This window comes from Cryptomeria japonica, chromosome 3, assembly GCF_030272615.1.
Source record: "Cryptomeria japonica chromosome 3, Sugi_1.0, whole genome shotgun sequence".
NCBI lineage: Eukaryota > Viridiplantae > Streptophyta > Pinopsida > Cupressales > Cupressaceae > Cryptomeria > Cryptomeria japonica.
In genome coordinates this window covers 621,643,644-621,773,338 of record NC_081407.1, presented here as the reverse complement: position 1 = coordinate 621,773,338, position 129,695 = coordinate 621,643,644, and the positions used below count along the sequence as shown (strand labels likewise).

The window sequence follows — 129,695 nt, the reverse complement described above, 5'->3', positions numbered from 1 at the left end:
AGTAGTTAAAATACTTAATAGATATATTCCTATTTTGGACAAAGATTATTGGATTACAATAAAGATGATATTTAGTATCTTTGGGATATTTGAATGTTGAATTTTCTAATAGAGATAATAGAGAGGATAAAGTTTGAGTAGGATAATTGATATATAAGGATACATGGATTATGATTGGGTAGAATTTGTAGATAGGAAGATATTTACCTATAGCTATGTGTTTACCTTGCTTAGTGGTGCAATATATTGGACGAGCAAAAGATAGATTGTGATTTCTCTTTTGACTATAGAGGCAAACTATACATGCAATAATCATGCTTGTAAGGAGGAAATTTGAATTTTAGTAGTATGTTTATACATTAGGTTGAAGCAAGATTCAATGTGAGTGTAAGAGTGTCATTCATGGTACATAATCTTACAATATGAAGTATTAGAATAATATACTTGCATTAAAGCCCACGAGTACAAAGAAGTTTTAGATGGTGTAGGATGTATATGGTGATGTCTCTACTTCATAAAGATTTTGTTTTGTCCATATTTCCCCCTTTATGTAATGTATAAAAGAAGTGGTGAAATTTTGGTAAATGTGTTGTACACCTTGTATAAATATATCTAATATTTTGTACAGTTATTATCCAACTCAGGGCATGCAATATTTTCCTAGCTAGTTATTGTCTGAGACATTGAAAATGTGTTTAATGTGGTGGGCAATAAGGAAAGGCATTTAATTTTGGGGTTGATATTTTAATGAGCACATGCATTAATGGGATGATTATTTAATATGATAGCAAATGTATTTAATGTGACATGCATATATTTTGATAAATACTTTTTTTTAATTGCATATCGATTATAAATATCTTTCTCATTTGAGCTTTAATGTGAGACCAATACAAGATGGGTTATGAGAAAACACACTAGAAATTACTTATGGAAGACTAAGAGTCACTACTTAGAAATTCACTTTTATTTAGAAAATACATCACCAAATATGGAAGACCGAGAGTCACAACTTAGAATTCCACTTTAGATGTCCCTATGGGGAATTGAACTTGGGTCTCCATAATGAGAACCCAATATTGTAACCAATTAATCTCAACCCCTTGGACTTGATAAATAAATTTAATTATTAGATGTCATGTAGAAATTATTTAAATTAGGGTCACATGAGGATAAATCATCTATAGTACTTGGATTGGAGATAAAATTTAGATTGCCTTGAAGATTGTAATGAATCTTGGATGTAGAGTCAAACTTGGGTGCCTACCTTGAGATGTGTCACTTGTGTACTTATTTATTTCTTACTTCTAAATATAGAGTTTATAATGGAGTTTATACATCATATTGTGCATGCTTATTATGAGCAAATTTGTTGACACACATAAAAGGATTGAGTTTCTTGTTGTTATATTGTGAGGAGTATGGAGTAGAACATGTGGATTCTATTATTCTCAAATAAATTTCCCACAAAATGCAACACCAACTGATCATTGTTAATGAAAAATTCATAGCTTGTATGGTTTTCTCAATGATTAAGGATGTTAATTTTTTGTGAAGGATCAAATCTTCATATTGTATTACATATCATGTTGTTGATGATAATCCTTTTATTTTGTGTTTCACAGGCTAAATTTTTCTCAATAAGGCAATCTAGAATATATTATTACTCTCTCTCTCTCTCTCTCTCTCTCTCTCATCTCTCTCTCTCTCTCTCTCTCTCTCTCTCTCTCTCTCTCTCTCTCTCTCTCCTCTCTCTCTCTCTCATCTCTCTCTCTCTCTCTCTCTCGTGCTTAGTCTATTCTTTTTATTCACCATTGTTGTTACTATGTCAAATAACTTCTAGAATTTGTATATATAAAATAACTTGTGAAATCTCTTATAGGATTAAGGAGGAAATTATTTCTTTTTTTCTTTCAATACATGTATTGTTAGCCTCATGAAATGAAAAAAATAAGATCAATACCCAACTAGAGATCAAATATTATGATTTCTAGCATTAGCTACTAACATGAACTTAAATTTGAAAATAATGAAATTTAAATCATGTTTATCAATGATTTATTTCCGGTATCCAAAAGTAAAGTTTATTTCAAGCTAGGTTATCATTTATTTATAGACTTATGTAATAAGTGTAGATGTGAGGGTGCCATGTTGGAATATCATCTTTTATATTAGCATTTGTCTAGTAATTTCCCTTATATTGAAGAGTTAACATTATTGTTTCATTTCTATAAGGAGAAATAAAAAATGTATCAAAGAGATTTAGATACTTGATCATGTTAGAGGAGTCTACGTGTTTTTTGAATATACAATCTTGAATGTTATTTACCTCTAGTTATTCCAATAGATATATCTAATATTGAACCACATAGATATATATTTTGAACTTACCAGATCACGTACGTGAATATTTTATAAATAGATGTATTAAATTGAAACATAGAATTTAAGATCCTATAGACAAGGAAATGATGTACAAGTTGGGGCTATTATATGGTATTGCATGATGAATATTTTTGTACTTATGATTATATATACCATATTATACTACATGTTGAGGTCCATACTAAAAAAAGTACTACATGATGAAATATCTAAGCTAGTTCTTATAGAGCATACATCACATCACATGTTTTTCATAACAACATACTACATGATGACATGGACAATGTCATGGGAAACACTTGTTTCAATGATACATAAATTCAAAGCACATTATAGACACATCTAATGGGGATGATTTCATTAGCTAGACATCCTTAGTTAAACTCTTATTAATTTTTTTATTTTTTTATGATTTTTATTTTCATTCTTGGATTTATGTTATGGTGTTTATATGTTCCTATTTAGCATTTGGGTGATGCAGTGACACATTAAATGATTTATGTAAATACAATTAGATTCAAATAGGTTGTGTTGTTAATGTCACTTCTTTCTTATTTTTCTTTACACTTTGACCTTTTGATTGTGCATGTAATTTGAGATCCGCCTTGCTTATTTTGTCATTTAACACTTATCACATATGCAAAACAACACATGTTCAAAGCCACTTAAGTCAACATGCACTTCTCTATGTGTCTTTGCATCATCCACATGCTAGACACACCTAATTCGGATGATTTCATTATCTAGATATCCTTATCTGTGTCTCTTAGTAATTTCTATGCTACACACTTTTGTCTTTCATTTTTTAGCTTTATGTTACATTGACCATTTTCATCTTCCTAGTTAGCATGTGGATGACATGAAGAATCCATATTAGCGCATGTTGATACAAATATATTAAATAACAAGTTTTGTGTTGTTCATGTCATTCCTTGTGTTTCCTCACACTTTGGCCTTTTTCTTATGTATGCTTGCCATGATTTTCATTGCTTATTTTCTCACTTGCCTTGTGTATATTTTTAAAATGGACTTTTGTTTATACAATATTTGTTATGCATGTCCTATTATCATTTCACCTTCCATCTCATGCTTCATATTTTCTTCTCCTCATTTGGGACAACTTTTCCTTTTCCATATTAGATCTTCTGCTTTATTTTTTTCTATGAGTAGCTCCTACGTGTTTTCCCATGTTAATTATATGTTATTCTTTCCATGTTTATCACTTGTTTATTAACACTTTATATGTACTCATAATAAATATTTATTATTATTCCTTTGCTTCCTAAATTTAATGCATGTGATGTCTATATCTTAAGTTATTCTTTATATCGTAATTATGATTTCACATTTATGATCCTTATCGTTCTTATATCTACATTAGTTTATAGTTTTTATCCCAAAATTATTAGAATGCACATGATCACATGTGTATGATCCTTGCCATGCATATCTATCACATGTTACTTGCATTTTATGGTCTTTATCTACCCATTAGGACTAGGTCATTACTTGCCTTTGTTAGAGGCAACAATGAGGAGCATCAAGTGCCTTTTCCCATGATATATAAATACTTTCATGATTACATCCCCATTAAATAGTTTTACATATTTACCTCAGAATACCTTTTACCATGTTTACCTCGTGAATACATTTTACTATGTCTACATGCTTTTAGCATATCTATTCACCCTTTCCTCCAATTACTTATATTTTTGAAAGCTACCAATTAGAGGGGACATAATTGTCACTAACATTCCTCCATAAGTTGTGTTGTGTAGTGATAGGCTCGTAATCATTCTCACCTCGAGGGAGTCTTTTGTTAAGTTATATATAAAATCAAATATTTATTCCACATGATCAAAGTCCTTTTTGCATAATCAAATCTTTACAATTTTCCATAACAAGAAAAATATCTCATTAGGTTATTTATTTACTTTTAATAATTTTTAAGATAATTCCATTAAGAAAGTTGTGATTATAAGCATTTTTAAATGCTTGATAGATGCTACACACTAACTATTTTGTTTTGTTTTATATATTTTCATGAATCATTCATTGCAAAAGAAATTGTTTTTATTTTGGGTCGGTAATAATGATTTTGCATATATTATTATAAAAAAATATTACATCGATAAACCATTCAATCGAAATTCCAAACTACCCTAATATACCCCCATTACAGTGTAGAACAACCCAAATTTTTCCACCAACATCCATACAATATATACAATACTTCCAAATTTATATCAAAATCAAAAACCCAAAATTACCCTGCCCACCTAGACTACATACAAGATTTAAAATCATTTGTACAATATACACAAAAATGCACAAATTTAACAACCATTTCAAATTGAAAATCATTCTGCCTTTGAACCAAACACAACTGGACCATTAACCTAGTAGACCTTGAGATTGGAATCCACCTTCGACAAGAGCCCTTGTCATTCTTTATTTCTTCTATGTTGCCTCACTCCTTCTCCTTCCACCACAAAAATGCCTTCAACTCATCTCACCCAATCATTGCCATGAAACAACACTCATCCCCATTTGAATTGTGGCTCCAACAAATAAATGGTAGAAGTGGCAATGGTGCATCCTCCTCTGTACTCTCAACATCTCCATCAACTGAGAAACCTGCACTAGATTGGGCCTTCACCAAAAGTGAATCTATACCATATAAACACTCTTCATCTACACACCTCTGCAAAATCCATGACACCTCCTCTTCCTTTCCCAAATCAAGTTCCCTTTCCATCACCATCGAAACAATATCTATATTTGTTTGATATCAATGATCCATCTGCATGAATTCCTCAGCCAACAAAAAAATCCATGATTTGTAGAAAAATTGAGTCATCATACTTGAATAAGCTCTTTAATCTTTTCTTTGACACCCTACCCAAGAAGGCAAGTTACTGGTTCATTGTGATGAGAGTGAAGTTGGCATTCATTTTAAAAACCTACCTCACCCATCACCACCAGACGCATCTATTCTGGCTCCAAAATGACAGTACGGATTGACTAACACGTGTGTCAGTCATGCGTTTTACACTGTCGATTATGCAATAAATAGTTGTGATTAACTAACACGTCGCTATCACACTGTATGAAAGGTCTGTTTTGGAGCCAGAATAGCTTCATCCATCACCATCGACCTTTATGCCTTTCGACCAAAGCATTCAACTAAATAAATAGCAAGCAACCTTTTTGTTTGATCATATTTTCCTTTCTTTTCATCATTAATGCCATCACTCAAAATGATGACCCTAGAATTGATGGTGTACGAGGAGCCTCAAAATCTAAATCTAAATCATGGTAATCTTCCCGAATTCTCTACTCATCCTCTTCATTAAAAGCCATCGCCAACTTGGAAATTGTATCAACAACTGTATTCCCCTCGTGCATTACATGAGAAATTTAAATTTTTGTGAATGTTGCTAGAATATTCCTTATGGTTTTAATATATTTATTAAGCTTCCACGCCTTTGTCTCCCCTATGATTAGTGCATTAACAATAATCTATGAAACACCTTCCAAATGGAGCATGAATATATTTAATTTTTTCATCTCATTATTTGTCCCTTCCACCAATCTAGTTGCCCCAAAAACAATAATGCTTCCCATCCAATCCCTCACCACATATCCTACTCACGAGGGGTCAAAATTTCCTTTGGATGTTCCATCAAAATTTACCTTGATCTACCCCACCTCCAATTTACTCCATTCCACATTCCTATTCGCCTTAGACACTAGATTAACCCCAATAAATCCATTAACAGAGTGCAAAATAAATTGTTACTTTATATGGATTCATATTCTTTGAGTGTCTAAAGAATATTTAGTACATGTTTTTTCCTTAGTTTACTTTGGAGTGCATTTGCCTAGTAACTCACATGCAAAACAAAACGGGAACAAAATGAAATGGTAAAAATTGCATATTCATATCTCTTTCTCTTATGTTTTAGACCCATTTTGGTTAGAGTGTCCCAAGTGTAATAATATGTGTACAAATGACATATATTTTTATGAAATTTGACTCGTAACATTCTTGTATATTTATTTGATTATCACTTATCCCCCCAAAAATAATTTGCATCCTTATATCCCACACATGTCACCCTAGATCAGATGCATCAGGTGTAGAGTTGATCTAGGTCACTTTTGTCATTATGAATTTGAAACCTTAAGTCTTACAATTAACATTTAAAATCTGTCCTATTATTAGTGGTATTTTCCTTTAGTTTATATTTTTCTTATTTGTAGTTTTAGTATATTAATAATCTATTCTTTAAAACATTTGTTGGTGTGTGTGTTTGGGTATCTTATATTATTTTGATGGTTAGCTATCTCTTGCTTTGTAGATGCTTTTGACATCCTTTTTAAGTTATTTTTTGCCGTTAATTAATTTTATATTTTTTTAAACCTTCCCTTCTCTTTCCCTCAACCCCTAGTATCCACCCCCTACATCTATTTAATATCTTCTAGTTGCAACTATCCTGTCATTATGCTCTCTAACTATTTACTTCGTCTTGATGATATATCATGCAGTATGATCCGAACAATTGATGATGAAAAGTATCATACAAAGATCAAAACCAAAAATGAGAAAAGTTAACATTATGGATTGTGGAAATTACATGAGTTCAATATCCTATTATTTGCTATGAGCCAACCTAGAGCTCACATTATATTGATTTGTTTGTTTGGTTGTATTTAAAGACATCCACTCATTTACTTGAGATATGTAGGAGATTATTTAGGATTTATGTAAGGACTTAGTCATAGAGTATCATAATAGTTCTACTATTTGACTATTACATCAGGACACCCCATTTTATTTCCATTGTACAATTGGTTGTTGTATTCACATCTTTTTCTTTGGGTTGTAAACCAATTTTACTAAGGGTCTAATTGAGGAGAACACGAACTTCACAATTCAATAGATTCCCTAGAGGTGTTTGTATACACCACTAGTCCTTACACAAATTCAAATATAAAAAAATTAAGGCAGGCAAATTGTCTCTCGTGTGCAAGATGAGTCTTACAAGTTAAAAAGTTCATATTTATGCATCATGTTTAAGTTGACACTCATGAGATCGAGTCTATAGTAAGAAACCATAAATGTTCATAATTAGATTTCTAGATCAACAACTCTAACACGTTTAAAAACATAATATCATCATAACAAAATTATTCCTAAAATCTTATTTTTTTTATTAATTTCAAAACTAAATACTCATACATACAATTAGATTTCTAGACCAATAACTATTAACAAGTTTAAAAACATAATATCGTCATAACAAAAATATTCCTAAAATCTTAATTTTTTTTTACCAATTTCAAAATAAAATACTCATACATACAATTTGAATTATTATGATTTCAAACTTATTGATTTAATGGTGAAATTCATGTTATAAACACTTAAATAATGCTGACTTCAAATCTTCTTAAAAAACAAACTCATTGATTAATTAATTGGAGTGATAGGACATTTTATGTAAAGAAATATATTTTCCCTTGCTTATGACTTAGCAAAAAGTGACAAAAACTTTTCTTCAAAATTTGGCATCAATGACCAAAAACACTTAGATAATGCTAAGTTCAAATCTTCTAAAAAAACAAACTCATTGATTAATTAATTGGAGTGATGATAGTTTTTGTGAGGGAATATACTGAATTATGATTTAGGGCAGGGCCCCATGCAGTTGCTTAGCTTATTTTGGCTAGCAATTGCTCCTCCATTTTTTAGCATCAATTTGTGGAGCTGGTGGCCCCATGAATGTCAAATTTTGTTGCTTATAAGATAAGCAATCATCTTAAATTGCACTATTAAAATAAATCTTTAATGCTAATTGGTCACATAGGTTTTGAAGACAAAATTAGAAACAAATAAAAAAGAGGGAAAAAAATTGGAGAGCCACATGTCAATCTTCCAAACCCCTTTTTTTCAAAGTTGTTCCACTTAAATAGGAAAAGATTCCAATTTATCCTTTCCTCTTAATTAAAAAATTGCATGGGAACACTATATCAATGACCCAAAATGCTTAGATAATGCTTAGTCAAATTTTTTTTTTTTCAAAAACCCATTGATTAGTTAATTGGAGTGATGGACATTTTATGTGAGGGAATATATTTCCCCTGGCTTATGACTTAGCAAATAGTGACAAAAAAACAAAACTTTCCTTCAAAACTCGGCATCAATGACGGAATATACTGATGACGAACGCCATGACGATTATAAAGAAATAAAAATAAAAATAAAAATAAAAATCAGTAGTTTTGAATCTATTCATATGAGTTGAAGTGAAAAGAGGAAGCAGTTCAGAGTTGGTTTGTAAGACGGAAAAATGGCAGGTCCGCAGTGTTGTGAGTTGCCTCCGCCCCGAGACCATCCTCCCGTGGGCGTCGGACGGCTTGACGCCTTCCACGACTTGACGGCATATGTCACCGGTTCTCCTGAGGCCAAAGTTGCAGTCATTCTCATTTCCGATGTTTTTGGTATTCTTCGCTAGACTGTTACACTCCCTATCATTTTGTTTTGCATGTTAACCAGCTTTGTTGTCGATCTAGCCTCTCAAATGACTTTCTTGTGATCGAGGGTTTTTTAGTTTTAGGACGCTCGTCTTTTCGTGCTTTTATTCTAGAATAAATTTTTGAAGTCGATTGTGTCCTGGAACAAATTTTAAGGCCTTGTTTTACTCATACCTTTGCTTATTCTTACCATTCAATTGATCCTAATAAATGATGACGTGATTGAAAATTTTAATGCTTGTGGGGTTGTTTCATATGTATCTTCGTCTTAGTAAATTGAATCTCATCTTTGTATTCTGGGTTGATATGATAGTAGCCATCTTGCAAAATTGTGACAAACTGTAATTATTGCTATTAATATCATAGTGGACTAGAAAATAATGGATCAAAATTTGATATACGTTACATACACAATAAAACGATAACTTGTCTTTTCATTGCCAACAGGTAAATACCGAATAAGATAAATACCTATTTTAGTTAGTTATAGCAATATAAATATTTAAAATTATCCTCCAAACTTGAGGAAAGAAAATAAATTGTTGTGATTGGTTTATTGAGGGTAAAACTACTACAATATATTGTCATGCTAGGAATAACAACACCAATGACAATAATGTGAACAATATATGCCTAAGTGTTGAACACACCACAAAACTGAGAGGGGGTGAATCAATCCGGACCTTAAATCAATTTACTTCTAATCTTTTGAACTTCAAAATATAATAAACTTATTACTGCAATCATGACACATGAAAACACAAAGCACAACACACACAAGAATACCATATTTATGTGGAAGACCCTAAATAGGGAAAAACCACACTCACAATATGAATAGCTAATTACAATGTTTTAAGCTCAAGGCCAAGGAGCACATTGCACTTGGTTGGACTTGCAAGACTAAGGTGTGCACAACCTTAGGACAAGATACAAAGGACTTGCATTACTGAGACACACAATCTCAGGGAAAGATACAAAGGACTGCACAAGCTGCCAAAAATGACTCACTATCTTTTGGCAAGTATAGGGAAATGATGAATTGAAATGAACAAGATCTCCTTAACATGGAACTGTCCTTGAACCACTGTGTCAAGCGAACAATAACATGGAAAACACAACTTACTTCATTCATTGTCTCACAACACTATCACACTGAAAGATATGATCATCAAAGCTCATCACAAATTGAAATTCACGCTTCTGCTTCTCCACATATGCTTGCACATTATTTCACATCAGTCCACACTTCAACTCAAACATCCACACATCTATATACACTAAGTTATTCATTGAAACCTTCAAATAGGTCGACCACAAACAAAATATACATGAATTACATAAAGTCGGCCACTTGAACCAATAGCACACAATGCGGTCCACTCTAGGAGATAAAGGGGACCCAAATACATCACAATACATCTTTCTAAGTTGATTCCGACGAACCACACACACTAACACATCCTCCAAGGTTGGCATCAAACATAACATGTAGAAAAACAATGAAGCACATTAACCAGTCGGCCCAAAAATATCACCTTATGCAAATTACTCAGTGCAGATCTACACATGCCACGATAAGACCCATATCAACATTCTAACTCAACCTCCAATGTATATCTAGACCAAAAAAGTATGATCCAAATAAGATAAATTAGCTAAGTTGATCAGAGACCAACACAACTGACAGAGCCTTTGACAAAACACCATAATTTCACTTGCTGATCAAACCAACACTAGAAATTTGAATTGGAACATTGCACGAGCCATATGAACATGTCCTCCAAGCCGCAACACTTCAATCAACATAGTGGAGCAATGCAAAGCATTCTCCGGACCAGTCCTGACAGATAGCCTCATTGTTAGCAAACTACCGCACCCCACTTCATCATCTGAGCAAAAGAGGACCTGAAAACATGATAGTGCAACATCCACAGAACATAGACATTATATCCAAAACCGCAAGCCATAATCTTTAGAAATCAGAGGAATGCAGAGCATTCTTACATAAAGACATTAAATACTCTTTCCTGCATATTGAAGCTTCCACTACTGTAACCTTTCGGAAACACCTCATACTTGCTTATCATCACTACTAGATAACATAACAACATCTAAACACTCATTTGTGGACCATATACCACATCCTCAAAGCTAAACAATAGCTGATCATTTGCCACTTCTTCTACACATCTTCTTCACTTCTATCACCATAACACACAAACATAGTCAACAGATTGTGACATCAATGCCATGAGTAGACAAGTTTGACATCAATGACAACACAACTTTAGTTTCCCAACATATCTTCAATTGTAGAACAAATGGGAATTTGAAAATTGGAATATATCAAGCATTTGCATCCACCAACATCATATTCCAACTGCAAGAACAAATGTAACATATGCGCTACAATGCAGACCAAAATTTGACTAACAGATTGCTCACTGAAATAGTCACACTTAACCATTACCAACTGTGGACCTATAAGAACATCTCCAAAGCTCCAGAGAATCCATATTACACCTTGATATACTATCTAAAGCATCCACAAATAACCTCCACACAATCCGCATGATCGTTGTACTAACCCATTGTTATTACATTTCACTAGACCATATCTGGACCAAGGATATCATCGAGTCACATATCCGGATCAGCAAGTTTGATATCAATGATAACACAAACTTATATTTGCAACACTAAGAATGTGTATGCAAACATATTGATAAAATTGCCAATGATTAGGAGAAGCAATCATGGCCTTTCTTTTGTGCAAGGTGGACTAGGGCTAGCAAAGGATAGATATGATATGACTGCCTTAGCTAGTAGCATCAAGGAAAGGAATTCACCATTTGAATTGGCATTTGTAGGATTAGAAATTGGCAACCATAATGATTCATATGTAAATGGTAACATATGTATTACTCAGGGATGCAAAGAGCGTAGATAGTTTTTCATGCTTTTCCCAATTCTTTGTGGATAGTGTGTATTGGGTGGTGGTGGCTCCCAAGAACATCAATGTTGGTCTAATCAATGACCTGTTGTTGTTTCCTAGGGAAATATTAAAACTTTAAATCACATCAAAACATCCCTTGTCTTGATCTTTTGGGAGAAAGTTTTGTACTTGGAAAAATAATGCTTTTTGTAGTGGGTTTGATTTGTTGATTTAGTTATCTTTGCCCAAGTATTGCTATTTACACAAGTGGCATTCAAGTGCTTGGTAGTCTCGCATGGTAAGCAATTTGTAAATCTACCTCTTTGTGCAGGGTTTTCTAGTTGCTACTTTTGAGTCCCCAAAAGATCACAATTTTCATCCTTAATAACAAAGCATGGAAATGGGGCAAACACTCACCCTTACTCAAACCTTAGAACCCCAATTTTAATCTCCTTATGGGATCTTTTAATGTAATGACAGTCTAGGTTAGGCTTCCTAACTTCCCTCTAGAGTTCTAGCTTGATTCGTGCTTTTGAAGCTATTGGAATTTTTTGTGGGAAAATTCTTGCATACAAACTCATGTATACAATCATGTCCTTTAACACACATCATGTATGCCCATTCTTGTGCAAAATGATCTTTCAAAAGATCTTCTAGTAGAACTGATTTTGAAGGTTTCTCACCATGAAGAGAAGCGACTCTTGGATTTTGAGGGGCTTCTATTTTGGCGTAGATGTTATGATATTGTATCCTATGGCGAAAAATTGCCTTGATTTCATATCCAAACTTGTTGAGTAGGTTTTATGGTCAAGAAAGATGCCCTTCCTCAACATTTCACAATTTTGGGGTTACAATTGGAATTTGGCATCTCTTAGTGCATGTGTAGGAAGAGCTCTACAATCTCTTTCAAGTCTTCTATCAAAGTTTCACCTCCTGTGTCTATGGGCAAGTTAGTTGTGATTCCATTGGAGAAGAGTTTTTCTTTTCTTGTAGGGTGATTAGGCCTTTCAACACTCCTTGGTTTGCAGTTGGTAACTTTGTTTAGGCTTTTCTAATGGCAAACAAAATCCCATAGAGTTTCTCTTACTTCAATTTGTGTTTGCTATTAATTTTTTTTCAAAGGTTTCCCTGTAACTAGTAGTAGGAAAACCATAGTTGGCTTTCATTGTGGAGCCCACATTTGGACTTCCATTGTGGAGCCCACATTTGGACTTCTTTGATGCCTTCAGTATTTAGTGAGGAGTTGCCAGTAGCAATAGTTGAGTGGTTTGACTTGGTTCTCTCAATGGAGGAGGATTGGACTATGGTATCCAATCTGAATTTGGGAAACTTAAAGAGTACAACTTTTGATATGTTTAGATTGGGTAGCACAAAGGGTCATGTTATGTTGTAATTTTCCTTTCCTAGGTAAGGCTGATTTGTAGGATTTTTTGACACTCATTGGATTTTTTAGATGGCATGGTGTTTTGTTCAGGACTAAACAAAGATTTGCAATGCATCTCTCATTTTTTATTTTATGTATTATTTATATAATAGGAGTGGACCCTACCCACAATTCGTAGAAAAACAATAACAACGATAACAATTATTAATCATATATTTATTAGTTAACTTAATTATTAATAAATATATTATTTTATTGTAAAAATAAGTCTTCTTTGCAACTCTTGTGTTTTTGTTGACATCAAATCCTCATTATCCTTGACCCAATGTTCATTCTTTAAAAACTTGACATTGAAGTTGGGGAACTTGACTACTCCAAATGATGAGGGTTGCATAGTTGAAGATAGGAAAGCTATCTTTCCTTAATCCTTTTAATTATTTTTTTCTCTATTTTTTATGTACTTATTATAATAGTTGGTGGAAACTTTGCAAACATTTATGGAATTTTGACTACATCCACCACCACTCCACCCTTTCCACTATCTCCATTCTCTACTAAGCTTGTGGTGTTTGTAATGTATGGATTACGAAATATTTGATCACCAACTTCTTGAAGTTAAGCTAAGAGAGTGTGCATTTGAGTAAAAATGGATGGTGCTGTTTCTCTGGATATGCCTGAACCTTCCTGCAAGGTTTAGGGGTTTGAAGTGTCTGTCCTTGATGAAACTTTGAACGCTGCTATTGATGATATGAGGTTATCATTAGACGGTAAGTTTCTTGCCTTCCATCCTAGTATTCACCAAGATAGGAAATGGGTTGATTTTGCTTGAACTTTAAAGGCTAGCGTTAAGATTTCTACTATGGCACATGGTTTGTTCCTTTTTAGCTTTGTTATTGAAGAAGATCTGATTAAAATTTTAACTAGAGATCCGTGGTCTTTTGGGAGTTCTTGTAACTTCTTGTCTCTATGCAAATGGAAACCTGGCTTTGATCCTACTGTGGATTTGGGTTCTATGGCCCCTACTTTGATCCGCCTCCTTGGTCTCCCGTTAGAATACTGGAATATTGGTGTTTTTAGGGTTATTGCTAACTCTTTTGGGCATCTCTTAGCAGTGGATAGAATTAGAAAACAAAAATCAAGGCTTCTTTTTGCTAGAATATGTGTTAATGTGACGGTTAATACTGTTTTTCCTACTCATGTTTTATTGAAATCAAAGATGGGTTGTTGGCTACAGACCATTGAACATGAGAATGCTTGAAGCTTTTTTTCAAATTGTAGGAAACATGGTCACCTAAGCTCGGATTATAGAGTCCAACACCCTAAGAAAAATCCTCCTTTGAAGGATGCTAGTTCTCCTCAAATTGATAATGGGAATTTGGCTATTGCTGATGTTTTGACTAAAAAGTTACAGAAAAAGAAAGAAGTTCAATTGAGAAATGCTACTTCCAAATGTGGTTTTGATGTTGAGATGCCTATTACTGAGGACAAATCAATAGATGAAGATAATCCTACTCGTAGGAGTAAGTTGTAGAAGCCCTAGGAGAATTTTGTAGATAATCCAAAACAACAGATTAGTAATTTGAACCAAATGGACGAGATAGTTGATCTGAATGATTCATCTGAAAATCAAGTTATAGAGGCAATATATTCTTGAAATACGTAGAATAATTGAGGAAGGTGTGTTGGAACAACAAAAGGAGGCGATGATAGAAGTGGACAAGGAGAAAATTCCTAGGGTGTTGATGAAGAATGTTTTGGCCAAACCTTATCCTTCTTTGGCTGAAGGCAATGTCAATAAGGAGAGTAAGATTAATCAGGTGGTGGGGGTAAAAAACCTTAAGGAAAACTTGGCACTTCTAGGGTTTGCTTCTACTTTCCCTTAGGCTAAACAAAAATCTATTTTGGATAAAGATGATTTGGAGGTGGAATGGATTCAGGTTGTTGGAAAACCTAAAAAGAAAAAGAAACTAGATGTTGGTGCTGAAGGAAAGCTAGGTCATTTTTCACAAATAGAAACATGGAATAGGGATGCAGCAAAGGAAATAACCAATGGGAGGCAATGAACATTGGATGGCCTCCCAGATCCTAGAAAGAAAAAGCGATAAGATTTGGTGTCCTAGTTGGGATCCCCTTGCTGCTCTAGGTAGAGCAGTTTTGTTGTGTTTCTCTTCACGAAGATCCTTTCTTGGAATATTAGGGGGGGCTGAATAACCCTGTCAAGCATCATGTCTTGAAATGCACTCATTTGGAACAAAAAGTAGATGTTCTGTTACTTCAGAAAATGAAAATGAAGATATATTCCTTAAGAAATGTGGTTAAATCAATTTGGCCTACTACTGAATTTTCAGTTAGTGATGCAGAAGGTGCTTTGGAAGGTTTGGCGACCTTGTGGAGCGCTAGGTTTACAGGAAGCACAAATCATGTTTCTAAGAACAGTTTGTCTGTTCATATGACAGATCTTGTCACTAATCAAGAGTGGAATATGTTAAATATCTATGCACCTAATGTTAAATCCATGAGAGCAGAGCTTTGGAATTCCTTGGCTAATCTTATTAATAATAGGCCTCAAGATGTCTAGATGCTTGGGGGTGACTTTAACACTCCGCTGTTCCCTTTTGAAAAACATGGAGGGATAGAGGATTTCACTGATAGTATAGGGAATCTGGCTGACTTTATTGCTGTCACGGGTTTGGTTGATGTCGACCTTGAATGATCTATGTATGCATGGCCAAACAAACACTAAGGTAATCATCTTATCCAAGTCAAGTTGGATCGGTTATTGATTTCCAATTGTTGGTACATCTATGCTAACCTTTCTCTAAAGGCTTTCCCAAGGATGGGCTTTGATCATAATGGCATCCTACTTGGGATAGAATTCTAATTTAGGCCCTTATCCTTTTAGATATGAAATTATGTGGACCTTTCATCCAGATTTTAGAAATTGGGTAGAACAATGGTGGAAAAGCCCTTTTAATGGTACTCCTATGTTCGGAATGGTTCATAAGCTTAAATTCATTAAGGAGAAAGTTAAAGGATGGAACAAAATTTCTTTTGGGAACATATTTCATAGAAAAAAGGTTCTTGAGGACAAGCTTAAAGAGATCCAGCATATTGCAAAATTGGATAATGGTAATGATGCCTTGAACCTTTGTTTGAATGAAAGGGATTTGAGAGCTCAATGGTTCAAATTGTCAAAGAGGAGGAGGTTTTCTGAAAACAAAAGTCAAGGATCCAATGGCTTACTGAAGGTGATAGAAATATCAAATTCTTTCATCAATCCCCTTTGAAGCACTGTAGCAGGAATAAAATTCGAAGTCTTCAAAAAGAAGATGAAACTGTGTCTATGGAGAAGAGAGAGATAGATGTGATTGCTGTTTCTTTTTTTGCTGATTTTCAAGCCAACAAAAATAACCTTAATGGGGATTTTGAGGAAATGCTAGAAGTTATACCCCAAGTCATTGATGAACAAGATCTGAAAAACATGACTCAGCCTGTGGCCTTCTAGGAAGTTAAAGATGCTATGTTCTCCTTTGGAGGTTTCAAAGCTCTAGGCTCGAATGGGTACCACTCGCTTTTTTCCAAGAATTCTGGGACATGATTGTTGATGATCTCTTTAATGTTGTTCGATATTTTTTCAGAACTGATAAATTGCTTAAACAGGTTAATGCAACTTTCATTGCTTTGATTCCCAAATTTGAGAATGTTGCTTCTATGAAAGACTTCAGAGTTCAGACCAATCAGTCTTTGCAATAAATACATTATCTAAGATTATCTCCAAGTTGTTGGTCAATAGGCTAAAAATGGTTTTGGATAAGATGATTTCACCTAACCAAAAAGGCTTTGTTAAAGGAAGACATATTTTGGATGTAGCTCTCACCACTAATGAACTGATTCATTTTAGGGAGTCCAATAAGAAATCTGGTATGATTTTTAAATTGGATATATCTAAAGCTTAAGATAGAGTCTCCTGGCAATTCCTCATTGATGTCCTCAAGAATTATGGGTTTATTGGCAGATTTCTGAAAATGTTGACAGAATGCATGATGGCCCCTTCTTGTTCTGTGTTGGTTAATGGCTCACCTTGAGGTTATTTCTCTTGTGGAAGAGGGTTATGTTAGGGGGATCCTCTTTCCCTCTACCTTTTCATCATTGTTGTTGAGGTTCTAGGAAGAAATATTCAGAAGTACTTGGATGTTGATCTGCTTAAAGGTGTTAAAGCTGCTTCCTCTCTTCCTTCCTCATCTCACCAACAATTTGTTGATGACACTATCATATCTGGAGAAGCCTCTATTGTGGAAGCCAAATAGTGGAAGGAAATCCTAAATGGATATGCTATGTTATCAGGTCAACACATAAATTATAATAAAAGTAAGATTTATTTCTTTCATACCACTCCCACTCTGCAACACAAAATTATTAATATTCTGGGACATAATTCTGCTGTTTTCCCAGATTCCTACCTTGGGCTTCCTCTTATCTCTAAAAGCTGGCTAGCAATTTCTAGAATTACATTTTTGAAAGAGTCCAAAAGAAATTAGCAGGTTGGAAGGGCAAGCTCCTGAGTCAAGTAGGGAAACTTAGACTCTTAAAGGTTTCATTACAAAATGTTCCAGTTTACTACTTATCCCTCTTTAAGATCCCTGCTAACCTAGGGGAGAAAATAGAGCAAATTCAGAGGAAATTTTTATGGACAGGCACTGAAGAAAAATCTCGGATCTCCTTAGTCAGTTGGGAAAAGGTGTGTAGACCAAAGAAACATGGCAGTCTAGGAATAAGACAGATTGAGATCTTCAATAAAGCTCTTCTGTCCAAAATTGGTTGGCAAATTCTTGAAGGAGGTAAGGATTGGGTCCATATCGTAAGAGCTAAATTCCTAAATAATGGGTTATCTAACTAGTTTATTTTTGATGCTGCTCTCCCTAGAGGATCAGTTGTTTGGTACAATTTGTTGAAGATAAGGAATATTATCAAACAAGGTAGTAGATTGCTGGTTGGGAATGGCAAAAATACCCTATTCTGGGAAGGATGTGTGGACTAAGGATGTTGCTTTATCCTTTGTTAATGATCTGTTGCATATTAAAGCGACTCTAACTAGATGTAATGGTAAATTTTTGTTTGATTATGTTGACTGGAGTAGCGATCCGCCTAGATGGAAAGACTTTGGAGTTCAGTTTAATAACATTAATCCCAATGAGACCCCTTGCTAGCATGATAGGGATAATGCCTTGGCTGCTCTTTATCAATAATTGGGAGATTGTTCCTTTATCTCTTTTGATAGAAAGGATAAAAAATCTGGAAGGTCATTCCCTTTGGCATTTATTTTGTGAAATCAGCGTATAATTTAATGGAAAATGTTCCTCAAGATTCCTTCAATTGGCAACAGGTTTGTATTTTGAAGCTAATCCTTAAAATCAATTGTTTCTAGTGGATTGGTGTTCATCATAACATCCTCACTATTGATAACTTGAATAGAATGGGGTTCATGTTTGTTAACAAATGCTCTCTGTGTTATGAGGATGCTGAAAGTATAGAACATATTCTATTCCACTGCCCTTTTGCTTGGGAACTCTGGTCTGTTGTTCTCTCTAATTTGGCTATTTGTTGGGTTGTCCCTGGAAGCATGAAACATTTTTTTGGACACTTGGAGCTTATGCCCTTTTCCACTTGGTTATTGTTGATCTCTAGAGACAAATCCCCCCTTCTGTCTTGTTGTGATGTTTTCACACATCGCCCCATTGCAAATGGGGACCCCCACTTTTTGCTTCGTAGCATAGTTGTTCTAGCTTAGTTATCTAGCATGGCAATAATTTTGGTGTCTTTAACCTTTTGTTTGTGAGATGCGGTGCCTTCTTGTCAGGAGGTGGTCAAGTCAGGGAGTCATGTTTCATGTCCAAAATCCATGGTGGAGCGTTAGGACTGAGTTTTAGAGGTGAGGTAGTGGAGAAGTGCAAGATGTTGTTGTCAAGTTAGGAAAGTTGTCAAGCAGTGTCAATGTTGCAAGGATGTCAAGGAATGAACTCAATGAAGTCATGGTCATATAGAGCTTAATTGGAGCAATCAATCAAGGAATGTGAAGTATTCCTAAAGATGGATTTCAAGGAGATTACAAGTCAAGATGAGATGGATGGAAGGAATACAGGTGGATTATCAATTGATTTCCAAATCCTCACCAAAGGCAAAATTGACATCATGATGAGACAGTGTGGACACAACTGAAAATTCCATGAGGTGGAGAAATCCATGACTTGCCAGAATCCACAACTTGCTAAAATCCACAACATGCTAGAAATCCACTACTTGCTAAAATCATGACCTGATGAAATCCATGACTTGGTGGAATCCCCAACCTTGAGGTGAGGTGCAACAATTTGTTTACATCTTGCTCAAATCCACGACTTGAAATGCTCAATGATCAATACAAGTCAGAGGTGGGATGATCAATCTATCCATGACCTTCATAAATCCACAAATTTAGTGACTCAATGTTCGAGTGGAGGTGATCAATTTTTCAAGATGCATGATTTTGAGTGACTTAATACTTAGAGTGGTTGTGACAAGGAAAGTTAACATCAAGTCACCCTTGCAATAGTGCTATCCTTCACTTGGCGAAATTAGTGTTCAAGTAGAGGTGATCAAGTTTATCCATGACTTAGAGAAATCCACGATGTGATGGTGAAGTGCAAATCTATCCATGAGTTGGTGAAATCCACGATTTTGCATGTTGCCTTCATTCTGTCTATGCCTTGATGGAATCCACGACTTGAGGGTGATGTTGAGTGGAAGTGGCATTAATCAAATTTATCCTTAAATCTTCAAAATCTGCAAAGAAAGTGCTTTTGATGATGAAGAATTGAAGTGATCAACTCTTTCCTTGACTTGAGGCGAAGATGGACACTTTTCCATGTGTCCACAAAATCCACATCCATGAGGTGTTAAAATCCATGACCTTGCTAAATCCAAGACCTAAGAGGGTAAGTGAGCAACATTTGTCCTTGAGTTGCTAAAATTCACGACCTAAGGGAGTCAATGACAAGAAGATCTTTGAAGGCAATAATGATGAGTAGGAGTTGTGCTATCCCTAAGGCTTGATGAATGATGCTAAGCTTGTCTTGAGGTAGGTTGAATGAAGAAATCTTGATGATGAGGGTGAATGATGATGATCATTCCATGACTTGAGCACATCCATGAGGCGCTAAAATCCACAACTCAAGCATGAAAATGGCAGGATCGATCCATGAAATGAAGGAGAAACAATGAACTCAATCCTTTGACTTGGAGAATGAAGATCAACAACATGATGAGGGTGAATTAATTGACTAAGTGTTGGAGTTTACAAGCTTGAATGATGATGAGTATCCATGGACTCAAGAAATCCATGCCTCACCAATATCCACAACCCTCCAAAATCAACGACTCACCAAAATCCACAACCCTCCAAATTCCACGACCAAAGCAAAGCCACGACTTTGACAGATCAGACCTAAAACATGAAAAATCAGAAACTCAAATCAAGCCTCGGACCTTAAAACATTACAAAATCAGACATGGAAATTAGAGATCAAGTCACCATTTTACGATCATATTGAGGGTTGGTCAAATCTGTCTATATTATATGTGTTTGATGCTATCCTTGTTTGTTTTGCAGCAACTAAGGAAGAGGTTGAAGGAGCAGCCTGCAAGCATTTCAAGGAAACCTTGCAACAAAGATAGAAAGCTCTCCACAACACTTCAGCAAGGCAGAGGAGGAACATCCAGAGATAACTTCATCAGCAAACAACAGATTGCAAGGAGAGAAGCACGAGATGATTGAATGATGGTGAAGAAGGACATCTCAGCAGCTTGCGGAGATCAAGATTCAAGGAAGGATACCAGCATAGTCAATGAAGAGGTGCAGCTCATGAGCGGATGCAAGACTCAGCAAGATGGTGAAGGGTTCGAGATTCACAAGCATGAAGGATGAGATGTGCAAGATACAATATCATCTATCTTCACGGACAACAGGGAGAAAACTTTACAATGATGCAATGGAAGACTCACAACATCAAGATAGAGACATGAAGAAGAGGAGATTTTGCAATTGTCTTGAATTTTCTTTGGAAATCCAAGATTCAAGGCTAGTACACCATGGATATATCCCTACAGCACTATAAGGATCAAGTTCAAGAGAAGTCAAGGTGAAGGATTCCAAGGTTGAAAGGTGAAACACATCATAGGGCAGAATTCCCAAGTATGTTGAAGGATAGGTGAAAGTGATCAAGTCTGATAAGATGATGCAATTTGGGAATATCTCCCACCATCATCTCATTCATCATGGAGCAATTGAAATGTTGAATATCAAGAGATATTGCTCAACCACAAACACTGAGTCACATGGCGTGCAAGTAGCTGAGGGGGCGACAACTCACTTCCTTCATTCATTAATCAAGATCAACACGTCCAAATACATCAAACCTGATGCATCCAAGAGTTCATCAAATAATGTTTATCTTACCTAACCTCTATTCCTATTGGTTATAATTCAATGTTGGAATGTAATTTTATCATTGGTCAAGCATTAGATGTAATGTAAAATTAGTTGTAACTAACCCTAATTAGGGTTTTATTTTGTAATCTTGGCCATTGATTTGGATTTCATCCAGGCCATTCATTTGTAAAGGGAAGTCTAGAAAAGGCTTGCGCAACTCATTTGTAAAGGTTAATAGAGAATAATATATCAATAGACAATAGTTAATAGCAAGAGCAATTAGTAGTAGAGTAGAGTAGGAGAAAGCATAAATTGTTGCCAAGTCATGTAATTAAACACACTCTGTCATTGAATTTAAGGTGAATGGTGGTGTTTCTTCTACATATTGCATGGTTTCTTGTTATATCTTCAAATTTAGATAAAGTTCATTGATTATGATAGAGAAGTGTGATGATATTTGATGAATCCTTTGGTTCATACCATTTACACCTTGTTGATTGCAAGTTGTAGTGCAGGTTATGGTTAGTCTGAACCTAATTATTATTTGTGGCTGTTCGATTTTTAATACTTTATTTGGATCGCGCCAGTATTGGGTATTTGAATGGATTGTTTACAGTATGGAGATACTTCACTGCCTTAGGAGATTGCACTCTTTCTATGGCGTTGTGAGCTATCTTTGGTTAAGTAGAAAGTAGTTTCATGAGGGATTTGTCTATCAAAGCACTATTCATTATTATCATTGTCCTTAGGAGTTAGGAGTTAGCATAGATTAGTCTCTCTAAACCCTTTATCTCTTTTTTCCTTTTTTCCAAGTTGAATTAGATCCCATGTTCCATCAGAGTTCAAGGATAAATGTAATTCCCCTTGTGATTCCAAGAAAATCACATCAACACATTGAGTCTATCCACATATAAAGTCAAGACTTGACTATCCTTGGAGTCGTCTCGTTTGATCACATAGTTTAGCATCTGAGAGGTCTTTGTTCAAGAGAGGATAGATGTAATGTATCGTACGCGTACAACATCACAACCTTCCCGTACGATCAACAACCTCCACCCTGTACGAACAACACACCCTCCACCGTACGGTCAACTCAAGCTGTACCGTACGACCCTCCACCGTACGACCTCCACTGTACGACCAATACAACTTCCACCGTATGGTCCTCCACCCATACTCTCCTTGCCTTTTGTACGCACGATTGACTCTCCTATGCGAAACTAATAATCTCGGCCTCAGAGTTATATGCAATATGTCGGACAATATAATTAGTTTAACACGATTTGGCACAGGAATGAACACACCAGGCAAGTAGAAATTCAGATTCAATAATGATAGCACTTCAGATTACAAAAATCTCGGATTGAGAGCAAAGTAGAGTAGGGTGATGAGTTACTCCCACCGAAATTGCGGATGCCAAGTAGGGAGGATCTTCCACCTCCGAAATGGCAAACGACTGAACTCCAATAGGAATTCACACATACAGAGCAGAAATACCAAATTCACACATACCTACAACTAAGCCAAACTCGGCCTTATAAAGAGCTCCGTTAAGTTTCTCGAAGGGTTACAAGCAGGCCGACTATAGTTAATTATTTTATTAATTTGGGCCCCTTTATTTAATAATTAAATTAATTAATTAAATAAGTCCTTATGATATTATTTAAAATTTAGGACCACTTAATTAAGTAACTTAATTAAGGCAGTTTATTAAAATTGGGGACATTACAGTCCTCCCCGCCCAAAGATTGCTTGCCCTCAAGCAATCCATAACTATCTGCTATCTGACAAGCTTCAAGATCCCAGACCATGCGCGGATGTTGGTAGCCATATCCGCTGAAAGCTTGACGCTGCACCATGACTGTGAGCACCACCTACAAATCCCCAATCAGTTTGCAGTGCTCCACTCTGATATAAACATTGCCCTGCTCGGAATTGAGGAATAACTCATCAAAATCCAACTTGCTTTCTTCATATAGATGCCACTCACAAGGAAATATGACAATCATACACGCCTCATGCCCCACCGAAGGGTAAACTTTGTATTCAACCAACTGTAGAGATTGCTCCTGTAAGGGATCATTGCTAGAGTTCGCATCTCCATGAAGTTGATCAACCACTGTTGGCTTGACAAAATTCATACAAACATCTTCATCCTTGCAGTTGTCATGAAAGTTAAGTGTTCTCCACTTGAAGGGACAATTGTTGTCTCTGGCTTGTCCATATCCTCCTGTCGCTGGGGTGAATATGTGAACTTGTCTTCATCTTTCTTTGATTCTGATTAAGTTCCTAATTCAGGATCCAATTCCTCTTTTCTTTTCCTTAAATAGTACCTATCAAAGGATTCGGTAGCCTTGATCTCCTCAGGTTCACTTGAGTATTCATCAAAGATTCTGATAACCTCCTCATGCACAGGTATACATTTTCCGATCAAAACTAGATATTCTTGAAATGTCAGAGAATTCTTCCTCTTTTGATATTTGTTATACCACTTGGAGATTTTATTGGCAGCAATTTCATTATGCCTTTCTTCCATTTCTGTAGCCATCCCAAGCATTCCATAGGCTGGCAGGATTTTGGCTCTGATACCATTGTAATGTACCGTACGCATACGACAACACAACCTTCTCGTACGGTCAACAACTTCCACCCCGTATGGACAACACACCCTCCACCGTACGATCAACTCAAGATGTACAGTACGACCCTCCACCGTACACTCCACACAACCTCCACTGTACGGTCCTCCACCCATACGCTCATTGCCTTCCGTATGGACGATTGACTCTCTTGTGCGAAACTAATAATCTCAGCCTCGGAGTTATATGCAATATGTCGGACAATATAATTAGTTTAACACGATTTGGCACAGGAATGAACACACCAGGGAAGTAGAAATTCAGATTCAATAATGACAACAATTTAGATTACAAAAATCTCGGACTGAGAGCAGAGCAGAGCAGAGTAGGGTGAGGAGTTACTCCCACCGAAACTGCGGATGGCAAGTAGGGAGGATCTTCCACCTCCGAAATGGCAGATTATTGAACTTCAACGGGAATTCGCACATATAGAGCAAAAATACCAAATTCACACATACCTACAACTAAGCCAAATTCGGCCTTATAAAGAGCTCCGAAAAGTTTCCCGAAGGGTTACAAGTAGGCCGAGAATAGTTTATTATTTTATTAATTTGGGCCCCTTTATTTAATAATTAAATTAATTAATTAAATAAGTCCTTATGATATTATTTAAAATTTAGTATCACTTAATTAATTCACTTTATTAAAATTGGGGACATTACAATAGAATACTTAGTATTTTATTTTGCGTTGCATGAGGTCATAAAAAAGACATCAACATGTCTGTTGGGGGTTATAAAAAGAAATAAATAATCACATTTTTAGGGAACAATCCAAATCTACTACTGACTTGTTTTTTATCATAAAACAACAAATCAAAGAAAACATCTATGTTGCTTTATATGGATTTTAAAAAACTTTGCCGTCTAATTCATAGATAAGATTGAAGCAAGTGTGGGGGATAGGATAGGATCTTACAAAGATAAATTGCTATGTAACCCGGGGACGCGTTCCCGGGCTAAAATCCCCCGTACTTGTACTAGGGACGTTTCAGGGACTTGGGGACAGCTAGGGACGTCCCCCCACCATCCCCAAAATTGCAAAATTTGTGGGAAACATCCTAGAAACTTGGGGACGACAGTGATTCTCAAAGGGGATGTCCCCCCGTCCCCTAACCGTCTTGGGGATGGCCAGCCGTCTCCCTTTTCCCAGCACATTTAAAAAAAAAAAAAAGGCTCAAATGCTCAAAGGAAAACATTTTTTAATTTAATTATAGGTCTAAAAAAATGGATTTTCACTAATATGAGGGGTAAACATGTCCGAATCACTTCCAAAAGCACTTAGAAATAATGAGCAGCAACCTGGTAATAAATTTCACAAACATTTAGAACTCGGTAGTGCGTAAAAAAGTGGTTGCAGGTCTGCAATATTGGACTTTTCACAATCATGAAAGGTAAACAGGTCTGAATCATAGCCAAAAGCATTCAGAAATATGAATAACAGCTTGGTATAGAATTTCACAAACACCCAAAACTTTGTAGTGCATAAAGAAGCGGTTGTAGGTTAGAAATGGAAGACTATCAAAATATCCTCCAACCAGAAAGAAACAATGAACTACATGTAAACAAGTGTTGGCATATTGACAAAGTATTTTCAATTATGAATGCATATTGAGTATTGACAATGAATCTTGAACACAATTGTGGTATGTTAAGGTTCTATAATGTACGTATACCTGCTTTATCCATGTTTTCATATGAATATAATGTATATATACATGCTTTATCTATTTTTCATATGAACATTTAAAATTTCCCTATATATTTTAAATTTTCCCTATATTTTATATAGCTGTCCCCTCGCTGTCTCCAAAATTGGCAAAAAAGTTTGCAGTCCTGGAAACTCATCCCGCCGTCCCCCGTCGTCTCCATCCCAGAAACTCGGGGTAACATAGATAAATTGGCATAAAAATTTTGTAAGGAAAATGAGTAAATGGCATCCCCCTCTGGAAGGTTGGGTCAAATGCAACTTTGATGGATGCTTCAAAGGCAACCCTGGGGTCTCTGGTGTGGGGGGTGTCATAAGAGATAATAAAGGAAGAGTCATAGAATGTTATGCAAAAAACTTAGGAGTGGGTACCAGCAATAATGTGGAGGCCCTTGTTGCTTGGTGGGGTTTGAAAAGATTGAAGGAACTTAACTATCAGAAAATAGTCCTCGAAGGGGACTCAAAATTAATTGTGGATATTCTTAATTGTCATTCGCCTTGCTCGGATGTCTTTTCGGCACGAGTAACCCTGCCATGTTGCTTATGAAAATGGAATGCTTTCATTTCCATGACAGACTCCCTCTTAACTCATTAAATAAAAGCAGGCTGTGGAATGATGGCAAGAAGTGTAGAGGTACGCCTTGGGGAAAGGACAAGTTAATTAAAAGACATTTTGCTTGTGAGCTAGCAATGACATAAATTGTTTTTATATCTTTTCAAAAGTATTGCAAAAGCCACTCTTTGGTTTGTGTTTTCAATCGGAAATTTCCTTTGCACAAAATTAGTTGTCTTTAGGCCTTCTACTACTTGTGACAAAAAAGTTAGAATAGGCCCCCCTCTAAAACGCTCGAAGCCTGGAAAGTGTGAAGAGCTGAAGTAGAATGAGCAGCTTTGGGATTTGTTTTTGGAGGCTAGCCTGGCTCCGTTCTTTGAAGCAATGAGGGAGCATAATCATAGCCTCACTACCAAATTCTTCAACTTCTAGAAGAAAGGGGAAGTGACGATCGAAAGTATAAAATTTCAAGTTACTCCGAAGCTAATTGCTAAAGTGACGGGTCTGAAGTGTGAAGGTTTAAGAGATGTCAAGAAAAGCTCTGGGGATTATAAGCTTTTCATGAACAAATTCTTCGAGGAAGGCGAGAATGTTGTTGTTCTACAAAATGGGTTCTACGGGTCGGTTCTTCCTCCCCCTTATGCCCTTATAAGCTATTATGTTATGCGTTATTTTACTTTAGAGAGTCACTATACCACCATACATGCATTTTCCCATTCTCAGCCATATCAGACACAAGGAGTTTATCAATATTCCATTCTTCCTTTTCACATCTATGTGCTGATATTGAAGTTAAGGGTGCTAACCCTTCATTACACCAGGGCCTCATTTTCGCCTTGTATAATTATGTGTCCAACCTTACTCCTAAGAGCAATAGCCTTCTTACTCAAGGTGAAAACCCTAATATGCCTCCTAGCCTTGTCAAAATTGAATTGATTGAAAGTAAGGCGCATACCCTGAGAAGCCGACTCCTGAGAAACAAATGTTTGCTAGCCCTAAACTTGGGGGGTCCAAAATAAAAAAGATGGATAAATTTTCTAAAGCCAAAAATGTCACAATCAACCTGGATGATCTGGAGATGGAGTCTACTACTGAAGAGGTTCACAAATCTGGAGATGGAGTCTACTACTGAAGAGGTTCACAAACAAGACACAACTAAATAGGACATTGCTTGTGGGGGGGGGGGTGTCGAAGGTTTGCTAGACTTAAAGAAAACAATATAAAAATCAAAGAAAAACCTAAGGATGAAGAGGAGATATAGAACCCTTTTGAAGAAGAATTTCTTCCGGAGAATGATGATAACAGTGAGGAGTTGGAGTATAGTGATTATGATATGGATATGGAGGAATTTAAGGAAGATATTGTTGTTCAAGGGGATGAAGATGAAGTTAAGAAAGACCTTGTGATGCAAGATATGGGAATTACTGAGAAACAAGGGATAGGATTGAATACTTGAGCTTCGGATAATACCCCTATTGCTAATAATGATATGTTGGCTAACCTCAAAGTTCAAGTTGTTGACATGCATGTTAAATTGAAGGACCTTGAAACCAGAGCAAAGGGCTTCAAAGATGACAAAAAGTACCTGGTGCATGCGGCAAAGTCCCTTACTTTAATTTTTATCACTGATGGGTTCATGTGGAAGGCGGTGAGGGACGCGGCTAATCTGGCTCCAAAATGGCTCGCTAACCTTCGTGTTATACACTTTTCTGAAAAATGAAAGATGCAGCTAGTTTTGTCGAGCATGACCAAGATCTGTAATTTTCGACTAACCTTCATGTTATGTGGAAATTGTGATTTTTTGGAGCTAGTTTATTTGCAACCGGTGGTGATAGGGGTGGTCTTGGGCCAGAGTAAAATGAAGAACCAACTGAAGGAGATTGCAGGCTCTAGTACTTAGAAGGGGAGGATCCTAAAGACTGTGTCTTGATGCTGAAGATTGGAAAAAGAACCTCCAGATCTTGGAAAATAATTGGGGTCTCATTAAAGACCAAAAGAAATAGTTTGTTGGTTTTGATTTTGTTAAGTTTTTTGGGAGGGTATAGATATAGGCTAAGTCACAGAATACGGCGAATTTCAATGATGGAGTTCGAATTTTTTCGAATTTCAAATTTTTATAAAAAATGCATTCAAATTCGGCCATAAATTCGTACAGCCAGAACCTCACTTTTTTTTTATTAAAGCAAAAATCTAAAGAGCGTTTTTTTATGGGTTTTTGAAAAGCGTTTAGGGTTTCCGTTGATTTTTGACGGAATTTCTTTATAAAACGCTGCTCTCCGCCTCTGTAAACACACAACGTAGATTTTCGGCAGATTTTCTTTAGGGTTTTTGAAGTTGGAGTGCATGAAGAGGCTGCGGAGTGCGTGAAGAGGTCGTAGGGGTTGTGTGAAGAGGCTGCGGAGTGAGTGAAGAGGCTGAGTTAAACTGCTGCAAGGGCTTTTTTCTATTCTCTCGTGGCTGCTGGGTCGCCGTCGCTGCCGAGTTTAGTTTGAGTATTACATATATTTAAAATTAAACAAAATTATATTTAAAAATAATTTTGATATAAGGTGAATTTTAAACTATTACATATATTTACAATAGTATTACATATATTTAAAAATAAACAAAATTATATAAGGTGAATTTTATCCGAATTTTTTCCTTGTCAAATTTCATCCGAATTTTATGGCTGTCGAATTCGAACCTTGTGACTTAGGATATAGGTTTAATTAATTCCTGTTATGGCTTCAGTGAGACTCTTTGTTTTGATCTTTAATGGCCCACGTGCCTGTTATATGCTTGGTTGGTTAGCTAATATTTCTAGTAGTCTTAGTTTGGACATTGATACTCTAATGGACATTTCGATATTATGTTTTTGATTATGTTTGTCTAATGGTTGGTGTGTTGTGTGCTTCTAGCTATTCTGTGCTAGTGGCTGCTTTCTTATGGTTTTGCTATGCTGTTAACTGTATGGGATTAGGGCCCTTCCCTGCTTAATCCAAAACTAATTGATGATACATGCTTGAAATATCAGCTAGATTAAATGAGCTTCAGTAATATGAGGATTCTTGATAGATAAATGAGATATAGCGTATTTCCAAGTCAACTAGGCAATATAACACTATCGATTATGAACTCTGATTTAGTTTCATGATGTGAATTGCAGTCCCTTTGTTATATATTTAAGATTATAATCATAAAATTCTAGGATATATTTGGAACTCAGCATGGAAAAATATGCATATGAAATATGACTTTATATCATGTTTTTGAATTGCCATGATTGCTTGGTTTAGATATTGACTACTTGATAATTTTTTTTATAGATTTTAAAGTGTTAGATTATACCAACGAATGTCTATTCCACTGCTAATGATAGATATTCCTTGTTTGGCTTGCTTAACATATTTACATTCCTTAAATTATGCTCAGTTTACATCTGTTTATACTTGTATACAGAGATATTTAATCTGTGATTTTATGCATCTCTAAGACTCATTATATATATAGTTCAATTTGAAATATCCATTACTCTTTAGGCTGACAGTCGTGATTTTTTTTGTTTGGATGCTCTGTTGCAGGATATGAGGCTCCAAATTTTAGGTAAAATCTGATGACTGTTGTGATCTGATGTTACACAGTTCTTTTTATAATTTATAATAAAATTACCACTCCATGTAAATCTTGGATGAAATGCTAAGAAGCACACCACGTAGATTTCAATTAGGAGCTGTATTAGATGAATACATGCTTTATACCGTTCTGCTTATTACTTTGTCTTTTCCTCAACAAAAAAATGCTGAAAAAAAGTGAGAAGAGAAGTTACTATGGAGATTCATTTACAATATGGATGCATTGATCTCAATGGTTCCTTTACCAACAAAATTTTTAGAGAATTTTTTTCAACAGATTGAACAGTCTTAGATTGTTACAACTTCTGCACATAGGTAAGTAACGTAGAACTTTAATGGCATCTTTGAGAATATGGAATGCCTTGGATACAAAATGAAGTTAGTCATGATAATATTGAATAGTTGAATAGTCAGAAAAATATCATTGAGGATAAGAAGTTAGTCATGATAATATTTCATAAATCATAAACATCAAATGGTTCACAAATATCAAGGAGTGAATGAAGCAAAAAAATCCAATTAAATTCATCAATATAGACCAAAGAAACACAATACATTATGCATGCAAGTCTATAAACATAACAATTTGAATTGTACTCATATAATTCATTGATAGCAGAAGCCACTGCTAAAATTAGGTCTTATTCATAATCATTTCAGGTAACTATTTGTCATGTCCCCACCTTAGTTACATTTTCCACGCTGTCCTAAAAATGAGTTCAGATATAATTAATTCAAGAAATGTCTTCATTAGAATGAGAGGCATTTTGTTTACAAAGTAGAAGAAAGTTAGTGGCAGACCAATTCTGATGCATGTCAGAACTGTCTGCCTTTGCAGCAGTTAAATAATCTAGTAATACATTAACAGTATATTATTATGAATACGTATTAAAGAGCAATCCGATATTAATAAGGAACACACTCAGATTTATTTCAGATTAACGAGTAGCAATTGTATTAAGACTTGCTAAGGGAAACTATTAGTTATTTCAGCGTTTTCCAAAAGCCACAATTAGTTAAAAAATAAGCGATTTATTAAGAAGGGACACCACCCATGGGAAGAGGCAAGAAGAGGTGCCTAATCAACCTTTTTGGAAACTTTATAATGAAGAACCTCATTTGGAAGAAGGCATAATGGAAAGAGAAAGACAGATGGATCTAGGACAAATCTGGAATCAGAGTTCATTAAGGAAAGTTTGCATTAATATTGGCATTTGACATTCTTTACAGCAGTCTATCTCTGAACATAATTGTGGTATACATTATGGTTCATAAGTATAATTTGCTATTTAAATAAGAAGAATAATAAATAAATATAATTGTCCATTATATGGAGTAATAATAAATAATATATATTGAATTATTTAATAAATAGGAATAAGGGCCAATAATAATGAATTCATTTCATATAAAAATAGATATATATATACATATATATATGTATGTTTGTATGTATCAAAGCATTTACGTTTATAATACATGGAAGACTATTATAATGACCTAGCCTTAAACCTTTCGCTAATGCTTTAGGAAGGATAGGTTGGTTTGTGTAGGGAGAGGTTGAGTAATTCCATCCCAAAATAGATGAGCCCCAAGAGGTGGTATTGACGAGTGTTCATGAAACCCTTGGGCCAAGTGGTGGTATTGACAGGTGTTCATGAAACCCTTGGGCCTATTTGTGGAGAGGGTTTCCAAGCACCCTATGACAGTAAAACTAAACCCCTATCCTTCATTAAGGTTCTAAGTTGCTGGTCTCGGTTCGGAATCGGATTCTGGTTCGAGATTTGGGTTTGCAAATTCGTTCAATTTTTTTTTTGGGGTGGGTTCGGGTTCGCTTTGGGTTTGTCCGTACAAAAACATGTAAAAATAAAAAAATGAAAAATATATACATATATGCAGCAGCAAATAAATTCATGATACACCACTGTCAAGTGTCAACTATGCTAATAGACTAATAGTAAAGTAACATAGCAAAATACAACACCAAATATATTAATGTTTTAGTCCAAATGGCAAATAACATAGCAAAATGCAAAAATACATCACCATATCAATGTTTAAGTTCAAAAATAATAATGTCAACATTAACAATCAACCATCACTGATCAAATATCATCAAAAGTCATCAAACATATCATCCTCCTCGTCCTGTGGCAAATTAGAAGCACAAACAGTGCCACTAGCAATGGTACTGACAATCTTAGCCTGAGGGGCAGCCTCATGATCACTAGGTAGCTCATCATCATCATCATCATCATCATCATCAACTCCAAGTGCATCAAGGTGGACAACTGAATCATCCAACTCTACATGCTTTCGTTCAACATCCCAATGCTTTGCCTCCCCTTGTTTGTAGGTATTGTCTTTGTGTGTTAGGAGCCTCAAGTTTGAATGCACATAGACCAAGTCTTCCACCTTCTTGGAATGTAGTCTATTGCGTTTTATTGAGTGGATGAAGGAGTATGTGCTCCAATTCCTCTGAGATGGTGATGAACTAGCAACCTATCAAGATTTTCAATTTTTAAATTAGAGAGTTAAGAGTTATGAATACAAATTTTAAATATAAATTCAATATTCATCAACAAGAATGAAGAATTTAGAAATTAGATTCTTAAGAGTTAAGAGCTTACTTTTGACAAAACTTTGATGGCAATGGGTTGTAGGTGCTGGTATATTTCTCCATGGAAGTACCACCATTTATGAGCATCAACACTTGCCTTGTCTTCAAGAACCTCAATACCACAATCATCGGTGCTTGCGAAACTCATGCCTTCAGTCCTCACCACAAATCGTAATGAATCGGGAAAGAGTCTATGAAGGGCTGCTTGGTACCCAATAGCAACTTCATGATCTCTATATGGGGTAACTCTAGTGCTACTCTTATTAAGGACTTCCCGACTATAGTACTTGGGGCTTAATGCAAAGGCAAGGATATGCAAAGGGTAGTCATTTTGTTCCATCTCTCCAACATGATTTTCTGTAGTTCCTTGAAGAATGTTTCTTCAGGATCTTGCTCTTTCTCATTTATGATTTTTTTCATATCCTCAATCATGGAGTCAATGCCATCATATACCTCATCCAAGCAAGGCCTGTCCATGTGAGTGTAACGGATCATGCTCAATATAGGCTCAGTAAATCTCAAGAGGTACATAACACGATCCCACCAAGAGTCATCTAGTATTATTGCCTTAATGGCAGCTGCCCTTGTACTACTAGATTGCCTCCATATGCTCCAATTAGCACTGGTTACCATTCTAGACAATGCCTCTTTAACCTTCACAAGACGTCTCAAAACAATAGTGTTGGAGGCAAAATGGGTCTCAACAACCTATTTCAAAATCAAAACAATAATAAATTAAAATCAAAATTAAAATAAAAAACTTAGAAAGTTTACTAAAGTCTGAAACATATTTAAATTTTAAATAATTTAACTTACCTTCAAGAGCTCCAATCTCAAGAATTGTCCAAAAATGGCTTGCGACGTATGGTAGTTCGTGATGAACATTTGGATCTCCTAGGCATCACTATACATTAATTGAACCCCCTTGGAGCCTCATTAATTGATCTCACCATTTTTTGCCAATACGGTGAGCAAACAACATTAAATGCCAATCCATTTGCATAGATGCATCTAGCTATGTCTTGCTCGGCAATGTCTCTAGCCTCATTGTGAAATGACATTTCCAAGGGCCCCTTTGCTCTCTTATTTGTCACCGATTCTTGAGGAAGATTTTAGAATGGATGGCCCTCTATGGATTGTTCATTGGAAGTTGAAGCCATAGAGGCCTTCATTGCTTTTTTACTTCTAGACTTTTCCAAAGTATGAACAATTGCATTCCTAGCTGCTTGTCTTTGCTCTTCAATATATTTTAGTACAATAGAGTTTGCAAGAAAGGTTTTAGTTGGAGGCTACCTTGGAAATCTTGGCTTGCCTGGACAAAACTTGATGCCTTTTTGAGGGATAAAGTACAAATGTGTTTTCACTCTACTATAAGAGCTTTTATATTCCTCTTTGCAATTGCTGCAAATCCAGATGAAACTTCCTCCACCTAGCAGCTATTGAACCATTTCCACTAGTGTTACCTGGAAATGTGTTTCCGGCCTAAAGGCACACGTTCTAGAAACAGAAACCGTTTCGGGGATGACCTAAAACGTTTCCAAGCCGTCCTTGATCCTCGAAAATTTTTAGAACCCATCCCGGAAACGGTCAACCTTTTTTTGGGGACCGTTGACCCTCCTCGAGACAACAGGGGACACCCAAGCTGTCCCTTGACCATCCCGGGGACGGATGGCCATTTTCGGCGGTAGGCACAATTAAAAAACAATTTTTTTTATAAAAAATATTTTTCATTATTTTTTTAATAAAAATTATTAATGAAAGCAATTAATTTTTTTTAATGGAAATTGCTGATAGAAAGATAATTTTTCTTTAATTTTAAATAATTATTAATATGATAATATCGAAAGAAACTAAGCGATTAAATTTTTTTATTTTTACTTAGCTATTGATACCGTATTATCGATATCAATATCATATGATATTGATAAAAATCATACTCAGTTTTAAAGAAAATAAAAAAAACATTGGTGAAGCTATCACGACAACACTTAGCAAGGGAAGAAATGTTGAAGATTTATAGCTGTGATAGAGATCTAAGATAATATCTAACTCCTCTCCACCGTGAAGTCTCTTCACTTCCCTGTCAGTGACTCTTTGTTAGAAATTAGGATCTTAGGATACTAATCATTATAAACAAGATTATAAAGTAAATGAAATATGAAACATACATGCAAAATGTACAGATTACACAAGATATACATGGGGAAAACCCTTTCGGGTAAAAAAACCCCATAAAGCATCAATTAATTAAAACACTTACAAATATAGTCTATCATAAAATAGACATGGGGACACTCCTCCAATACTTCCACATGGCCAATAATACCTCATATGCATAGTGATACAACTCACCATAAAGCTCCAAATTCTCACAACTCTCAAATGAGAGAGAACCTCCTTAAATATAGGAGGAAGGGTGACTTCACTAGTCACACCTTTTCAATAACCCCCACTCATAAATAATTAATAATCTAATAGTTATTAGATTATAATTATTTCAAATGGGATATGCTTATAAAGCATATAATATATAAGGTTTTATAACCTTAGATTATAACATTATATATAAATGTTATAAGGATGTGATCCCTAATAACATTATGTTCTAACACTCTTCCTCTCCACCATGGAGTCTCTTCACTTCTTTGCCGGTGACTCTTCATGTTTATGTGGCTGTTGGTGTAGTTGTGGCTGTCGGTGACTCTTCATGTCCATATGGCTGTTAGTGAAGATGTAACTGTTGGTGTCTTTTCTTCTTCCTTCGTGGCGTCTCTTCACTTGCAATTCCAATTCTTTATATTCTTTGCTCTTCTTCTTCGACAAATGCATAGATATATATTGCTGGCTTCTCTCGTTTGTCTAGTAGCAAGTTGAGAATATTGTGTATGTAGTCTGTCAGATCGGATATATTATATGTTTTCTGTGTTCTGAATTTTCAGACTTATGAAGGTTTATAGAATGTATAAGAGATGTATCATTTGACTTCATTGTCAAGATTGATTTGTGGAGAATCAAACTTATCTTATTGAGATTGATAGTAATTTGAAACTATCAACAATTGTATTCATTTCTAGAGATATAATAAAGTTCATTTTTGAGTGGGCTGGGTTTTTCACCCTCAAGTGGAGGGTTTTCCCAAGATAAATTCTGTGTATTTTTTCTCAGATTTTTGTGTTGCTAAAACATTAACAAGAAATACATAATTGGTGAAGACGTGAAGTGTGAAAGGCGAAAGGGTTTTTTGATTTTCATTTTGATTTTGGTCTGAGCAAGGAAAATGAAGGAAAAAGAAGACTATGAAGTGTCTGATTCAATGATTTTAGAATTAGAATCTAGATTCTAATTTATAAATGTTATTATGTTGCTATGATGAATGTTTATTGTGTTACAATGTTATATAGATTTCAGATTTCCCTATATGTATGTATGTATGTATATATATAGCCGTCCTTTGCCGTCCCCTGTTCTGGGAAAAAAAAAACGTCCCAAAAACCCGTTTACCCGTCCCCTCGGAAACTTAGGGTAACATAGATTTCGACATATTTCCATATTAGAGAGCCTGGGTCTGTTTTGAACCGGGAGTTCCTAGTGCTAGAAGCACTTGCCATTCTATTAATGATGAATCCATAAACAATATATGAAGCCACAAACCAAAATGACAAAATAGTTCCTAGTGCTAGAAGCACTTGCCATTCTATGAATGATGAATCCATAAACAACATACAAAGCCACAAACCAAAATGAAAAAATAAAATAAAAATAGAGAATTCATTTCATTTTGTAAAACAAATGCAAAGAAAAATTAAAAAACAAACAAAATCAACAAAAACTTGCCTCTTTTGTTGAAATCTTCTTCTTCAATGTCTTTGAGGAGTTCTCAACACTTGCAACCACGTAGGAATAGCTCACAAACCAGCTTAGAGCATGCAACAATCACCCTTCAACACTCCTTCAGCAATGGCAAGCAAACAAGAAAGTTTAGCAATGGAGCGAAGAAGTTTTCTTTTTCATTCGCAAATGCACAAATGAGATATGTTTTACCTTTTTGGCCTTTTTAGTGGTCTATTTTAGGGTTGGAGGGTCGAATTGACCAAAATAGGCAAAAATAAAACTTAAAAAATGTGTCATATCCAGAGTTCCCAAACTCGCCGCGAGTTAGGCGAGTTTGCCGAGTTGGTGAGTCGAGCCAAGCTCAGCGAGTTTTGCTGACTCGGGACTCGGAATCGGCGAGTTTTGACCATAACTCGCCTGACTCGCGAGTCAAGCGAGTTATGGCAAAACTCGCCGAGTCTAAGCTCCAAGACTCGGCCACGACAGGTCAATGTTTTGACTTGTTTGACAAGTTAGTCTCTCCGTCAGGATTCATATATGGAATATAACATTTAAGTATAAGTGACATTTCCTTATGTCTTTTCTCTTTCTTATACTTTAAGTTATATTCCATATATATTGTCAGGATGTTTGAGAGTGGTTTTGGACCTCCATGAGTTATAATGCAAAATCTAGTTTTTGGAGGATCCTTCAAATTTCCAGACTTGGTCAAATTTCAAGCCATTTCAGGATCAGGATGACATTCCAGACTTTTAAGGCGAGTTCACTTTGACCTTGATGTAAGGGACGGGACCTAGGAGGACACTATGCATTCAACCAAGGTTTGATTTAGCAACTTGAAGCGTGACCAGATAGTACACAAAAACCCTAGGAATGATCTAAATAACCCCTAATCACTCAACTGACCTAACCTCCTTCACTCCACCTTGAGGAGATCCACCTGAATTGATGACCTTTGAGAAACTCAATCCCTTTAATGCAAAGGCTAAGACACTAAAACAACCAACAAGAGAACTAAAAGAGCTAACCCTAGAAAGCAAAAAGTGGGGGTCTTCATTTGCAATGGGGTGATGTGTGAGTACCTCACAACAGGGATGTTTCTTAAAATTTTGAAAAAAGGGGGTGAGTTGGGGACATTTCCTACTTGTCCCCACATCCCAAAAAATCCCCCCATGGGGCACAAGGTTATTTTTGGCAAGGGACATGTCTCTGAGGAGCATATTTTCAAACCCTTATGGCCTCACAACTCCCCTTTCCATCCAACATATATATAGCCTAAAAACTAAGAGGTCCAAGAAAGACCAAGGTCAACTATAGTCCCAAGGTAAAACCTAAGTTCAACAAGCACACTATTTAATGCTACCATACACAAGCACTCCTTACAGTTTCCAAGTGAAGATGTTCATGATGTCTCATGTTGGTGCTCCCAAAATTTCAATTTGGCCAAAGAAAATACTAAACAGAAGCCCCAAACAAGTAGATACTCTACCAGCATGCCTTTCATGGCATAACAAGCTAGCACACATTATAATTGGGCTTTATTCAATAATGGGTGCATGAAACAAGTTTTAAATTGTTAAAAATCTCTTAATTTCAAGGGTTTTTAAAATTTTGCCGAGTCATTGCCAAGTCGTTGCCGAGTCATAGCCGAGTCACGAGTCGAGTCGGCCTTGCCGAGTCCGAGTTTGGGAACTTTGGTCATATCACCCAAATTTGGCCCAAGTTTTGCTGCTGGAATCAAAATTTGCTAGAAATTCGGCAAAATTTGCCCTAGGTCCTTTTGATCGAACCCACAGGGCAAAATACGAACCCTAGCTGAATTTACAAAGAATTTTGTGTGAAGCAGAATTTGGAGAGTATCGAACCGGGGCCTAGGGATTTTGCAAAAGAATTTGGTAACTTAGTCAAGGTTAGGAAAGAAGTAAGGATAAGGTCTAAATATAATAATTATTGATTGTATTATGAACAATTACTTGTCTCTATTTTAATAATGTGAAATAAAGAATAATGGTGCATAATAATGTATAATGTTGCATGTTAAATAGGCAGTTCCTAATAGGGGACATTATGCTATTTTGCAACTATTTAGAATGAAGATTTCAATTTCGGAATGAAAGATGGTATCTAGAATAATAGTGATTGATGGGAATAGCTTTAGAAATCACCCATTAATTCCCACCTAATACAATACTCAATAGAGATGACTAGATTCACCTTGCAACCATATAAGACCACTAGAGATAAACTTCTAGCCATCGCTTAATATAGAGATGGCTAAATTCACCTCAACCATAAAACACCATTGGAGATACACTCTTAGCCAACCCTTAATCCATGTGGATTATAAATTAATTTGGGGATCTTTAGATTTCATAAATATATTTATTGATTAGAGTAAATGCTTTTGACCACAGCTATGAAACCAAAATACACAGGAAGGGCCCAAACTCAAAAATACAACAACCAAGGAGGCGAACAATTTTAATTCCAACGACCAACTCGGGAGGGTAAATGAACCAAAATATAATGTTCGATGTAATTCCCAAGTAATAAATCACCCATTAAACTTGGGCATTTCACCTTAAACTATTCCTCCTTTAGCAAGATGCTTGGGTTTTTCACCTTAAGCTATTCCTCCTTTAGCAAGATGCCCTATTATGTGCCATTTTATGTCATAATTTGGTCAAAATTCTTCATGATTTTTCTTCTACACCTTGCAAATCCCTCTTGCATGCTCTCACATGTGTCACAAAATCTCTTACATCTTACAATGTTATAGATGCTTTTACACATCTCAAATACTATTAGATATTTTTACATGATGCCATAATACAAAAAACAGATGGCATGCAATTCCACCTCAAATGGGATGCCCTTTTTCAAGTAGGCACATACATAATAGCAAATAAACTACGTTACCCAAGGACACACCCTCGAGTTTTTTTTTCAGGTGTCCTTGTCCCGAGGACAAGGGATGTGTTGTGATGTTTTCACACATCGCCCCATTGCAAATGGGGACCCTCTCTTTTTGCTGAATAAACCAAGTCTTTGGCAGTCTGTGTCGTCTCCTGACCCTAAGGAATGAGTTATAAGGTCTTGTTGGTTTGGATTTTGATCTTTGAAAGTAATGAAGTAACTAAGTAGGGAATGGATTCTTAAGGAATATACAACCTAGATAGGATACCGTCTTAATATTATCATCAAGTGGAGAATAAGGGTTTTAATGTATTGAGAAATGCATTGTGCTTATTGCTTTATCCTTCAAACTCTGCATTTTGCTAACTATGAACTTGATTGATGCTTGTACTTCACAACGTTTCCTTGTCTTTCTTCAGGTATATTACAGGGAGCAAGACTTTGGATGCTGAGAGGACATCATTGAATGGGTGATATCATTGTCTAAGGAAGAGATTGCAATAATAGAACAAAGAATGCACAGTCAGAGGAAGGGAATGATGGACATTTGGCTAAGTGTCAAGATAACCCTGAGAACTGATATGAGGAAATAAAAGAGAATCCTTCAAGGAAGCCACCATTGAAATTTGAGTGTTTTTTGGGAACTTTATATTTTTATAGCAATGTCTATTTTTAGAAAGTTTCACTATGGCCTCGATTGCTCTAATTTCACATTTTGGAAAAACCTTATCCTTCAAAGGGCCTACCAGAAAAATTTGAGCGTTTTTTGAGACTTTCTATTTTTAGAAAATCTATTTTCAGGAAGTCTATTTTTAGAAAGTTTCACTATGGCCCCTATTGACCTAATTTTGCATTTGGACAAACTTTCTATTTTTAGAAACAACTAAACTTTAATTGTAAGTGGAGCAAGTATCCAGATTCAAGCCCAAAAGTGCACCCAAGAGTGGAAATTCTTAGTGAAGGAGGAATTTGGTGAAAAGGAAAATTCCCTCTAGCCCAAAAGTCCACCCAAAAGTGGAAATTCTCAGTGAAGGAGGAATTTGGAGAAAAGGAAAAATCCTCCTCCAGCCCAAAAGTGCACCCAGGAGTGGAAATTCTCAGCGAAGGAGGAATTTGGCGAAAACGAAGAATCCTCGTCCAACCCAAAAGTCCACCTAGTAGTGGAAATTCTTAGCGAAGGAGGAATTTGGCCAAAAGGAAAAATAATCCTCCAACCCAAAAGTGTGCTCAAGAGTGGAAAATCCACTCTGAGGAGGAATTTTCCCCAAGGACAAAAATCCTTCTTTGCCACTCCAAAGGCGCCCAAGTCTTGGAAATGGCAAAAAAAAAAATCTGACTATTTGAAAATTCCTTCTTCCCCCTCCAAGTACACCCAAGCATTCATGAAGTCATTGGAAACAATGAAAAATTGGCTAAGTGTTGGAAATTCCTTCCTTCAAGACAAAATTCTTGGAAATTGTGTAAAATTGGCGAAGTGTTGGAAATTTCTTCCTCCGAACTCCCAAGCAGGACAAAATTTTGGAAAGTGAAAAAATGATTGTATCGGAGAATTCCTTGAAAGTCTAGAATGCACCCAAGCATTCCTCAAGTCATTTAAAATTATTACTAAGGTATGGAAAATCCTTCAGGACCTCCTTAATGCGCCCAACTTCATGATGGCATGGAAGGATGAAATTTCACCAAGGAAAATTCCTTCCCCAGGCTCCAAATGTGCCTATCTCCAAGAAGGGAAGAAATAATTAATATTGCCAAGTGTTGACAAATCCTCCTGCAGGATTGATATGCACTCAAGGATTCCTTAGAAAGGGAAACTCAAAAAATTTGACTAAGTATGTAGAAATTCCTTGTCCAGGCTCCAAATGCGCCCATCTCCAAAATGTTAGAAAATGATAAAACATCAAGGATTCATCTATCCAATCCAAAGGCAACATCAGGACATCAAGAGGCATGGAGGTCCAAAATGAGCAGATCCAATTTATGATATACAAGTTCAAGAAGAAATCCAATCTTAGGAAGTTCATGGAGGAAGAATTCCAATTCTAAACGTCAAGGAGGACATTCAAACTCCAAACGTTCAGGCTTCAAGGCAATCTAGTTCCAAACCCCAAGGTTCACTTCAAAGATCAAAGTTCAAGTGCAAATGTAGAAGGAAGAATTTCCTTCGGAAATCCAAAATCAAAGGTCAGAAAGTTCAAGTGTGAAAGATTTCAAGAATGATAGAATCTTCGACAAGAGAGTCCAATCCATTCCAAGAAGTTGAATTCCTAAATCCAAGTACGTGGAAAGGAGGGGTGATCAAGGAAAAGGAAGCATATGACTTCTCCTGATTGTACCGCACAGTGATATTAGGAAAGGAAGCATTTGGGAAATCAAATGAAGAATCAACCCGGCTAAGGAGGATACTCAAAGAAATTCAGATGGAAATCCTCTCAATGGAGGAATTTTTTGCACAAGAAATGGGAGATAAAAAGAAGTGACCACATAATTTTAAGAGAAAGGTCAAAGAATATGTTTTCAATGACACGAGTTCTTTCTCGGGAAGTCCCCTAGATGACATTTCCATATTCATCAATTTCATGAACAAGATTCAGGAACTCAAGCCAGCATGGGAGAAGACTCTCAGTTAGTGTGAAAAGGATACCATAGTCATGGAATACAAGCATGAGACTACTCCAAGTGCCTCTGAAGATGAACTCGAGATAGTGATATCTAGGTTCATTGAATTTGCCAACAAAGAAAGAGATAAGGGACGCTTACTTCTAGATGATGAGTTGTTTGATGCTTAGTTGACATCTAGTTATTGGTTCTTTACTCTAGTTCTTTTTGCATAAAAGGTGGTCATTTCCTTTGAAACCCTAATTAGGGTTCCATCTTGTAATCTCGGCCCTTGATTGCAAATCAATCTTGGCTGTTCATTTGTGGAAGGATCTTTATAAAAGACCCATGCCTTCTCATTTGTAAATCATTAGATAGCTCATTAGAAATAGAGATCTCTTGCTCTTTAGAGTAGAAGTAGAGTAGGAGAAGGAGAAGACATTGTTGTAAGACTTGGAGAAATAAAATTTGATTTCATTGAAGATATGGTGGTTTCATGTTTATTTCAACTTGTTGCACGATGTTCCTTCGATTTCTCGGGTTGTTAGAAGTGCATTGATGTTAATGGAGAATGTGACAATGTTTGATGAATTTCAATGGGTCATACTTTTTGCACTTAGATGATTTCTATTTGCAATGTAAAGTTAGCCTAAGCCTTTTTTATATGGATGCTTAACTTCTATCATGGGATGTAGATTGTTCATTATGATGGTGTTCATTGTGATATGAAAAGTCTTTGCATAGTCCTTGGAAGATTGCACTAGTTCTCATGGAGTTGTTGTTGAGCATGGCAAAGCAAGACTTGGCGACTGGGAATTCGTCCATTGGAGCATGATCCATTACCCTCATTGTCCCTAGGAGTAGATTAGAACTTCTTAACCTTTTCCCTTTTGTCTTTTTTCTTTTTAGTTCTAGTTAAGTCCGTTCAAGGAAGAAGCATCACAATCTTGTAATATTTGATGACGAAGTTCTAACCATAGCATCAAGAGAAGTGAAGAACAACAAAAGCGTAAGCCCCCCTTGGATTACCAACATACATTAGCCAAAAGAGCTCATGCCCAACATTAAGTTGCATGTACACAGTAGAAACCTTGGAGTCGCCTTAGTGAACTGTTTTTGCAATCTTAGCACGCGAGGAGTCTTTGTTCAAGAGAGGATAAAGTGTCTTTGGCATTTTTATTCTGCATTGGTGTGGTCATAAAACACCCATCAACAGGACGCCTAGGGGACTTCCTTATAAACTTTTCATACTAATAGTGAATTTTGACAATGAATTCTATAAGCAATTTGACTTTGACTCTCAATTTAACATAAATTTGGCATAAGAATTCTTCTAGTTCTTATATGTTAATGTTCTATAATGTATATGTGCATGCTTTATCCATGCTTTCATATGAATATTTCAAATTTCCTTGTATATTTAAATTTTACCTATCTTTATATAGCCGTCCCCTAGCTGCCCCCAAAAACTGGCAAAAAGAATTGGCATCACAGAAACGCATTCCCCATGTCCTCTGCCATCCCTGTCCTAGAAACTCGGGGTAACGTAGAAAATAAATAAATTGAGCTTTAAGATTTTCAAGAAGTATGACATTTAAGCCAAAAAATATTTAGAGTGGAGGTTTTCTTGGGAATATGGTTTTCTTATTTTGCCTCATGCTATAGGTTTGAAGATAGTTTATGTTACAATTTTAACACTTCTTGTTCTTGTAAATAATTGTTAATTTCTGTGATACGAAGCATCTATTCTGACATGTAACTACAATCTTATGTTGTGGGACTTTATCACACATCAAATTATAAAATATGCTAGTGTGTCTATAGAACTTTCCAAGGTTCATGTAGAACTTTTAATCTCCTATGCTCCCCCAAGTTTTGGGGATGGGGACAATAGGGGACGACAGCATGTGTTTCCGGTGCAAGGGTACTTTTGGGCCTTTTTTTAGGGCATCTAGGGGAAGATTGCTAAAAATAGGGAAATTTTTTAAAATATAGAGAAATTTCAAATTTTCGTATCATAACATTGATAAAGCATTCATCATAAACATTATAGAAGCGTAATACATAGCATTAGACTTGAATTGAGATTTCACATGAGAATCAACAAACAAATTAACAAAATTCAAATGCTTTAATTGTTAATGTGCGTACATATTATATAAGAATTATAACAAAAATGCCTCAAGGCTCCAAGTTTCAACTATGAAATGACATAAACATAGAACTAAGAAAATATATGGTTGTCGCTAACTAGCAGATGCAAATGGTAGATCTAAATCAAAATCGGAGCTCAAGTCTGAATCATTACCATTATGAGGGGTTGCCTCAGGCAATGGAACCCCAACCAATCCCTCCTATGTCTCCTCATCAATTTGTGTAGCATCTTCAAGATCAACATCCCAACTTAAGGCTAGAGTCTAGCGATACTTGGAGTCTGGCAACCCTATAGGTGCAAAGCACTGTGTATAGCCGCCAATTTCTTTGATCATCTAGAGGTAAGGTTGTTCCTCTTGTCTGATTTGATGAAGCTATATGTGGACCAATTCCTCTCTGTAGTAGAGGAACTAGCAACATGTGAATCAAGACGAATGACAAGTAACATCAACTTTGGTGCATCCTTGCCATGCCACGTCAACCATCCAATAGGGTTGGTTTGAGCTAATGTAGCCCTATCCAACCTTGCCTCCAATGTGTGGAAGGTTGGACCACAAAGATTGACCAATGCAAGCCACTGTGTGTGAAGTAATGTAGATTCCTCTTTAGTATACATTTTCCCAAGGGCCTTCTTGAAGCCTTCTTTCATGTCTTCATCATGAGATGGAGGCACTCTCCTATGTCATACCATTTGGGATTGAGAGCATATGCTGCCATATGAACCAGGGTGTTCATAATGTTCCACGCCTACGATGCTCCTCATAAAATCCCAAAGTAGGGTCCCTACTATGAATTGCTTACTTGATAGAGAGTATTAACACACTCACGTTAATACTCTCTATCAAGGAGTGTAATGTGTGGCTTGTGTTCTCCAGGTGGAACAAATAAAGGAGCAACAACTATCACATCTTTGAACATTTGTTGAAATATGGTGAATGTGCCACATGAAATGCTATGGCATGAGTGAAAAAAAAATTGGCAATAGAGGACTCAGTCACATTTCATAATTGTGTGTTAAACATAGTTGCAACATTTGCAGTTTTTTCTTTCTTCTAGTAGAAGTAGAAGTAGAACCTTCAGCCCCATAAAATCCAACGTCTATGGATCCTATAGGCAATAATATAGTAGGCTGCAAACTCTCCAATGAAGTTCCTTGCTTTTTTGTCTCCCCTTCCATATGCAATCTAGTTGCCTCAATCTTTTGAGATGGAGTTATAGTTTCATAATCTTTCAACCCTTTACCACCTATCCACAAAGATGACAATAAACTGTCATATAACTGCCCGCACAAATGGCAAAGCCATTCCACTCACCCTTGTGTGTTTTTTCTTATCCTTATCAGCTTGTGTTGCAAATTGCAATAGAGGTTTCTTGGGGTTAAAAAGCCCTTTTGCAAAGTTTTAAAGGAGTTCAGAAGGACATTCAGAAGGGTTTGAACTTGCTGGCCCTGGTACACTCCCATTCCTTGAAGAACCCCTAGTGGCTGCTATAATTCTATGAGTTCTATTTCTAGGTCTACTTCTTTCTTTCATTTGAATTTCAACATCCTCACTATTACTACTAGTACTCTGATTACTGCTCATGATTTTTGTTGGTTAAGAATTTCAAACAAAGCTGCAAGTTCAAATAAAAGGAAAAATAAAATTACAATGCCTGTGTTATAAATTTTGAAAAAAAACTTGAAAAATGCAAAAAAACTGAAAAAAGAAAAGTAAGATGAAGAACTTACCTCTAATGAAGTGGATTTGATGTCCTAATCTCCTCATTCAATTGCTGTTCACTCATGTTTAGCCTGCTGCTCTTCTCTTGCTGCTCTTCACAAAAATTTGCATATGCCAAAATGAGTATGTTTTTTTCTTTATGCCTGTTTAGATAAGTAAGATAGGTTTTGGTTTTCTTTGAAAGGGTGGGGGATCCTTGTGGGCCCACCTATCCCTTTTTTTTAATTAAAAAACCATGTATAAAAAGTACTGGCTCATAGGGGATGGCTAGTTGTCCCTTGGTGTCCCCTGTCTTTCATGTCGTGTTTCCGGTACGTCCTCGATTTTGGGGCCTGATAGGGAAAGGGGGAGGACATTTCTGAGGCGTCTTGGAGTCCCCGGAATGTCCCCTATAGGAGATGAAGCAAAAATCATAGGGGACGCGTCCTTGGGGAGCATAGGTAATCTCTATTTGGAACCTTAGTACAATAAATCGCTATATTGCCATATAGTTCTTGGTGGTCTGTTTATTTCTGATAAAGTTACACCTAACATATCTCTCTAGAAAACAGTGAATATTGTAGTGTATTATTTGATAAGCAACACAGATTTGTGAAGTTTTATAATGAGTCAATTGGAATAAGATTAAGACATTTGACTGCTTTAAACATTCTAATTTCTAAACAGTATTTGAATATGGCTATAGGAAGCTTGCTGATAAAGTGGCAGAAGCTGGATACTATGTGGTTGTTCCTGACTACTTCAACGGGGACCCATATGTCCCAGACCAGAGTAACATTCAAGATTGGCTCAAGAATCATTCACCAGTAATGCTTCTTAAAGGACATTATTTTATATGAATTGTTAGATTTTAGCATTTGAAACATGTTAGCATCGTTTGAACTATCAAGTGGATTAGTCGGAAATCTGATTTCTGCATTGTGTCCTTGAATTATGTAATATTATCACTGCCTTATGTTGATTAGCATTGTATACACTGCTTTAGGAAAAAGGATTTGAGGACTCCATAAAAATTATCGAGGTTTTGAAAAGCAGGGGCATAAGTAGTATCGGAGCAGGTGGCTTTTGCTGGGGAGGTGAGAAAGATTTTATTTTTTCTACCTTTTTGATGATACGCTGGAAAGCTAGACTAATTTTCAAACTCTGACCACACCATTTTTAGGGTGCACTATATTTTCATTGAAATTTGAAGTAGAATTATAAATGCAATCAAGCAATATACTGCCTTCAAAAAGTTGCAGATCTTGGCTTGAGCATAGTTATCACTGAAAAGTTTAATTGTTTACTGCATTGGTTGTTACAGCCAAGGTGGTAGTGGAGCTTGCAAAAGGGGAGGATTTAAAAGCAGGAGTGTTATTGCATCCATCACGTGTTACTGTTGATGATATTAAGGGTGAGAATATAAAGATTGTTTGTAAGTTTCTTGTATGTTAGCAGTAACCTAAGTTTTTTGGGTTCTGCTATATAGTAGTTTATTTGGTGGCTGTTTTGAGTGTTTTTTTTAACTTTCAAATTTAGCATTTTATTTTCAATTGCAATTACTTTCTATTTTTAACTTCAGATGATGGATATGCAAATAAGTGTTTTCTTGTTTGCACCAGCGGTTAAAGTGCCAATGGCAATATTGGGAGCTGAAATTGACAGGTCTACACCACCTGAACTTGTAAAGCAATTTGAAGTTATTTTGTCTGAAAAATCAGAGGTACAATTTGCATTTTGGTTTCCCCCACTCTTGCCATTTCTTTTTGTAAATTACATAGTGAGCCAGTCAAAACTATTTGTGGCCTTTTCTCTTTCTAATGATGCTGATTATGTAAAATAAAAATTTCTAGCACTGCATACGTTACTTAAAATGTTGATGTTTCAATCTTATTAATAGAAAGGTCGTGAAATATTATTCTATGATAATTTGTAAAATCACTCAAGCAATTATGCAAAATGATTACTTGTCCATTATTCCATTGGTCCATAGGTCTAAATTATAGATAACTAGTGAATAACAAGGTGGAAAATTATTGGACAGTTGCAACATGGAAAAAGGTACAGTGCTAGATAATTTTTTTGATCTTGAATACATTGGTACTTATTGTGAAGAAGTGTGATGTTCCCTACTTAATACCCTGGTAAGAATACACATGGTTAGTGAACTAAGACAAGACAAATTACCTTTTTATTTAATACCTCTAAAAATATATAAAATATCCTGCAGAAATCATTAAGATTATTATGATATTTAGCATAATAAATACTCGTTTTTTTATTATGAATGGTTCTGTTGCAGTTTAATGTTATAGAAAATGTAGTCATGACTGGGTTGCCCAGCCAACCCATGCTAAGCCCACCATGTCTTACTAACATTGTGTGGGTCTTATTCCCTAATCAGACTTTGTTTGGGAATGGAGTCACGATCGGGTTGCCCAGCCAACCCATGCTAAGCCCACCGGGTCTTACTAACATGGTGTGGGTCTTATCCCTCGGGTCATACTCTGTATCCTTATCAGTTTATTATATTCAGTTAGATTTTTAATTAAACAATAATGACACCAGTGATTGTATTGCCATCCACTGATTATTATATTATTTGATACCATTTGCTTATTTTACAGTTTGTTTTAAGATATTCCAAAGTATTGTTATCTTAGTGTATTATTAGCCAGATCGCAATTTGCATTATCCTTATATGTGTGATTTTGTGATTACCATATTAAAATGTGAAACCGTTTAGAGATTAATACTGTTTTTATACTGTGGTTCATTATGTATTAATATGCATGTATCATCAGCTTTAGAAATGCTATGAAATTCTGCAGATGTATTATCAGATTATTACTAATTACCAGTTGTATGAAATCCGGAATGATTCTACTCAGAATATATTTCCACTGCCACTTGTTGACGATTTCTTTCTCCTCTCTAACCTCCGACCTTCCCCTTGATGGGATGCCAACACGCACATAAATATCCCATGGGAATCGAAGACACAAAGTCACGCCCCTTTAGAAGAGACGTGACTTGCTTTAAGTCACGTCCACACATTATACTGTCCATTGCCTGGGGTTACGACCTTTGGGAATATGGTAATACCCAGTGCGATCTTCTTAAGAATTAAGCACCATTAATATTAATAGTTATTTATTAGTATTTGCCACTAATTTAATAGTTAACAATGATTCATATTAATTAGAGTTTTAATAAATATTTGTTGCAAAGGTAGACAAATCTGGTCTGCCACTATGTGTTTGCTCCATTGCATAGCAAATATAATTGGGGACCTTCGTCTTAAAAAGTAGTTTGTTTTTTCTTATTCTCTATGTTTCACTTAGAGGCTTGATAGGAAAATTATGAAGTCTTATGGAATAAGACAATTTTCCACAACTAACTGTTAGTACTATGTACAAATTGTTATCTTCTAACTTCTAGCTTATTGAGGATGCTATCAAGGCTGCCACCCTTGATCAGATAATTGCTAATTATTATTAGGTCATAGATGGGGACATGACAAGAAGAATTTTTTATATGGCCATGGAAGACATGTAAATGGAGGCACGATACAAAAATTATAGAGAATTGGGGCCAAAGGGAAACCGAAAATTTCCAAAACGGTTGGAGAATGAAAACAAAAAGGAAAAAATGAGGATGGTGGTAAAAATAAAAAATGGAGCTGATAAAAAATAAATTTAAAAGGAAAAATGACAGCAAGTAGAGAAAAAAGAAAATTTTCATTAAAATATTAGAGTTGGAGAATATTACAAAGTGCAAAGGCGAATTTATTAAAGTGCCGAGGATAAAAATTAATAAGGGGGCAGAATTAAAAAATATTATACAGTATGGAGAAAAAATAAAGAGACAATTAAAGGTTGAAAATATTAAGGTGAGAATTAAAAAATTATTAAAGGTGGGGACATATTCTCGGCGGCATTGTACTTTTTATACTCGGTGGCATTGTACTTCTTATTGTTAGTAGCATAAAACTTCTCGGCGACATTCTATTTTACATTCTATTTTACATTCTTAGCCACATTATTTTTTTCATTCTCGGCTATATTATGTTTCTTATTCTCGGCAATATCATCTTTCTCATTCTCAGTGGCAACCGATTGTCAAGCATGACTTTCATTGTACAACCAGCATACAATGTCTTCTAAAGCTCCTCGTATGGCTTCAGCCATACCACAGCATACGACATTCACATATTCACACTGTACGACCAGTTCGGGAACTCATCATATGGCCCTTTCATAGATTCATCATAAACCTTAATAGAAACCAATCATACGACATCCTCAAGTACTTCTCATTGTACGGTGGTTGAGCACAATAATTCATAGCGTATGACACTCCATACTCGGCATATGGCCGCCAAAAGTTATGTTGTATGATGCGTAGGCATTTTCATAGTACGACATCCAAGCATTCAACTTGTACGACCCCCAAGCATTCAACTCGTAGGGCCTGCAAGCATTGATAGTGTACGACATTTTCATTATGACATATTACGACAATTTCATTGTGACATCATTCGACAATACCACTGTATCGTATAGTTTGACTACGTACGACATTTGTACTTGTGGCACATTCTTGGTGGATTTCATAGAGTACGACATCATTTTTCCAGTCAGCCAAACAATTATCTTAACTGTTTTCAAAGGAAGTATTATAAACTCAAAACTAGGTGAGCAAAGTCACTAATTTCAATTGGGGGAGTATGGATGCAAGTAGATTAACACAATTAATCTATTTCAATATACTAAAATTGATTGAGAAACTAATCATGAAGCCAATCATTGATATTCTTCAACTTATTAGTTATTAACAAGTGCTTATTTATTTTCCTCATTAGATGATTGCTTTCATTATTGATAGTTCTTAATATAAATATCAGACCCTGCTACTACTTCAGTTTAAGGGAGAAGGGTCTATGTATGTTACCAAAGCGCTTAGAGACTGAATACAATAGGTTCCCTCAAAGTCTAGAGATCCAAGCCCTTACCTATCTTGGGTCTATACCCTCAAGGCTTATGGGTTGCTGATCCCCACCCTATCTTGGGACTTAACCTATTGCTTGGATTTAGACTGCCCCTCTTTGGAACATCTCATTCCCATCTTCTTAAATACTAACAGCAATAACATGATTTAGACGATAAGTATACTAATTTCTTATGTATTTTTGAATATATATGAAATTAAGCATGACTGCAATACATATTGCAGTCCATATTAATATTACTATTAATTCTGCATAAGAACTTTATCGGGCTTCATATATTAAGCATACTTATTAGACACATCCCCATGCATACCACCAAGAACAAGGATGTTACTGCCTGTAACTTAATAACAGTTCTGATCTGATCCAATGCATGGTGATGTCACTAGATGCTTTTGATTCCTTCCCTTTATATCTCTCAATGTGAGGGAGAGGTCACACCTTTTCATCATGTATGTCCTTTGGCAAGAGACACACCCTTTCACCATTAGCATGCTTTGAAAGAGTGCAACTCTTCATTCTTTCTGCCCTTTGAAAGGGACACAACCTTCCACAATCACATCTGCACTTCTCCAATTCCAAATTCTCCCCCTCCTCAAATGAGGTTCTCTTCTCCCTTTTATATCTCACCTTTGAGGGAGCCACAACTTATCATTTAATGCCTTTTGACCATTCATTAACTTTAATCAAATTTTAATTATATTCTTTTATATTTTAATTTTAATTTTTATATTTATTCCTTTGTATTTTATTTTTATTATTTTTATCATTTATAATTAAATTATATTTCAAAGTAGGGACATTACAAGAAGGCCAAGGGCAGTGATGATATTGTTACAACGAATTCAATTGCTTGTGAGAACCACCGGGAGTGAGTGTCATAGATGGTGGTAGACTGCAAATGATGGCCACGTGCTGAAGGTTGCACTCTGCCATGCTCAGATTGACAAAGCTGTTTTGCACAACTCCCTTTTTTTAATTCGAGGGACTTCAAGCCATACTTGCACACAATGGTGGTGCAATATAATAGGGTGACTTGAAACTCCATTGATTATAGAGAATGCCAGGTTACTATCTCTTATAGACCTTTAGACTTCACTAGAGTATTTGGCATACCCTCCATAGGGAGCTCAGTGGGGAAACCTACAAAATTTACCCACCAACTTAAGGAGGCGCTCACCAAGTGAGTATGCAAATAGGACTTGACATAGGAGGAGATTGATAGTATTTGGGGTCCAAGGAACAAAAGACCTAAGAAGAATTTTCTCGCCACGGCTGAGTGCAGATGCGTGCTTAACCTTTTGAAGTGCAGATTGATGGGAGCCAACCGAGTGTTAGATGTTGCATTTTGGACGATAGACGTCATGATAGGACTGAGCATAGGAAAGGTGTATAATTGGGTGACAGGGTTGTCTGAGAGAATGCACAAGTTCTTGAGCTTAAGGCACAAGGCCTTCTATATGACCCAACACACTGTTCAAGCTCCTAATTCCAATTAAGATTTGGTGCTGGTCCAATAGCTTTCCTAACTCAGGGATAGTTATCCAATTTGAGCAACCTTTCATGGACTAGAAGCTACATTTAATTGTCAACCCAGGGACATGAACTTTAAATGGGTCAGCACTATATGTGCACTATGGGATTCTCTTAGCTATTCTATTGATGTGTATAGAAAACTGGAAACATAACAGTGCTGAAAATAAATCTAATTGTACAATAGTGGTTTAAAGAAACTATGTAATAACACAATAGTTTGTTGTGGGTTTTGCTACTATAACTATCAAAGGTGCAAAATATCTTAAGTGGCCCTTGCTTAGATAATTTACACTCTTGATCAAGTGTTCAAGACTCATACACAAGTGACTCGCTCATTAAGAAATTACAATCTGCTGCTTCTATTAAAATTACTGTTGCTACAGATCCGTTTCTACACGATGACGACTCTTTAATCCTAATTACTCTCTAATACCCTTTTGTTTGATTACAAATTCGAATATATAAGTTAATTGACTCTCTAACAACCATATAATGTGTCCCATCAATCTATTTAAACAAGGAAGAGACCTATTCTTCTAAGTGACAACAAAACAATGACGAAGAAGTAGAGTTCTATTACAACTTGTCTTATTGACTGATTGGAAAAGAGTTTACATTTGGAATCTTTTATTACAAAGATGGTTTGTTGGAGATTTGTTGGTGTACATAAATAGATTATAATTCATATACAACCTCCTTTCAAGTTGAAACTCGAATTACAATAAATGAAAGAGGTTTGACTATGTCTGCTGCCTTTCTTGTCACCATGGCCGAGTGGAGATGTGTGCTTAACCTGCTGAAGTGCAGACTGACGGAAGCCAACTGAGTGTTAGATGTCGCATTTTGGATGATAGATTTCATGATATGCCTGAGCATAGGAAACGTATATAATTGGGGGAGAGGGTTGCCCAAGAGAATCCATGAGTTCTTGAGCTTAAGACACAAGGCTTTCTATATGACCCAACATACTATTGAGGCTCCTAATTCCAATTAAGATTTGGTGCTGGTCTAATTCCTAACTCAGGGATAGTTATCCAATTTGAGCAACCCTTCATGGACTAGAAACTACTTTTAATTGTCAACCCAGGTACTTGAATTTGAAATGGGTCAGCTGTATATGTGCACTATGGGATTCTCTAAGCTATTATATCGATGTGTATAGGAAATTAACTGAAAGCAATAAACAAAGTTGGAAACATAATAGCACTAAAAATAAATCTACCTGTACAACAGTGGTTGTAGGAAACTATGTAATAACACCTGTGGGTTTCGCTACTATAACTGTCAAAGGTGCAAAATATCTTAAGTGGCCCTTGCTTAGATAACTTACACTCTTGATCAAGTGCTCAAAACTCATACACAAATGACTTTCTCATTAAGAAATTACAATCTGCCGCTTCTATTAAAATTCCTACTGCTATTGATCTGTTGCTATAGAATGATGACTCTTTAATCCTAATTACCCTTTAATACCCTTTTGGTTGATTACAAGTTCTAATTTATAAGCTAATTGACACTATAATAACCATATAATATGTGTCCCATCATCCCTTTAAACAAGGAAGAAACTTATTCTTCTAAGTGACAACAAAACAATGTCTAAGATGTAGAGTCCTATTACAACTTGTCTTCTCGATTGACTGGAAAAGCATTTACATTTGGACTCTTTTATTACAAAGATGATTTACATGAGATTTGTTGTACATAAATATATTACAATTCATGTACAATCTTCTTTCAAGTTGAAACTTGAATTACAATAAATGAAAGAGGTTTGACTAAGTTTGTTGCCTTTCCTATCGCCACGCCAGTTTTGTCTCAGTCAGCTTTGGTGAATGGTGATCCTTTATTATTGTGAATCTCTTAAAACAGATGCATCCATGTTTAAAATAATACTTCCATGTTTGAAATGGTGCACCATTAGGGCTACCCATTATTCTGTTCAGTAGTAGGATGATATCACCATACTCCTCCTTGAAGTAAGGACGCAACGGATGCTTTGGCACTTTCCGTTGAGGTCTTTTCTTCTCTAACCAAGACTTGTTAACATTCGCAACACAAAGTTCAGACTGACTGTCATAGATCCTCTCGACTTGCTCCTTAGCTTTGTATGAGGCCTTACTATGGTTTGGTATACCAAATGTCTCCTGAATGGATAATTCTGACAGATTAGCCAGGACTCTTCCATCTGGTGCAATTATCTCCCTGGATTGTGCATTATAGTGCAAAGCACATTCAACTATCAGTTCAACACATTGCTTGGCTGGTGGAAATCCAACTGCTTGGACAATTCCATTCTGCATCATCTTACGAGTAATAGGTGTATGAATGTGTCCATCATGTCCATACATCCTTTTCTTGAATTCCTCAATATCCACATGCTCGAGGTCTTTGTCAGTGATGTTCTTCCATTCGGATTTGATCTTGGACTTCAATTGTACTCCCTTGCTGGCGAACTTCATTGTTGCCTGCAAAAACACATGAAAACTTAATGTTATTTTCAGAATTTAATTCTGATTTTTTAATTTTCTTTCTGAAAATTTCACTTTCAGCCTATTAAAAGGTTAAGTTTCTGCGAAAAAGTAGACTAAAGATGAAGGGTTTGGTCAAGAAATTGATAAAAATTGAGAAAAATAAGACAGAAAGGTCAAGAAATTCAGTCAGATTGAGTTTTTGAATTTTCTTTATGACTAAAATTTACTTCTGATTCTGAAAATCTGTCTTAAAATCAGAAAAGAGTGTAATTTCTAGATCTCCAACACTTAGAAGAATCTACTTTTGGAAAATTCTTCTTTAAAAATCCAAAATTCACAAAACTTGAGAGAAAACTTCTCTCAATGCTCTCCAATTCTCAACCTGATTAATGAAATGTGAAATGAATTGGTTGAAAATATATAGAGTTTAGGGTTCTTAAATTTAGAAGTTTTTATTTTTTGTTTTTTTTAATTATTTTTTTTTTTTAATTATTATTATTATTATTATTTTGTGTTTTAATCTTTCAAAAATGGAAAGTTTTATTTTTTCTCAAAATTTCTTGAATTTTTGAAAATATTTTTGTGTTAAAAATAATCTTAATTTTGGAAAATAATTAAAAATTTATTTCATGTGATAAAATTATTTTCCGACTTGCTGGTCTGATTTCATGTGGATTTTACTCAAAATTTATTTTCTTCATGTCATGGCAAATTGGTTGCTCTCATATTTTAGGTCTCTGGCTAGGCATCTTCACATATTCCATTTATGCCCAGATGAATCAATTCGTGTCAGTGTTTGATCAATCTTGTTTGGACAAGGGTTTGGTCAATATTTTAAATCTTGACCGGATATGTCAGGGTTTGTGTCTTGGAATTTACTTTAGTCTTCATGTCTTGGCATGCTTCATGTCAATTGGTTTTGGATTTTAGACTTGGAACGTTCTTAGACAATCATCCTTTGATGAATCTTCATGCTTCAATCTCTTTGGACAAAATTAGTGGATTAGAAAGGTTTGGACAGTCATGAGCCTTCTTGTCCTTGGCAGATTTGGAAATATGATCAGACCATTTGTCTTGCTTTTATCCTTGATCTTGTTTATATGGCGAACTTGAGCTTTGTTTGGAGCATTCTTTGTGTTTGGCCTGCCAACTTATGTCTTGAATCAGACTTGGAAGGATTTTGGACAGTCATATGTCGTTTATATCTTAATGGCATGTATGTTTGGAAGTTGCTTTGTCATGTGCTTGCTGTCCACTGCGGACTTTGATGATGTCTAGACAGTTTGTCTTGCTCTCTGTCAGGTCCTCTTAGCAGGCTTCATGTCAATTCTATTATTTTAAACCCTAGGTATGTTAACCAGATTTATCTAATTGATTATGCCCTAGGTTGTATTCAGATTTGCAGTATTTTAGTAAACCAACATAGACTAAATTGTAATCAGATTTGCAGTATTTTAGGAAACCAACATAGATTAAATTGTGCCCTAGATTGTAATCAGATTTGCAGTATTTAGTAAGCCAACATAAATCAGAAATAGAACAGAAGACAAACAAGCATACCTTGGGAAAACCTCCAAGGAGGAAAAACCCAGCATGAAAGACCCACAGGTCAGATTATATATTCTCCTCTAAAATATAAGTACAATACTTAGCTCGAATCTGATCTTCACATATCAGATCTGTCCTTGTATGCTTCAATGACTTGCATCAAAATCTACCATGTCCCTTTGGACAATTTCGCATCAAGCTAAATTAGTTCGCACTCTTCCTTAAGTTCGCACAGCAGAGCTAAATCGCCTTTTGATATCATTCAACTTGATTGAAATGACTTGCAAATTGTCATTTACTTATATGCATCTTTATTCATTTTAAGTCGGCCTCCTTGTAAGTCGGCCTCCTTATTATTTTTGGCGCTAATGTTATTTTGGAGTGTGTTTAGCGTGGCATGGAGAATAAGGATGGGGTCACGTTATTTTAGGGTAGGACCCGGTCCTAAAAGGGGGTTCGGATGTTGCCTTTAGGCAATCCGAACCCCTATACCCCTAGTTACAATCAACACTCCCTCTTAACTAGGGAGGATGAGAATACATAATCTGAACCTTTTAAGTTCCATCTAGCACACAAGCATAGAATGGATCTAGCACACAAGCATAGAATTACATCTTCCACCTAGCACACAAGCATAGGATGGTTCTAGCACACAAGCATAGAAAGTGTAATACATCAGTGGGTCTTTACATTATTACAATTCTCCATCTAGCACACAAGCATAGATTGGATGAAATTCATTCTTGCACACAAGCAAAGAATGATTCAAAGTGCTACCAATAGTCACTGAGATTGAAGCTCCCTCTCAATCAGGGTTTCGTTTTCCATGACACCAAGTCTATCTCTGAAGTACTCGAACTTCACTCTGGATAAGGGTTTGGTGAGGATGTCAGCAATCTGTTCATCTGTGCTAATGTACTTTAGATGAATGGCGCCTCTCTGCACCATATCCCGAATGTAATGATAGTGTGTTTCCACATGTTTGGACCGATCATGAAATACATGATTTATTGACATCTTTATACAACTTTGATTATCACAATGAATGGTGGTAGGATCATTGACTTGACCAAATAATCCAACAAGGAGCTTACGAAGCCACACTGCTTCTCTGGATGCAACAGATGCGGCAATGTACTCAGCTTCTGCAGTGCTTAATGCTACCGAAGATTGCTTTCTGCATGCCCAAGAGATCACTGCGTAGCCCAAGTTGAAGCAGATGCCTGAAGTGCTTTTCCTGTCCTTGACGCTTCCTGCCCAATCTGAATCTGAGTAGCCTTTAAGGAGGATTGGGGTATTAAGTGAATACTTCAGCCCATAACCAATCGTGCCACGTAGGTATCTTAGAATGTGCTTGGCAGCAACCAGGTGAACATGCTTAGGTGAGCTCATGAACTGACTGAGAGCATTCACAACATAACATATATCTGGCCTAGTATTGACTAGGTACATCAGGGAGCCAATCAACTGCCTGTACTCAGAAGGATGTGCAAAATCCGAGTTAGCTGCAGAAACACTTAACTTCTTTAAGTTAGATTCCATAGGAGTATGCATAGGTTTACAATCTATCATTCTAAATCTTTTCAAAATGTCAATAGTGTATTTTCCCTGACTTCGAAAGATTTCATTAGCTCTTTGCCATACTTCTAGCCCTAGGAAGTAGTGCATTAGACCTAAATCCTTCATTTCAAATTCTGAGGCTAATTCCTTTTTATATCTTATGATTAATTTATTTTCACCCGTGAGAAATAAGTCATCTACATACAAAACTAAAATAAGCATCTCATCATTATAAATTTTCAAGTAAATGTTAACATCAACATCATTCTTGGAAAACCCTAAACTTAGTAAGTACTTATCAATTCTTTCATACCAAGCGCGAGGAGCCTGTTTGAGCCCATATAAAGCTTTCTTCAACCTGCAAACATGAGAATCTCTTTTATGGATTACATAACCTTCTGGTTGCTCAATATAGACTTCCTCCTCAATGACACCATTAAGGAAGGCTGTCTTAACGTCCATTTGATGCAGCTCCCAACCTTTGGCTGCAACAATAGCTATTATAGACCTAATAGAGGTATATCTAGCAACAGGGGCAAAGGTTTCTTCATAATCTATTCCTTCCTTTTGAGAAAAACCACGAGCTACAAACCTAGCTTTATATTTTTCAATACTACCATCAGCATTATGTTTAATTTTAAACAACCATTTAGAGGAAATGACAGACTTACCTTTTGGGTCTGGGTACGATGTCCCAGACATCATTCTTGATGATAGACCCATACTCTTCATCCATGGCTAATTTCCAAGCATGATGGGACATAGCTTCTCCGATATTGTGGGGTTCAGACTCAACTATATTGCACATCACAGAAATGTAGTTGGCATGATTTTGGACACTCTTGCTATTTCTGAAGGTTCCTCTGGGAGCAGCAAACCCTTTAGCATCTTGAATTGTATTTCTAACCCAAAGTGGTCTCTTCTTGCAGACCACAATATCCTGAGGTATATTGGTAGATTGCATGGGTTCTGATGAGTCATTCTGAACTTCCCGATCTGGAAGATCAGTAGACTCCTCCTGTAACTCAGGGTTAGCATCAACAGTTGAATCTTGTTTTTCCATCACCATATCATCATTGTTGATTAATGAACCTTTAGATCTTTTGAAAGCAATATCTTCTTCAAAAGTTACATCTCTACTTACCTCAACATACCTTTGACCTGAAATGTAGACCCTGAAGCAAAGAAACGGGACTTGGACTCGGCTCGGACTCGGCAAGGCCAACTCGGACTCGGACTCGGGACTCGGCGTCAGACTCGGCGCCAGACTCGGGATAGTGAAAAACTCAAGAAATTTAGAGATTTTTAAATATTTAAAACTTGTTTCAGACACCCTTTATTGAATACACCTTAAAGACACAATAACATCATCAAACTCGGCTCATTTGATTACATACACAAGTATACATCAATCACATAAGCATAAACGCAAATTGTAGCTGAAGAAAATAACAAACATAGATATATAAATATTGTCAAATGTATACAATATTACAAAACTCATGGAATAAAAAATCCATGTCATCATATGATCATCATCAATGTTTCATACAAATACCAAAGGTGAATACAACTACAAGTCTATGGCTCAGAGGAGCCTGCACTCTCCGGCCCCAGCCCCCTGCGAAGGCGTCTAAGGTAGGTCCTGGATGATTCGACTGCCATAGCCGCTCCCCGTGACACCATGCCATGCTCACCAACATCAGGAACATCCGTGTCACTATTTGCCTCTGAATCTCCTGTCTGTGCTCGTTCTCTCCACTCCTCCTCTACCATGGCTACAGTCTCAACCTCTATATCTACCTGGTCGATCCAATCAATGTCAGACTCGGAGGTTAAATTTTCTCTACTTCTATCGACGCAGTTTCCCCCATATTTTTCGACAGGGGTTTGGGGGCAGCGCCCCCAAGGTGGGGTCAAGGGGCAGCGCCCCTTGCGCACTCCCTGTCGCGATACATGGCGAGGTCGAGGGGCAGCGCCCCGCGAGGCCAAAAAAGCTTATTACAAGTCTGAATTAGGGTTTCTTTGAGAGTCTTCCTTAGGGCCTGGTTTTGCTCTTGTTGCTAATTGGGTCTTGCTTGGTGAGTGAGTATCATTCTTGAAGGTCCAAGCTAGGGCAAGTTGGTGAGTGATAAAGTTTGGAATGTCATCCTGATCTTCAAATGCCCTGAAATTTGGCTAAGTCTGGAATGTCCTGATCCTGAAATTTGACTAAGTCTGGAAAACTGAAGAATCCTCCAAAAACTAGATTTTGCAATATAACTCGTGGAGGCCCGAAACCACTCTCAAACATCCTGACAGTATATATGGAATATAACTTAAAGTATAAGAACTTCTTTCTTATACTTAAATGTTATATTCCATAAAATAATCCTGACGGAGAGACCAAAATGTCAAATTTCGTCCTTCCAAAAAAACTTTTTAAAATGTTTTTTTTTTGGTCATTTTATTAACCCAGCTAGTAGCCGAGTCTGGGGCTCAGGACTCGTCGAGTCTGGCGATTTTGAGCCAAAATCGCCAACTCGCCGAGTCTGGCGAGTTTACTCTCCAGACTCGGCCGAGTCCGAGTCCGAGCCCTTGGGACTTGTTTGGCCTGACTCGAACTTGGACTCGCCGAGTTTGGGCGATTTCGGGCGAGTCTCGTTTCTCTGCCCTGAAGGCTTTGGAAGATTTGCTGTATCCTACTAGGATGCCTTTCTTTCCAGATGGATCCATCTTGGTTCGTTTTTCTTTAGGCACATGAACATACACGGGGCTTCCAAATATCCTTAGGTGATTGATGTCTGGTTTGATTTCTGAAAAGGCTTCTTCAGGTGTCACATTCTTTAGGACTTGATGAGGACATCTATTCTGAATATAAACTGCGGTTTTGGATGCTTCTGCCCATAGGAAAGGTTGCAAGTCCTGATCATGTATCATGGCTCTTGCAGCTTCAACAATGGTCCTGTTCTTTCTTTTAGCAACTTCTTGTGACCATTTCACACATCGCCCCATCGCAAATGGGGACCCCCTCTTTTTGCTTGTTTTCGCTCGTTTTCGCTTTCGTTTTTAGGGTTTTGTTAGTTTGTTAGTCGTCTGGATTTAGGGCTAAGCCTTAGGGTTTTAAATTTTGCCTTTTCAAGCCAAAATCCAGTCTTTTTTGAGAGCTTTTGAGCTTCCTTTTCTAGAATGCAAATTTTGAATGCAATGAATTCGCCAAAATGGTCTAATTTTCAATTGGAATGTTCATGCAGAGCTTAAATTTGTCTAAGTGTTGACCGCCAATGTGAATTTTCGTCCGATTGAATATTTTGACCAAATTTTGACTTTTTTGAATTTTGATCCTGGGCATTGGAATTGATTTGTTTTCGCCTCGTGAAGTGTTAAAATGTGAAAAATCTTGTTATTTTGGCCTGTAGGAGCAAAATCGCTCCTGTCCCTCAGTGAAGGACGGGAGCTCATTTTCAAATATCTCATCATCCTTGCAGAGTCCAGACAAATTTTACGTTTGAAGTGATAGAGAACGACAAGATCTTTCCATTGAATATAAATTGAAGATTTTCGTGAGCACAGAAATGCCTCCAGGAGGAAAATCGCTCCTGTCCCTCAGTGAAGGACCGGAGCTACAATTCAAATTTCGCCTTGTCCTTGCAAGATTTTGAAAACTTAATGATTTGAGGACGTCCAAGGGAAGATGCTTTGCCAAATGAATATAATTTGAGATGCAAAAACGAAGGAGAATGACCTATATTGACCAAATCGCTCCTGTCCCTCTCCAAGGGACCAGGGCGAGGTACCTTGTAGCTCTCGTCCCTCTCCCAGGGACCAGAGCGATTTCCTTCATTTTGCAAAATCCAGACAAGGGTCAAGGCAAGTTTACGTTCAAAAGCAAGGGAAAACATGAGGTGAACGCATTGAATATAAATTGAAGATTTTTGGGACGTCCATAACAGTGTTAAATGCCTAGTTCGCTCCTGTCCCTCAGGAAGGGACCAGAGCGATTTTTGATATAATTGCTTTTCTTGCAAAGTTACAAATGATGTCGAGGCATGGACGAATAGAGTGAAGAAGGACGAGTCCGTTGAATATAAACTTGGAGCATGGCAAAGTGAGATGAAAGCCACAAGGGAAGGATCGCTCCTGTCCCTCTCCAAGGGACCAGGGCGATACAATAATGATAATACTCCCTACGCAAGTTCAAGGTCGTTCCTCCAAAGTTCAAGGTCGACACAAGTCAAGACAAGGTGGCGAGGGACATTTCAAGGCATCTTCATCATGCGCAAACACTCAAGGGACGTTAAAATGAAGAAATTGACACCATATAACATAGATCGCTCCTGTCCCTCAGGAAGGGACCTGGGCGATGTTAGATGTATTGGCCATTCCAGGCAAAATTTACGTAAGGACAATATATTGCAATGTTCTGGAGGGTCCATGGTATGACAACAAGATGATAAACAAGAGTTTTGAACGTGAAATGATCATCATTTTGAGCATGGAGACTAGATCGCTCCTGTCCCTCTCCAAGGGACCAGGGCGATTTGCTTTGGATTCCTTGTTTTGCTTCAAGATCAAGCTAAGTCAAGACGTCTTAAGATAGCATATGGTCCAAGGCATCGTTTGAAGATAATTTGCAAGAGTTTTGAACGTCCAAACATCGCCAAATGGTGTAAAAGCCCCATATCGCTCCTGTCCTTTGGACAAGGACCAAGGCGATACTATCAAAAACGCTCATGTTCCTTCAAGGTCAAAGCGAGGCGAGGTAAGCAAGGTAAGGGACATCGTTGGAAAAACGTTGCAAAGGAGATCGAAGTTTAAAAGTCGCCAAGTTCAAGGAGAAAACGTAGGATCGCTCCTGTCCCTCTCCAAGGGACAAGGGCGATGGTCCCTTTAATACGTCCAAACACATAATGAAGACAAATGGAAATAGGCGCAAAGGACACGAGTATAGGTGTTGTTCGCCTTACAATGGAAGTTCGAAGGTCAAAGATACAAGGTGAACGTGAAGACATGGAGATCGCTCCTGTCCCTCTCCAAGGGACAAGGGCGATGTTAGGCAAAACACATGATATTCTTTGAAAATCACGTTAAGACAAGGACGCACAAGGTTCTAAATGACATTTGGAGGATGATACAAGGAAAGGATCGTACCAAAATGGAGAATTTCAAGCGAAAACCTTAGGATCGCTCCTGTCCCTCTCCAAGGGACAAGGGCGATGATACATCTAAAAGACACTCATGCGCATATGCAAGGCAATCAAATTCGAAAGACCACCAGATGATCGATTTGGGACATGGAAATGAAGGAGTTGAACGTTGAAAACGCAAGAATCAAGACCAAAATCATGGATCGCTCCTGTCCCTCTTCAAGGGACCAGAGCGATGAGGTACGTCCCTTTATTTTCATATTTTTGGCGCCAAATTAAACAATTCAAATTTCCTTGAATGCTAAATTGATTTAAAAAATTACAAATTCTATTTAAATTGGCATTTAATATGGCGTTAAACATTTATTAATTATTTTGCCTTTATTAAAATCGAAATTTGCAAATTTAAAAAAAAAAACGCAAGGCATTAATAATTAATTAATTAATTAATAAAAAATCGATTTCAAGCGCTCATTTAAGGAGGTCGGCCTTGTCATTTCATTGCAAATCATTTAAAAAATAGTTTTATTTTTATCAAGTCGGCCTAAGGGGGGAAGGATGAACGCGCTATATATAAGGGGAGTGGAATTATTATTTTCTACATCATTATTTTACCTTCCTTCATGCGAATTGAGAAGAGGCGAATATAGTGCGAGTTTCATTCATCCAAGGGTGGCACGCTTAGTTATCAAAAGGTGGTGCGAGTTTCATTCATCCAAGGGTGGCGCGCTTAGTTATCAAAAGGCGGTGCGAATTTGAAGACCACACCAAGTGCGAGCTTGAGGATACATTAAGGCGAATTTGCTAAAGACTTGGAGATTTATTTGTGCGAACTTGAAGATCCATTTGAGACCACGTCCAAGGCGATAATTGAAGATCACGTTCTCTCCAGAGGTGGCGAAGTCAATTTTGAGGAGATCATATTGAAGAATACTTTATACCTCAATTTTGCCTAGGCAAATTTTGTTTTTGCATTCTAGAGTTAGCTCTCTTTCGAGGTATGGCGATTTAATTATTGTTGCTTTATTCATTCATTGTCATATTTCAAGAATTTTGAATTTTGAATCTCTTGGCTCAATCGTTGTATTTTAGGAAATGATAACTCTAGAGACTTATCATGAGGTTTCCTAAAATTTATCTCTCTTATTTACGTTATTTATTGCAAAATCTATTTCTTATAATGGAATGTTGTGTAGGTATGGCGACCCCAAAGGCGGGAGCATCCACCAGTCGCTCGGCTCTCATGAAAGAAGATCAGAAGACCGAAGAAGTGGAGACCAAGATCGTGTCCAAGTGGAGCAACATTGGAGATACAAACTTGGGGAACTTTAGCACGAAGAAGTTCCGAGAGGTCCCTTACATCGGCAAGCCATCACCTGTCGCCCGGAGAATAATAGAGAGTGGCATCATCAAGGCGGCCGGTTTTCCTCCAGCCATTCAGTGCCACGAGTTAATGATCGAGTGTGCCCGTCATTACAATCCACAGTCCAGGACAATTGTGTCCAATGAGGGAAACACTTTGGCGTACCTTTCAGAGGAAGCCATAAGTGAAGCCTTCCATCTTCCAGAGCATAGGGACATGATATACAAGAGCATTGAAGGAGCCAGATCAGTGTACGATGATGATCCAGATGCTTGCCTAAGCATAATCAACAAGAACTGGTTACTCAAGAGTCGTCCCCGTCTGAGCAAAGTACCGAACACACCACACAAGATTGATTTCCAAGAGGAGTACAAAGATTTGATTACCATGCTCAACAGAGTTACAGGAGCACCTCATGCCTTCTATTTTGAGAAATGGATGTTTTACTTCATCCAGGTGATTGTTCAAGGAAAGGGTACAATACATTGGGCTAGGATAATTAGCCATTGCTTAGACGTACAGTTGAGAAGACTCAGGGCTACTAAGTCCTTCCACATGAGTTCATACGTCATCTATGCCTTAATCAGGAGCGTTGAGAGGAGTGATTGGAAGAGGACCCGGCGAGGTCAGAGTTTGTGAATCCTATACCTACTTGCATCATCCACCAGGGAAGAACTACAAGTTAATCAATGATACTTTCACGATGAACATCACCAGGACGTTGCAAGGAGGGATTCACAACAGATTATCTCAGGATGCCCAGGAGTTAATCAAGAGGTACGGTGCTTGGTTCATTCAGTTTCCCAAGTTCACTTACATTAGAGTGTATGGATGTCCTTTACCTCCATACATGTTGCCGAGGTACCCGACAGACAGAATTGTGTTACTTGAAGTAACAAGGCAGTTGGCAGCATATGTGAAGGCATTCAGACACAGACATCAGAATGGAGTTCAGGTACCTATTATTTTGGGTAATTCAGTTGAGGTATGTCCCAATGTCTCAGCCATGGATGACGCAGAGAAGGAGTTAGCCTTGTATCCTTTTTCATCTTTTGCTTGGAGGAATAGTTTTGATCCACATGGACATTTAGAGGAGACGGTCGGCAGAAGATTTAGACATGAGCACCAGATTGAAGATTTTATGATGAATCTCCTAGATGATCTCGAAGTGAAACGAAAGATACATTCTAGATTGCCTTTGGATTTCATCAGGAAATGTAAGATTTATAGAGTGGCCGACCAAGCTCAGGACAACGACTGGCACATCCAATCTTCATATGATAGAGAAAGCAAGACAATAAGTTTGAATTGGAATGAGCCCGAGGCCGTGGATTTAGATGATTTGATGGCACCAGTCTTGTCTTGTACTCGCAGATGGGTAGACGTTCAACATCAGAAGTTGAGAGAACAGGGCATAGCTATGTCTTTTACTTTGGAAGAAAAGCCAGCCGAAGGTGGAGCCAGTGTTAGTGAAGGCAATCCTAATCCTAGGAATTCAGGTGAAGGTAGCCTTCGATGTGCCAGTGAAGGCAATCTCCATTCGAGAGGATCGAAGAGAAAAGAAAGATCAGAAAAGAAAGAGCCTTCCAAGAAAAAGCAAGGTGCCAACAAAGATCAAGCACCAGGTACTTCTTCCAGACCAGAAGATAGAACAGTTCGAGTGGAAGAGTCCATGGAATCGATGGTACAAAATGATAGACAGGAGGAAGGACAGGCACAGCATGTTTCGTCCGATGGATCTCTCCAAGACTATGATTTAGAAGAAGATAACGAAGTAACATCTCCTCCCAGACAAGAAGAAATAGTACACAAAGAAATTCAAGTTCAAGAGACAAGATCAAATATCCCAGATTGGTTGAAGGAAAGATTGACTAAGGTGATCGTAATGGAGGACGAGGACAGTGCAATTGATTTAGAGAGCCTCGTGGGACGTTCACATATGACAACAAAGAAGAAGAAGGCTACAAAAATGTCCAAGATGATTCGAGATGAGACTGGATCTAGAAAACTGCAGATAGCTACACCGGCAGCAGACAAATATGAGGGTGAGATCCTAGCAGAAGACTATCATATACAGACTATTGAGTTAGGACCATCCACAGCAGAGCAGACTTTAGATGATGCCACCGACACATTTGAGGCATTGAAGGACAAGCTTAGAGAAGAAGTAGAAAAGAATAGAAAACTTGAGAGAGAGGTCGGTGCATGGAGGACATATTTCAGTCACATCAATGAACCTTTGGGACGTCAGGATCCAGTAAGATCACCATTGCAGGCATTACCCCTTCAATCAATCAATGAAGCAGAAAGATTCAGGAACCTGGTCCAGCGTACATGTGGTTGGATGGATAGATCTCACACGGTGGCCATTGAGTTTGTTACAAGGATGTCGAAGATCACCCATCAGGCTATCCAAGTTCTTGAGATTATTCACAGATTGATGGCAACAGTAGCTGCATTTGCCCATACCAAGGACGTTGTCATCCCTGTCTTGAAAGTTATAAGGCACACATCCAGAAGAATTTTAGCGCAGGAGAGGATCTTAGAAGGTGATTCTCACAGTTTGTTTCAGTGGTCAACCTTACTCCATATAAAGAGTGTTCTCTTCGAGGACATCAGTGTTAGATGTGGTCAAGTTGAGGAGGTGATCAATCCGATCCAGGACAGAGTATTTGAGGTACTTCGTACCATTCTTGGCAGAAGGATCGAGGTCGAGACAGATGTGGATTTACAAGAATTTGAGGATAGAATCACGATCATCTTTCGCAAGGACGCAGATGTTACAGATGAGCAGTATGATCAGATGTATGCCACCATGCTCCTGATTGATAGAACAAAGGAACTTGAACCTACTTGGGACACAGCTCTTCTAGATGCATTTGATCAGGTTATCCACTTAGAAGAGAGTATCAAGAATCTTCCCGAGATTCCAAGCACAGAAATCGAAGGAATCGTGACAAAATTCATTGCATATGCTAAGAAAGAGAGTTGGAAAGGGAATAAGATTCTAGATGAAAGGTTGTTACAGATGACATGACATCTTATTTCTCATTGGTTGATACCTCCTAGATTTTTGTGCCGAATTTAATATTTGGCTATGTATTTAATGTTGTTCAGTAAAAAGGAGGTCATTTGTAACAAACCCTAATTAGGGTTTAGGTGTCATGATCTTGTCCATTGATTTACTTTCAATCTGGACCTTTCATTGTAACTGGGGATGCTATTTATACCCCCATTTTTCATTTCATTTGATAATAGTTAATAGTCGAATAGTCAGATAAGAGTGAAATAGAGAGATTAGAGTTGTAAGCAATTTTATTTTGTAGCAAGATTGAGTCTTGAAGAGAGAAGTTCAAGCAATTGTTGTATGTGATGACTTGGAAATCAATAAAATATTGAAGTTATGGTGTTTTGTTGCAAATTTCTTGAGTTATCTTCATGGTTGTTGGATGTACTTGAATCACGCTCAATCAAAGTAGTTTGTTAATTTGAAAGACTAAGTGTGAGATTTGATATTTGGTAGGATTCGCAATCCAAACCACTAGCTTCTTGCTGATTGTAAGAACGCCTTGCGTGGTCGACTGGAAAACACTTTGAGTCCTTAACCTTCAAGCATTTTCGCATCTAGGATATGTACCTTCGTAGTAGTGTCCTTGGTCTTTGATGCATTGAACACCATTATTACCTTAGAAGATCGCACTAATTTCAGTTGAGTTGTTATCTTATGGCAAAATTGAAATTGGTTGAGTCCTGCCAAATCTCATTCATGCTAAGTCGTTCATAGGATTAGACTAGATTAGACTTACTTAAACCCTGTCCTTTTTCCATTTTTTGAAAGTTCCTTTTAGATTAGTAAAATCTTCGAGCCATTGAATCCGTAAGACGCCTTGAAGGAAACAGCAAATCACATCATACCACTAAAAAGCTTGTCCACACGTGGAGACCCCACTAAAAGAACCTTGGAGTCCATCTAACTGATCCTTTTTGCAGATCTTCAGCAGTTAGAGACTATTTTCTCAAGAGAGGATAAGATGCCTATCGGTATTTTATTCTGTGTATGATTGTGTATGAAAATACACGTCAACACAACTCCATTTCGCTGAGGGTTGTAGGGAACACAGAACTCCCTCTTAATTCCTGCTTTAACACAAAAGTCATAGAAACTACCTGAGGTGTATTCACCTCCATTGTCAGACCTCAAACATTTAATTCGATTTCTTGTAGTATTTTCAACTAAGGCTTTGAATTCTTTAAATCTGTTTAGGACTTCTTCAGACTCTTTAGTTTTAAGAAAATAGATCCATGTTTTCCTAGAGAAATCATCTATGAAGATAACATAATATAGGAAACCGCTAGGAGATGCTACTGACATAGGACCACGTAAATCTGAATGAATAAGCTCTAACCTTTTTTTAGCCCTACTATCGCTTTTATGAAAGGAATTCTTTACATTCTTACCCATTGCACAACCTTTACAAACATCATCATGAGATAAACTGAGATTAGGCATACCTTTGACCATTTTACCGAGAGTGGGAAGAGCTTGAAAGTGAAGATGACCCAATCTTCTATACCATAGCTCGCATGATTCAGGGGTCTCATGAATGAGAGTTTGAATTGGATTAGCTGCAAGCTTATATAAACTATCACATCTATTTCCAATAATACGAGCAGATTTGAAGTTAGATTTCTTAGACCAAGCGCGTACTTTCCCTTCAGAAAATGCTATTTGCAAACCCTTATCTTCTAAAGCAGAAATGGAAATAAGATTTCTTTTAATACCAGGTACAAATAGAATATCACAGAGTTGTAAGGAAATACCAGAATCTAGTTTTAAAGAGGTAGTGCCAGAACCTTTTACCGAGTATCGAGCATCATCACCGATTACTACATGAAGATTGGTGTCTTTTTCAATTAGATCTGAGAGATGCTCACGAAATCCTAAGATGTGTCTGGAGGCACCACTGTCAAGTATCCACGTATTGCTGTCCGTAGGAACATTAATGGAAAGAGCAGAGATAAGAAGGTAGTCTTCACTTTGTTCGGCAACTTCATTTAAGTTAGCTTCCCTTTCCTTTGGGTCATTTTGACAATCTCTGGCATAGTGACCATACTTATCACATCTGAAGCAACGAATGTGAGAGGAATCTCTTGACTTTTTCCTTGGATCATAGGAGGAGGATCTAAAATCTTTGCTTCTCTTTTCTTTCTTGCAATGACCACCTTTCCTAGATTTAGATAAGAGAACATGATTATCTTTGAGAGAGTTCTTGAATTTTCCTCTTACCTCAATTCGAGATTCCTCTTCGATGCAGTCAGATTGAAGACGCTCAAAGTTGGGACGATCGGCTCTTCCACCAATGCTATTAATGAATGGTTCCCATTCATCTGGTAGACCATTTAATGCAATCATGACAAGGTCTTTATCTGAGATTTGGCAATCAAGAGTGCTTAGCTTGTCCTTTAGTTCATTGATCTTCCTGAAGTAGGCTATGATTGAGTCTTCTTCTTTCATTTTCATGTGAAGAAGTTGCTGTCTTAGGGCAAGAGCCCTGCTGAGATTGTTGACTTCATAGATCCCTTCCAAGTGTTTGATCATTTCTCTGGCAGATGTAAACTTTGATATGACAGTGACAAGATGGTTCTTGACGGACTCAATTATGATCCTTCTAGCCTTGAGGGAATCTTTCTTGAACAGTTTCGGCTCTTCAGCATCTTCTGGAGGAGACAGCCATTCTTCTTCTACAAATTTCAGTAGGTCATTTTCTTCAAGGATCAACAGAATACGAACTTTCCAAGCAGCAAAATCAATGGCTTCCTCAAGCCTATCTTCAGCCTTCAAACCTGACATCTTTAATCTGAACACAAACAACAGCTATATGCAACAATCGATCTGCTAAAATCAGAAGTTAGTGACACCTAGAGCTCTGATACCATATTATTTTAAACCCTAGGTATGTTAACCAGATTTATCTAATTGATTATGCCCTAGGTTGTATTCAGATTTGCAGTATTTTAGTAAACCAACATAGACTAAATTGTAATCAGATTTGCAGTATTTTAGGAAACCAACATAGATTAAATTGTGCCCTAGATTGTAATCAGATTTGCAGTATTTAGTAAGCCAACATAAATCAGAAATAGAACAGAAGACAAACAAGCATACCCTAGGAAAACCTCCAAGGAGGAAAAACCCAGCATGAAAGACCCATAGGTCAGATTATATATTCTCCTCTAAAATATAAGTACAATACTTAGCTCGAATCTGATCTTCACATATCAGATCTGTCCTTGTATGCTTCAATGACTTGCATCAAAATCTACCATGTCCCTTTGGACAATTTCACATCAAGCTAAATTAGTTCGCACTCTTCCTTAAGTTCGCACAACAGAGCTAAATCGCCTTTTGATATCATTCAACTTGATTGAAATGACTTGCAAATTGTCATTTACTTATATGCATCTTTATTCATTTTAAGTCGGCCTCCTTATTATTTTTGGCGCTAATGTTATTTTGGAGTGTGTTTAGCGTGGCATGGAGAATAAGGATGGGGTCACGTTATTTTAGGGTAGGACCCGGTCCTAAAAGGGGGTTCGGATGTTGCCTTAAGGCAATCCGAACCCCTATACCCCTAGTTACAATCAACAAATTCTGTGTTTGCTCTTTGTCATGACCTTCTCCATGCTTTCCTTGGGCAGAGTTTGAAGGTGTTTGGACAGTCATATGTTTTCAATCTTTATTTTCATGTCTTGGCGAACTTGAAGGATAGCTTGCTAGGGCAGATTTGGCTAATGTCTTGCCACCTTCAACTTGATCTCCTTTCATGTGCCTTGACAATCTTTTCGAAGGCAGACTTGGCATTGTCTTGGACATCTCTTCATGTTATTTGGACGGAGCTTGAATAAGCTTGGTCATCTTGGATAATGGTGGACTTTGGAGAAGGCTTGGCATCTTCTATAGGGTGGACTTTGTGCTTTAGCTGCCAAGGCGGATTTGGACAATCCTTGCCTTAATTTATCTCTTCCCTTCAACTTTGCCTTAATTTTCCATGTCTAAGCGAACTTTAGATTGCTTGTAGCACTTTCGTTTTGGCTTTGAAACCCTTGGATATGCGATTTTAGATCGCTTTCTTCTTGCAACCTTTAATGAACTTTGTTTTGTGCTTTATCCCTTATCTTCATGGCAGATTTTATTTTCTTTATCTGACTCCTGATAATCTGATCAGACTCTTTCATGTATGGAAGCTGCTCAATTTTGGCGAATTCTGACATCTCTTTATGCTTCAAACCTTGCTTGGAAGCTGTTAAAGAAATTTTGAATGAAGTAAAAACTATGTTCTATAGCTCCTTGGCGTCTTAGAAGCGTCCATGCTTTATGCTTTCTTCTAGAAGGCGATGTCATAATGTTTTAATTCAACCCAAGCGAATTTTTCCTTATTAACTTCTTTCTAGAAGGCAAATTTTGGGAATGTTTTATTTGTTTTTTTTGTTTTAATTACTTCTAGAAGGCGAATTTGAAAGATCCTCTTACATCTTTGCAGATTTAGGAATTTTCTAAACACTTGTCTTGCTTTATTCGCTTTATTCACTCCTCAACTTGGGCGGATTTTGGAAGGTTCTTGCTATGCTTTATTTTGAGTGAACTTTTTAGGAAAGTCTTTACCTTGGCTTCCTTCTAGAAATGCCATTTCATCATGTTTCCATTTCCAAACCTGAGCGAACTTGATCCCTTGTTTGTCTTTGCTTTTACATGCCATGTCATTGATATTATTGCCAACTTGGCAATTCTCATGCCAATTTGGAAGGCTTCTAGGCGGACTTACTAGACAAGGCGGACTTTCCACATCCTTGGACATGTCTAGGCGGACTTGGATGAGTTCTTGCCATGTGCTCATGTTTTGTTGCCTTAGTTTATTTTGACTTGTTTTTGCCTTCTTAAACCTACGTAGGAGTTTCACTTACTCTTGCCAAGAGTCAATTAACCTTTAGTAGGAGTTTACCGTCTATCGGACAATTTGTTTGGACAACTTCTTTATGCCTTGGCGGACATTGATCTTGCCTAAACATCTTTCATACTTGACATCCTTGGGCGAATTCGACTGATCCTCTGCCATTCCACTTGTCTGACTTTGAGCCTTGACGAACTTGTCTAAGCCTCTGCCATTTTTACTTCTCCAACTTAGGCGAAACTTTCAATGTACCATATCCAAACTTTTTCTTTATACTTGATCAACAGTGTTCATGCCATGTTGATACCATGTTGGTTCATCTAGAACAAAAACCCTAATTAGGGTTTCCATTTTGCTTTTTGCACTTGGAGACCTCATTTTCAAAATTTGGGAACATGGGTAGTAATAATATGACCTAAAGATCAAAACCCTAATCTCAGAAAAAGCAAAAAAAAAACAAACCCTTGCTTTTTTATGCTTAGAGGCAAAATTTCTCGAATCTGAAGACATGGGTAGGACTGATATGACCTAAAGAACAAAACCCTAATCTCAGAAAAAAACAAAAAATCCGAAGCCTTGTTTTTTATACCTAGAGACAAGATTTTCAAATTCTGAGAACATGGGCAGAACTGAAATAACTTGAGGAACAAAACCTAGATGCCACTTTCAAAAAAGCAAAAATGTAGAAATTTCTAAAAATAGCAAGTTGTCACAAATGACCCAAAGCAATTGCGATCTTTGTCTTTTAGATCTTCTAAGCACTTTGACAACATTCATACACAATTTTACACATGATCTCTAAATTTGGCTTGGGATGACCTCAAAAATTCAAACTCAAAACTCCCAGAAAATGGACTTACAAAACTACAGAGCTAGGACAAAACCCTAAAAAGCGAAAATAGGGGGTCCCCATCTGCGATGGGGCGATGTGTGAATTAGGTTACAATAGGTATCACCATGTAATCATGGCCATTGATCTTGAATCAATCGTGGCCTTTGAATTGTAATAGGGATGTCTATATAAGGAATTACCTTCTCATTTGTAAAGGTTAATAGTTAGTAGCAGAAGCAATTAGCATTTAGAAGTAGAGTAGGAGGAAGCTCAAAGTTGTTGCCAAGACTTGTTAAATTTAATACATGATTTTTATTAAAGCAAGGTGGTCTTTATGTGTTGTTTCAACATTTCACATGGTTTCTTGTTACTTCTCAAATATAGTTGAAGTTCATTGATTATAATGGAGAAATGTGATGATACTTGATGGAATTCTGGTACATACTATTTGTAATTTGTTGATTGCTAGTTGCAATGCATGGTTAGTTTGAACCTCATTAAGCACTAGTTTGATTGTGGATGTTCACTTGAATTGCGTTAGTATTGGGTATTTGAATGAATGCTTACAGTATGAAAGTCCTTCGTTATCCTTGGGAGATTGCATCAGTTTTGTGTAGTTGTTTCGTCATGGCAAAGCAAGGCTTGATCATGGAATCCATCCTATCAAAGCATCATCCTTCATAATCATTGTCCTTGGGTTTAGATCAGATTCCTCAACCCTTCATCCTTTTGCCTTTTATTTTTCTAAATCAGTTTAGTGTTCCAAGTTCCATCAAAACTTAATTCCCTTTCTGATTACCAGCAATATCACATTAGATACACTAAGTCTATCCAGAATATAAAGTCAATTGTTCGTATTGTAAGCCTTGGAGTTGCCTTATTTGATCACATTATTCAGCATATGAGGTTTCTTTGTTCAAGAGAGGATAGAATACCTTGGTATTTTATTCTGTGTTTTAGTTGTCCTAAAAAACACACCAATAGATAGGAAAATACATTAATGGTTGCATTACAAACCCTCCTCCGTTTCCTTTCTTCATTACCTGAAGCAAAAGAGAGAGAGCATCATCAAGGTGATATCCATCCTATTAGCTTCCCTATGCTACTCCACTAGAGAAGCTCTATTCGTCGCAAAGGATCTAGTAGTATGTGGCAACATGCATGATGGAATCTAGTTTACTACATGAATCACTGTCAAACTAGCATGCTTATATGCTCATGCAACACATCTCTAATGCATTTGTCCATTGAACACATTTACATAATAGAGAATGTAACTCAATCTAAGCAATGCACTCATGGGTGTGGATCAATGATAAACCGTGTTTACAACATAAATGTCCCAATCATCTCATTATTATATCTTGACATTCAATAGGATAGATAAACAACATCAAAAAACAATGCTTGTAACTGACATTCAACTCTTATGATGTTTAATTTAGGTAACATATTTTCAAAGTGATAATATCCATTGATTAATCCATTAGAGAGTAGTCGTTAACAATAATTAGTCCATGAATGAAGATAATTTACTGCTTAAACACACTTTCATGACTCCACTCAGTATTAAGTGACTTCCTCCTCATGACTTAATTTGTTGCAGGTTATTACCCAATAAACATGGTCGAAAACCCCTGAAAGGATTGTAACCTATTAAATAGTTTTTGCTCATGTATAACAATACCTCTATAAATAATGATTTTTATTATTTAAATTCATGTGATTGCAATCTATAAATCAACTAAAAGTTTCCGACTTGCAGATTGCAGCCAAAAAGGACAGCTTTCAAATAGTCGTAACTTTTACGTCCTTTGGCGAAATTGAAAACTTTAATATTTTCCAGAAAGGTAAAGGAGCAAAGACTAAAACCCAGATTTTTTTTTTCATGAAATTCATACACACGTGCAGTTTTATCTGCAATGCAGCTCACTAGCTTACCCAAAGCAGCAGTTTGATCACATGGCAGTCTTATACGATGTTTATATAAACACATAACTTATCATTGATCTTGAAAGGTCAGCTATTTGAATAGGCATTTACAACATAGTTACATATGAAACTCAAAGTTTCCACTTGGGGACATAAACTGTGTAGCATAATTCATATGTCAAAAGCATGAAGCCTTCAAGCAAGATGTATATTTGACCAATCCAAGGCATGTCCCAATTCTCGCTTGCTTGTTGTTCAAGGAGCAAAAGACTTCAAACCCATATCACTGTTGCTATAAATAAGATGGCAATTTGATAATACAAACAAAACGATAGTACAAAATACTAGCCAGCCATGAATTTAAGCATAATCATTTGCCCATTATTAAGCAAACAGCAAACAGCAAACAGCAACCAGCCGTATTACGTAAATATGCTAATATTTTATCTAATATAAGATTGGATTGGTAGGATAAAACTATGCATCGAGTGAGTTATATGCTAAGTCTAAAGAAAAAGTGATTCATTCAAATCCTCACATTTGTCATAAGGCTCACAAAAATAATACTTTTTATATAGTTACCTATTCAGAATCATGGCAAATACAATATGCAAAGCCTTGATATGTATAAAACAAAGCAACAACTGAAGGGACAGTCAAGGAATAGTCCTATTACACACCCCTAGTTATTGTTGAGAGTTAAGACTCTTGTTATGGGGAATACTATTCAAATTACAAATAGATAGCACACATCCTGTACAAATATTAATTAGATGTAAGGAAGCTTCATCTCAATACAAATATAAGAACACATTGGCCTAGAAATCCTAATATGCAAAAGAACCATTCCTATCCAATATGTAGGCAAGAGTCTCACTTTGATATTTTTACTCAAAATGAAAGGAATTCCGTTTGTGTGTGACATTTGTTCATTCTTTGTTCCGCTTTTCCACTTTTGAGACAGCTGCTAAGCCATTTTAGTCCTTAAAGCAGATTTAAATATTGTCTATCCTTCCTTTCATATTTAATATAGATATTAGATATGACACAGTGAATAATTATGAAAATACTAAATTGAATCCTAGATTAAGTTGGTTAACTCCATCCTCTTATCACAGTTTTTTGTTATTTTGTAATTTATTTTGATTTTAAATAACAGTCATTTTGTATATTTCCCAATTTTTTTTCTAGTTGTGGATGAAATTAAAGATCAGAAATACAATTATACTATCTTAAAGCTTCCATATTCAGCTTCATCTCCAAAAATAAATAATAGAAAGTATACTAAATGAAATAAAATTTGTTTATATTCATTCCAACACCTCTTATGCGAGCCATGGTCAAAGAAGGTGTGGAGACCATCTGCAGTTTTCAACCAAACATAGGCAAGGATTATCATCCAATCTTAATAACTTCAAATAATCTTCCATAAAGAAACATTGTATCCTTGTAGTTGGCAGATTATGCCAAGTTGTTTATAAACAAATATTGGTTAGCCGAATTGTCAATTGTGTGGTTATTAGTCGGCTATGTTATGTGATGGTGTTTATTTGTTCACAACAAGAAGTTGTTACTTGATAGTTCCCAATGGTTGGTAATCTTAACTAACTGTAGGCTACCATTTACGTGCTCGCTTTGTGTGTGTTGGGAACCGGTTAGTATTGTCATGTACACATTGCATATTGGAATAAATGACCTTTTCGAAACTATATTGTATTTGGTATTCTATGTTTAGATATTTCATGTTCTTAAGTTACCTTTCATTTACCCTATATGTTAAGTAACATTTCTGTACTCGAATAAACATTTGGCATCTTTATCGATACGAGCTGGGAAATATAATTCACAGATAGGCAGTATGGCGATGTTATGGGCCAATTGATTGAAGAACCCGAAACCGAAGAGGAAGAGTATATGATAGAAGACAAATTGATGCAAGACCTAGTATACTTGTGGGAAGTATCTGTCAACTTGTATGTTGGAAGGGAGGTTCTCTAGCGAGAGGTCCCTAAGAGCACCATTTGAGATAACCTGACAGTGAACAACGAGGTTGACCATCTTCTCCGAAATCTACCAAGGTTGTTGGCACGCAACTTTATTGCCCTTAGAGATATTTGGGAAAAAAGGGACTAAGAGCAATGTCAGTAGTAGATACTACAACAATACAAGGAGATGAACTCGAGGGAGGAAGAAGAACGCGATACAAGCAGATGTCGTACCTCTAGCAATTAATGCTTGTGCGGCCAAACAAATTCTAAACACATATTGTAAGCAATCGAAACAAGGGAGAGGCATTGATGAGAATATCTCTCAGACTTAGAAAGCAAAGTGAACAATGATGACGGTTTTAGAGAATCATTGAGGGATCAGTTTATTCGGAAAGAAGTAAAAGTAGAAGTGTTAGTAGAAGCCGTAGTTGGGAGAGACAGAAAACATCCAATGAAGAAAGCACAACATTTCGTACTTGGAGTTAGTGGGAGGAGATTGCCAAACACCTATCACTCTGTGACAAAGACCTTGTTGACCATTTAGGCAACCAGTTTGTACATTCAGTATTGGACAAAGAGGATGAAGAAAACTTTGAGACATAGTCCGTGGAGAGTAATCAATCCTTATAGTATGTACGGGATGAAGAAGATGAAGGAGGTAACCTTGAGAATGAGGTTGTCGAAATACTTGAGAATAATTTGCACCACATCGAGAACTTGTCCATATTAGAAGAATCGAGAATAGGGGGAATTGAGCTGAAGACCTTGGGGAGGAGAGAAACAAGAAACGAGGAAGGTAACTGGGGTGCAATGGACGTTGAAGGTGGACGTGTAGAGGGATCGCACGTGGCTGTGAGTGCAAGTGTAGCACTTGAAAGTCGAGAGAAAAACAATCCAATCAGGTCTTGGGAATAGGGTACATACCAACTGAGAATGATGGTGACTCCCTCGACGAGTCCAAATATTGACAAGTATAAACTCCCTAAGTTCACGAGTGGATCAGAGGACCCCATAAGGCACTGTAAGATGCGTGAAATCACCTGGTTGAAAAGCAATTAGATTGATAAAGATTACTGGTTAAGAGTGTTTCCTGCAATGTTACGGGGAATAGCCATTGATTGGTTCTCAAAACTAGAAGATGAACCCATAGAATCTTCAGAAGCACTGAAGAAGGTGTTCTAGGGAGAGTTTAAACTCCTACAAGATAATGAAATTGTTGTTGAAATCTATAATACCAAACAAGGGGAGCATGCGAAAGTACAAGCTTATAATTGTAGGCTCAAGGAGTTGCTTGGTAAGATGGAGACAGCTAGCAGGTTGAAGAAGTGGTTCATTGTGGGAGTAATTCCCTCATTGCAAAATAAAATGAAAGTAGTACCTCCATCCTCATACGATGATGCTTACAATCGGGCAAGGGACATTGAGAATGTGAATAAAACATCACGAGGAAAGAAGAAAGCAAGCGACAATGAGAGCATGAAGGATAGTAGTAGCGACAGTGAGTCAAAGACAGTACAAGCCTTGAGACGGGATATACTACGCATGATGAAAGAATTGGAAGTCAAGAAAGAGAATCCCAAAGAAAACAAAGAAATATGGTGCATCAACTGTAAAGGCAAAAGGTCACATAAAAACTTGTCCGAAAAAATTGTTTTGTGACATTTGTCAGGTACTGGAACATTCCATCAAGGAATGCCCGTACAACCTAAAAACAAGCACACAAGTTTTCTTTGCTCAAGGGAACAATCAACCCCACCAAACACACCACCACAACCATCTGCCAACTCCAATGCATCGCCTGGCGGATACCGCAACAGGCGAGGAAATAATAACCTTTACAATAACAATAGTGGCCCAAGAAGTAGAATATAGTACGACATGAAGGGGAAACCAATGATTTAGTGTCGGAAGTGCAATTAATGGGGTCACTTTTCTTGAGAATGCCAAAGTGGTCAAAATAACTCGGGATTGTTATGCAAGTGGTGTTGACTCTGGAATCATGAAGATATCGATTGCTTGAAGCAGAAAGGGGTGAATATGCTGGTTGTGGAGGAACCAAGTGAGGAAATTCTGGTGATCACCAAGTCACAAACAAAGAAGGCAATAAACCTAGATCCCTGTTTGAAGGAGAGACTTCAAGAAGTCAAAATCAATGTGGAACAAGTAATGTTGAATAAGTGAAGAGGCTACAATGAAGCCGCTAGAACTCCACTGCGGTTAGAGCCTAAGAAGAATATAGTACGACAAGTGTTACAAACAACAATACCTATAAAGGTACAAACCATGCCACAATTAAAAATGGCAATCACTAATATAGTCAGTGATGACATAGTTGGTCAAAACCAATGTAAGTCACAAGAGGAACAGTCAGTGAAACCACCACGTGAAGGTAACCAAGGCCATTGATCCTATGTTGTTAATAGTGAGCATTGGGAGGAAGCCGACCATCATTGAGATGGAAATAATGAGGAAGAAGTTGAGAAATACCATTGTTGACAGAGGCTTGAGAGTCAATGTGTTGCCGAAAGAAACTTGGAAATGCTTTGGAAGTCCAACACTCTAGCCACCGACCTTCCACTTGGTGGGTGCTGACCAACATGGCATCAAGCTGTTGGGAACATTGATGGCAAAAAGTAATTAATAGGACACAACAATTTTTCTTGGACTTCATAGTTGTCCCGTTGCAGAAGAAGGCATATGATGCACTCCTCGAGAGGGGATGGTTGATTTTTGCCAAGGCAAATCATAAGGAATTGGAACACACTCTCGATCGAGAGTGAAGGGAGGGAGTACGTCATCGAACGGTGAGCGAGGATTTGGCATCCTCTAAATTAGAGCCCAAAGATGGACAGTCAGGTAAGATGGAGGAAGGAAAGGCATGGAACCCAATGATGAAGGGGTTCTTGAGCTTGAAGACTATTCTGAAGATGAGACAAATTCCCTGAATGGACTATTCCATTGGAAAATGGAAGACTATGAGGTCTTCCACCATGAATGCAACATGTGACAAATTGGGAAAGTCGAGGAAGGTGACCAAGGTGCTGACAGTGATACTTTCCCCTTGGAGTATGAGGAGTACAAGGAGGGAGTGGCACGGGTAGATGATGCACCCGCCCATCACTTTGAAAGAGACAAGGCAATAAAATATGAGGAGTTGAGTGTAAAGAAGATAAATGTCTATACAGCTAGGTCAGCCATTTAAAAAATGTTGTTTTCTTTTCTTTTGAAAATTCACTACAATGTAACAAGCTTATCTGTATTGAACTCATTTTTTTGATCTATGATGTATACTGAACTATAATTTTGATCTATATATTAAGGAAATACTGAACTATAATTTTGATCTACATATTAAGGAAATCAGTCATGCGTTTCCTATATTCAATAATATGCATGTTTTCGAAGAGTATTTCTACAAATTTAAGTTAGAAATACATATTATATATAGTCATCCCTCACCATCACCCTTTTGTCCTTAAAATTTTGAAAAACATTGCCATCCTTGTAAACATGTTCCCACATGCCATTTTCTTAAAAAATTGAAGCAGCACTGCATTACATTTATATCCTATAAGAAGAAAGAAATAAAAGAGAGAGTGGCAGAAATGAACACTACAATCAATGTTGTGACTGTTGAGACATGGACCAGCTAGGACTCGAACCTAGGACCTTCCATATGCTGCTGGAGTGCTCTACCACTGAGCTACTGGTCCCTCTTGGACCAGTCCATCGTCGGTCCGGGTGTGGCTTATTTCCAACACCAACACCCCCCCTTAAGCCACACCTCTCGTGTGCTTGGGGCTCCTAGCCTGGACCTGGCTCTGATACCATGTTGAGACATGGACCAGCTAGGACTCGAACCTAGGACCTTCCATACGCTGCTGGAGTGCTCTACCACTGAGCTACTGGTCCCTCGTGGACCAGTCCATCGTCGGTCCGGGTGTGGCTTATTTCCAACACCAACAGTGACCAGCACCAAATCCTGCAACAATAGATTGTGTTGTATGACTATTACACATGCCACCACTCTAGATTTATTTGATGGCATTTCCTATTAAATTATAGGAACAATCTCTCTCACGCATCAAAATATCCACCAACAAAGGACAAATCTTTAGATTTTATTTTGTTATACAAGTGAAAGAGCCATATCAGATCCTTGTGGAGAAATCCAGAAAATCACTCCTTTCTTCTCAGTGAGTGATTCATTATTCCTGGCTTATGGCTTCATCCCTCCCATTCCAGATCTTTTACATAAACCATCCATGTTCATCAACAGAATGTCAACTTGTACCAAGGCTTGCAAAAGAGTTTTTGAGCACTGAATGCGTTGGTAAGAAATTTGATTTTCAAATCTGATTTGGCACTCAAACCAGCATTCAAAAACCATGGCACACATCCTCAGAGAAACACATCACTAAAATGAATAAATGTTGCTTACTTACTACTCATGGCAGGCACCTAATTTCCTTTTGCAATACCATTGAGCTAGAAAATGGCTTTGAAATATTGTGGATTGTTGATTGGATCCAACTGGATTGTAAGTAGACATTTACAATGCTCTACAATTGAGTTTTCCCTTTGGCTTCTACAAGTCATTTGAACAAGATCAATGACTCCAATGAAGCATGCGAATGCATATACCATCCACTACCTTTGTCTTCCCACCAAGAATACTATGCCACCCAAATAGACCTATGGTGCTACATGGGCCTAGACACATCTCAAACTACCACCACCATGATTCACACAATAACAAAGATCATTGATTGCTAGGCATGTAGAAAAATACATGCGACCTTGCTTGACGATTTGCTAATTAGTCCAGAGGACAAATGGAAAATATTGTTGCCACTAACTGATGATGTGGACTAATGAGACCACACAACCATAAGCTCATGCCAAACAGGCAACAAGGCCCACCACATTAATTTGAGCAATAGGAGGCCAACCTCGCAACACGCTTGGTGTTGTATAAAACCACCAGGGATGCATCCTTGAAGAACACTGATGTAATGAGCTCTTATGAATTGAAAGGGGGACTAGAGGAAATTTTGGAGGGAATACTTAACATTTTGCAAGCTTGAGCTTGAGGGTATATTGTATCTCTCTTATTCTTTAACTTCTAATAGTTAATACAAATGTGTAACTTTCCTTCACCTCTTATGTTGCAGTTAAGTGTGTTCACTTTGGTGATTGAGATATTGTTGTTTTATGTGTTCATTTGCTTTGCTTGGAAGTCTTCTCCTTTCTTCCTTTCCACTTGCATTCAGGTAGCCTTGATTTATGTGTATTGGACCTGTCGATGTCTTGTGAGCAGTTCCTGACCTTTTGCATGGTAATGACTGCACATACTTCCATTCTTGCCTCTCATTCCTGCAAATGTGTTGCCTTGTTCCTGTGGATTATTAGATCTCGTGTTATAATCCCTGTGGCATGAAAAGTCTCCTTGTCTTGGCACAATGCCCCTCTAGGTTAAGATTTTGTTTTCATGGTCTCCTCTTTCTTTTTCCCCTTTCAAGCAACAAGTAAGAGTTCATTGAAAATTTAACAAGGAACTGACCTTTTAATTGCAGAGATCATCCTGAGTCTTGAGTCACATCATTTGCAGGACTTCCCATTGTTGTGCTTTATGTGCAGCATTGGTATTAGATGCAGCTCGCCATTCCAATTGGTGGCTGCAATATCTCAGCAACAATAGCTATCACTGGTTGTTATTGCACCAAAGAAAAACATGTATAAATTGAGAGCATGTAGGGATTTTAAAAGGGTTGAGTCTTGATGTAGTTACAAAGAAAGACCCATACCCTATATCTTACATGGATACTATATTGGAAGTGGCAGCTGCAAGAGGGTTCATTCCCTGCTGGTTTGCATGAACAGAATTGTGGAGTTAATAGCAGTTATAAAGTAACAGTTGTGATGAAAGACTGTATAATTTGGTTTTAGTTTTATACAAATGGATATACATCTTCATGTTTTTTATCATCAGTCATAACTCATATGCAATAGATTTGTGTAACACTGCTGTTAATGACTGTTACTTCTGCTTACACTTAACCTTTCATGTCTTGTTTTCTCTCTAGCAGCACATTTTCAGATTAAATCTGCATGTGAGTAAAGTAGGTCATTTCTCAATTGGCCTATGTCAAGGTTTCAAGGAAATGACATTTTCCATGATTGAACCAAACTCGGATCTGTATGAGGGAATAACATGAACAGAGCCCAAATGTTAAAAGGATCAGATAAATCTGTTAACCAAAAACTTAATACAATAATCCATGGAAACTTTCGTTTTCAAGTGCAGCTCGAACTGTCAGGTTGTTATTGGAGAGATTGAATATAGATTAATAGAAAGACCTTCAACAACTGTGGAGTGCAGAATCTCTATAATTTTGTGAGATGCGCTTTGAACTTGCTCCACAATTGAACAAGAGATGGGGGGACTAGATCAATCTATTAAAAAATTTGACCGACCTTAAAGCAAAATGTTTTGGGATGATTATTGCTCCACCAAGGTTTCACAGTAAGATGATTTTTCATAGTATTGGTGATACATATTGTTAATACAGGTCTAATGGTGCAAAGGAAATTGTTGGTCACGTTTCTTGTGCTTGGAGATTTCTTCCTGCCAAAACCATTTGGTCTTGGCTTCAAGGTGAATTTTGTTATCTATTCAATCTCCACTTTTTTGGTGAGGCCCTCATCTTGGGTATACTTGGACAATTGGGGAAAGCTGCAAATTTTTATGCCACACAATTCGGTTAATTACTATTTGATTTCTGTGCAAGGATACTTCTTATGAGGATCATTCAGTCTCAGATTAGGGGAGTCGAGATTCTTCACGTAGTAGTTGGCTTATGTATTTGGAAGGATGTTGAGTCATTTCCTCTTGGGGTCAAGTGTTAGATATGTGTGTGTTTTTTCGGTCAATCTAGGGAGAGACTTTTCCTGTAATATTGCCAGAACGATGTATTTGTTTAGTTATGATGTAATGTAACATGCAGTTCTACAAATAAAAGAAAACACAATGATTCAGATGGTTCCTTGGACTTCAAGAGTGCAAATTGTAGCGTGATGGTGAAACTGTCAGTGACAATTGGAGGGCCATTGCAAGCTTATTTCTTTGTCAGGAATGTAATTGGAAATAACCAGCTTAGCCTTTGTGGCTGTCTTAAAAGCTTTTGAAACATAAGAGGAACGTTGATCTTATATGAGCTGTATGTGCTCTTAGTTAATGACGCCAATAGGGAAGTGTACCCTACCAAAAAATTATGATATGATATCACATATAATTTGCACTTCAAAGATGTTTTTAAGGATGGCATTCGGGCCTGTTAAGAATACAGGTAAGTGGTAATGAAAAAATGCTTTTACATAGTAGAGTACACTTGTACGTTATTCTTTAGTAACATGAAAATTTAAACACGCTGAGAGTTCGTGTATGAAGCTTTCTGAATGAAGTAGTTCACATGATTAAAAAATGATAACAGCTCACAATGCCCCAGTTTGCTTCTAAAGTTACGTTCAGCCACTTGATCCCCTGAAGGATAATTCAATATATCCCTTTTAATGGGAGATTTTTATATCCCCTGCAATGTTTTGACTTTTTTTAAAGAGAAACTTGTTTAATTGTTAACAGATGATGTATCTAGTTGACTCTTTACATCCTTTTTTCTGTTGCAGGTTGATAGCTTTGTGAATATCTATCCTGGAGTTGCTCATGGCTGGACTGTAAGGTACGATGAGACCGATGAAACTGCTGTAGCAAATGCTGAAGTGGCACATAAAAAGATGTTGGAATGGTTTAAGCAATATGTGGTTTGAGAAACTAATGCATTTACAATCAACCCAAATACTGAGATTTCATTTTCTTTGTATATGCTGATGCAAGGCCACTCTACATTGATGAAACATATATGCCCAATTCTGGTGCAGCTCTGACAATCTGTACTGTTTCTATTGAAGTCACTACAGCTTTCCAATATTGTGCTTTATATGTTAATTCTGGCATATTTTTCTTGTTTGTTGATTTATAATACGTGATTTGTAAAATGTTATGTTACACCATTTTTTGGGGGGGACAGAACAAAAGGGATGGGGGATGCATTTTTGGGATGGATTTTTTCAGGGTAATTTTTTGAAGGAGACAATAAGGGTCGATAGTAAAAATATAGGAAATTTGAAATATTCATATGATAAAATTGATAAGGCATTCATTGTATACATTATTAAACTTTAATATAAGGGTCGATGGTAAAAATATAGGAAATTTTAAATATTCATATAATAAAATTTATAAGGCATTCATTGTATACATTATAAAACTTAAATACATAACATTAGAGTTGCATTGAGATTTCATGAGAGTTGACAAATAATTAATAATAATTAACTGTTTTCATTGTCAATGTGCTTACATTTATTATATAGAAATTACAACAAAATGTTCAAAGATTGTGTTTCATGCATAAAATGTCAAAAAATAGAAATGTGCTATTGCTTCCAATCAATAGTTGCTAACATTGCATCAAAATCAAAGTTTGAGTCAATGTTGCTATAAGGGCTTGTCTCATCCAATGGAACCCCAATCAATACATTTTATGTTACCTCATTGTTTGCTGCTATATTTGATAAATTAATCATAGCTGATAATAATATACATGACAATGCATACTAGACACAACAGTAAAATATATCTTTATTCGTACATGCAATTATTACATAGAAGAAGACCAGAGATGGTCGGCCAAGGATTACAATTGATTCCTCACTCTCTTGGCGATACACAAAATATTTAAAGGACCACCTAACAATTGCTGAGAGGAACACAACCGTCAACCAACTAACACATTAACTACTCAAGAGTGACAACCCACTTAATACAAACAATTAATACATTGACAGATAACAAATATAATGATAGGCATTTTATGCTGATTATATCATCCCCACCAAAAGAAAGTCATTTTCTAGACAACAAATAAACATTAAGTAATATTCGAGAAGACTAAGGTCAGACAATGACTTGGACTGGACAATTTCAACTTGTAGTGTACCTACCAAATCAAATGGGGGTTTGGGGGCAACGCCCAGTGTGTGCTCCTTGTCGTGATATAGGGTGGGGTCGAGGGGCAATTCGCTCGTTGCTAACACCAAATTTAGACCTTCAAAACCCCACAAAACTCCATGGCACGCTTCATTTTTCTGATTTTTTAAGATGTCAAAAACAACGTTGATGAAGCCAAAAAATATAGATTTTGCAATGTTATCGGTGCACAATCTTTGTATGGCTGAGTAAGTGTCTCGTACAATCTCTATTCTCCATACAGACTTGTTGAATTCTCTTATGACATCTCCCTTCATGCATGCTTGTCACTCCTAGAGATTGTTGTGCTTTTCTTTCCTTGTATGATGTCCAGTACAATAGCACTTTACTTTTGTACGACATGCTTAGTCCTCATACGAATCCATTTGTGTTGGTACGATATTTGTGAGGTGTTCGACCTTATGCTCTTAAGTTTGTACTGACTCCAAAGTACGATTGCCTTGCTCACGTATGACGACCTATTTTCAACTTTCACACGTATGGGGTTCTTTGCTACGCACGGTCCCTTCTCCATTACATGTTGATTTTTTTTTCCTTCCCGTGTGGCCCTCTATTTAGTACATACAGAGCTCTCGTTGTGTTTTCCTTGTACAAATTTGTTGTCACCTCGTATAGATTTTCCTTCACATTGTACAAATTTGTTTCCTCTAGACACCGTACATGCCTCTTCAATCGCCATACGTACACCTCGTATCGATTTGTTTCTTCTAGCCACTCTACAAGCTTCTTTGGATGTCGTGAAAACTTTTCGTACGGTTGAACCCGTACAAAATTCTCTTCCCTTACGACATATGGATGGGGACCTCTTCATCTATCTACAATTCCGTACAAATGAAGCACTTCCCATTGCCTGTGATTCCGTGTGGTTGTTGTGCCTGCATGGTCAATGACCTGCTCCTTCCACAACCCCATCTTGCCTTCCATACGGTGTATGGAAATAGCTTCGTGGCCAATCTTCGTGCTCTTTGTAAGGTGTATAGACTTCTTGCGTAGTGTTCTTGCCTTTGCCTTTACGGTTCCTTCTATATACTTGTGTATGATTTGACTCTGTATGGGTATGATTTCCTTTCGTGCAAGCTGTCTTGTTCGTATTGCCTTTGTTCTTTCATTGTGGGCTTTTCCATTCTACTTTCCACCTCCATACTACCATATGTATCATCCATAACTTTACATGCTTCCATGGGTTGATCTTCACCGAGAGTTGTAGCTTCAAGGAAATTACATGTTGGTGAAAATACCTCATAGTCCTCCATTTGCCAGTGGAATAATCTATTGAAGGAACTTGTTCATCCTCCAAGCAATCTTCCTGTTCCAGTGCCCCTTCGTCATTCGGTTCCATCCTCTTCCTTCCTTCGTACTCCACTGTCCATTTTTAAACTTTGAGTTTGAAGATACCAATTCTTCACTCACCACCTGGTTCCTCAAATCGATGATGTGCTTCCTCCCATCACTCTCGATCGAGAGTGTGTTCTGCTTCCAATTATGATTTTCTTTGGCAGTAATCAACCATCCCCTCCCAAGGACTGCGTTGTATGCCTTCTTTTGTAACGGGTCAACTACAAAGTCCAAGAAAAATTGTTGTGCCATCGATGTTCACAATGGCTCGATATTGTGTTAGTCGACACCTACCAAGTGGAAGGTCAGCGACAACTCGGATAATCGATGGACAACTGAGGGGGGGGGGGGGGGGGGTTGAATCAATTGTCAACAGATTATAGAACTTTAAGCATTAAAACCTTATTATCGGAATATATAAACCAAATACCAGAATAACAGATATAGCAATTAAGCACAAATATAAGCCACAAAACATTTACCAACCATCCACAAAAGATAACACCAAGATTTGTACGTGGAAAACCCAGTAAAGGGAAAACCCATGGTGGGAAGCCTACCCACAATCAAATAATACTTCTGCAGTAAGTATGTGATTACAAAAAGAGGGGCCTGCACATGCAGGAAGGCCAACAGCCTAGAGCGCACTGCTCATCACTAAAGGAGCCTCACTAACTGCAATGAAATCCATACTACAATCCGGAAAGAAGAGTGAACTACAAGAATAACATCTCCTATGCCTGAGTACTGTTCCGGTTAAGCTCAATTCGAGAGGTCTTAAACCTCTTTTACAAACCCAATTCGATAACCTCTGATCGATCAAAACCTCTGCATATGATTACAACATTATTCACACACAGATAATCGCATAATCCCATAACCCATGATCTACAAAGAGATCTTACATCATATTTATACCAATCCAAATATAATCCAATATGTTGAATCAGTTGTCAACAGATTATAGAACTTTAAGCATTAAAACCTTATTATCGGAATATATAAACCAAATACCAGAATAGCAGATATAGTAGTTAAACACAAATATAAGCCACATAACATTTACCAACCATCCACAAAAGATAACACCAAGATTTGTACGTGGAAAACCCAGTAAAAGGAAAAACCATGGTGGGAAGCCTACCCACAGTCAGATAATATTTCTGCAATAAGTATGTGATTACAAAAAGAGGGGCCTACACATGCAGGAAGGCCAACAGCCTAGAGCGCACTGCTCATCACTAAAGGAGCCTCACTAATTACAATGAAATCCAGACTACAATCCGGAAAGAAGAGTGAACTGCAAGAATAGCATCTCCTATGCCTGAGTACCGTTCCGGTTAAGCTCAATACGGGAGGTCTTAAACCTCTTTTACAAACCCAATTCGATAACCTATGATCGATCAAAACCTCTGCATATGACTACAACATTATTCACACACAGATAATCGCATAATCCCATAACCCATGATCTACAAAGAGATCTTACATCATATTTATACCAATCCAAATATAATCCAATATGTTGAATCAGTTGTCAACATATTATAGAACTTTAAGCATTAAAACCTTATTATCGGAATATATAAACCAAATACCAAAATAGCAGATATAGTAGTTAAGCACAAATATAAGCCACATAACATTTACCAACCATCCACAAAAGATAACACCAAGATTTGTACGTGGAAAACCCAGTAAAGGGAAAAACCATGGTGGGAAGCCTACCCACAGTCAGATAATATTTCTGCAATAAGTATGTGATTACAAAAAGAGGGGCCTGCACATGCAGGAAGACCAACAGCCTAGAGCGCACTGCTCATCACTAAAGGAGCCTCACTAACTACAATGAAATCCATACTACAATCCGGAAAGAAGAGTGAACTACAAGAATAACATCTCCTATGCCTGAGTACTGTTCTGGTTAAGCTCAATACGAGAGGTCTTAAACCTCTTTTACAAACCCAATTCGATAACCTATGATCGATCAAAACCTCTGCATATGATTACAACATTATTCACACACAGATAATCGCATAATCCCATAACCCATGATCTACAAAGAGATCTTACATCATATTTATACCAATCCAAATATAATCCAATATGTTGAATCAGTTGTCAACAGATTATAGAACTTTAAGCATTAAAACCTTATTATCAGAATATATAAACCAAATACCAGAATAGCAGATATAGTAGCTAAGCACAAATATAAGCCACATAACATTTACCAACCATCCACAAAAGATAACACCAAGATTTGTACGTGGAAAACCCAGTAAAGGGAAAAACCATGGTGGGAAGCCTACCCACAGTCAGATAATATTTCTGCAGTAAGTATGTGATTACAAAAAGAGGGGCCTGCACATGCAGGAAGGCCAACAGCCTAGAGCGCACTGCTCATCACTAAAGGAGCCTCACTAATTACAATGAAATCCAGACTACAATCCGGAAAGAAGTGTGAACTACAAGAATAGCATCTCCTATGCCTGAGTACCGTTCCGGTTAAGCTCAATACGGGAGGTCTTAAACCTCTTTTACAAACCCAAATCGATCATTTATGATCGATCAAAACCTCTGCATATGATTACAACATTATTCACACACAGATAATCACATAATCCCATAACCCATGATCTACAAAGAGATCTTACATCATATTTATACCAATTCGAGATCTAAACAATTAAGTCGACTACCTAAAAGATAATACAATAAGTTCATAACATAAACCTGCAATCCAATGATAAACCAAGTCGACCTAAGACCGAAACAATATAATCCAATCAATAAATCCAATTGGTAACGCATCGGGATCATCCACCAACACGTTACATAAACCGGTCCATAACCTAGCAGAATAAGACTGGACCTAAAATAGGTCGCCATAAACTGAATCCAACACCACTGATCATTAGGAACACGAACAAGATAACCAATATTATCTCGAAAACCATCTAGAAGCCGCACCAACACCACTTATCAAATGCATCAAAAGATCTTCAACTAAGCTTTGCCGGTAAAACCCTTACCAGTGACCAAAAGATTTACTAGAGCAAATGATAGCTTCTGAGTCATCAAATCTCGAACCAACTGATCGTGATACACAACTGAATAGCATGAATGATAGATCCAAACCAATTCCACAAACCAAAGCATACCGGAGCATACCAGATCAATATCACAATCCAGCCGCTCTACCGAGACCTATCGGAAGCCGGTAATCAACCAAAACAACCGGTGTTGCCATCAATGACAAAACATCAATGCAACACATAATCAATTCTTCCAATTTGCCAACAATCTCCCCCTTTGGCATTGATGGCAACACTAGATGTGAAAAACATCAAAGTGCCAAAAAATGTCAAACAAGTCTCCCTCAAAGGAAGATGGCCATCAAACTCCCCAAAATGATATGACAATGAAGTTCTGAACCAATAGACCATACTCCCCTTGTGAAAGACATCTCGGTTAAGCTTTGATCTCTCCCCTTTGATTGATGTTACAACTAAGCTTTGTTTTTCACATATATCTCTCCCCCTTTGACATCAATGCCAAAAATATGACATAAACATCAAATTATAAAACCTTTGAACCACACAGTTGTCTACTCCCCCTGAGTAGTAGCACCAACACATCAATCCGGAATGAATAATAGTTTTGATAAATACATACTGGATTGATGCCAATCAACATCACTCAGGTCTCTACCGGAGGGGCAAAAACCCCCAATATGTCTCTGAAGTACTCAAATGATTCCTTAGGCAAAGGTTTAGTGAAGATATCTGCAATCTGCTCTTTAATGTTCACATAAACCAGTCCGACTTCATTTGCTTCTACCTTCTCCTTCAAAAAGTTATATTTGATAGATATGTGCTTAGTCTTAGAATGAAATACCAGATTCTTTGATATGTCAATAGCAACAAAGTTATCACAACGACTAACTACTGGTTCATTACAATCTACCCTTATATCCTTCAACATTTGCTTCATCCATAGAACTTGTGTACAATTAGTAGCAGCATCAACATACTCAACTTCAACAGTAGATAAAGAAGTACATGATTGTTTCTTGTTGATCCATGAAACAAGTTTCTTTCCAAGAAAGAAAACTCCATCGGATGTTCTCTTCTAGTCATCAACATCTCCAACCCAATCCGCATCTGTATATGCACAGTGTAAAACCATCATTTTTAGGATACCACAAACCATATTCACTTGTTCCCTGCAAATATCTGAAAAATCCTTTTCTCCACACTCTCATGATTCTCTCTAGGATCACTTTGATATCTTGATACAATACAAACTGCATTCATTATATTCGGTCTAGTCTGAGTCAAATATAACAAACCTCCAATCGTAGACTTGTACCTTGTAGGATTTATCGGAGCTGATACATCTTTTTTTGTCAATTTCTCACTTGTAACCATAGGAGTACCAACCAGTTTAGAATTTTTCATACCAAATTTCTTCAGCAACTCTCTAGCACACTTAGTTTGACAGATGAAAATACCTTATCAGTCTGTGTAATCTGCAAACCTAAGAAAAATTTCATCTCCCGAATCATAGACATCTTAAATTCATTCTTCATATTATCAAAGAATTCCATACATAACTTATCCTCACCTCCAAAAATGATATTATCAACAATGACTTCAACAATAAATATGTTATCATCAGTGATCTTATAATACAAATTACTGTCAGCATTACCTTTAGTGAAACCAAGCTTCAAAAGATATTTATCCATTCTTGCATACTAAGCTCTAGGGGCTTGTTTCAATCCATATAAAGCTTTCCTTAACCTGCAAACCATGTTTTTGTCATCTAAAAGTGAAAATCCATCAGGCTGCTCAATGTAAACTTCCTCTACAAGATCTCCATTCAGAAATACACACTTAACATCCATCTGATAAACCTTAGTTCTTATGTGCAACATAGGCAAGAAATAATCTCACAGCTTCAATCCTAGCTATTGGTGCAAAAGTTTCATCATAATCAATTGGTTCCTTTTGAGAATATCTTTTACAAACCAATCTAGCCTTATTCCTCACAACTTGTCCATCTTCATTCAATTTATTCCTAAAAACCCATTTAGTCCCAATAACATTCTTATTTTTAAACCGGGGAACTAAAGTCCATGTATTATTCTTTTCTATCTGATCTAATTCTGTTAGGTCCCAAAGACAACTGAGAGGGGGTTGGGGGGGGGGGGGGGGGGGTGAATCAATTGTCTAATAAATTCAAACCAAAAACAACTTAACCAACTTAATGCTTAATACCGGTAAACCAGTCTAATATGTCGGTAGACCAGTTAATTGCAATACCGGTAAGGACTAATGCATGAAACAAAAAGACAAAGTCATCCAGAACACATAACACCAATATTTATACGTGGAAACTCTGTAAGGGGAAAAACTATGGTGGGAAACCTTACCCACAATCAGATGATACTACTGCAGATAGTAAGTGTATACAAATGGGGTCTACACATGTAGAAAGGCCAAACGCCTAGAGCTCACTGCTCAATCACAAAATAGGAGTCACACTGACTACAATTGGATGGTTAAATCCAATAAGAATGTACTGCTCAAAATAGCATCTTCATATGCTGAATTCAGTACCGGTGTAGTTCTGATTGTCTTCATAAAAACCCTTCTTCAATCTTCAAATGATGTCTACATGTATAGCTCTGCTCAATCTCGCATATACCTTCACACAATTCTTTTTCGCATTACACATTCGATCTTACAAATAAGATCTTACATTTATACCATACCCTAAGACCAATTTTAGTAGGTCGGCTCTACAAGATATTACAATAAAATTAATTTACAAATCAATTATTACCCGATGCAATAACTGATTTACCATGTTGGCTTAATGCATTTACAACAATAATAAGTCATCTTCATAGCGTGCCATGCTGATCTGGAAAAGATAAACTTGCCGGTGTAACCTGGACCTATTTGCCGGTAACAACAAATATGTAAATACGAATATGCCAATTAACAAAACTCTAAGACAAGGTGTCCACATGATGTCTTCGACATAACCAAGTGTTTTCCATATCATTCCAAGTGTCGGTGATCATTATATCCTGCCGGTGTACCAGATACCGGTGACTACGCATAAGTCACTTGCTTGCCGATGAATGTTGCTGATACTCCAAAGTGCCAAAGTTGATAAGTGTTTAGTAGGTGTTGACATCAATGACAAAACCATACCAAAATACCAACAATATCCCCCTTTGGCATTGATGGCAACACAAGATGGAAAAACCATCAAAGTGCCAAAACATAAATGCCAAATACCAAAAAAACCAACAATCTCCCAAAAAGAGATCATAACCAAAAATCAAAATACAGATACAAAGAGTAATAATCTCTCCCAAATAACAATCTCTCCCCCTGGGAGAAACATGTGTTTTCCTTGTGTTTTTCCATACCAATCTCTCCCCCTTTGACATCAGATGCCAAAGTTATTACCAAGCCAAGTTCATATACTAAATACCAATCAATTCAGTATACCAACTACTCCCCTTGAGAAGTAGCTTCCTCATCAAAGCCGGAGTAAAAGATTTCTCTGTTAATTCTATCGGTTGATGACAAACATCAACTTCCTAAGTCTCTACCGGTGGGGGTATGACCCCAAGCTGGTCTCTGAGATATTCAAAAGTCTCCTTAAGCAGAGGTTTAGTGAAGATATCTACAATCTGCTCTTTAGTATTCACATAAACCAGTTTTATCTCTTTTGCTTCAACATTTTCCCTTAGAAAATTCAGTTTGATAGAAACATGTTTGGTTTTAGAATGTAATACCGGATTCTTAGATATATCAATTGCTGCAGTGTTATTACAATAGATAGTAATAGGTTCCTTACATTTTACCTTTATGTCTTTCAACATTTGCTTAAGCCATAGTATTTGTGTACAGTTAGTTGCTGCTGCAACATATTCTGATTCTGCTGTTGATAAAGATGTACAACTTTGTTTCTTACTCAACCAAGAAACTAGTCTGCTTCCAAGAAAGAATGCTCCGCCGGTGGTGCTTTTTCTATCATCCACATCTCCTGCCCAATTTGCATCTGTGTATGCACATAATTCAAAGTTTTCATCTGTAGGATACCATAATCCAAGATTTATAGTGCCTTGTAAGTACCGGAAAATCCTTTTTATTGCTGATTCTTGATTTTCTCTAGGATTACTCTGAAATCTTGAAACAATACATACTGCATTCATAATATCAGGTCTGGTTTGTGTCGAGTACAGTAAACCTCCTATCATAGATTTGTATCTAGTTGGATTAACAGGTGTAGATTCATCCCTTAGTGATAGTTTGTTATTTGTAGTCATAGGTGTGCTTACCGGTTTAGAGTTCTCCATCCCAAATTTCTTTAGTAACTCCTTTAAGTATTTGGATTAACTCAAGAATATACCTTTATCAGTCTGTGAAATTTGCAATCCTAAAAAGAGTTTTATTTCTCCAATCATAGACATTTCAAATTTTTGCTGCATTTTAATAGAAAATTCTTTACATAATTCATCTTCTCCTCCAAAGATTATATCATCAACAAAAACTTCTATAACCAAAATGTCATCATTAGTCACTTTATAATATAAATTGTTGTCTGCATTACCTTTAGAAAAACCAATCTTTAAAAGATACTTATCCAATCTTGCATACCAAGCTCTTGGAGCTTGCTTCAATCCATACAAAGCTTTTCTTAACCTACAAACCATATCTTTGTTATCTGTCAAAGAAAATCCATCAGGTTGTTCAATGTAAACTTCTTCTTCAAGATCTCCATTAAAAAATGCACATTTAATATCCATTTGATATACTTTGTAGTTCTTATGTGCTGCAAAAGCCAAAAACAATCTAACTGCCTCAATTCTAGCTACCGGTGCAAAGGTTTCATTGTAATCAATTCCTTCTTTCTAAGAATATCCCTTACACACTAGTCTTGCTTTATTTCTGATAACCTTACCATCTTCATTAAGTTTGTTTCTGAATACCCATTTGGTTCCAATTACATTTTTATCTTTAGGCCGGGGAACTAATGCCCAAGTGTTATTCTTCTCAATTTGTTCTAATTCTTCTTCCATAGCTTTAATCCAATATTTATCTTCACATGCCTCATTAACTGATGATGGTTCAATTTGAGAAATAAGACATACCTCTTCATTTGCCAATCTTTCTCTTGTCATAACTGCTTTATACTTGTTTCCAATTATCTGATCTTCAGAATGATTTAGTCTTACATACCGGGGTGTCTTTGTTTGCTGTTGTTCCTCAGTTACTGTGGAATTTTTCAGATGATACCGGTGTAACTGGATCTTCATTCTGTACCAGTGGATTCAGTGGAGGTTCATTTGTCAAAATTTTAGTTGCCGGTTCAGAGTCTATATACCTTGAAGTTCCTCTGAATTGTTGATCAATCTTTACATTTGTACTCTCAACAATTTTCTGCAATCTTTTGTTAAAACATCTATATGCCTTTCTCTTAGATGAATAATCAAGAAATATTCCTTCATCACTTCTAGGATCAAATTTGTCAATATACTCATCTCTTCTGATATAGCATTTATTTCTAAAAATTCTGAAATATTTAAGAGTAGGAGTAATACCAAATCATAGTTCATGAGGGGTCTTACCGGTTTCATCTTTGATGTGAACTTTGTTGAATGTATAGACCGCTGTACTTACTGCCTCTCTCCAATATACATGTGGTAGGTTTGCTTCTGATAACATACTTCTTGCTGCATCCAAGATAGTTCTGTTTTTCCTTTCAACAACTCCATTCTGCTGTGGTGTCTGAGGTGCTGATAGCTGTCTTCTGATTCCATTTACTTCACAGAATGCATTGAATTCCTTAGATGTAAATTCCCCCTTGATCTGATCTTAGACATTTGATTTTCTTACCGGTTTCATTTTCTACCATTGCTTTGAACAGTTTGAACTTTCCAAGTGCTTCTGATTTTTCTTTGAGAAAAGTAACCCAACACATTTTAGAATAGTCATCAATGATTAGCATGAAATAGCTATCACCTTGTAAGTTTTTAGTTCTAGCTGGACCACATAAATCAATATGAATTAAATCAAGAGCATTATTGGATTTTTCTGGAATACTTTTGAAACTAGCTCTAACTTGTTTTCCAAATTGACATTCCTTACATACTGTATTGTGAGGTTTGACAATTTTAAGTAAATCTCTAACTGCCTTAGTAATACTGATTTTCACCATGCAATCAAAGTTTACATGACAGAGTATTTTATGCCATAACCAACTTTCATCAATATGTGCAATTAAGCATGTCTTTTCACTGTTATTCAAATGAAAGATATTACCTCTAGTCTGATTACCGGTTGCAATTTCCAAACCGGTTCTATTCATGATTTTGCATTTTTCGTTTTTGAATTGTAACTGAAATCCTTTCTCAACTAATTGACCAACACTCAAAAGATTATGTTTTAAACCTTCAACATAGTAGACATTGTCAGTATTATTCTTACCATCAAGAGAAATTGTACCCTTACCTTTGATCAAACAAGCTTTATCATCTCCAAATCTTACTGAGCCTCCATTGTATTCTTGAAAGTTCAAGAATTTACCTTTATCTCCTGTCATATGATGTGAGCATCCTGAATCAATGATCCACTCATCTTTTACTTCAACTTTAGCTACCAAGGCCTGTTCTACCGGTTGAGCAGTAGGTGCCGGTTGATCTTCTGTTATAGCAACAAAAACCCATCCATTGTCTGCCGGATCCTCATCAGAATCATCAGTCACTCCATCAGTAATGTAACAAGATTTGTCTTTATTCTTCTTAAATCTGTATCTTTTATATTCAGGGTTAGGCTTGTATGTTCTTCTAACTTCTTCCTTTAGTCTAGCATGTCTATTAGGGCATCTTGAATCCATATGACCAATCTTATTGCAGTTAAAACATTTAAAGGGTGTTTTACCTTCATACTTACTTTCAACTGGACCTTTAGGCATTTTCCTTGCAAATAGTGCTTCAAGTTCTTCATTTTTTTTCCTGCTTTCTTCAAGTTCTCTTGCATAAAAGGTTTTCCAATCAGATTTGTCAAATGATGGTGCAGATGATGTAGATGCTTTAAAGGCTAAATCTGTCTTTATAGTAGCAACATGACCAAATTCTTCAATTTCAAAAGCTGAAAGTTTTCCAATCAATGTATCCCTAGTTACTGATGTATTAGGCATTGTTCTTAACTCATTTATAGCAGTGACTTTCATTTTATATGCCGGTGGAAATCCTCTTAAAACTTTTGAAACAATTTCATCCTCACTTAAGGTTCCTCCACAACATTTAATACCCAAAACAATCTCATTTACTCTTTCCATAAAAGCAGAAATCCTTTCATCTTCTTCCATTTTTCAGATGTTCATACCTAACCCGGAAGCTTTCAAGTTTTGCAATTTTGACTGTGGAATCTCCTTCATTCAATGTTTCCAAATGATCCCAAATAGCTTTAGCAGTAGACCTATCTGATAGTCCCATGATTTGCTGATCAGATAATGTGCTTAAAAGTGCTTCTCTTGCTTTGTAATCATTTTCTTCATCTTTAGTCAAGTTAGGTGGATTGGGCTGACTCTGAGTAGGAGCAGTATAACCATTCTTTGTAACATCCCAGATGTCCTTTCCAATGCAATTTAGATGTGTCTCCATTCTGATCTTCCATATGTCATAGTTGGTTCCATCAAGTTTAGGACTGTCCTTCTTGAAATAGTTAGTAGACATTGGATCTCCTCAAGCTGTTAAACTTCTGCAAAAGAGGACTAGGCTCTGATACCAATTGTTAGGTCCCAGAGACAACTGAAAAAGGGGGGGGGGGTGAATCAGTTGTCTAATAAATTCAAACAAAAAACAACTTAACCAACTTAATGCTTAAACCGGTAAACCAGTCTAATATGCCGATAGACAGTTTTAACAGTTAATTGCAATATCGGTAAGGATTAATGCATGAAACAAAAAGACAAAGTCATCCACAACACATAACACCAATATTTGTATGTGGAAACCCTGTAAGGGGAAAAACCACGGTGGGAAACCTTACCCACAATCAGATGATACTACTACAGATAGTAAGTGTATACAAATGGGATCTGCATATGCAGAAAGGCAAGCACCTAGAGCTTACTGCTCAATCACAAAATAGGAGTCACACTGACTACAATTGGATGGTTAAATCCAATAAGAATGTATTGCTCAAAATAACATTTTCATATGCTGGATTCAGTACCGGTGTAGTTCTGATTGTCTTCACAAAAACCTTCCTTCAACCTTCAAATGATGTCTGCGTGTATAGCTCTGCTTAATCCCGCATATACCTTCACACAATTCTTTTTCGCATTACACATTCGATCTTACATTTATAGCATACCCTAAGACTAATTTTAGTAGGTCGACTCTACAAGATATTACAATAAAATTAATTTACAAATCAATTAATACCCGATGCAATAACTGATTCACCATGTCGGCTTAATGCATTTACAACAATAATAAGTCATCTTCATAGCGTGCCATGCTGATATGGAAAAGATAAACCTGCCGGTGTAACCTGGACCTATTTGCCGGTAACAACAAATATGTAAATATGAATATGCCAATTAACAAAACTCCAAGATAAGGTGTCCACACGATGTCTTCGACATAACCAAGTGTTTTCCATATCATTCCAAGTGCCGGTGATCATTATATCCTTCCGGTGTACCAGATACCGGTGACTGTGCATAAGTTACTTACTTGCTGGTGAATGTTGCTGATACTCCAAAGTGCCAGAGTTGATAAGTGTTTAGTAGGTGTTGACATCAATGACAAAACTATACCAAAATACCAACAGATTCCTCTTCCATACCTTTCATCCAACATTCATCTTTACAAGCTTCAATTACTGATTCTGGTTCAACTCGAGAAATTAAACATACCTCTTCAACTGCCAACCTTCTTCTTGTCATCACTCCTTTATTCTTGTCTCCAATGATCTGATCTTCTGAATGATTTAACCTTACATACTTAGGAGTCTTCTGATTTTATGTTCCTCTAATCTGATCTTCAGTTACTGTTGAATTTTCTGATACTGTCAGAGTAACTAATTCAACATTTTGTTTCGGTGTAGGTGCTATTGGTTTAGTTATGATCATTTCCACTGTCGGTTCTCTCTCATAAGTTCTGATTTGACTTCTGTTCTGCTCATCCACCTTGACATTAGTGCTCTCCACAATTCTCTGCAATCTTTTGTTATAACATCTATATGCTTTTCTTTCATTAGAATAATCAAGAAATATTCCTTCATCACATCTAGGATCAAACTTTCCAATGGAATCATCTCTTTTAATATAGAATTTAGTACCAAAGATTATGAAATACTTGACTTTAGGTGTATGACCAAACCATAACTCATAAGGTGTCGTACTAGTGTCTCCTTTGATATGAACTCTATTGAATGTGTATACCGCCGTGCTTACAACTTCTCTCCAATAGATATGAGGCAGATTAGCTTCCATCATCATGGTTCTAGCCGCATCCAAGATAGTTATGTTCTTCCTTTCCACAACACCATTTTGTCAAGGTGTCCAGGGTGCAAACAATTGTCTCCCTATCCCATTCTTCTCACAATAACTATTAAATTTACCGGATGTGAATTGTCCACCCTGATCTGACCTTAAGCATTTCATCTTCAATCCCGTCTTTGTCTCAACTTTAGCTTTAAAGATCTTAAACTTTTCAAACGCTTCAGATTTCTCCCTTAGAAAAGTAACCCACATCATTCTAAAATAGTCATCAATGATTAGCATGAAATATCTATCACCCTGAAAACCTTTTATTCTAGCAGGACCACGCAAATCAGTATGAATAAGATCAAGAATATCATTAGATTTGTCTTGTATACTCTTAAAAGAAGTGTTGATTTGCTTTCCCATTTGACATTCCTTACATACCGGATTATAGGGCTTCACAATCTTAGGTATATCTCTAATTGCCTTAGTAGAACTGATCTTTACAATGCAATCAAAATTCACATGACACAACCTCTTATGCCATAGCCAACTCTCATCAATCTGTGCAATCAAACATGTCTTCTCACCAGAGTTCAGATGAAAGATGTTACCTTTAGTTTGAGTACCGGTTGCAATCTCCAATCCAAATTTGTTGATAATCTTGCATTTTCCATTCTTGACTTGTAATTGAAATCCCTTATCCATCAATTGTCCTACACTGAAAGGATTATGCCTTAAACCTTCAACATAATAAACATTATCAGTATTATGCTTACCATCCAATGATATTGTTCCTCTTCCCTTGATCATGCATGCTTTGTCATCTCCAAATCTAACTAGACCACCATCAAATTCTTGCAAAGATAGAAACTTCCTTTTTATCTCCAGTCATATGATGTGAACATCCACTATATATCACCCATTCATCCTTATCTTCAATTTTAGTAGCAAGGGCCTTCTCCTCATTTTGAATGACAGGTACCGGATCATCTTCCTTGATAGCCAAAAATACCCATTCCTTTCCATTGCCGGATCCACTAGCTGAATCTTGTGCCAGTTCATCATCAGAATCAGTCACACCTTCCTCATCCACATAGTAGCATGATTTGTCTTTGTTCCTCCTATACTTATGCTTGTTCTAATAATCATGGTTAGGACTAAAAGATATTCTAGCTCTTTCCTCAAATCTTCAATTCATTTCATGACATGTAGATGAAAAATGACCTATCTTATTACATGTGAAACATTTAAAAGGTGATTTTCCTTCATACTTACTTCCTGTCGGACCTTTAGGTATTCTTCTAGCAAATAGGGCTTCAAGTTGCTGAAACTCTTCATATTCTTTCTTCATTTCCTCTAGTTCCTTAGCATATAAGGCTTTCCAATCACTCTTGCCGGTAGATGATGTAGATGCATGAAAAGTAGGTTCAGATTTTGCAACTCCAGAAGGACCAAATTCCTCAAGCTCAAAAGCAGATAACTTCCCAAGGTATCCCTATTAATAGAGGTGTTTGCCATTGTTCTCAACTCATTAATTGCAGTAGCCTTCATCTTGTAAATCGGTGGCAAAGCTCTCAATACTTTATAAACTATTTCATCTTCGCTCAGAGATCCACCAAAACACTGAATTCCCAGAACAATTTCATTAACTCTCTCCATAAAAGCAGTAATCCTTTCATCTTCTTCCATCTTCAGGTTCTCATATCTCACCCGGTAACCATTAAGCTTAACAATTTTAACAGTAGGGTCACCTTCATTCAGAGTCTCCAATTTATCCCATATAGCCTTTGTAGTTGATTTGTCAGTTAGTCCCATAACTTGCTGATCAGAAAGTGCACACAAAAGGGCTTCTCTAGCTCTACAATCATTTTCAATGTCCTTATCGAAACCTGCCGGAGGAGGATTTCCAGATGCCGGATTATGAGGAGTATATCCTTTCTCAGTGATATCCCAAATCTCCTTGCCAAGACATCTTAGATGAGTCTCCATCTGAATCTTCCATACTCTGTAATTTGTTCCATCAAGCCTAGGAATTTCTCTCTGGAAAACAGTTGTAGATGAACTTGAACTATCAAATGCCATAGGATCTTACTCAAGCAGTCAAGCTTCCGTAGAGAGGACCAGACTCTAATACCGATTGTTAGACAACTCAGATAACCAATGGACAACTGAGAGGGTGGGGGGTGAATCAGTTGTCGACAGATTATAGAACTTTAATCATTAAAACCTTATTATCAGAATACATAAACCAAATACCAGAATAACAGATATAGCAGTTAAGCACAAATATAAGCCACAAAACATTTACCAACCATCCACAAAAGATAACACCAAGATTTGTACGTGGAAAACCCGTAAAGGGAAAAACCACGATGGGAAGCCTACCCATAGTCAGATAATACTTCTGCAGTAAGTATGTGATTACAAAAAGAGGGGTCTGCACATGCAAGAAGACCAACAACCTAAAGCGCACTGCTCATCACTAAAGGAGCCTCATTGACTACAATGAAATCCAGACTACAATCCAAAAAGAAGAGTGAACTGCAAGAATAACATCTCCTATGCATGAGTATAGTTCCAGTTAAGCTCAATATTGGAGGTCTTAAACCTCTTTTACAAACCCAATTCGATCACCTATGATCGACCAAAACCTCTGCATATGATTACAACATTATTCGCACATAGATAATCGCATAATCCCATAACCCATGATCTACAAAGAGATATTACATCATATTTATACCAACCCGGCACCTAAACAATTAGGTCGACTACCTAAAAGATAATACAATAAGTTCATAACATAAACCCACAATCCAATGATAAATTAAGTCCGCCCAAGACCAAAACAATATAATCCAATCAATAAATTCAACCGGTAACGCATCGGGATCATCCACCAACACGTTACATAAACCGATCCATAACCTAGCAGAATAAGACTGGACCTAAAATAGGTCACCATAAACCGAATCCAACACCACCGATCATTAGGAACACACACAAGATAACCAATAGCATCCCGAAAACCATCTAGAAGCCGCACCAACACCACTTATCAAATGCATCAAAAGATCTTCAACAAAGCTCTGTCGGTAAAACCCTTACCGGTGACCAAAAGACTTATTAGAGCAAATGATAGCTTCTGTGCCATCAAATCTCAAATCAACTGATCGTGATACACATTTGAATAGCATGAATGACATATCCAAACCAATTCCACAAACCAAAGCATACCGGAGCATACCGGATCAATATCATAATCCAATCGGTCAACCGAGACCTACCGAAAGCTGGTAATTAACCAAAACAACCAGTGTTGCCATCATTGACAAAACATCAATGCAACACATAATCAATTCCTCCAATTTGCCAACATTAACTCCCGAGCCCCTATTGACGATGGTGTTTGCCAACTTTTGGTCCATTATTTCCATATCGACAACAATCGACTTCCTCCCGATGCTCACTGTCAGCAACATTGGACCATTGGTCTTATTCCCTTCAGGTGGTGGTTTTCCCGTCAATTCCTCCTCTTTTGGCTTAGATTGTTTTTGGATGACTGTGTCGTCATTGACTATGTTGGCAATTGTCATTCTCAGTTGTGGCATAGTTTGAAGAAGGTTTACCACCTTGATGGGTATGTTTGTCTATAGCATTTGTGGAACTATGTTCTTCTCTGAATCCCACAATGACGTACCTGCAGTTCCATTGGAGGTTACTTGTTCCTTCGCCAACACTTGTTCTACTTCAGCTCTAGCTTCTCGGAGTCGTTCCTTCTCCATGCAAGCGTCTGAGTACACTGCTATCTTCATCTGTGCTCTTGTGATTTTTAGAACTGCCTCGTCTTGTTCCTCTACATCCAACATATTAATACCCTTTTGCTTTGGGTAGTTGGTGTCTTCATGATTCCTGAGTCCACACCATTTGCACAATAGTTGTATGTTGTCTTTCTTATTCTAGCAGTCTTGCACAAAGTGCCCCCATTCACTACATTGTTGGCACTGTATGATAGGATGTCCTTTGGAGTCGTATTGTATTTGGTTTCACCATCATTGATTTCCATTGCCAGCAAGTGATACATTTTGCGGTTTCGATGGGCTAGACTCTCCCAGTGTGAAGAGTACTTGCATACTTCTAGTCTTCAAATAATATGGACACTCCTTTATTGAATGAACCATCACTTGACAAATCTCACAAAACATCTTTTTAGGACAATTATCTTTCGTGTGCCCCTCAATTTCGTACTCAGTACACCATAGTTTATTACTTTCTTTATTGGTTCCTTTCTCAACCTTCAATTCTTTTATCATTCTCAACATATCTCGTCGAAGGGCCTATATGGTTTTGGATTCTTCATCATTGCTAGCTTCGATGCTCTCGTCATCGATCTTCCTCTTCCCCCGAGAGGATGGTTTGTTTTCACTCTCGATGTCCATTGCCCGATTGTAAGCATCAACGTACGAGGAGAAAGGCAGTACTTTCATCTTCTTGTGAAACAAAGGGATCAATCCCTCAATTGAGGAACCTCTTCATCAACCTGTCGATTGGTTGGCGTTCCATCTTGTTTAACAACTCTTTGAGCCTATGGTTGTAAGTGTGTACACTCTCATTTTTCCCTTGCTTGATATTATAGATTTCAGTCACGATCTTGTTGTCATCCCTCACGAGTTTGAACTCTTCTTTGAATGCCTTCTTCAATTCACTCCACCTGGCTTTGTCCTTAGCATCTAGGTCTATATACCAGTCAATAGCAATTTCCTGAAGGGTGGCAGAAAATGCCTTCAGCCAATAATCATGGTTATCTTAGCCACTCGCCTCCCATATCGTTATATACATGTCTTACAATATCATATGGGGTCTTTTGATCCATTTCTTATGAACTTCAAGAGTTTTTGCCTCTCCTGGTTGTTCTGGTTGTGCAACATTGTCCTCACTTGGAAGGTAGTTTGTGTGTTCAACCGGATTGGACCATCTTGCTCTCTGCATTTCGGTGCCTCTCTTGCATTCTTGGCCACATATGAGTTCTCTACACGCCCACCTTCCGTGTCTTCCACACCTTGGTCACCTTCGTTTCTATTCTTTCTCCTCCCTGGAGTCTTCGGCTCAAGTTCGTGCGAATTGGTTTCTCGCTTGCTTACTCCCTTATGTGTCAAACCTAGGTGGACTGCTCTGACCACTACGTTCTGGTGCTTTCCTTGCACTCTCGACCACATGCGTGTCCTACACATGTCTACTTCCAACGTCCCCAACACTTCGAGTAATTCCAAGTGTGTCGGACCTAGGTGGACTATTCTGATCACTACTTTCCGATGCTTTCCTTGCACTCTCGTCCATGCACACATCCTCTACATGTCCACCTCTAGCATCCCAAAACTTTAGGTAATTCCAGGATCTAACTTGTCCCTATGCTCCCTTCCCCGAGGGTCAACAGATCAACTAATTTCTTGGTCTTGACCACCCTGTGGCCTCTTCTCACCTTTATTGGGGTATACAGGCATGAATCGGTCAAGACTGACTTGGTTTCTTTTTAAGGCAACTACGCCAAAATGTTTGCTTCTATATTTGATAAATTAAATACAAGACATAATAATATACAATGCATACCTCACACAGTAGTAAAATATATCTTTATTTGCACATGCAATTATTACAGAGAAGAAGATTAGAGATGGTCGACCAAGGATTACAATTGACCCGACTATTCCCCACTCCCTTCCTTGCCGGTACACAACATATTTAAAGGGCTTGATGGTTGCCGAGAGGAACACAACCGTCAACCAACCAACACTTTAACTACTTGAGAGTGACAACCCATTTAATACAAACAATTAATACATTAGCAAATAACAAATATTATCAAATATAATGATTGACATTTTATGCTGACAACACTTATAAATTTGTGTGGTGTCTTTGGGATCAACATCTCAACATATGGCTAGAGTTTAAGAATACTTAGGAGTTTGTTGAACCTAAAGTTGCATGGCATTATGCACAACTTTCAACTTTTTCATTTGTGAAAAGGTAAATTCATTTCTCTTGATTGATCGAATGAAATTGTATATTGACCAATTCCTCTTTCCAGCAAAGGAATTGACAACATATGAAGAGAGGTGATTGACAAGTACCTCTAACTTTGATGCATCTTTGTCATATCAAGTCCACTATTCAATAGGATCAATTTGGACTAATTTAGCTTTCAACCATCTTTGTTTTTGGTTTGCTAAATGTTAGATTATAAAAATTGACAAAAAATAGCCATTGTATTTACAATAAATTATTTTCATTCGTATGGAGCTTTCGAAAAGATTTCATTAGCCCTTATTTCATCCCTTCATTATTACATGGTGTCATTCTTAGGCCTTGCTACACACTATCAAAGACTTAGAGCATAAGTTACCATATGAAGTAGGGAGTTCATAATGTTCCACTACAATGTTACGATGAATTCAATATGCTCTTCATAAAATCTCGAATGAGGATCTTTGCTATGAATGACTTTCTTCATGTTCCAAAGCATGTTGTTGAATATCTTATAAAATTGCTAGTGTTTTAATTCACACACTTTGATATGATATAAAACAAGACACCAAAATGTATAATTAAGTGTTCCTCAAATTACTAGGAAGCTCCCTTGACTTAAAAATTCAACGACTTGAGTATGCAATTCAAATAAATAAAAATGAAGACATCTCTTTTACAATAGATAATAGATTTTGTTTGCGGATTTATTCATTATAAAAAATAATTTAATATAGCTAAATTATTCTTATGATTTCTAGTTAAATGCAAAGATAAAAAATCAAAGATTAAACAAGATTGTATTAGGAATTAATAAAAATCAAGCATACAAGAGTTTCAATACAAAGCTTACACAAATCATCAAATTGTATTCAACACAAAACAACTAAATATCAAAACTTGGAACCTAATGAATGACTTAGACAATTCATAAGCTTGAAAATTACCATTAAAAATTAAGTATAGATGATATTTATTTATATTGTTTACAATGCATTGGATGAAAATAAATAAATAAAATTAATTGTCTATAGTCTATGAGTGCCTTGAATGCATGAATGCAAGTTTTATTACACATTTTCTTATTCACTAAAACAAAACTCTAATTTGTGTAATCTACAATTAGATTGATGCCTTCCATTAATATATATGCATTTTAAACTCTTCTACTTCTAAACTAGTTGACCTAGCTTCAAATATCAACACTTCTAAATTATTTTAATATTTTTAAACACTAAAAATATGCATCCTCCTTGGCATGGTTAACTTGTCTTTAGAGGCAAAAATTAGAATGGTAAATACATCTGTAAAAGGTGGTAGCCTTTATTTACATATGACAATGACTAAAATTTAAAGAGAAGGCATGATTCTCTTTGTTTGAATAGTCTTATCTTTGCATTATAAGATCTAGATATAATCATGTATCAATTTTTAGCATGAAACTCATTTTCGTCCTAAAGATAGATCATAAATTGTGATATGAAATGTTAATACTAAAAATTTATTTTCATTTTAATGATGGATCATGAAATGTGATCTAAAACATTGATTCCAAAAATCGATACACAATTATATCTAGAAGCTCTTCTCACACAATATAATGGATTACGGAAAAAATATTTCTTGGTCTTATCTTTGTCTTTGACTACAATTTGCAAAAGACTCCTCTCATTGGCATAACTCCATAATGTTTGTTACCACTTATGATATGCCAAAACATTTAAAAAAATTGTTGAGCTCATCGATTGTTACTCAATGTTAACCACAAGGTTGGAATAATATGGGAATTGATCATTGGGCTTCTTAGTAGTTTTTTATTTTTTGTAAAAACTGGGTTGACTTCCCTTATCATTTGCGCAAACCATTTTTTAGACCTCCACCTCATACATCGATTAGGAAATGATAAAAATTGTTACATTCCTTTGTCTTCTTATGAGGCGTGAGTCACTTATGCTAGTTATTGATGCAGTCACTAGTTAGGAGGGACCTCAAAGAGATCAATCTGGACCGGGAAGCAAGAGTAAACACAACAGAAACAAGAGGATAAGCAGAACTAAATGAATTAGATCATAAAAACTGATTACAGATAATCAATAACATCTGGATTACAAGATTCAACTCACTGACCTGCTACATACATGCTCAATTACAGATTTGGTCAACTCCGGACCTTCAAATCTTAAGATCTATCTTCATTGTTCTATATGACTGATTTATGGTGCTTAATTACATTGATTTATATGATCCAAGAAGATACGGTCGGCCCAAAAGGGATCAAATGTCGAAGAACAAGATCAAACGTGTAAAACCAACAGGTCGGCCTCTGCCAAAGAGATTGCTCCGGAAAATCCAAAGGATGAAGTGTGGATCAAAGGGAAGGTCGTCCACACGCCAAGGAAGATTGGAATCAACGAGCTAGGCTCCACAAGCTACATAAAGTATCCGGTAGATTCATAACTGTCTCGAAATCCAGAATTGATAACTTGCTGAAAAATGATGCAAATTCTCTACGGTTTAGGAATAAGTAAGATGATTAGGTCCCCAAACAAAATCCAACTCCGCAAGATCCGATGAGCCAATGCAAGAAAATGCAGAATGAAATGCTGAAATTGCAAAACAAAAAAGAAAAAATAAATATTTTTGGTTGATGCAAGATTGCCAAGAACCGGGGATGCTCCTGCATCAGAGGAGGGACCTCAAAGAGATCAGTCTGGACCAGGCAGCAAGAGTAAACACAATGGAAACAAGAGGATATGATGGAGGCAATGCAAAATTGAATGAATTAGATCATGAAAATTGATTACAGATAACCAGTAACATCCAGAATACAAGATTTGGCTCACTGGCCTGCTACATACATGCTCAATTACAGATTTGGTCAACTTCGGACCTTCAAATCTTAAGATCTATCTTCATTGTTCTATATGACTGATTTATGATGCTTAATTACATTGATTTATATGATCCAAGGAGATCCGGTTGGCCCAAAAGGGATCAGATGCTGAAGAACAAGATCAAACATGTAAAACCAACAACTGGACCTCTGCCAAAGAGATTCCTTCGGAAAATCCAAAGGATGAAGTGCAAATGAAAGGGAAGGTCGACCACAGGCCAAGGAACATTGGAATCAATGAGTTGGGCTCCGCACGCTATGGAAAGGATTCGGTAGATTCACGATTGTATCGGAATCCAAAATTGATAACTTGTCGGAAAATGATCCAAATGCTCCGCGGTTTAGGAATAAGGAAGACGATCATGTCCCCAAGCAAAATCCAACTCCACAAGATCCAGTGAGCCAATGCAAGAAAATGTAGAATGAAATGCTGAAACTGCAAATTGAAAACATAAAAGAAATATTTTTAGTTGATGCAAGATTTCCAAGAACCGCGGATGCTCTTGCATCAGACATTCAGGGTTGTTGAAAAAAAGTGTGTCTCTCACTTTGTTGGGGTCAGAGGAAAACCAAGGCGGTCCACCTTTGCTTGAGAAATCCAAGATGAATCTTCAACTGGTCTGTCCTTCCACTTCACAAGATACTCCTTATACTGACTGCTCTGGGTACTACGTCCAATCCTACTGTCCAAAATGTCTTCAATCTGGCCTGGTTCCTTCTGAGGCAATTGTTTCTTCAAGTCTACAATACTGTCTTCACTAAGTTCTGATTCATGATACTGATGTAGTTCTGAAATGTTAAATATAGGTGAAATACTCAATTTATCCGGTAACTCCACTTCATATGCATTTCCCAAACCGAACTTCCTCAAGATCTTACAAGGTCCAAACTTCCTCATCTGCAACTTGTTATAGGTTCCAATTGGAAATCTTTCTTTTCTCAGATATACCATCACTTCACCACCAACTTCAAATTCCTTATGTCTCCTCTTCTCACCTGCTTTATCCTTATACTTGTTGTTCATATCCTCCAAATGTTGTTTAACCTGAATATATAAGGCTGCCATGTGTTCTGCAAACTCTTTTGCACTCCTCTTATCTTCATTACCGATATCTCTCAATTTTGATATACCTCTAGGGCATTCTCCTATAACAATCTCAAAAGGTGTTCTTCTGGTACTCTTGTTCACTAAATTATTATAAGCAAACTTTTCTTGTGCAAGAATCAAATCCCAACTTTCAGTTTTCTCTCCAACTAAACATCTCAACAAATTTTCCAAACTTTGGTTTACTACCTCGGTCTGTCCACCAGTCTGTGGGTGAAAAATAGAATTCAATTTCAAATCTGTCTTCATCTTCTTCCAAAGTGTTCTCCAAAAATAACCAACAAACTTGGTGACTCTGTTTGAAACTATGCTTCTAGGTAATCCATGCAATCTCACTACCTCCTTGAAAAATACGTCAGCTACATGCATTGCATCTGATGTCTTCTTACAAGGTATGAAATGAGCCACCTTCGAGAATCTGTCCACCACCACAAATATAAAATCATTCCCTCTCTGTGTCTTAGGCAATCCAAGTATGAAATCCATTCTTATATCCTCCCAAGGTCTCTCTGGTACTGTCAAATGTTTATATAATCCCACATTCTGACTACTACCTTTTGCAACTTGACAAATTCTACAGCTCTATACAAATTTCCCAACATCCTTATGAATCTGAGGCCAAAAGTAATGCTCACTTGCCAATGCTATTATTTTATCAACACCAAAGTGTCTGACTAATCCTCCACTATGCTTCTCCTTTATCAGATTGTCCCTCATAGAACTCTTAAGGATACACAACCGAAATCCTCTGAATAACATCCCATCTTGAATGAAATAATCCAACCTCTGACTCCTGTCCACCATAACTGGTTCTCTACATGCTCTCCAAGGTTCTGCAAAATACGGGTCATCATCATACAAGGTCTTCAACTCCTCAAATCCTAATACTGTCACTCTCATCTCTATCAGCAAATTCCTCCTTCTACTCAATGCATCATCAACTTTGTTTGACTTCCCACTCCTATGCTTCAACACAAAGGTGTAACTCTACAAAAATTCTACCCATCTCATATGTCTTTGATTCAACTTACTCTAACTATTCAAATATTGTAAGGCTTGATGATCGGTATACAACAAAAATTCCTTAGGCAACAGGTAATGTCTCCACTTCTTCAACGATTGAAATACGACATAAAATTCCTAATCATACACTGAATATCTCCTCCTAGTATCATTCAACTTCTCATTGAAATAAGCTATTTCTCTCCCTTCTTGACTCAATACTGCTCCGATTGCATTCCCACTTGCATCACAGTCACTTGAAATAATTTATTGAAATCTAGTAAAGCTAACGTAGGCTGCTTAGTCACTTTCGGTTTCAACTGTTCAAAACTTCTATTTGCTCCGATTGTTCACTTGAATTCCTTCCTATCTCCCCTCATTGTCTCAATCATAAGACTACAAACTGAACTGAAATTTCTGATAAACTTCTAGTAGAAACTAGCCAATCCATGAAATGATCTTACCTCTCCAATGCTTTTCGGTGTAGGCCATTCAACAATTGCTCTTACCTTCCCAGGGTCCATCTTCAGTCCATCTGCAGATATTACAATTCCCAAATAGACTAACTCGTCCTTCATAAAAGTACACTTCTTAATATTTATCATCAACTTCTCTTCTCTCAACCTCTTCAATACTTTTCTTAAATGCAACAAATTCTCCTCTTTTATCTTATTAAAAATCAGAATGTCATCCAAATATACAATAACATACTTACCCATGAATTTCTTCAATACCTCATTCATCAATCTCATGAAAGTACTCGGTGCATTAGTCAACCCAAAAGGCATCACCAACCATTCATATAGTCCTTTATTTGTCTTGAATGTTGTCTTCCACTCATCTCCTTCTCTGATTTTGATATGATGATATCCACTCTCTAGGTCTATCTTGGTGTACTATTTGGCTCCACTCAAACAATCCATTATGTCATCCATTCTAGGTAAATGAAATCGGTACTTCACTACAATCTTGTTTATTGCTCTGGAATCAATACACATCCTCCATTCTCTATTCTTCTTAGGTGCTAACATTGTTGGTATTGCACAAGGACTTAAAATTTTTCTGATCAAACCTTTCTTCAACAATTCCCACACTTGTCTGTTCAACTCTTCATTCTCTATCGGTGTCATCTTGTGTGTAGCATTGTTAGGCAAACTAGCTCCGAGAATCAGGTCTATGCAATGACTGATACTTCTCACAGGTGGTAATCCTTTAGGCACGTTATCTAAAATTATGACTTCATACTCAGTCATCAACTCCTTTATCTCCTCCAGTTGTTCTTCCTCATGCTCTAGATTCCGAGTCTTCTTAGGAACTAAGGCAAAACACACATTCTCATGTCTTATCTCATCTGGGAATTTCCTTCCATCCACCAAACAGATTCTGGCATTCATACAAATTTCACTCCTCAAAGGCTCCTCCAAGGGTAACGAGGTCTGTTTCATCCCATTCGCTACAATAGTATAAATGTTCTTTCTTCCATCATGTATTGCTTGTCTATCAAACTGCCAAGGTCTACCCAACAAAAGGTGAGAAATATTCATAGGCATAATATCACACAAGACTTCATCATGATAACTCTTAATTTTCAATTTTACCAAACACTGCTCACTTACTAACAACTTATGATCATCCTAAATCCATGCTATCTGATAAGTCTTAGGGTGTTTCAATCTTTCCAACTTCAACTTATTCACCATTTCTTCTAAAACAAGATTATTCAAACTACCACTATCAATAACAACTTTACAACACTTACCAGATACCTTACATTTGGTCTTGAACAAATTTCGCCTCCGCAAGGGCTCTTCATCTTCTCTGGTATGACACAAAGCTCTCCTCATCATCAAAAATTCTCCATCTTTTGGTTTGTTAGTTGATCCGGTGGGGCTTTCTTCCACCAATGTTATTTTCCCAGTGTTCTCTATCTTCTTACATTTGAAGGCATGATGTCGTTCTCCTCCACACTTGTAGCAAGTTCCTCTAAATACTTTCTTATCTTGTCTTCTGTCATCTTTGCCAAAACCCACATTCCGGTAACCATCAGGTTCTCTCCTCCGGTAGGAATTTCTATCATCCTTCCGGTATGAACTGCCATCTTTTCTTACTTCCTTGTCCTTGTTCTATTCTGTACAGGGTCCTCTTCCTTTGGTATATCCTCTTCCTCCTTGAAATCTTCCTTTGGAAAACCTTCCACCTTTACCTAGCTGTCTCTTCTCGTGTCTTTTGTTCAACTTCTCTTTTGCTTTCAAGGCATACTAGTAAGCTTCTTCAACACTCTGCAACTTGATCAAATTGAGTTCATCCGATATAGACATCCGCAATTGATTCAAATATATCACAACTTGTTCAATGTCATCATCAACATGTCTGGATCTGATATTCAACTTGTAGAATGCTTCAATATACTCCTTCACACTAGATTGCTTCTGCTTCAAGTTCTGCAACTTCCAGAACAGATTTACTTGATAATTAGCTGGCATAAATTTCAATTCTAACTTAGCAACCATCCACTCCCATGATTTGATCTTCTCTTTGCCTCTTCTCTGTCTATCAACCTGCAAATGTTCCCACCGAAGAGATGCATGACCTTTAAACCCGATACAGGCATATTTCACCCTTCTTTCTTTTGCAGTGCTCTCAAAATCAAAATACTTCTCCATCTCCAAGATCCAATCCATTAATTCATCTAAATCCAACTTTCCATCATACTCCAGTGGGTAAAATGTTATTTAGTGTTTGCCCTACTTAAAACCTTGAAGAACCTCTCTTCATCTGGATCGATCGCCGGTAGATTTGCTACTTGTTCTGTTGGTGCTTCTTCTTCATCTTCACTGACATCCTCAATAGGTCGGCCTCTTCTCTGAGCTGTGTTAATGGCTTCCAATTGGGCTGCAATTCCTCGCAACATTTCCATCACAACAGGGTCTACATTCCCATGTGCTCCACCATTCCTATTTCCTCTTCGCACCATCTTCACGCTAGTCCTCTGCAGCTATAGGTTGGATCCACAATCCGGCACCCCACAACAAAATTCTCAGGACAATGCAATCTTTGGAACAAAATATCGCTCTGATACCACTTGATGTAGTCACCGGTTAGGAGGGATCTCAAAGAGATCAATCCGGACCGGGCAACAAGAGTAAACACAACGGAAACAAGAGGATAAGATAGAGGCAATGCAAAACTCAATGAATTAGATCATGAAAACTGATTACAGATAACCTTTAACATCCAGATTATAAGATTCGACTCACTGGCCTACTACATACATGCTCAATTACAAATTTGGTCAACTTCGGACCTTCAAATCTTAAGATCTATCTTCATTGTTCTATATGATTGATTTATGGTGCTTAATTACATTGATTTATATGATCCAAGGAGATACGGTCAACCCAAAAGGGATCAAATGTCGAAGAACAAGATCAAACGTGTAAAACCAACAGGTCGGCCTCTGCCAAAGAGATTCCTCCAGAAAATCCAAAGGATGAAGTGCGGATCAAAGGGAAGGTCGGCCACACGCCAAGGAAGATTGGAATCAACGAGCTGGGCTCCGCAAGCTACGAAAAGGATCTAGTAGATTCACAACTATCTCAGAGTCCAGAATCAATTACTTCTCAGAAAATGATCCAAATGCTTTGCAGTTTAGGAATAAGGAAGATGATCATGTCCCCAAGCAAAACCAACTCCGCAAGATCCGGTGAGCCAATGCAAGAAAATGCAGAATGAAATGCTGAAACTGCAAAACAAAAAACATAAAAGAAATATTTTTAGTTGATGCAAGATTGCCAAGAACCGGGGATGCTCCTGCATCAGTTACTTATCCATTTGTTGAATGAACATATCATTTGCCTTTTTTTTTGCTTTGATTCCCTTTGAATAATCTCTTCTTTGTGGTGTGATTTCAAACCGCTAGACACTACTTTGTACTCATTCCCCTTTGTTCCAAGATGACTTCTTGATGCTCTTCTCCAAATCTCCTTCAAGTTATTCTTCATTTTAGACAAGTTGCTTATCCATCTTGATATGCCAATATTATTTGCCTCCTTAAACTTTGTAAAATATTGCGGTAAAATCAATGTATTAGATTGTGTGTGTTCGTATACATTATATTCTTTTCTTTAGAAAATATACACTAACTAGAGATAGATTTTATACGAATAAAATTAAACTAAGAAATTAAAAAAGATAGATCAGAAAGTTTGATTTATACAGTAGTAATGGTTGAGATTTCATCATGCTTGATGTTGTATAAGTAAAACCATTGGTTATATATAATAAAAAAATAGTGACCAAACTAGAAATGGATTTAAATAATAGTAGAGATCACCATTGAAAGGTCATGCATTTACCAATGTGGTAGAAACCTAGTAGACAATGTTTTTTTATATATTCTAAACATTTTATTACCAAAAATAAATAAAGCTAATTTTATTCTTTACATTTTATTACAAAGAGTAAATAATTATTAGTCTATTTTGTACATATGATTGAAAATGAAAGAATGTAGTGTATATTTTATGCATTCAAAGGAAATTAGTTGTTTGATTTAGGAGAATTAATATGGATTTTTTTCACATGCATAAACATTTACAAATTATTTAAAATATTAAGGAATACAATATTTCTAAGGGGAATTGCATACAAGTCACATTTAGATATTAACATTCCAAAATTTAGTTAGAGATAGGTAAATTTTCAAGTGTAAACATTTATTACCATTTAAAAGAATTCACATCTCTAGCTAAACATTTTTATGACTATCACTACCTCACTTGTCAAAGTCATTTGTGGTGAATTTGATAGATTCTATCAAGCTCACTCACAAAAGTGTTTGTTTATTGAGATTAATCTTTCAAAGGACTTGAAAGTGTATGCGGATATCTATATTGGACATTAATGTTACAATCATCATGTGTTTTACCTTAATGTGTCCAATACCTATTTTTGGCACTAGTCTTCTAAGCATAATATTAAATATTATCCTTTAGTCATTCATTATAACACACCCTCCTCCTAGCCTTTTTAGGCTATTGGAATGTGAGTTCAAGTTTTTTGCATCCACCATGGGGTACCATGGTGTTGAATCAAGTATGTGATCAACACAACCAAGGGCCTACAACTCAACCAAAGGTTGAAGTGATGGGGGATTGAAGCGGGACTATCAGAGCCCCCTACATGTCGAAGGTATTTTGACGAGGCCATTAGATCAAGTCAAAAAAAAATTGAACTTAATATTTATAGAAACTTGACATGTGTTTTCATGAGTCGGTTTCTATTTTTTGGAAAGTTTTCTTTAAAAAGGAATTTGCAATTTGGATCTCTTATTCTATGTAAAGACATGCTTTTTGCACAATTTTGAAGATTGTTGTAACAATTGTTTTTGCTCAAAAAAATATGAAAGATATTTTCCTTTTTTTTTTTCTTGGTATAATTTTACTAGGTTTACCACATCAATTTGTGTGTGTTTATTCTTATTGATTTTCTCTATTTGATTTTAATTGTAATTTTTACAATAGAGGCTTCTCCTTCAATATCTAGTGAAGGGTGGATTGTGGTTGGGAACTGCAAAAATAGAGATGCAAAGAGTAGTCATTGTTAGGCTAGAACCCTACCCAATTTTGACCACCCAACTACTCAAGTGCAACAAGGGTATCTTCAAACCCTTTTGAGAAGGGGAAAGAGGTCACTCCTTCTAATGGTGACCCTTGCACTAGACCATGGTTCTCTAGAATATTATAGGTAGTTTTTATATTATTCTCACAACCAAAGAGAATCATTCATTCTCCCCCTTCTTGTGGGTGTTTTTGTTGCTCTTGTTTTAAATTTAGGCAATTGCAGGAGGGAGATTAGACTACAAAAAAACGTTATGTCAATCCACAACATTCAATTAGGGATTTTTCTAGAGAATATTTTTTACAAATCACTATTCCTATCTTGAATAATTTGATAGTGATGGCATGCCTTTTAATTCTTGCCAATGAATTTTATCTTTTGGAATGTTTGAGGTCTCAATGACAGAGAAATATGCAATGAGAGATGTTCATCAAGAATTCTATCTTTGGATGTTCTTTGTTTACATCAAGTCAAGATTATAGGTTTTCTTTCCTTCTATTTCTTATCATACCATTTGGTTAGACAATTCTCTTTTTAGCAACCATGATGCTAGAAATGGAGGGGTTTCCACCATGTCCACTCATAGGTGGCTTTAGCATGTAGTAGATTAGTGTTTAACCCTACCAATAGAGTGATCTAGATGCTCTTAAATTTTGAGAATCATTACTTTGGTATTATCAATATTTATGCTTCTAATGATGTTGTGGAGAGATCTTTATTGTGGTAGTGAGTTGCTAATTCATTGCCTCTTGTAACATGGGTCATGCATAAAAATATTGATATGGTGGAGATGGCATATGATAAAGATGATATTTTCCTATGAAATGGATAGTTGGTGAGAGAGATGAATGACATTACACATTTAATAAATTAGGCGTTTTCAATCTTGATAATGGTTGTCACCATAACCATTCTCATTAGACATGGAAAACTTTATGAACTAGCATTCATAGAATTTTTAACTGCCTTGATCATACTACGATCTCTACTCAATTTTCTTTTCTTTTACTAACTATTTTTCTTTTATATTCGATCCTTTGTTAGATGTCACTTTAGTTGACCATTTTTCTATTAGATTCAACATTAAGTGGAAATTGGATACTCCCAAGGCTATCAAATCTTTTTTTTCAATACGTCCTTGCTAACTCACTAGCCCATGTTGGTCCACATATAAATGATGTGGAATTCAGATGTTAAGATTTCCTAGATGATTGGATGAGTTTCTTGGTGGAATAGAGCCAATGTATATAATTCTCACTTCTTTCAATATATGGTCACCACTTAGCTATTATTTTTTATCGTGTATACAATACTACTACCTCAAATCTCTACTAGGCTATTATTGCACTCAAAGCCTAGCCGTTTCCTCCTACTTAGTAGATCAAGGAGTCCTAGCTCCATCATTTAAAGAAAATTATTGATAACCACTCCACCAGAGGTGCTTAAAACAAAGATAGATTACATTGGCTAAAAATAAGAAATTAGGCTTCTAAAAAGTTTTTTCAATCTCTTTAATCTCACTATACTTTTCAAGGCATCAATCAAATCAAATATGGGTAGACTGTTCTTAAGGATATTGCAAATATCCCTTAAACCTTTGTCAAACATTGTGAGTAGGTTTAAGGATAATTCTCCTAATAATAGATTAGATTTACAAGAATTTCTTATCATTATTCCATATCAAATTTCCCAATCTCAAAGAACCTTTGGTGATCAATCACTCCCCCTTTCTAATCTTAAAGAAGTAGTTTATATTGTATGTAATGATAAAGCCCTTGGGTGTGATGGCTTTCCTGTGAATTTCATAAAACTCTTTGGGACTATGTTAGGGAGGATTTGCATAAGGTCTATCTTGTAGCCAATTAGTTTAATTCCTTTAAAGGAAGGGTTATTGATAAAGGAATATTAAATTCATAACTAAATTTGGGGATCCAAATGATATTTGTAACTAGAAACCAATCACCTTGCTCAATGATTCTTATAAATTCTTTAATAAAGCTTTATCCCTAAATCTATGATATCTCCTTCCTCAAATTGTGTGGCCTAAAAAAACTAATTTTATGAAATCCAAATAAATATTGGATAATATCATTACAATTTGGGAAGATATGGAATACACTTGATGATCTCATCAATAGGCTCTTGCCATCACAATTGATTTTGCTAAGGCTTTTGATTATGTATTGAGTGGCCTTTTATCTTGGAAATGTTGCATGTCTTAGTATTTGGACCTCAATTCATTCAATCTGTTTGCATTATTTCCACATATACCCTTATTTATCTTATTATCAGTGGTTAACAATCTGGTGTCACTAGTACATTTGGAGTGGTTTTTCGATGAGCATTTCTGATGAGCTATGGGATTTCTTTTGTTTTGTCGGATTAATTTTATTTTTTTTATAAAAAATTACCCCATGTTCATTAGAATTCCGACATGTTAAAATTTCAAGTCAGAATTCAAACGAAAAAACGACGAACATTTCCAAACGGCTATGGATTTCTTTTGCTTTGTTGGATTATTATTTTTTTTTTAAAGTATACCCCGTGTTCGTCAGAATTCAGATGTGTTGAAATTTCACATCGGCATCTTGACGAACAAAATTTTTTACTTGTTGATTGACATATTTTGGTCCGATGATTTTCACAGCCTCTTGATTTCTTCTTACTCACCGGGATAACATAAGCCGATGACCTCTCTTCTTGCTGATCGATGCGAGTTATCCCGCTAGTCTCATTGGGCATTGAGATAGCTTAAAATGTGTTCAGGCGATGGGCATAATTTCCCCGATGTCTTTTCCCTCAGCATAGCTCCTCTCAATACGTTATATCTCCTCAACATAAGCTTTGACCCTTTATCACCATAACCTTTTCCAATACGTTTTACTTTTGCCAGTGTCCAGCGGGATAAGTCTTACCGATAGCATCATTGGCTATCAACAATATAAGATTTCTCCATTGGCGCTAGTGTGCGTTCTGTCGATGAACTTCATCGGTGTATTCTATCCTGATCACATGCTTCTACTTGTGTTTTACCATCGGGTTGAATTTTGCCGATAGTTCAGATTTCATATTTGACGTCGGAATTCCGAACATAAGGTATTTAAAAAAAAAGAAGTAATTACGCGCCATCATTATATGCGGGCTCAAGGTGTGAAAATTGGGAGGAAGCGGGCACAATTACTATAGATAGATGCTCGACAACAAGTGTACAAGAGGTTGGTCCTTTCGTTCTTGTCATCAAGATTTTTTTGCAAGTTCCTTTGCTTTCCTTCCATTCTCTTGTTCACTTTATTTCCAGCTGTAAGCAGCTTTAATTCTTGGTAAATGGCCCCATAGAATAGTAGGGCCTTTGCTTTTAGTTTGAATGAATCAGAATTTAATTTGAATGAAATGGCCCTACAATTTTATGGCCTTTGCTTTTTGGGTTGGCTAAATCTTTTAAGTTTACTTTTGGTTTTTGCATTTGTCTGAAAAACTTCTATAAAAAGAGGTTCCTAACACCTTCATTTATAATAGTAGGGGCATGAGATTGTATCATGTCTGTATTCCTATAGCAAGAACAAATTGCATGAGATTGTATTATGTCTGTATTTCTATAGCAAGAATAGATGGGCATATCCCTTGCCCAGATGGCGAACTATCCAAATCATATGCATTCCTATAGAAAGAACAGGAAGAGTAAGAAGGGGGCGAGCCCGGGCAAAGGGTAGAGGAGTGGGGAGCCAGGGCATATAGGTGGGTAGCCTCCGTAGCTTCTTCCCCAACCGTCCCCTCCCTGTGTAGGGAAGGAAAAGTCAAGTGATTTGGAGCTGCCCCTTTTGGGGCCTCAATTCCCCACTACATGAATCACGAGTTATTCCATTAAGAAAATTATGACCAGATTATTAGCTTGAATTCCCTTGCCGAATAGTAGGGCGTTAGCAACTTGTTCACTTTATTTAATGGTATCCGCTTTGGAAAAATATGGATCCTCAAGCTCCTTAACCTCTCCATTCTATGACTGCCAGTTATAAAGACAAGTCACTTCATAGCTTCTAGAGGGGTCAACAATTCTCTGTGACTATAAACCCTTACAGCCCTCAAAATAGCCCTTTGTATGGAAGCAACTTTTCTAAGATTATTTAGGATTCTACGGGCATTTGCTTGTACAATTTTCCCCACTGAAAGGGTCTCTTCATTTTCTCCAGTTAGCAAATAAAATTCCTCATCTTGGGATGGCTCTTTATATGGTGTTCGCCAATCCTTAAATCCATGTACCAATTCAATCTTTATGTCAGCAAGAGTTTCCCACTTTTTATTGGATGTCCGTTGTTCCACACTTCTAGCATATTCATCAATATCAAGGGCCTTTAACACATTGGGATATTTTTTGACATGTTCAACTGCCATTTCTTGTGTTTCCTCATCCATATCATATATATCCTGCCCTGCATCTTCATAGTATACATCCTCAACCATTTTCTTGGCTAGTTCATATGACTTTGGATGAATTCTAGTATCATCCAATGGATCCATAACATGGTTCCCTGAAGTTGCTTGCCCGATCCCTCTAACCCTTAAAAAACCAACAACATTTATAAAGACAAGTCGCTTCATAGCTTCTAGAGGGGTCAACAATTCTTTGCGACTATAAACCTTTCCGACCCTCAAAATAGCCCTTTGTATGGAAGCAACTTTTCTATGATTATTTAGGACTCTACGGGAAGTTGCTTGTATAATTTTCCCCACTGAAAGGGTCTCTTCATTTTCTCCATTTAGCAAATAAAATTCCTCATCCTGGGATGGCTCTTTATATGGTGTTTGCCAAACCTTAATTTCATGTACCAATTCAATCTTTATGTCAGCAAGAGTTTCCTACTTTTATTGGATGTCCGTTGTTCCACACTTCTAGCATATTCATCAATATCAAGGGCTTTTAACACATTGGGATATTTTTTGACATGTTCAACTGCCATTTCTTGTGTTTCCTCATCCATATCATATATATCCTGTCCTGCATCTTCATAGTATACATCCTCAACTATTTTCTTGGCTAGTTCATATGACTTTGGATGAATTCTAGTATCATCCAATGGATCCATAACATGGTTCCCAGAAGTTGCTTGCCCGATCCCTCTAACCCTTAAAAAACCAACAACATTTATAAAGACAAGTCGCTTCATAGCTTCTAGAGGGGTCAACAATTCTCTACGACTGTAAACCCTTCCAACCCTCAAAATAGCCTTTTGTATGGAAGCGACTTTTCTATAATTATTTAGGACTCTACGGGCAGTTGCTTATATAATTTTCCCCACTGAAAGGGTCTCTTCATTTTCTCCATTTAGCAAATAAAATTCTTCATCCTGGGATGGCTCTTTATATGGTGTTCGCCAATCCTTAATTCCATGTACCAATTCAATCTTTATGTCAGCAAGAGTTTCCCGCTTTTTATTGGATGCTTGTTGTTCCACACTTCTAGCATATTCATCAATATCAAGGGCCTTTAACACATTGGGATATTTTTTGACATGTTCAACTGCCATTTCTTGTGTTTCCTCATCCATATCATCTATATCCTGTACTGCATCTTCACAGTATACATCCTCAACCATTTTCTTGGCTAGTTTATATGACTCTGGATGAATTCTAGTATCATCCAATGGATCCATAACATGGTTCCCAGAAGCTACTAGTCCAGTCCCTCTAACCCTTAAAAAACCAACAACATTTATAAAGACAAGTCACTTCATAGCTTCTAGAGGGGTCAATAATTCTCTGTGACTGTAAACCCTTCCAACCCTCAAAATAGCCCTTTGTATGGAAGCAACTTTTCTATGATTATTTAGGACTCTACAGGCAGTCACTTGTACAATTTTCCCCACTGAAAGGGTCTCTTCATTTTCTCCAGTTAGCAGATAAAATTCCTCATCCTAGGATGGCTCTTTATATGGTGTTCGCCAATCCTTAAATCCATGTACCAATTCAATCTTTATGTCAGCAAGAGTTTCCCGCTTTTTATTGGATGTTCGTTGTTCCACACTTCTAGCATATTCTTCAATATCAAGGGTCTTTACAACATGCAGATATTTTTTGACATGTTCAACTGCTATTTCTTGTGTTTCCTCATCCATATCATCTATATCATATCCTGCATCTTCACAATATACATCCTCAGCCATTTTCTTGGCTAGTTCATATGACTCTGGATGAATTCTAGTATCATCCAATGGATCCATATCATGGTTCCCAAAAGCTGCTTGACTGGTCCCTCTAACCCTTAAAAAACCAATAACATTTATAAAGACAAGTCACTTCATAGCTTCTAGAGGGGTCAACAATTCTCTATGACTGCAAACCCTTCCAACCCTCAAAATAGCCCTTTGTATGGAAGCAACTTTTCTAGCTCCAAGGCCAACTACAAATTGCATATTTTATTTGTTAGTTGCATATTTTTTTATGGGTTAATAGAAATCTGGGTATTGTATAAAACTTTAAAAGAAAGTAGAATCTAATCAAACACTATATTTCATTTGATGTTATCAAGAATTTTAACTAGTTTTCTTCATAATGTGTATCTTGTATAGTTTATCTTAATATTGTCTTTCTTGTATCCTGTAGTAGTTTTGGAAGAATTATCATAACTTTCACTTGAACCATTGGATCTTTCTATAAATTAGAGGATAAGTTTATAACAATGATATCAAGAGATTGACCAGAGCGATTGGCTTCATTAAAAGGTAAGGATAGCCTTTGTCATGTTTGTCTTCCTCAAAGTATGGTTGGTGTCTTTTAAGTTGTTGTCTTGTAAGGGTGTTTTGAAGATTGACAAGAGAATTTTGAATGGTATTAATCCCATTGTTGTCAAGTATGCCTGATTGGAATCGAATGTTTTGAAGGTTTATGTGCATTAGAGGGAAAATGATTCCTGAGATTGTCACTTCAATTAAATAATTACTGAAAACTTTGAATTGCTTGCTTGAAAATGAATGCTTTAAATAAAAGGTTGCTTTTTTATAAGTATGATTTTGTAATGTCCCCTAATAAAATTCCTTAAAATATCCCAGTTATGGATCTCGGTTCTTAATGTTATTTTTTTAATCTTTTGTATTTTAATTTTATTATTATTATTATTATATATTATTGAATCCTATTTCAAAGTGGAGACATTACAGATTTCTTAATTGAGATTACTCTGAAAATACTTGATTAAACTATCTTCAAACAATAGTAGACCAGTGCATTCACCCCTGACATAATGTTGCTGTTAGTCTTACTAAATTTAACTTTGCTTTGAAAGACCAATAAGACATAATGAAGCTTGACATCCAATCCTTCAAACTGAAACTTAACCCAAACTATAATAACATAGGATAGCACATTGAAACAATCTAAATGAATAGATTTATCACAGTGAACTAATCAAACAATCAAAAAGATAAATACCATCAAAGATGAAAAAAACTTGATCTTTGTATTGAAATAAACATAAGATAATCAACTGATTACATATAGCACAATTTCTTTTCACCAATTTGTCATTTCTAGAAAATAAACCCTGAGAGTATTGTATATAATTTCATCTCCAAATCTATCTCCCATTTCATCAAAATATCCTCTATATATACAGATGAGGATTCAGTTTCAAAATGAAAGGGCATACCCCTTAATTCATAATTACACTAACTAATATGTTAACTAAAAAATACCAACTAACTGACCCTAACACAACTACCAACATAACAAACATATTACATAAGACTTTAAAAGACAACAATTTGAAACATTTAGAACAAGAGCTAATTGCCAAGCACTTCGCCACAGTTCTTAATATGCTCCAAATATTTTTCCGACTTATAGGTATCCGCATCATAAATCATGTCCCTGACCATGATCTCCAATGTGACAAACCGCTCCATCTGTGCAGTGTTTTCTTTTAACTCTATTCCATATGTCTGGGTTGCATCAAGGGAAACACTGAGGAGACTCTGACATTCAACAATCCATTTATCCTTATCCTTAATTTCACCTTTCTGGTCAACTAACATAAGATCAATACCATGTTGGATTACATCTTTACACTCATCATATTCGTTTTGTAATTCGACATCGAATTTATCATGCAAGTAGCATTTCAATTTTCTTAATCTCTTTGGCATTTGCTCCCTCCAAATTCTTCTCATGCAGCTTGACCCCCAGTTTGTTTTTTATCCTGTTATGTGATACTACATTGTCCACATTTTTCTGAAACACAACCCAAAAGTCTTCCAAGTGACCCTACAACTTTTCAAATCTTTTAGTCAATAAGAAAGAAGCAGTATCAATTCTTACACTTTGCATATGTTTGAGAATTCATTGATTTTCCTGCTGCAATTCCTCACATTTCTTCTTCCATTTTGAATTTTCAGGAGAAAGCAACATGGATTCAGACTGTTCACTTCTTTTGATGGCCTTCTCATACATAGCTTTGTACTGATTCCTTTCCCTTACCACTCTAACTGTCTATGCCTTGTTGAATTTGGAAATATCTACTCCTATATCTGCTAAGACAATATGATCAATTTCTCCCACCTTTAATTAAATCATGTGTCCAAAAGCCCTATCCACATCAATGATTGTTGCTCTCTTGTTTGGTCGATACAGTGCCCATAGCATTAGTTCTTCCTCATCTAGATCAAACCTTGACCCAATAAAAATGTCATTAACTCCTTGAATATCTATTTTGAATTCCTTATTATCAGAGTGCAATAAACTATCAAAAATAAAAGAGGCACTTAGGTCCCATCCTAGAAAAAGAATTACTCTGACGTCTATCAGTAATTGTCTCCCTCTTTGTAGAGTCATTGTCACCAATTTTGCTTCTATATCCTCTTTTAGTTTATTCAATAATTCTACCTCGTTTTCAGGTGTCACATTTGGGATAGACTCCCTCAACCTTTTGCCTTTGAAATTATAAAGAAAAGACTTAAATTCTTTGGATTTGACAAATACATCATCTGCCACAAAAGCAACATGTCCATCCAATCTTACATCTTTATAAATTTCGATTTTAGTTACAATTTGATCATCTTAATTGAACTCTTCTTCCACATCTTTTGCCTGTGACCTAGAAATGGCTTTAGTGTCTTCTAGTTCATTTTCCGACATTTCTTCTTCTGACTCCATCTCCATTAACCTCTGTCTTTTCTCCTCCAATTATTTGTTTAGGTTATCAATTACTTCTTGAGCCTCTCCATCTCCCATGTTCCTAAATATATCTTCCGCTTCCAGACTCACATGCAAATAATCACCTAGATTTTGCCTTTTCTTGCAACATTGGATATATCCTTCCATATCATAATTCTTTCTTGTAAAATAATTGAATAAATTAAATTCTTCCATTAATTTCTTGTCAATTACATCATAGGCTTTTGTTGAAACAATTGTGAAATATCCAAAGCTGAGAGTACCTAGCAAGAAAGCCTGCTTACACAGATCCCCAAAGTTTTTAGCATTTGAGACACTCAATTGTCTGACAATCTCCAAGTATGCTATTCAGTCTTTGGCAACATATAGGGAGTTCCTTCGAATCCATATATCCTGAAACATGTGAAGCCCTTATGGACATACCAATCTCCCCAGTTATGATTCACTATCTTTCTGTCATCAAAATCTTTAGGTCTTAAAAATATTTTAATATCATCTGAGATTGATCCATCACAAGGAAATCCATACATCCAATAAATTGGCTTTATTATACATTCCTCAAATTTGATATAATTTGATGTTGTGTAATGAGAATCCCAAACAGAAGTCCATAATTGAATAGGTTGCTCCTCCCCTTGCCTATTTTGGATGTTAAGCCACAATTCCTCGGGCTACATACCCCTAAAACGTCCATAGAATAAGATTAAATGCATCAATAATGAGTAAAACTTAAAATTAGGGCAATTATTATCCCCGACGTTCAAAAAACCCTCATCTCTCCACCAAATATGATGCATAATCAAACAGCCTGGGTTCATACATTTGAATGTCTGAAGCTAAAACTAATGACCCAATACTCATGAGGTCTGGAACCTCAACACCTCCTAACTATCCATAAGACATATAGGTGTACTGAAGGTAATGTCTAAACAAATCAACGTTAAATGGTGGCCTGTCCTGTTTTGTAAGTTCTCCAGCTTCTTCTTTATGGACAGCTAGTTTCCACCCAACGTATGTAGTGTCCATCCTTTGATATTCCTCTTCCAATTCCCAAAAGACAAAGGTTTATCAAAATCAGAATCTAGGTTGAACACTTCATTTATAGTGTTTACTAAAAACCTTATGAAGGCTTCTCCATTTGGAGTTTGAATGTATCTGCCCGTAGAATTATAATTTCTCACTAGAATCTCTAAAACTTTCACATTTAAAAAAACATTAGGGACAATTAGCTTACCTGGATTTGTAACCTAGGGGTTGCAAAGTGACACCTCCCTATTTCTCCTCAAGTAATGGAATAAAAACAATTCATAGCCTCTTACCCTAGTCCAAACATCCCCAACATCCTTGTATCTATCTTCCAATTGATCTCGACTAGGTAGATGTTGTTTCGATATTCTAGACTTAGGGCCAGGTGCTTGCATTTGATCAATCATATCTTGGTTCAATTTTCTAACTGGGGCATCCTCTCCTGTTTTGGATTTCTCGACTCCTGACTCCGAACTCTTGGCTAATCTCTTTTTCCCTGTAGAACTAGATGCCTCCAAAACTGCAACTGCAATTTCTCACTCTACCCTTTACGAATTAGAAGTCTCTATTCTGCCAATTTCCTTCATTGTGTGAGATTTATGTCAGACAACTTCAATTATGTAACAAATGTATTCAATGCCAAACTCGCAATGATTAGCATCCCATAAATTGGCCGATTGTGAACCCAATGCAAGAATTTAATAAGAGTCCTTTTCTTCAGTTTTGAAACTTGATTTGACAATGACTCATAGGCACAGGACTCCCCGATGTAATTTTATTTTGGCGCCATCGACATAACTCTCTCCCTTTCTTCGATACATTGAGATTACCTATTGATCGACATATGTTGATCTGATGAATTTCACAGCCTCCTGATTTCTTCTTACTCATCGGGATGACATAAGTCGATGACCTCTCTTCTTGCTGAACGGGGCAAGTTATCTCGCTAGTCTCATCGGATAGCAGGATAGCTTAAAATATGTTCAGGCGATGGGCATAATTTCCCCAATGTCTTTTACCTCGACGTATCTCCTCCCAATAAGTTATGTCTCCTCAACATAAGCTTTGCCAACATTCTCATCGGGAATAGTCTTACCGATAGCCTCATCGACTATCGACAAGGCAATATTTCTCCATTGCCGCTTGTGTGTGTTCTGTCGATGGACTTCATCGGTGTATTCTATCCCGATCACATGCTTCTACTTGTTTTAAGTGTTACCATCGGGTTGACTTTTTCCGATAGTGCAAATTTCAAAATTTTTGTAACTTTTCCTTTTCCTTATGAATACAAATGTTTATAATCTGCTTAATGGGTTCAATATAAATTGAACAAAACCCCTAACACAAAAATGGACTCCAATATTCCTAGTTATTCTTTAAGATACTTTTGAAGCATATATTTTGGTAAAATTTGTCAAAGTGAAAGCTCATCCATATCTACCATCTGATAACAACACATGTTTTTTCTTCAAAGGAATCTTGAAAACCATTTGATAAGTAGCCACAATCACATTTGCATTTTTTATCACTCGAAGAAATGTCTAATAAGCTTTCTATCCTCCAATCTGCACCTTGAGAGGATCTTTGTCTACCTTGTCTCATCTTAGTGCCACCTTCAAGCTTCCCAGCTGATGGTTGGTTTATAGGAGCCAAATCACAGATGGATGGGAGCTGGTCACCTTCAAGCTCCTTTAAATGTAGCTACACTTGACTTACTGCTTGCCCTAGTTTGCAAACTCTAGAGAATCCTAGTGATGCAGAGAGGCTATAGGATCCCTCAAATCTTTGTGAACCTTCCCGACCTTATCACTACTTTGATCTTATCAGAGTGCTTTGACATTGTTGTAATATAACTGCTACTCTTGTGATCTATCAATGACTATTGTTCATGATGTTACTGTCTTGAATGTTCAATGCTTTTGGTTCGTTTTGCAATTTTTCTATGTTTAAGTATTTCAATTTGGTATATTATACTGAAACATCATTTCATAACTAACATTTCAAGTTCTTTATAATTAGTTCTAAGAAGACTTTTGTACTTGCGACATTGTTTTGCTTAGTTTGTGAAGGTTATAGACCGAAGTTTCCATAGCCCGATTATTTTTGCCTGTGAAGAAAGATCATGTCAGATAATATCAGCAAAGAACAAAATAAGGAGACAATTGCTAGATTGTGGTCTAGCTTGAAAAGAAAAGGTGATGGAAAATGTTATTGTCCCTGCAAAAATTGTAAGGGATTAAAGACTAGAAGACTGCTAATCACAACAACTGAGAAACATTGTAGGCAACATGGTCACATTGAAGGGGGGCATGATTATCGTCCATTTGTAAGTTGTTCATTATATCGTTTTAACATTTTATTTTTTTTTATAGGTAATGGGTGAAAGCTGATGAGGTGTACATACCTTACCCCCTTTGGGATTTCAACTTGTGACCTCTCTTTTAAGAACACAAGCTCTCTACCACTAGGCCAACTTAGGTTGTACATCATTTTAAGGATTTATATACATAAAAAATCACTTGATAATGAG

At 36.7% G+C, this 129,695-nt stretch overlaps 1 protein-coding gene across 2 annotated transcripts; it reads left to right on the top strand.

Moving 5' to 3' along the window:
• Positions 1-8,680: 8,680 nt before the first annotated feature.
• On the top strand, positions 8,681-85,344 carry LOC131060111 (endo-1,3;1,4-beta-D-glucanase). Of its 2 annotated transcripts, XM_057993214.2 has the most exons (7): positions 8,682-8,892; positions 30,174-30,195; positions 46,747-46,867; positions 47,047-47,137; positions 47,365-47,454; positions 47,663-47,763; positions 85,046-85,344. In XM_057993214.2, the coding sequence occupies exons 1-7, from the start codon at positions 8,742-8,744 to the stop codon at positions 85,184-85,186; spliced, it is 717 nt and encodes a 238-aa protein (XP_057849197.1). In that variant the 5' UTR covers positions 8,682-8,741; the 3' UTR covers positions 85,187-85,344. The 2 variants fall into 2 exon arrangements, with proteins under 2 accessions (XP_057849198.1, XP_057849197.1); XM_057993215.2 differs by lacking the exon at positions 30,174-30,195 and having other exon boundaries at positions 8,681-8,892; positions 46,728-46,867.
• The last annotated feature ends 44,351 nt before the right edge of the window (positions 85,345-129,695 follow it).

Coding starts and splice junctions, on each gene's coding strand:
- LOC131060111 (XM_057993214.2), top strand. CDS start 8,742: ATGGCAGGTCCGCAGTGTTGTGAGTTGCCTCCGCCCCGAGACCATCCT. Junction 30,196..46,746: donor TATGAGGCTCCAAATTTTAG/GTAAAATCTGAT, acceptor ATATGGCTATAG/GAAGCTTGCTGATAAAGTGG. Junction 47,764..85,045: donor TTTTGTCTGAAAAATCAGAG/GTACAATTTGCA, acceptor TTTCTGTTGCAG/GTTGATAGCTTTGTGAATAT.